Source organism: Ambystoma mexicanum, chromosome 11 (assembly GCF_040938575.1).
Source record: "Ambystoma mexicanum isolate Mex_15411 chromosome 11, UKY_AmexF1_1, whole genome shotgun sequence".
Classification (NCBI taxonomy): domain Eukaryota; kingdom Metazoa; phylum Chordata; class Amphibia; order Caudata; family Ambystomatidae; genus Ambystoma; species Ambystoma mexicanum.
The window spans coordinates 309,835,794-309,979,972 of NC_090934.1; the positions used below are offsets into that span (position 1 = coordinate 309,835,794).

At 46.7% G+C, this 144,179-nt stretch overlaps 1 protein-coding gene across 1 annotated transcript; it reads right to left on the reverse strand.

Moving 5' to 3' along the window:
- Nucleotides 1-33,293: 33,293 nt before the first annotated feature.
- FABP3 (fatty acid binding protein 3) lies at nt 33,294-116,699 on the reverse strand. Its single transcript, XM_069623043.1, has 4 exons — nt 116,511-116,699; nt 71,448-71,620; nt 41,321-41,422; nt 33,294-36,319 (listed from the first exon to the last, which is right to left on the reverse strand). The coding sequence occupies exons 1-4, from the start codon at nt 116,581-116,583 to the stop codon at nt 36,266-36,268; spliced, it is 402 nt and encodes a 133-aa protein (XP_069479144.1). The 5' UTR covers nt 116,584-116,699; the 3' UTR covers nt 33,294-36,265.
- Nucleotides 116,700-144,179: the final 27,480 nt, after the last annotated feature.

Here is a 144,179-nt window from a genome sequence, read left to right on the forward strand (position 1 = left end):
TTGGTGACAGTCGGTTTGGCTATCCTGTCAGCAAAAGCGTTTCCTCTCCCTGCATCATCTGTTACTTTCTGGTGTGCGGCGCACTTCATTATTGCTAGTTGAGTAGGAAGCGCAGGTGCTGAGAGTAGCCGAACTATTAAAGTGCCATGTTGAATCTTGGTTCCATGTGAGGTCAAGAAACCTTTTTCTGCCCATAATCTACCAAAGTTGTGAACCACCCCAAAGGCATACTGGCTGTCTGTAAATATATTCACACTAAGCCCTTTGGAAAGTTCACAAGCTCGAGTCAATGCGATAATCTCTGCGGCCTGCGTGTAGTTATGCGGAATTCTTTTGGTTTCCACAACAGTGCTTAATGTAGTGATGGCATAAGCAGCAGTAGATGTACCATCCGGAAGTTTGAAGCAGGAGCCATCGCAAAACAGCTCCCCTTGTGGATCTTTTAGCAGTGTATCATTTAAGTCAATTCTGCCTTTTGTCTCTTGCTCTGTGGTATAGAGGCAGTCATGTGACATCTTGTCACTGCAAGCAATTTCTTGCGGAAGAGGCAATAGTTTGGCCGTATTTAATGCGGAACATCTATTAATTTGGATAGGCGGTGCATCTTGTTAATCGTGCTGATGTGAGATGTTGCGTTTGCGTTCTGTTTAATAGAACGTCTATAGAGTGGGGTACCATCACGGTTATAGAGTGACCTAAAACCATACCCTCACTTTGTCTTACAGATGCAGCGGCAGCAGCAACAGCTCTCAAACATCTCGGCAAAGCGCATGCAACAGGGTCAAGCGTGGAGGAAAAATAACTGCACAGTCTATTCTTCCCTCCATGCTCCTGCGTCAACACAGCCAAAGCGCATCCATCACATTCATGCACATACAATACGAAGGCCTTTTCATAATTTGGTGTGCCCAAAACCGGTGCTGAACACAACGCAGCCTTGAGCAGATCAAAAGCTTTTTGTTATGCTCACCTTGTCTCTGTGGGGACGTCGGGCGCTGGTGCAAGGTGTGTCTGCTTCCCAGGTTTGAGGCGCTGCGTGTCCTTTGTTCCCTAGACTGGCCTTGGGTCAGCTCCTTGTGTATTTGGTTGGTGGGCTCTCCTTCCTGCTTAGTCTCAGCAGGGGCGCAATGTCCTGTAGGATCCAGTTACTTCACTGGCCCTTGATCGTGTTGCTTGTGTTGCTCTGCTTTTTATTGTCCATGTAATCCGTTGTATTGTATGTTGTCCATGTCCAGTTATCTGTGTTGTCCTTTTCTGCGTGCTGCAGTCCGTGCTCTTTTCACTGTTGTGGCTTGTGTCACTGTTGTGGCACTAAGCCCACCTTGGTGTGTGTTGGTTTGGTGCAACGCATGTGAGCGGCTGAGCCAGTGGCCCAGGGTGGCCTGCCTTGTGTCCAGGGGCCAGCGCAAGCTCAGGTACGTTTTGCGTTATCTAACCTGTTCTTTCTTTCTCTTTTCCAGGTACCTGTGAGCTGGCGTGGTGAATGAATCTGATCGATGGTGTCGGAAGAGGTGATTAATGCGCGGCGGTGACAGAGCGCGATGAAAGAGCTCAGCGATTCACCTTGTTTTCCTTCTCTTGCTTCTGCAGGTGCCGGCGACCGATGAAAGCTGGAGTCCTCATCGAACAACGGGAACATTGCTGGAGGCACAGGTAAGTCAGAGCAGGTGAGTATGCGAGGCCCAATGGTCTCCGGCTTTTCTTTGCAGGTTTGTGGAAGATTGTTGGCAGGAGTTCCTTGGAGAGCATTACACTGCTAACTGCAGAATAACGCGAAGCATGCCTTAGGGCTTGGGTGGGACTTATATAGCCAACCACACCCTGCCACTCCCAAGGTGTAATGAGTTACAGAAGTTCTCTGCCACGCCCATGATTGCATACTAATGCAAAAGCTAATGGCTCAGAGCCACGCCCTTAACTGCAATTAGCACAGAAGTCAATCATTCAGTGGCAGACCGACTACACCTGTGTTTTCCTTGGGGTTAGCTCGATAAGCCTGGTGCCAAAGGCGCCAGAACTGGGCCCAGGTAGCCCTCCTTTGAGGCTTGATCCAGTCAGGGCCCTTAATGTGCCCCAATGTTCCCACTGCTGTTGGGCCGGGGCGATCTGGTCTGCTCATCGGGACACTTTCTGCCAATCCAAGTTCCACGGTAAAGGCAAAGAAATGCACTTCTTTGTCAATCCCAACATTGGTTTTATTATTAATGAGAAATTAGGGATCCACTGTCTACAGTACAAAGCCATGCCTATCAAAGCTCTGACTTCCTTGTGTGTATTTGGGACAGACATGTTAGAGATGCTTTTTATCCATTCAGATGTCAGTCTTCTTCCCTCCTTCGACAGGAGGTAGCCTAAATATATGACCTCCTTTTGACAATATTGAAACTTTTTTAGTGAAGACTTATGCCCATGTTCTGCAAGATGAGTAAGCAACAACACAGTGCCGTCCTTGCAAGCAACTTCAGAATCAGCAGCTAAACGTAGATCGTCCACATACTGTAACAACGTGCCAAGTAGAAGGTAACTCAAGTGTATCAAGCTGTTCCTTCAATGCTCTACTATAGATGCTTGGACTCTCAGTGTACCCTTGAGGCACACAAGTAAATGTAAACGAGCGTCCACAAATGAACGCAAACAAATATCTACTGTCAACATGTACAGGAATACTAAAGAAAGCATTCTTTAAATCCACAACACTAAAATGAGTAGCCAAAGCTGGAATCATTGTCAATATTGTAGTTACATCAGGTACAATCGGAAACTGTGGGGCAACAACCTTGTTGATGGCACGCAAATCAATAATAAAAAGAAAAGGAATCACATTACCCCTTTTTTATACACAGGCAGAATCAGACTATTACACACACTCCCTGCAATTTCCTCAATCACACCAATGTGTACAAGATCAGAGACAATACTCTTCAAGGCCTGCTCACCTTCAACCAAAATCTTATATTGCGGAATACGTGCTAGTTTAACACCTGGTTTCAACACAATTTTAACTGGTTCAATTTGCAAAATGCCAACGTCATTGTCAATAACTGCCCATAAAGATGTCAGAACCTTTTCTAATTCAGATCGTAAAGGTCTAGACAAAAACTGTGAGACAGAAGTTTGTTGAGGCGAAATCGTTAAATGCACTCCATCCAGAGAACAGTAAATTTCGGCATTCAATTCTTTCAACAAATTCTAACCACAATCTGTCATCAAAAGAAATGGACACGAATCAGTAATGGCCCCAGTGCAATGGGTACCGGCTTGGAGACCGGACTAACCACTGGTGTACCAGAAAACCCTACAGAAATGTTGTTCTGCCCTGACAGAGGAATATCCGGAACCCATGAATGATCTAAGGAACACTTCTGTGCTCCACTATCTATCAAAAATAGATGCTTCCTATTCCCCACCTGCATCTCAACGTAGGGCCCTTTCTGATAGACGGGAATAGGTACTGGTTCCAGACTCTGCTTTGGCGCTGTCCTAACGGAACAGTATGTCATCAAATGCAAGCTCCTCAGAGAAATAAACAGTCGAAGGATTATCAAAAATGTTCCCACTATTGACACCATGTTGCTGAATATCCTGTGAAGATGACTGTTGGTTCTGAGTGAACTGACTTCTGTCAGGACCCCCAGCCCAGAACGGCCCCTGGATCATCTACCCATGGCACCATATGTGCTATTTGACCTCTGCTGAAGGATCGGACATTGTGCTTGCCAATGACCTTCCTGTCTACAATATGCACATTGGTTCATGTGTACAGGACCTAGTTGCGCATTACTCTGTGGTGTAAATTGACCTCTAAACTGTATTTCCACCTCTGGCTCCTCTAACAATCTGTTGCAGTAGTACTTTAGTTTTCAAGTCTCCCTTCTTCTTTTCTATCCTCTCTTTTTCATAATACTGAGCCATGTGCAATACTTCGGACTGCGATTTAGCTTGCCAGGTGCTTTCAGAAGTCATAATTTGTGAATGGATATCAGGCAACAATCCATGCACAAATTTGTCTACAAACAGCCTTTTTCCTGACTCAGTACTTAAGTCCTGACTGCTAAAATCTGAAAAAACTTGTTCAAATCGATTAAAAAATATGTCAGCACCCTCAGATTTCCCCTGGCTGCAAGCTGTAAGCTTGTCAGAAACTATTTTTTTCTCTGGAACCAAAGTTTTCAATTTAGTCACTATTCTGTCTGGCAGTGTCAATATCACCTGTGGTGGTTTTTCACCAGCCTTCCTTTCTCCTTCTATCCGTACCAAGTTAACCCATGTATCACTCATCCCTGCCTGATCATCTACAGTTCTAATCTGTTTCCATAAATCAGCAGGTAGGATCACAGGGAACATCACATCTATATCACCCAGCGTGAAAACTGATGAATGCAAGACAGATTCAATTTCTTTATAAAATCCTTTTGGATTCTTCCTAATATCTGGAATTGTTTGTCTAATGGCATTCACTTCCTGTCTTGAAAATGGTACATGCACAAACTGTGAGACATAGTGTGCTTCAATAGTAGTGACTGGTGTGCCTGCCATGGCACCAGCTGGAATTTCTACTTTGGGAACAAATGTCGGAGGAACCTCCCTCATTGGCAATTGTAAAGTAGGCAATTCTGAACGTTTATTAAGCAACAAAGCTAAACCTAGCGACAAAGTAGTCAAAGCAGTATCGGGTGAAAATGCTCTCTTATAAATGACCATCAAATCTGCGGGACAAAAAACCTTTATCTTCATAAACTCATCTTGTAGATACTCTACCATCACCTGTAACACTTTCCTTTGCATAGCCGAAGCATACTGACTAAATGTATCATGCACTTCAATGGGAGAAAATGAAACATCTGAAATCGATCTAAGAGCGTCTCTTGTGCAAATGCGCATTTCTTCACTCACTGGTTTCAATGAAGGAAGAAACTGCTTCTGCACATATGAGGCTTCCAATCTATTACTATCCAATTCATCTTTCTTTAATTGATCTAGCTCCTCTTTAAACTCAAATACCTTCTCAACATGCTCATGTACTTTCCCTGCAGTGTTTCATGAGTGGGCAAGGACATTCAAATCCCGCAACCCCTGTGGGACATTCATGTCCGTCAAATCACTCCAAATATCAGCTAAATGCATTCCCATCCCCTCTATCAAAATAGCCTGTTCGGGAATATTTTCTGAACAGAAGTCACAACTAAAACTGATTCTTCAGATTCTTCTATATATTTCTTAGCCCATGCATACAATTCTCTTTTTCTAGCTTTGGATACTGCGCTACGAGTCACTATTCTTGAATCAGCACCCGCTCCTTCAATCACTGCAAGTGGAGCAGAACCACTTGGAAAAGGAAATTCAGGCAAATCCTGTTTAATAGGTAGTGGAGACACTACCGCTGGCGGTGGAGATGGAATTAAGGGAACGGTAACTATCGGTAAGGGTGGAGATGCAGAACGGGGAACAACAACAGGAAGAGGAGCAACGACTGGAGGAGGAGCAACAACAGGAGGAACAGAAATAACAGGCATAACAACGGGAGGAGGTGCAACAGCGGGAAGAGTTAAAACAACAGGGAGAGTCACATAGGGAGGTGGTGCAGTAGCAACAGTCCTACACTCATTTAAAACCTTATTGATTAGTTCATCTGAGGCATGAAAGTCCTGAGACGGATGTATTTTCTGTACCCCAAGTTGGAAAGCCCTATCCATACTTCTAATAGATTCCAACGGTTTCTGTTGATCATACAATAATGCCTTTTCTGAGTAAGACATATGTCTACGTGCATGTTTCTCTTTACTCTTAAGTTGCTGCATAGCTTCCTTTCTCCAATTCCTAATTACATCAAATGCTGCAGGCCTAGTCTTTTTCTTTAATAATATGGACTCAAAATACTCTATACGGGCAATAGGGCAATCTCAAAACTACCATGACCTGGCCACTGAAATTCGGAAGCATGTCTAGTTGGTTTGTGCCAAATATCACTGAATACTATTCTACCAATGCCATACTTACAGTACATAGTACATGCTGGCGACCCCTCCGGTGGTGCCGGTCAGCCATATTCCAAAGATTGTCTGTCTCTGCGGAAGAAACCCCTGAAACAGGCAGACAATTTTCTCAGGCATATCAGATCACTGGTATTACCTGGTATCGTTTGAACCCGCGGGTGCAAATCTACAACCAAATATCAGGATACTTAGGAATCAGGGCACGACTCACCTGATTACAAAGGACAAAGGAGGTCCAATCGGATTACAAAGGATCGACGTGGCTGACGATTCTGGCAAAAATACCCACCTCCATATGGGGACCCTCGTCAAGATGTCCTCTCGAACCGTTTGCTCACCGTTTAGGGATCAGATCGTGCAGTACTGTTGAGGTGTCGCGTCTCGTCTCATACAAAGGGTCCCCTTTCTCCCTCTCCGATCCCGGTCTGGTTGCCGTGTGCTTGACTAGCGAGGTGACATCAATCTTGAGGGTCCCTATTCGGGGGACATCTGATAGATCAGCAAGGGATATCGAGGCTTAATACCACCAGAAATTGAATCTGCCAGTCACAAAGTCAAAGTTATGAATATAACTTTATTCTGTACAGATTCAAATATCAAAGCAGATAGCTATCTGTCTCCCAAGCACCTTGCAGTGTGTACCAGCAGACACTGTGAGGGGAGTGAGTGCTGGTCATCACAAAGCATAAAGTATTTATACACAGTCCTGGTCATAGCCCAGCCCTTCTCCAAACTAATAAGTTACAAATTTGGGTTTGTGCCCAGTTCACATAACAAATATAACAATATTAGTATACACTTTTGACATGTTGTTCTATCTTTGAAGATTCAATGGTGATGTTGGTTCTCCAGTTTAGGTTGATCCTAGTTTCAAGAAAGGAATTCAACAGTTTATTGCTAAGGCACATAGTTTTAGTTTGTCTACCATTCAGTTCTGATGTTTGTATATGGCTGATGCTATTGATGCAGACAACACTTTGATTTGAAGTTCATTGTGGCTCCAAGGTTCCTTAAACATACTGGCAAACTTTGTTGTATCCAGTTGTGTAGATCGTTCCTTGTTTCTTGAGCTTTAGGATAAGTCCTGTTCCAAGAAGTGCACAAAGAATTTCTTCCAAAACTCACAGCATTAGTTACTTTGCATTGTATGTCACAGTTTTAGGGAGGATGAGCTTGTAGACATAGATAACACTTTGAATGAGTGTTCATTCTGACTACAAGGTCTCTTTGCACAGAACAAATAGTCTGCACTTGGCAGCTCTAGTGTTGACATAGGCTCAAAGGTCAGTCCGCTCTGGCAACTGAAAACAAGGTTCATCATTTCTGAACAGAGAGCAAGAGTCAGAATCAAAATGGCAGATTTTTTCCAAAATGGCGGTGAAATCAATTCTGTCTAGGTCTAGTTAAGCATAGGTTTTTAATACAAATGCGAAATGGCTTAGGCCAATGCTTATAATCGGGCAGTATTTATGCAAATATGGTTTAACAACTGGACGATTATTATACACAGGACCAAACACAACAACAAGGAGAGGTATGAAATGCATAATGGCAGCCACACCAGCCCATGACACATGCACCACAGATGCAAGCACATATACTGCAGTATTTGCAGGCACCACAATGCCACAGGTGCAGGGTAAAACACAGCACGCATACACAGCACAGCAGATACTGAAGGTACAGAATGGGGCACAGCCAAATGACGGGACAGTGGCCTGCACAGACTCCATAGCAACAGCCCCCATTTGGAAGCTGGGGGGTCACCATGGTGGGGAACAACCCATTTCTGGGGAACGGGATGTCCTTATACCCCTAATAGGACGGCCCACAAACTGACTTTATGTTTTCCATCCTGTCGACTCCATCCAACCCTGCTGAGAAGTCATGCATAGGGGTGATGATGCACCTGTGGCATTTGGTGCCTCTCCTTGTTGTTGTGTTTGGTCCTGTGAATAATAATCGTCCTGTTCCCCTTGGTATGCTGGCTGGTATTGCATCCCCCCCCATTATGTGACATCCCTCTGCTTCTGCACACTATCAAAATGTACTCTATATGTTTGCATACCCATCATTGGGGTGGCTCCCTCCTCTGCCCTCGGAAACCCCAGAAAATATGCTGCCTGTATCCTCGTAACCGACTAGAAATCCCCCTTGGTTGTGAGGTATCTGTGGCCCGTCCCTCCGTCCTCTAGGTGTCCCCCCTCTTCCTCTTCCTCAAAACCCATGCTGCACATTCGCCCTCCCCGTGAATCCTCCCCCCGAGGGCGGCAGTGCGTACTGCTGCTGTAGTGTCCCATGTCCTCACGTGCTTGTCTGTACTGCCCCTTCCATGGCATATTTAGATAGCTTCCTCTGCACTAACTTCGCTTCCTCATCTCATGCTTTTTCCTTGCATTTTATTATAATAGCCTGCAATAATGTACCATTGTGAGCTGTATTTCTGACCAGGGCTTTGCTTCCATCCCCACTTGTTTCTTGAGTTACTTTTGCACCTGCTCTGGCAACTCTTGGCATAATATGTGATAGAATAATGCTACTTTTTGTCCCACGGTTCTCGAGATTCAAGGTGCCAAAGCTCTTGAATTGTCTGAATATAGTGTAAGGGCTCTTTGTCTTCCCCCATTTTACGTGCCATAATTGCACTAATGTCTAGTAGGGGCAACTGTGTGAACCCGATCTCCCTATTCGCTCCACGTGTCAGCCCGATCTGTTTGCCATGTCTGGTGGCATCTTTAATGTCAGAATATGCTTTTACTGGCTCCCCCTTCTGTCACCCTGGAAGATCCCTAAGGCTTTGTACATATGGAATCAGGTCATCTAGGTTGCATAAGGCATCCTTCAACTGCTATGCTCGATTGTCCGTGTCTCCCTTAGATCCCCCTGTGTCTTTTCCTATGTCCCAGGTCATGCTTCTGTCTGTGGTTTTCCCCATTGACTTATGCTTGGGTCGCCCGCTTCCCTCGTCCTCACTTCCCCTTGCGTCTTTGTCTGAGTCAGTGTCCATCTCACTGCAAAAAGTCTCTGCGAAGCTCAACCTCCTAGAGGCTGTGTCTGTACTGGGCTTCCCTGCAAAGTACATCAAGTCATTACTGTTCCTTTCTTTGAATGACCTCTTGTCTATTCTATCCGATAACAGGTTCCTAGTGATTGTTTCGAATGGCAACGTTTGGAAAAAAAATGCATCGAAAAAATGCATTTTTTAAAATATATTTTTTAATGGGCCCCCCCGACCACTGTTTTTTTTACCCCTTAAACCTCATTATAGTTTAAAAAAAAACTTTACCTACAAAAAAAGTTCATTTTTTCGATGCATTCTTTTTCAAAACTTTGTCATTCAAAGCAATGCCTGAATACCCGATAACGTAGCAGTCCCATCCTGTGTGACAGTGCTGTCTGGCTCTGTTTACCTGCTTCCTTCCAGTTTGTTATGCCCATGCCCAGGTCCCCACTTTGTCCTTATGTCTCTGATTGCGCGCTCCTCCTCCTCCTCCTTGCGTTTGCGCCATCTTGCAAGTCGCTCTATTGCCCACTTTCTCAACTCCCTCTTCACTAAAACTTGCTTTTCCTTCTCATCTTCTATTCTTTGTCTCTCAATCTCCACGAGCTCCCTCCTCCTCTTCTCCCACTGCTCAAGCTCTTATTCTTCTTCTCTTTGCTTGTCTCTATGCAACCTTTCATCTGCTTCCTTCTCCCTTCTATTCACTTCTTCCATTATCTCTGGCCATTCCTTGCTTTGCTGCTCCCCTTAAGGCCCTCCATCTCTTTGGTTGCTCCTGCTGCTTCTCCTGTTGTCTTCCCTTCCAATTTCAGGAGGATCTGTCTCCCTACCCACTCGTTTGAGGCTATACCCTCCTTAGTGTTTGCCTGTGCCTCGCAGTGCGCTCCCTTTCACCTGCCCATCTTTCCAACCCCTCTCTGCCCTTCCTCCTTGGTATATGGTGGGGGTTGCAATGCTAGGTTTGAGTAACCCTCTGCTTCCTTTAGCTCCCATAGTGGGTATAGCCCTTGCTCATTGTCTGCGCCCCCTTTTCGCTCGCAGGAGAAGGTGGGGGAAAGGAGGGCAGGGACTCTGGCCCTGGTGTCTCCTGTTGGCTCTGCATTTATTGACGCCTCGCTGCTTCCCCGTGCCCTCCTGGTACATCCTCCAGAGCTCAAATATCACCATATGATTGGCTAATTTCTGCCCCTTAAAAATGTCCTGTAAGTGTGTCAGTAGTTGTTGCTGCACATCTTGGGAGAAACTTCCGCATTGTGGCCATGGCTTAGTCAATTTACTCTCTGTGCTTTTGGTCCATTCCGTGCTACATTTACAAATCTTGTCCTTATAGGGCGGGAGGGTCTTCCATAAGTGCCGTAGGGGCATATCCCCCCCACTTCCCTTGATACATTGCGTTTATACTTACTTAACCTCAAGTCAAGGTTTTCGGCATTTTGCTTTTCATACAAACAAAATAAAAAAATGACAGTTCTTTCAAATTTTCTTGAGCCTCTCCTGCCCCGTAAACAGCCTGTCAGGCGTGCTCCGCGCACTGCCCTTCGGCAATTCTCCACCTACTCGGGCACACACACCAATCTTGCGCATGCACCTCCCACTCACCACCACTGGACAACCTCCTCTGTCAATCTAAAGTTTCTCCACACCGTTCCCACAACACCTTGTGCTTTCCAAGTCCTATGCACAGACCTGACGGGTGACGTCACCAACTTACTGAACAAGGTAGTGCTAAAGATCACTTACATTGTGCACAATGCTAAGGTCTCGCATACACAAACATGTATTTAAAAAAAAACACATGAATCCAAGTTACTCACCAGAAGCGTTTCCCTCAAGACCGAATGTGCCCTAACCACAGAAATGACATCTACCTCTGCTCCTTACCATACTAAGCTAGCTTGACAATAGTCAACACTACTAAACAGTACTCGACAATACTCCGATGGTACTCAACAATACACATTACTACCCTTGCACCCCCGTTACTATCCCGCTCCCCTTATTTATTTATTTTTTTTACTTTCTTTATTGAGCGATTCGCGTCTCATCAACATTAGCCAAACATGGTTACATTATCATATGTGAACTGTCCGATGTACCACAGTGTGCAGATAGGGGATGTGTATTCCTACGCTGCAATTTTTATAACCAATTGGTGCTAAAATCAGGATGTTGACAAAGACTTCCTTGGCAATGGTTGCTTGTAAATTATTTCACCACATGTAAAGAGTAGGGCGAGTTTCTCTTCTTCTATCTCTTGTTGATAGTCGGTGCCACAGTGCTTTCTAGGGCTAGTAGCACCACGAAGGGACAGAATAGATATCTTTTTCTAACTAAGGAGAGTGTAAGGACTGTGCATTGATTGCTTAGTAAGTAACTAGCTCGAGAGAAGCTGTTTTCCGATTTCTGTTTTGTGTGTTAAATACATTATCATACGACATTGAGTACCAGGCGATTGCATTTTAAAATGTTTACATTGTCAAGTAAAGCATACAGTTCAGCGATTGAACATTGTGGAGACATGTTTTGCTTCACAGGGAATCTTAGAGGCTCCAGGTGAACCCTTTACTCTCTGGACACCCCAATTCTCTCACATGGGAGATGCCATATGCTGATGCCCTCACACCTTCCACCCCAGCAAGGGGTCAATCCGGGGTGTCCTCCCGGGATAGTAAGTATGCAGTGAAGGGGTTCTAAATAATTTTGGGCCAATTCTGCAGCCCACAGAGATTTGCACATTCTTTGTCCGTGTCGCTTATCCAAGTCAGATCTTTCAGCCATATTTTCAACCCCGGGGGGGGGATGCACTCATCCATTTCATCAAGACACAATGCCTTGCACCTATCATACAGGTCGAGAGTAACCTTCGATACTGTTTTGGCAACCTGGGGAGCCACCCAAATATACAACACAGTAAGTCGCAAGGCATTGCCTGCCCCAACATCTCTCACATTGTTCCTGCCACCCGCTCCCAGAATGAGCGCAATTTAGCATAGGACCACAACATGTGTAATAGATCGGCCGAATCAGTGTTGCATCTCAGACAGTTAGCAGTTCTTGTATTGTCGTAATGGTGCATGCATGCCGGTGAGCTATACGCTCTGTGCAACGTCTTGAGCTGAATTAGTTGTAGCTGAGAGTTGAATGCACCCCTGTGTGTAGTGCTGCAAACCACCACCCACAGTTTGTCTTTGAGGGGTACCCCGGAGTTTTCTTCCCATTTACTCTTACATTTCAGGGTTTTCTGGGGTGAGTCAGTCTGAATTAGCTTATAGATCGCAGAGACCACCACTGTGCACCTGGGGAGCACCTAATGTATTGCAGCAGTGGGGTAGTGTGCAGGATTTCCGGGAACACTAGGGACGACTCTCTAAAAGCCACTTTCATTCTAAAATGCCTCAGCGTGCTCTGAAATCCACCCCCCATCTTTACAATACCCGAGTGACGAATGTCCCGTCTGGATACATATCCTCCATACGGGTAATGCCCGCTCCCCTACAATCCTGAATGATAGCTTCGACACAGATTGGTGCCAAAATCTTGATATTCCAGAGTGAGATGCCCGGATCAAATGGGCGGTCCACCCAGAGTCTTTTCGGGGCTCTCTTCCAGGCATGCAGTGTACATGCGACCGGGTGAAATCTGCATTTGTGTGGGACCTTGCCGGAGATCAGCACTCCCTGGAGAGGGGACGGATACACCGAGCGTCATTCGGGCTCCTGGCATACAGAACATTGCAAAGAATAGTTGTGCTGCCAAAAAGAACAGTTCACCGTCTGGTGCACCAACTCCCCCACCCTCCCAGGGCAGGGTTAGTGTTTCCCAACTAATGTGAGGGCTCTTTGTATGCCAAGCTAGCTTAATCAGCAGGGACTGCACCTTCCTAAAATAACCCACCCCCCCGGCCACATCGGAATATTCTGGGAAAAGTAAAGAAGCTTGGGGACCATAATCATTTTGGCGAACGCAATCCTACCCATGAGCGAGAGGGGAAGCCTGCACCACCTCTCCACACTGGCCTTCAGGGCTTTTAGATATTTAATATGGTTGTTATCTAACAGAGTTCGAGCATCTCTACGCACCCCCAGGTATGTAACCGCACATTGTTCCCAACCATGCCCTTCCATTTTTGGAGGCCGCACAGTATCCTCATTTAGGGGGAGGTTTTAGTCCTGTTGTTTCTGAGGCCAGAGGCCTCTCTGAACCTCACGACTATCTGCGTCAGCGGGGCTTAGTGCCTTGCGGGCTCCCTAATCCACGTACAGTGATTTTATTTTCAAATTTCTTTATTGGGATTTATGTATTAAAACAGTTAAATCATTGAGTCAAGCAATCACAACGGTAATAATCAGGAGTAATCAAAGTAGGCCACTTGTGCATTAATGATTAAACGGAAAAAACAAAACAATAACAACATTAACAAGTCTCCATATGGTCAATGATGTAAGCAACATGGGGGGGTCGAGCAGCAAGTGAGCACAGGTTAGGTGCTGTGCCAGTATTATTTACCAGATATCTTGTGTCAACAGGGGCTAGTTGCTCAAGGGGGTTTATCATCGTTAGAGGGGTTAAGTAAGGCCCAGGTAAGAGTTTTCCAGGCAGCAAGTCCCAAGCTCGTGTCTTCAGGGGATGTGGTGAGGCCGTTCTCCCAAGCTGAGGTTTCTGCCTCTATCCAGCGCTCCAGTTCGTTGTGCCATACCTGGTATTGTGGGCCTCCAGGTCGCTTCCAGGCCATGGCAATGGTCCTTTTGACCAGAATGCATACCAGGTCCATGAGCTTGACTGAGTGTTTGAACTTGGCCAGTCTGGGATACGTTCCAAGAAGGCACTCTTTCGGGGTCCATTCATATCTGGTCATGCCTGCCTCGCTACATAGGAGTTCCACTCCCGCCCAAAGTCGACGGACCCTGACACATCCCCAGAACATGTGTAAAAGATTTGCTCCGTCTCTGCCACACCATGGGCAGTTATGTTGGGGTAGATGGTATATTTTGGCTATTCTAAGCGGTGTCAAGTATGTTCTGTATAGCATGTTGAGTTGTATCAATTTGAATCTGGAATTTCTGGATACCGCATTAGGGAACGCTAGTGCTCTGCCCCATTCGGCTTCGGACAGTTCGTGACCCAGGTCTCTCTCCCATTTGGTTTTGAGATCTTGACTACGGGGGTTGGGCCTGTCGATTAGGTGACTATATATATGGGAGACAGGCCTCCATCCATCCCCCAGGCCATATAGGTGTGTTATGAAGGGGTCAGTTTCAGGCTCCTCAGGCCACGTGTCCCATTTAGTCTTAGCCAATTTACGTATCTTTATGTACCAGAGGAATTGACCAGCCGGGACGCCATCGTCAGATTGCAAGGAGGAGAAATCCCGGAAGGTGCCCTCATTGTATAGATCCCCCCAAGTGTATACTCCCATCCTTTCCCAGTGTCGAATGGAGGCAAGGTCCACCGAGTTCTGGCATAGGTCGGCTAAGAGCGGTATGTCCGGGTTATATCGGTGTTTCAAGTGAAGAAGACTTTTAACCCTTTGCCATACCTGACGGCCCAGGGTAGCTAAGAAAGGAATCCCATCTACAAGACGTTGAGGGGCCCAAATGAGTTCGTTTAATGGAAATGGAGCAATCGGGTGTTGTAAAAGCAGTGTTTCGGAGGTTACATCATCATCTAGCCATTTGGCCACGAAGCTTAGTTGGGCAGCCAGGTAATAACGTTCCAGATCAGGGAGCCGAATGCCTCCTTGCTCGTAAGGGAGGGTCAGCGTGGATAATGCAAATTTGTGCCTACTAGTGCCCCACAGGAAGTCTTTAAGTATCTTTCCTAAAAGACGGAAGAAGGGAGTTCTAATGTAGTAAAAAATATTTTGGAAACCGTAGAGGAATCTGGGGAGAACAATCATCTTAATGATGGCAGCCCTGCCCATCATGGATAGGGGGAGGCGAGCCCAGAACCCAATTGACTTGCGCAAGGGAGGCAGCGCCGCTACCGTGTTGTTAGCGTGCATGAGTTCAGGTGTGTGATAAATATTGATGCCCAGATAGCGGAAAGTGGTGGGACACCAACCTATACCCAGGGAGGGGAGTTCAGCAACATGTGTATTCCGGAGGGCGCCCAACGGAAACAGGCAAGACTTGTGTTTGCTGAAGTGTATTCCTGATACCTTGGCAAAGTTGCCGAGGACCTCCAACATGGTTGGGACATTCAGCTGCGGGTCCCTCACATAAAGGGGAACATCATCCGCATATAGGGAAATTATGTGGTCCACCCCGTCAATCCTTATACCAGCATCAAAGAATTGTTTCCTAAAGTAAATGGCAATGGGTTCAAGCCCGATTATGTATAGCATGGGGGAGAGCGGACAGCCCTGCCTTGTGCCCCTTTGTATATCCCATGCCGTGGAGATGAGCCGACCAGTTTTCACCCGTGCTCGCGGTTTGGTGTAGAGAACTGTGATCCATCGAATGAATCGCTCACCGAAACCAAACTCCCTAAGTACCGCAATCAGCCACTCCCAAAAAATTGAATCGAACGCTTTGATGGCGTCCAAAGAAAGCAAAGCGTGGGATTTCCCTGTGTGAGTGGGATGTGATAATACGTGTTGTAATCTGCGCAGATTGGCAGTGGTGTTTCGGCCCGGCACAAAGCCACTCTGGTCGGGGTGTACCACCTCTCCGATCACCCTGGACAGCCGCTTAGCCAGAATGGTTGTGAGGATTTTAACATCATAATTGAGCATGGCGAGAGGGCGATAGGAATCACAGTCATCTGCAGGCTTACCAGGCTTGAGGAGCGGAACCACCAAAGTCTTGCGCATGCTCCCAGGCAGGATGCCCGACTCATAAGCTTCTAAGAACACCTCGTGTAGCAGCGGGGACAGTTCTAGCTCGTAGGTTTTGTAGAATTCGGCGGGTAGCCCGTCACTAACCGGAGCTTTGCAGGTAGCCAGAGACTTGATGGCGTCTTTTATGTCATCTATGTTGATATCAGCATCCAGAGCCTCCTTATGTGGCAGCGGGAGTAGGGGCAGACCAATTTCATCCAGGGTGTTTGCGATTTCCTCGGGGGGCACCATATCAGTGTGGGAGTATAGTCGGGTGTAGAACTGGCCGAAGGTGTCGTTAATTCCCTGTTGGGAACGTTGTGGCTTGCCATCGGCATCTCTTAGGGCTGTGGTCGAGTACTTAGGGTGTTCTTTCTTACACAGCCAGGCGAGTAGCCTACCCGGCTTGTCGGCATGGGCATGCGCTTTGTTGGTTCTGGTGATGTAATCAAATTTGGCCAGCCTGTCCCAAGCTTCCTTACAGGCGGCCCTAGCACTGGCCAGCTTGTCCTCCTGTGGATGGGAGTCCAGGGTGTTGGATTCTAGCTGTTCAATTTCAGTTTCTAATAATTCAAGTTCGGTTCTGAGGTGTTTCCTCATGCCTCCAGCCTTTGCTATGATCTCTCCCCTTACAACCACTTTGAGGGCATCCCATACCGTGCTTAGGTGGTCAACACTGTCTTTATTCTCACTGATGTAGTTCTCTAGAGATTCTCTGAGGCTTTCCTTGAACTCCGGGTCTTTAAGTGCCTCGGTGGGCATCCTCCATGTAGGTATGGGAGATCTGGGTCCAGTGATATTCCATTCAATTACCAGGGGAGAGTGGTCGGAGATGGTGCGACCCAGGTAGTTAGAGGAGTCAATCTGGGGGAATCTCTCTCTGCCGGTGAAGAGATAGTCGATTCTGGTGTGAAGGTTATGTGGCGAGGAGTAGAAGGAATAGCCCCGATCCCCGGGGTGTTGTTCCCGCCAGATGTCAACCAGGTCTAGTTGGTGTAGCGTGGCGTTCATGGCGGTGGTAGCGGTTGAGGGGCCCGCCAAGGGGGGGGTCGACCTGTCAAGCACAGGGTCGCTGACGCAATTAAAGTCGCCTCCCCAGATAAGCAATGCATCTCTATAGGGCGCAATCTTTGTGCATAGCATAGTGAGGTGCGCGGGGATGTTGTTGTTGGGGAGGTATGAATTTACAATGCATATCTCTGTTTGTTCAATGTGGCCCAAGAGTATAACATACCTTCCATCAGGGTCCAGTTCGGCTTTGGTGAGCTGGAAGGGGATGTGGGGACTGATCCAGGTGAACACCCCTCTGGCGAATTTGGAGTATGTGGACCCGAACCCCTGTCCGCCCCAGTATGATTCAAGTGCCGCCATGGATTCCTTGGTTAAGTGGGTTTCTTGTAATAGGGCCACCTCTATCTTTTTTCTGTGTAGGTAGGATTTTATTCTGTTCCGGCGTAAGTAGGTACCCAAACCCCTCACATTCCAGGTGGCGATTTTAAGGTGTGTGGACATGATGGTGGCAAAGGGGCTGGGGCATTGAGCCCGTGGCGGTCTCAACCCTCCTCAAACCAGCTCCATGTGCTGTGCAGCTGCCCCCTGGGTCTGTGCTCTGCAATCTTCCTGCTGACCTTGATTGTTGCGTTGGTGTGCCAATCGGAGACTTATGAACAAATTTAACTCCCACTCGAACAGGTGGATTGAACAAGAAAGTTAACTGTGTGTTGCCCCCAGCAGCTGTTCTGGGAGGACAACGCTCGGGGGCTACCGCTACCCATCGGCCTGTCCAGGTCATGTGGTGCGTTTGTGGTGTAGGCCTTGGGCCAGCCATGCTTGGGGTGGGTTGTGGCGATGCCCGTGGGTTGGTCCGTAGAGCTCCCGTCCTTGAAGGAGCCAGTCATTTGTCGCTGTAAAAAGGACTGTTTGGAGTTAGCCGTTGGGTGTCGGGATGCAATCCTCTCCCTCTGCCAAATTGTTGTGCTCCATCCACATGGTGGCTGCGGCCGGGGTCTCCATGTAGACGGCTTTGCCTTTGTATAGTATCTTGAGGCGCGAGGGGTACAGGAGCATGTATTTGAGGCCGAGCTTCCGCAGTTGGGCTTTGACGGGAATGAATGAGTTCCTGGCTCGTTGCACTTGCGACGTATAGTCGGGATAGATTACGATCTTGGAGCCATCTCGTCTGATCACACCTCCTTCCCTCGAGAATTTGAGGATCGTTTCCCTGTCACGGAAGTTTAAGATCTTGGCGATCATTGGGCGAGGGTGCGATCCCGGAGGGGGTCGCTTTTGTAGGGCGCGGTGGGCTCCCTCGACAGAGAAGCCCTGTGTGAGCTTACCAGCCCCGACTTCCTGCATAAGTAAGGACTCGATAAATTCTGTGGGGTCTGTGCCTTCCATCCCCTCCGGAACGCCAAGGACTCTGATGTTATTTCGGCGTGCCCTTCCCTCTGCTTCCTCCGATCTCGCTTCAAGATGAGCCACTTGTCTCTCAAGTGTGACGACTTTTTGCTTTAAGTCCTTGGCAGTATCTGTGGTGTCCTGTAAGTTTATTTCCACCTTGCCCATTCTTTCCGCTAAGTTGCGGGCGTCTTGACGGATGAGCTGCATGTCCACCTTGAGTTCATCTATCCTGGTCTCCATGCACGTTTGGAGCGCTGCGATAGCCTGTAGCACCTGGGCGTTGCTGGGGTCGGCAGCGGTTGTCGGGGGTTCAGTCTGTGTGGGGATCTCGAATTGGCTGGGCAGTTTGGGTTTAGCCCCTGAGAACGAGTCCATGATTGTTGCACCCCTGTTCTTGCTGCGAGAAGTGGACATTTTTGACCCTCCTGGTGTTGTGGCGGCAGGAATGGGCCCCCAAACAGCACCCAGGCAGTGTAAGGCAAAGTGAGCCACACAGAACGGCGTGTTTCAGTGAAGTTCAGCGGTATTCTTTGGCGGCACAAGGGGTGTAGGTAATTGTGTGGCTCGGTTCAGAATATTCCCCCAGTAGTTAGGGTCCGCAGGCTTACCAGTGGATCCTTGTATGAGCTGTTCGCGCCTCGGCCGCCCGGTTAACTGTTCAGGGCGAGAGGAGGAGGGCCCGCGTAGTACGCCGTGGCGACAGGGGCCTGCCCGGGTCGCCGCCGCCTCGACCCACGCAGCACCCCGCGGCCAGCAGATCGCCGACGGGTATCCCTGGTGGTGGCAGCGGTCCGGCCGCACCTCGTGTCTCCTCCGCGACGGTCCCGGAGCCGCGGATATGGCTCCCTCCGCTCCCCTGGACAATGCAGAGGGTATCTCGTCTGTTCGGGGTCCCCGGCAGCGGGTCGTCTCCCGAGGAGTAGGGAGATGCAAGTGTGTCCGGTCTTACGGGCGGTGTCCTCACTGGGGACCTTCCGCTCAGTTCACAGGGACAGGCGCCCAATGGATTGTCTCCCTGATGCCTCGCTGCTTGCTCGATCCGTCCCTCCGTCAGGCCCTGCCGCCGTCCGCCATCTTGTTTCACCCGGGGGCACCGATACAAAAGCTGCGTTTTCGGGAACGCCGGTTCCGATTCTTCTCGATCCCGCGCCGGGTGGGGTCGGAATCACTTCCCCCTCCTGGGTGTGAGTTTGGCTCTTGATCGGGTCGAGAATATAGGTCGAATAAAGGATCTAGGCCAGGATCGAGACGGGAGCTCCACACAGTCACGTCTTTACGCCATCAGCGCTGGCCACGCCCCCCCCACGTACAGTGATATTAGTTCCCTAACCCCCACAATCGCCAGGCCCCTGTGACCATGAAATCTGCGTAGTCTGGCCACCAGCACCTCGATTGCCATGGCAAAGAGTAAGGGCGAGAGCGGGCAGCCTTGTCTGGTTCCCCGTCCCAGCTTGAAGATACAAGATTGCATGACGCCAATGCAAATCTGTGCACTTGAGCATGCATACAGCAGTTGCACAGCTGACAGAAAATATTTTGGGATCCATAACTGATACAGCACTTTGAATAATTAACTCCATTCCACTGAGTCAAATGCTTTTTCCATGTCCAGCAGTGCTGCCACTGCTTGTGTTTTAGGATCGATCTGAGCTAATATTGCGAACAATCGCCAGAGATTTAAGGAGGTCGACCTCCCTGGGATGAACCCAGATTGGTCCATATGGATTATATGTGAAACATGCAGGAGCAGTCAGTCCGCCAGCACCTTAGCGAATATCTTCGTATCAAGGTTCAACAAGGATATTGGGCGATACGAGGAGCATTCCAGGGGTCTTTTCCCGGCTTAAGGATCAATGTTAGCACCGCCTCGCGAATCGTAGGGGGAGGTGCCCCACCATCAACCATTCCTCCCACACTGCTAGCATATGCTGGGCTAACTCAGAACCCCACTCCTCGTAAAACTTGATGGTTATCCCATCTGTACCTGGTGCCTTAGAAGAGGGGAGGGCGTGCATCGCACTGAGATTCTCATCGACTGCGACTAGGGCCTCTATCGCCTCACTGCTAAGTTGCGGAAGGGCGGCCGCTCCAATATAGTCCTCGAGCTCTGCCTTCGGTGGCGTACCCCTTGAAGTGTACAGGGACTCATAGTAATGGCGAATTGCGTCCGCAATCATGCTCGTCTTCATCACCACCTCCCCTTCTGCCATTTTCACCACCGTTATTTCCCTGTGGCCTCTTTCGTGCCTCACCATTTTCACCAAGAACCTACCCAGTCTTCCCTCATCTCCATTTATACGGGCTATTGCCGGTCGGGCTAGATATTTGACCTCCCGCTCAGCTAGGGCGTTGAAACGGTCTAGTTCTTCCCTTAGTTTGGCCAGTGAGCCCGGCGTGTCTCCCCTGTCTACCTCCCCTTCCCACCTTTTGACTTTAAGATCAGTATCATTCAACTGCCTTCATTTCTGTTTTAACACTCCCAGTTCTAGGGACAGGCATCCTCCGCGAAGCACCACCTTGAATGCCTCCCAAATGGAGCCCATCCCGGATACCGTACCCAGGTTCTCACGGAAGTAGTTCTTGACCAAACTGTGGACTTCGCTCCTAAACACCACATCTGACATTGCTGCAGGTTTAAACCTCCAATAGGGGTGAGGTGTTGCCAGATCCAGTCGTAAGGACCACAGCACCGGGGAATGGTCAGACAGTGTCCTCGGAAGCAGCACACAATCGTCCGTCCTGTGTACAAGATAAGGGCAGGCAAGGATATAATCTAACCGGGGCGAGGTGTTGTGGGCGATCGAATGATGTGAGAATTCCTTCCCTTCTGGCCTTAACAGCCTCCAAGCATCCTCCAGCTCTAGTTCGCTCATGCTGCTCAGGACCGCTTCCGCTGCACTGGAGTCTCGTCTCTCCCCCCAGTTGTTTTATCTCTCCTTTGGTCTAATATAACGTTGAGGTACCCCACCCACACAATGTTAGTATGTAAGTATTTATGACATTGCCTCACCAGGGTGTTAAAAAACTCAGTGTCGTCCACATTTGGACCCTATATGTTGACAAATGTGAACATCGTGTTATCCCAGCATCCTGAGACAATGACATATCTTTCTTGTGGGTCGACTACTGTGTCGTTTGTGCGGAAACCCAGTGACTTATGCACCAGCATCATTACCCCGGCGAGTATGCTGAGTACGAGGTGTAGTATTTGCTGTCTCCCCAGCATCTGGCTACACCCTCATTTCCCTTCCCCACAAGGAGGGTTTCTTGTAGCAGAATTATTCTAGCCCCATGTCACTCACAGTACTGTACTACCTTACGGGCCTTGTGCGGATTAAGTCCCCGTACATTCCAGCTAATTACTTTATTTGCCATAGCTGGGGTGAGGGCTACAAGTAAAGGCAATTCCATCCTGCCCGCTCAACCAGCTGGAGAACGGACTTTTGACCAATTCCGTGAGACGCAAATCTTTTTGAAGTAACTCAAACCAACTGCCCCGTAACTACCCGTCCCCCCCCTCCATTTTCTGACACAGCAAATCCCATCCTGACCGCCCCCCACCCACACTGCCCACCCCCAACCTTCAGTGACTGGAGCCCCCACCTAGTAACCCTCAACAACCATGTTACCATGGGCCACAGCCTGGGGGCACTGGACACCGCCACCCAAGTGACCTCCACTACTTCAAGCCTCGAGGGGAGGACCTCAAAAACCTTTATTTCACATGCGGCTGTACTTATTCATTACATTTTCAGCAAACGATATACAAAAACCCATCAGGGATACCCTGCAGACAGCATCTATTTGAACAATAGCCATTCTGAACCTGGTTAGTTAGCCCTCGGGAGATGTGCTCCTTCAATGCCCTTTCCCAATTACATGCTTTGTAAGGCCCAGAAGTTCACTTCGGCAGGGATTCGAGGAAGTCATGTACTGCCGCGGGGTCTGTAAAGAAATGGGTTTGTCTGCTGTGCTGAACTCTTAATTTGGTAAGGTATTGCATGGAGTATTGTATCCACTGGTCTCAGAGCACTCTTTTCGCCGCCAGGAAGGACAGGCGGGCCTTCTGGACTGCCGGGGTAAAGTGTGGGTAAAAAGGCCCTCTAGCGTTGGTATCTCAATCCTGATAATTCAGGACTCGTGCGATTATCGGGCGGTGGTTCTTGCCCGGTCTTGGAGTGATCTGTGACACCCGGTGCTCCCTCTCCACCAGGAATTGGGAGGACAGTGGTGGCCCCTGTAGCACATCCTTAATAAAGTTCTCCAGAAATACCACCATGTTTTGTTGTGAAATTGACTCTGGGATCCCCACTACTCGGATGTTATTTCTTCTTGACCTTGCCTCCAAGTCTTCACCTCCCTACGCAGCTCCCGCATTGCCTGTGTCACTTCATTACTGGTATCCTCAAGTGCGCTGACCCAGAGCTCTACCTCAGAGGTTCTACTGCTTTCCTTGTCTTTGCATTCTTGCATTCTGCTGACTTTATACGCCATTCTATCCAGTTTTGTGTTGATGGAGGCAAAGCCCGATCGCATTTCCGCCAGTACTTGACCCAGCTCCGACATTGGGGTGCTATCGCTACGTCCGGCAGTCACCACTGCCTGGGGCTCTGTGGACGGTATAGCAGTGGCTTCCTGGGGCGTCATCATCTTGTTACTTTCTTTGCGTAGTCCTTCTTTTTGGGTAAATGGCAAGCAAGGTTGCCACTTGTTTCCCTTCGCCATATAGCTTTTGGTGGGGTTCGCTTCTATTGTCCCCCGGCACAGGTTCTATGCAGTGGGGGGATGCACCCTGGGCAGCTTCCAGCACTGGGTCAGGTCCCTGTCTGTAGCAACTGTATGTCTCCGGCCCTCTCTAGAATATATTCTGGACGACGCAAAGTGCTACACCCTTCCTCTTGCTTGGTTCTGGCGTTGTCACCGGTACGGTCTTCTCTCCCCGGTCGTGTTGCAGCACAGGGAGCTGTCGTGCCCCGGAGGGGGACAGCCTCCAATTGCTACCACCCCTTGTCTTAGGTTCCTCCCTTGCACGCTGGACTTTACTGCTTATATTTGCGTTTAGCTTGTGGTTTTATTCGGGTGATTCAGGCTGGTATCGGTCTGATCCTCTCTTGATTACCCCCGGCGTGTGCCCAGAACTGCAGCCCCCTCTACAGTGTCCCCACCGACTATCAGGGGTCTGTCCTCTTGTCCTGTGTTCTCAGTCCTGCCAACACCCCGCCAGTCCAGGTATGGGGTTATGTTTTTCGTGCAAGGGAGATTCTGGGCAGCAGCAGTATTACTGGGCTCCCACGCAGCTCGGTTCAGTGGCAGGGAGGTCTTGGGCACAGTACCTTATGCTATTTATTGAACTGGTCTCCATGCATCCAGTTTCACCTCGTGGGGCCTCCGGGTAAAACAATGGGCTCCAGCTAAATACAAGTAGTTTAGCCACTGTTGTAAAAGTGGAGACTGATTGTCATGGGGAGTGTCCCTCACCACACGGCGGGCGCAGGCGGTGCTACTATGGACAGGAGAGGGTCGGTGAAAGGGGACCGCCGGCCCATCACCGTTCTCCCATTCCTCCGGGACCGTCTGCGTTGTTACACATGGAGGAGATCCGTATGGGGGTAGACCGCAGGTCCCACGCATCGCTCCTATCCTTCCTGAGCTGGCAAATTACACCGAGGGTGAGACGGTCCCTCCTCCTCACCCCGGTCCCTCACCTCGGCCAGCAGAGCACCTGGTTCCCTCGTTGTGGTCTGTGACTTTAGACCAGTCTCACCTGTATCCTCCAAAGAGCCGCGAGCCCCAGCCGCCATCTCACTTTCCGCTGGCACGCGCCTCATCCGTTGGCTGGTCTCTCTTTCGGGCCGTCACATTACGCCGTGAGCAGCCTTGGAGTCACAAATTCGCTACAATGGAGGGGTGCTTCTCGACTGGGGATCGATCTCCCTCCCTTGGTTCCACATCAGGCAAATATTATTGTCAGACTCCGGCACAGCGCCTGGGCAGTGCACAGGCACTCATGTTCAGACCGCACTGAGCCGCACGCCCAGGACACCCACGCCTGTGGCGCCTTTGTTTCAAGTCAGCACTTCTGGAGCACCTCTGGTCACCAAACTCAGGCCGTCACCTGCCGGGCATATCTACAGGGTTTCACCAGCATTTGGGCTTGCACAATCCACGATGGGTCACGGATTCGCCTCCCCTCATACGAGGTCTGATAAGGAGTTCACAGAGCTGCATCCATCTTGGCTGCGGGGTCTCTAGCTCCCCCCATCCCCTTTGGTTGCCGTCTGGCTGAGTCAATACTTACACTCCATGATCTGCTGACGTTGTTTACCGGGTCTCCCAAAGCTGACACGCCTCCCTTCTGGTCTTCTGGACTCCTCACTGTTCACAGGCAGGATATTTCTAAACTGGCTCCTGACGGCCTTTGCATGGGGCGGGCTTTCCCCACCTTCTCGGGTACTTTGAAGTGTCCCGCAGCCCACCAGGTACTTGCAGTGCGAGAGGCGGCTTTGTGTGTGCCGAATGGGCATAGCCGAACCGTCCTCTGCTACCAACTTGTTGATGAGAGCACTGGCATGCCAGAGGTCTGGCGATTGCTACAAGCTAACCCGTCCTGCTCCCAGGGGCCCAACAACCCTTTCCCCAGAATGAATGGAGGACTCAGCCAAGGGAAAGTTAGAACTGTTGTTTATTGCCAAAACAGACGGGATTCATACAGGACAATCGCAATTCTCCAGACGCTCCACTTCCACAAGACGTGTTTCCCCATTCTGATACCAGATTGCGACATCACCTGGGCCCTCCCCCAAAAACCTATCACTTAATTCTATTGGGTGCTCGGAGTGGTAGTCCCTACAGAGGGTCAGTGTAGGTCTAATTCTGCTGGACCTTCCATGTCAGGTGGCTGAACTGCCTCGTCCCCAAATAATTATCTATTACATTGTTTCAGGGTCACAGACTTACCATTGGCCCTTGCCCTCTGCCATCCACCCCTGGATTTCTGTCCCCCAATAGGCTGGAACTGGTCTCCCCAGGCCTGGGAGCCACTTTGGTTCTCAGCCCTCTGTGCACCGCTTCAAGGTGATGTGAAATGACTGTGTCCCAAATGTATCTGGTAGTAACATCACCTTTGCCTATGAAAGTGCGCTCCACGTTGCAACATTTGTTTCACTTCTCATCTGGGTTGCTCTAAAGGGTTTGACTTCTCACCACGGGTGAACACCCTTTGTTTAGTTCGGCTGCATCATGGGGTTGTGGAGTTGTGGAACACAAAATCGAGCTCTTCAGATCTACATTTATGAGGATTTATTTGGTTTTTCAGCAGCTGGGCCCCTGTCGTTTGAAGCTTGGAATGCGCTTGTTCATCTCTGACCTTGGCTGTGAGCTCGGTCTTCCCGCTTCGTGCAGCCTGAGTTTGCTTCCCTTGTCTGGTGTCCTGCAGCTTAAGGCCTTCTGTGATTTTCATTAGACTTATAATATGGTAGCTACACACTTATATTGTGCTGTTTCCTATAGGTTAGTCGTACAAGGCTCTACCAGGCTCCTTATGTACTCCTGTAGTTCCATAGAGTTCATTGCCATAAGCATCTACAAGCTTGCCCTGGATCTCTTCATTGCCTTGCATTTAGCATTTTTGCTTTGGGCTAAAGAGGAAAATAATGAAAGCCTTAACAGTATGTATATGTATCTGTCCTCTATCTACAGAACTGTGTTAGCATTTTCTTCGTGTATACAAGTGTTTGTGTGTGTGTAAGCTGTGCATGGTTGCGAGTGTTATTCATGGCTAATGCAGCTATGTGGTGGTGTCACTAATGACGTCAGCACTGTGGCTTCTCTGCAATTTAGTCAATGCTGTCCATTATGGTGTTTGGATCCATGGTCAATGTTGAGTAACCTATATCCATAAAGGCATTCACTGGATAAGGTTGGAATGGCTGTCTGAGAGAATACCTCTCTGCATACGTGTCAGTCAGTGGTGCACTTGGGGTTGTCTGAATAATGAGTGACTTCGAGTGTTCTTGACTCTTCGGGCCGTCATGCTCATAGGGGTGAGGAGGGTAATTCCTGGGGCCCTCTCTTCACCCTTCTCTGCTATGGGGTCTGGCACAGTGGTAGAACCTGACCCAACCAAAGCTAACTGGATATGCTTCTTGGACTCTGGTGTGTATTTGTGGTGCCTCTTTTTAGCACTAGGACTTTGTAGCGTGGATTGAGGCCTGGTACTACGATTTAAGTCATGCCTCTTCTTGCCGTATACATCCAGGACGGAAATGGAGAATGAAAAAGCTCTGTCAAGCAGCATCTGAGGGCTTTTGTCATATGCCACAAACTCCATTACTGACACACTGTTCTTATGGAAAGAGCTGTACTCAACATCCTTAAGATGAATATGAGGTACTGCCCTTGCGTATATGGATATTTGTCAGGAGCATGATCACCCCAAGGCTGGCCAGGCTCACGAGCAGAGGATCTCGGGTCTTTAAATTCGTTTACAGTTACCCAATGACCTGGTCTGGGTGAAACAAGAATTCCTGCACCAACAGTCTGGTTGTAGTCATAGCAAGCACACTGGTAGCCTGGAGGATACCTGCGTGCAAAGATCCATAACCTACGTAGTCATAGCAAGCACACTGGTAGCCTGGAGGATACCTGCGTGCCAAGATCCATAACCTACGTAGTCATAGCAAGCACACTGGTAGCCTGGAGGATACCTGTGTGCAAGATCCATAACCTACGTAGTCATAGCAAGCACACTGGTAGCCTGGAGGATACCTGTGTGCCAAGATCCATAACCTACGTAGTCATAGCAAGCACACTGGTAGCCTGGAGGATACCTGCGTGCCAAGATCCATAACCTACGTAGTCATAGCAAGCACACTGGTAGCCTGGAGGATACCTGCGTGCCAAGATCCATAACCTACTGTCCCTGAATGGCCTGCCAAAAGCCACAGACTGGAGATGTGGATGTATACCCATTACTGATAGACTTCCCAGGCACCACACTGGGCCCATTCTGAAAATCACCTTACCTCTGTCTGCCAGTCACCTGTTGAGAACAAATTCCACAATTGACTCCAACACTGCTCACCTTCCTTTCGCCTGCATGTGCTGACCAAAGCTCCATGGGGCACTCAGAGTTTTCACTTGAACCGGAACGGCAGAGGCCGTTTTCCTGCTGGCTCTTATCCTTAGATCCACTGAATGTTTTCAGCAGTGGGCGCCCATTCCAAATGAACTATATACTGGGGGAACTCGAGTCTCCCTGGCAGGGACATTCTGTGAGCGTCCCGATATGAACATGACGCTTTCTGAATAGGAGAAATGAGATGAATTATCCATTATGTGATTGCCGTTGGGGTGGTAGAAAGAAGTACTTGTGCTCCATGCCCGATTTGGACTTAACAAGAATAATTGGTTCTAAATCAATTCAAGTTGAAATTCGATTGATTTCACATACAAGCAGAAGCCTGGATGTGATTCCAACTCTACTTCTGTTTATTGATTGCTAAACATTTGTTTGGGTTGTATGTGTCCTGAGAAAGACGAATATGAGCACCTTGATTGACCTAGATATATTTATTTGTCAAAACTACGTAAAACAGGATATTCTGGGACTTACCATTGATAAGTCTACCTAAGAACTCGTAGTCAGCACTTTGTGTTAGCATCTTTTGCACTATTTTTAAACTGTTTCAGCACTTTATGATACCTTGTATCTTGGCCATTAATATCTATCCTCTCGTGGCCATAGTGTCTCTATATTTAAAGGGATATAAAGCCATAGGCTTCATGAAATATAGATACAATATGGATAGTTGGCCAACTATGAAGAGGAATATCTAGTACCCATTTTTTAGGGTCATCTATTTACGACAACTCTCTTCCCATATTTGGTATAAATAGTTATTTCTGGCAGTATCAAAGTGGATTGCTTTTTATAACTTTTGGATGTTTGTATACATTTTATGCCTCATATTGTGTTTATTTTTATATACCTGTGTTTAACATACTAGTAAAATATGCCTATATATTGAAAACTACTGACTGAGCTCACCCTCCCTTCCACTGACCAGAGTCGATTGTATTTATGGTTAAATTGTCCATTGCTCTGTGTGACCACCTTACCTTGTTTTTCTGCACTCAGTGGGATTGCCACACAAAAGGCACAGCACTGTATCAGGTCTAGGATGCCTATACATGCGACAAAGGCTCTGTACAAGACAGCATCCGAGAAAGAGCGCTGCACCAGATAGGCGTCTTGACATCTATAAGGCCAACAACACTCCTGTACCCCATTCTGACATCCACTCTTCCTCTTTTTAATATGCCACTATTCAACTCTTTCCTCCAACTCCTCTTACTGTTCTCGCTCTCTAGCCACCCCCTGGTCCTCTCACCTTCTTCCCTGATCTGACCCTTCTACTTGAGTCACTTTCTACCAACACCCACATTGTCATTCTGGGGGACTTTAACCTTCCTAAGCCCTCTGGTGCGACCTGCCTTGAACTTAAATACTTCCTAACTGACCACTCCCTCTACGACCAGCCTATCGACTCTGGCAGGAGCTCCCTTGACCATGTCTTCCTTTCTGTAATTAACTCTTCTCTGTAGTCATCTCGTGAATGGTTAACAGGAAATGCAGGCAGAACTCTCTTGCTCCTTACCTCAATGATGTCAAGACCTCTCTCCTGTGTCTTTCCCCTATTCATGAATCTTGCATTCACTATGCACATTCACACCTTAGATCACCTCAGAAATTCAGACCTTAAAAGAAGCATGCGCCATAACCTACCATGCTGGCGCTAATTACATACACTTCCCTACTCCTAGCCGACAAAAATGACGTTGCAGCCCTAAGCTCTGCACTGGACTCTGCCAAATCCTCCAACTTCACAAACCTAATATCCTCCCTTTGCAATCACCCACACAAACCTTCATCAACCATCCAATTTTTGCTCACACCTCATAAGCCAATACCCATCACCTTCTCCCTTTCTGCTAATGACTTTTGCACACTACCTTTCCTCTAAACTCTCTAACATGCGTGTCACTCTCACGCCCCACTTCTCCCCCCACCCCTCCTTCTGTCTACCATGCCTCCCCCCTACCTCTTCTATTCTAGACTACTTCTCCCCTAGCTCTTATTGAATTTGCACCAATCCTTTGCAGTGCCAACCTGTCTTGTGCTCCTATGACCATTTTGCTCCCCAAATGCTCAAAGACTTAGTCTCAATCACTTGCCCTTATCTTTCTGAGCTTTTTTAATCTCTCCCTCTCTGCTGCACTCTTCCCTGCCTCCTTCAAATCTGCAACTGTCTTACCCATATTGAAGAACCCCTCTCCTGACCCATACATCCCAGCAATGAATCACCTAGTTTCTTTCCTTCCCCATTAAACAAATGTCCTTGAGTGGCTCATCTTCTACTGTATCTCGAAGTACCTTGAGGATAATTGGCTTGGAAAGTCACTACAATCTGACTTCTCTAGTAGGCACTCCACCAATACTGTACTTGTGCATGTCTCCAACTTTCTCTCTAATGCTCACCACTCCAAACTCTCTTCTATACTCATCCTTTTGGACCTTTCTGCCACTTCTGACCTTGTTGACCACTCCTCTCTCCTCACTCTCCATGACCTTGGGTTGCGCAAATCTGCTCTCACCTGGGTACCCTACGACCTGTAAGGGCGATCCCTTAAAATCTCTTGGAACTTGCAAACTGCTAAGCCCACCCCTCTCTCTGTCATTGCCCCCCCCCTCGGATCAGTCCTTGGCCTCTGCTCTTCACCCTCTATACCACTCCCCCTGGGAAGATTTATCGCAATCCTTTGAATTTCACCACCACCTTTTTCCTGATGACACTCAAATATGTTTCTCGTTTCCTTCCTTCACCCAGCCATCTTGGAGCAGATTATCAACTGTCTCACTGCAATTTGTCACTGGATCACTCTCTGCTGCCTCATGCTGAACTCTTCAAAAACAGAAGTCATCTTTCTCCCAACTTCCAGTGCCATCTCTACCCCCTCCTATCTTCTTCCTTCCTGACTTCTGTGCTCCCTCATACAAGACTCGCAATCGTGGGGGTCCTCTTTGATAGCGACCTACAATTGCACTAATTGAGCACTCCCACTGCTGCTCGTATTAACCTCCTCAACATTTGGAACATTCATCCTTTTCTTAGTAACCACTCTACAAAACCTTGAATCTCCACTCTTGTGCTCATCAAACTGGACTACTGCTGAAGCCTACTCTTTGCCCTTCCTCTCTATATCATTCCTCCCTCCAGATAAAGCTCTCAACTTTGCTACCCACAGTCTCTACCACCTACCCAGATCCTCTACCAACTGACAAAATGTTGGTTGGCTCTCCATGCACAACCGCTCTCTCAAGTTCCTTATCCTAGTCCATAAATCTATCAATGGGCTTGCTCCACAGTAAGTGTCTGATTGTATCTCAGTTTATGCAGCATCGCATTTTCTCTAATCCTACTCTGCACTCAACCTCACCATCCCATATTCTCCCTTTGCCTCCTCTCGCTATGGCTCTTTCTCCCTACTTGCTCTGTGCCACTAGAACACCCTGCCCATAATAATCATAGCCAGCCCAAATGTGGATCTCTTCAAAGCTCGTCTCAAACTTCACCTAGTTGCTAGAGGGGGTGCTCCACCTGCCCTCTCCCCCAACCTCAATACCTGGCCCCACCACAGCCTCCAGTGGCACTTAATATAATTGTGTATATTTATTTAGTAATTCTCTTTAGTTTGAAGCACTTGCCTTCGTAGAGTAATGCAACCTTTGTAAGTCACCTGTTTTCTTATATACATTTTGATTAATTTTTTTATTGTCCCCGATATATGTCAGAATTTTGTACACCCTCATTAACTGTCTCACGATTTGTTCTCATCTTTATGCTACTGTACAGGCACCCATCGTGGGAATGCTCCTGGCATCTGCAAATGCGTTATTCTAAGCCATTTTTGTTCGTAATTCACATCCCAGTTCTTCAAATAAATATAAAATACAAATGCAAGCTGTGTGTGACGCCTGGTGGTAAAGGCGTTGTTATAACAATGCTTTATAAAGGTTTTGGCATTTGAGTTGCTGGGGCAGGGTATATAGGGAAGCGTGGGTACTCGGGCACATAATAGAGGGTTCATGTAGCAGGGTTCTACATTATACATTATTTTACTGCTTCACGCAGCATCTTCGGAGCAGTTTTTCTTCCTGGCCTGTTGCAAGAGCAAGCCTCCCAACAATTTGGGGAAGAGAGTGAGCCGATGAACAAGAGTAGCGCGATTCACCCAGTTTATTGTAATGATAGTTCACTGGTGAGGGTATAGGAGTACAAAAGAAGTAATCAGTGGCTCCTGCCAAGCAAAGATGGCATTTGGCTCCTTTCCTACTGTGCTTAGTTGCTTCTAAGGACCCTGGGGGTGAGGAGTCCGATAGTGATGAGGCTGCCCCACCGTGCAGAGTCCAGAGAAAAGGAAGGTGGAATCTTTGGCTGGCCAGGGCCATATGCAGATTTACATTTGCATTTCACTGGGCACAAAAGTAAAGTTATTTTTTGCGCTTATTGGTAGAGTGCACGTTCGCCAACGATTTGGTCTCATGGAGCAGATTATTGGGGGATACCTTGGTCAGATCTAGTTAAGGCTAGCTAGCATTGCTCTAGATTGAGTAATGAGATCTTGTGAAATGGGAAGCAACATTCAGTGTCTCTGAGGTGTTGAGGCAGGGAGTTCCCTAGTGGGGGTTGGGGGGCATGGTGGATCAGGCTCTACCACCCATCCTGGAATGTCTCCATGTATGTGTAATTGCCAGTTTACTTGTGCTGGATCTAAGTAACCTGGGGATTAGGGGGTCGGCGTTCAAAATACAATTCTCTTCCTCTGTACTACAAAACATGGTTATAAAAAGCTCATTGAGGGATACAAACATGTTCGAGAAAATGTGTGTGTCCATGGTTAGCCAGACGGGAGATCTAGGGACAGTTGTAATATGGAGTCACCTTGGTGCCATTTTTTGTTTATTTATCACAAAGACCCTCCATGATATTGCGGCATGAAATATTTGCGGCATAAAAAAAATGCAGGTTTTGCAGCACAAAATTGCATTTATTGCAGCATTTTTGCGGGGCCTCTAAATTAGGTAAAAATGCCGCAACAAATGCAGTTGTGTGCTGCAAAACGTGGATTTTGTGGTGATTCCATATGAATTGCGTTAGCATATTTCATTTGGTGATTTGTGATAGACTGTATTGGCAGGAGGGCAGAAAAGCAATTAAAACCTGGACTTGATGAGAATTGTCCAGATAGGGATACCTATTAATTTGTTGTAGCGTGAATAATCCTGACTTTGCTATATGAGCAATGCTTTTTTTTTTTGGTACTCTTTTGTCTCCCCGTCTACTGCTGGGAGGAGGTTTTTCAAAGCATTCACTGCACCAAGAGGGCGAAAAGTCTATTTCGAGTTCCTCCCCTCCCCCAGTCACATTGTCATTGCTAGCTGTATGAGAAGTGCTATGATAAAAATGCTACCTTCTTGTACTCGGTTTTATTCTTCAGGAATAGGACTGCATTTTGATATTTTGATATCCCAACTCCCTATCACTCCTTCTGCACATCGTATACATTAGAAATGTAAGGTATTGAACCTCCCCTTCTCGCAGTTAAGGCCCAGTCTGAAGATTGCTATTCGGGCAAGTGTTTTTAGGTTGGGGGTGGGGGACAAGGATCATGGTTTCCCAGATCATGGCCGGGCTTCCAGGAAGCTTAGCATGGAGTTGCTGGAAGGAAAAGCCAGGCCAGGGACCTTTTTAGTCCTGTGCTTTGGTGGCAGGAAAGAAGAAGACCCACAGGAAAGATTGACGTAGGCAGCTTAATCCGGGATATCAACCATTCCTCCTGTAAATCAATAAGTGAAACCACTTTCAATGCTTAAAATTCTTAATTTACATACAGATTAATAAATACACAAGTGATTATGACCCCAATGAAAATAAATGCTTTGCCTGATGATAAATTGCCCAAAGGCGTGTTCACCGTGAGATAGAGATGCCACTGGTCCACATCATATATTGACATGTAGTTTGTTTACTTCATTTGGTTTTTAATATTTGGTTACACAGTACAGCATACTTCTACGCACTGAATCCAAACAAGGGTCCCTGTGTATCCAAAACAGCGTTAATGGGAGTTTCAACAAACGGAAGGGAGTAGGGGAATACAAATTGTTAACCTTTGGCACATGCCAAACTATCTCTCATGTCTGGCACCTCTGACCAGCCACCTCTTGGTCTGCCCTCTCTTTTCATTACTCCTACATTCGTGGTACTGCCAGACTTCCTCCAGGCCTACAGTGAACTTTCCAGGAAGCCATACTTCTTTAGCGTGTCAGGATCGGGTCAGGGTGCAACACATGTCCCACCTGCGAGTGGGAAATCCTTGGGGGTGATCTACAGGGTTTCTTCTAGAACGGCCCTCCACTGGCCAAACCCTGCAACACACTTCACAAACAAAACAAGCTCCTCGAATCATCATCATCATGAAAAGGCACTGGGAGGCATTCCACCATAGCGTTCATGCCCTTCTGACTGGCATGCACTCTTCTCTTCCCAATCTTTTGAGTCTCCAGATGGCATTTGAAAATATTAAACTGTAAAATGCAGAGGGTCCGCAAAGATGCTGTTCTGCGAAACGCAGGGGTGTGGCGAGGGAAGGGGTTTCCCAACCCAGTCAAATTATTCTAAATTCCTGGACCCCATTTCATGATCAGATCATAGAGTAAAGGGGCATCTTCTGGCCATGTTGATTCTTCCCTGGCTAAACATTTGGCATGGGACATCAGTAGGGGCTCAAATGGTCTGTCCGTGTGAGGCACTCACAGGGTCATTTGGCCAGGAGGATAGGTAAGGGGCAGCATGGGTTTAAATCGCAGTCCTGCACTTAGAGGCTAGACTCTGGCATGAAGCGTGATATAAAAGCCCTGCAACCTAAATTTCTCTTTGTTGTTAATACAGGGCATCTAGAAAGAAAAGATATGCGATATTATCGCCCTGAATTCAGAGTAAGGGTCACAGCACTAGATGACAAAGAAATCTCCAGGACAGAGGTCCCGTTTTTTCTTTAACATGCCACCATCTGAGATTCTATGTGTGCGTGGAGATCTGAGCCTTTATCTTCTCAAATAACTAGGGCATGGAAGGGTGGCAATGGAGCCACATACTCCTTTGAAGGCTTGTCTGTGGCGGGTGAGGGGCAGGGTTGAGTATTGCACTGAGTTTAAGGAACTCTACACAACCTTTGGCCCTAGCCATCTGCTCTGGTGCCGCTAGGTTGCAGGGGATACTCATAGACCTGGGTCTAGGCTTATCCTATGCAGCACATAAGAGCAATAGAGGGATCGGTGCATGAGCAGTCCATGTGCCACAGGGAACTGCCTCATATGTCACTCACATGCCAGATAAATCAGGTAGGAAACCAACTCCCGACTGCATACCTGGGTGAACAAAGGTCATGCTGATCATAGGGGAACAGTGGTGGCCTGGCCTCTACATAAATGGGCAGATTTCCCTGCTTCCAAATGAGTCAAATGCCAGGACAAATCAGTGGACGGGATGTGCACCTGACTTGCCCTCCCAGATGCACTATCTTGTTTGGAAACCTCTGTTTCCTCCGGTGCTAGATCAGCTCTTGTCAAGCATTAAGAGTGTCTTCCGGACAGCACACAATGAAAATGTATACGTTCATATTAGATACTCAGATAAAAGGTCAACAGGGCTAACATTACAAGACTCCATGGAAATGGTGGTCAGTGTTGCAGCAAATGGAGCTCTAAAGTGGTACGATTCTGTATTGTACTTACATCTGCGCTCCTTTCTTACTGTTTATAAATATAATAAACACAGTATGGTATTGTAAATGGCCTTCCAGAAGGTGACCCATCTCTCACAACATAGAACTCACTAATGGGGCAGAATTCCTTCAGAGTGGTGAAATCATATTTTCACTGTCCGGGAAGTGTAATTAGAGATTAGAAATCATCATAATCACACTATCAGATCTGTGTTATCAGAGCAGTGTCCCCTCAGTGTCTGAGCTACGATATCAGAGCAGTGAAAGCTTCGTCAGAGGTCTGATATAAAAGCAATGAAAATATCCTGTTAATTGCTGAATCTGTCTTATAACAGCAGGTAAGTGGCCTAGTGTCAAACGTTTCATATCAAGGCAGTGAAACCATGATCTCATTGTCAGAGCTTAGAAATCAGAGCTGCAAAGTCATCATCACAGCGTTAGGCTTTGATATCAGAGCAGTGACTCCATCACACTGTCAGGGCTTTGATATTAGAGCAGTGAAAACATCATCACATTGTCAGATTTTTGATTTCAGAGCAGCGGAACCACCCACAGCATCAGAGCTCGGATTTCAGATCAGTGAAACCATCATCACGGTGTCAGGGTTCTGATATCGGAGCAATGAAGCCATCATCTCAGTATCAGAGATCTCATATTAGGGCAGTGACACCTCCCACAGCATCAGAGCTCAGAGTTGAAATCAGTGAAACCATCTTCACAGTGTAGTGTAAAAGTATGGAATCCAACATTTTCAGGGTGAACCCTGGGGATAACATTTAAGTGACTACGTCCCTCTGGAATTTGAGCTACATGCCTAAATGTAATACTGAAAGTGGTTTGCACTGTTGTATTGCAACAAGGGAACTTCAGGAACCACAGCGAGGATTCCCTTTGAAGCCAAAACCCTGCTTAGTCCTCCATTCACAATCACTTGTGTATCTGTTCTGCACTTCCTCCTCGGGAGGCATGCAGCTGAAAACAGAAAACATGATGCCTTACAACGCCCAAAGTATTCAGAAGAAGTTTGGAACTGCAAGGAGTGGGACGTTGGAAGAGTTTACGAGCGATCGCTTCCTCAGGACTTGGCAATGGAGAAGGAGAAGGTTCAGTCTTCTGGGAGCAGACACGATAGAGACAAAGGTATTTGGGTACAAAAAATGTTTAGGGTGGAAAGAAAGGCAGGTGTGGGGGTGTACTTGCTGCTCCTTAGCAGGCCTTTTCATAGGTACGCGTGCTGACAACATCACCCATGCTGACCGTCTGAAAAACATAAAAAGATAAGGCAAATTCAGAATCCACAGGACTATGGCAGCTAGATAACACAATTTCATGACTTTTGTAAACGGTGGAAGGGTGCCAGTGATGGAGTCCCAGGTCCGCCACATGCTTCTGCATCTCAGGTTTAATGCAAATCAGAGTGCTCTTGGTAAATATTTCAGTCGTAAAGCATGGACGTGGTCAGTGGAAGCCCCAGCATAGCCTGAAATAGATTCTACTGAAGCGAAGAGCAACCCGAGCCATTCCAATTACACCCCAGATGCTTATAATCATGCTTAGAAAATTACTCGTACACAAAAAGACTCAATTCCAAACGGGCTCATTGCAGAGATCCCAAATTAAGTGTTTAAGAGATCATTGTAGTGCTTAAAAAGTACTCACGCCAAAAAGGTGCCAAAGGCGTTCTTTCATTGAAACTAGTTTTAATCACTAGAAGAAGCATTAAACTGCAGATGGCAATAATATTATTTAGGCTGCTACTAGTCATCATACAACTAGCTCTATTCATGTATCAGTATTGTAGATTTACATAGAGTGCGGCAAATGCCACGAGCCGTCTTTGGCACCTATGAACGGTGGCGGCTGCTCACGAGCAACTCTACCATGAGATAAGCGTGAGGGCCCTCAAACAAAAGACCCTTGTGCAGGCAGATGGCATCTTGTATAGTAAACTCATAGGAAATGTGGGATTGCAGCTGCAGACCACCCTGCAGGCCATTGAGCATCTCACCCCAGGTTCTGTGCAGGTTTACTTACATTGCTCCTAGCCTCGAAAAAGCATATAGACAGTTGTGCGACACATATGTTGGCAGGGCATATTCCTTACCATCCAACTGTTACCTATCATTAGATATACTGATTATAAACCGACTGTAAGCAGCACCACAATACATTTGTGAATGATCACAACTGCCTACAGGCTTGCTATTGGTGTACAACAAGCCTCTTCCCTGAGCGAGATTCTTCTGGTGAGGGTATTGTCATTGCCATGACGGTTGCAGAGCATTTTGGTGTGCAGCTCACTGCTGCAGGAACCCTTTATTTCTGCGCTGCAGGATTATTATTACAAGCAATGCAAGTACTACTACGAATCTTACTAGCACTTGCAGCAGCAATATTCTTACATAAAAGAATAGAAGTGACACGGCTGAAAAGTGTGCAGCTATTAATATTAATAACAACAAAAATAGTCAAAGGCGCCCCTCTGTGAGAACAGAAACGGCTAAATGACCTGTTCTTTGGGAAGGTACCAACTCGAGAGTCGGCAGCCACACTTTAGCTCACTGTACCTTTCACAGAAGGGAAATATCCATTTGCATATCAGTCTTTGTCCCGCCCACATGGGCAGTCCAGCACCGAAATGCTATGGCAATTCTCTTCTGAACAAGAGTACCAACAGCAACCCCAGATACATGTTTCAGTCTTGTGAGAGTATCAAAGAGGGTGGATTGATTGAACTGATTGAGTGATAGATTGTATTTATGAAATTAATAGTTTTAATTGTATTTGTATTCATGTATTAATTGTGATAGATGTTGATTGTGAAATGTTTGTATAAACTAAATCGCACATTTTGTATTAGATACCTTTAATATATAACCTTTACTTTAACATCAACAATGTACCTATGGTCTCAAATTCTGGCATGGCAAGTTAAACATTTGTCTGGTGGTGTTTTCTGGGGATTTTGGAATGCCAATATTGCAGTGCTAGACAGAATTACAGGAATGCGTATGTACCCATATATTTAAAAACCTTATTCCCCCCCCAATCAACATTTTCTATATCACAGTTCTCCCTAATCCCACAACCGCGAGGAGATCTTGTTTTTCATTGAGTCACATGGGAAAGAGACACAGGGCCTCATTACGAGTGTGGCAGTCTGGAAACAAGGGTGCCGGTAAGCTTGATTTCAGACCGCCAAACTGCAAGTCTGCCTGGCGGGGGCCCATCGCCTGGCAGGTCTGACCCTGCCGGGCGAAACGGCCCTGGTAACAGAGTTATGATGGAAGCACCAGCACCATTAGCAACGGTGCCGGTGCTTCCGAGTCCCCATTCCTATTGAGTCCTATGGGACTCCACAGGAATGGGGACTTACCGAATCAACCGCCTGACTTCCAGCTCTGCCGGGACGTGTAATGTCCCGGTGGCACCGGGAAGTCAGGTGGCGAATTTGGTGTTTCAAGGTCGGCGGCAACCCGCCGGTAGGTTACCACCGATCTCGTAATGAGGCTCGCAGACTTGTCTTAATACACTGGTGTACTATTTATTAGAAGGTAAGATATTTAACCACCGGACTTCCAGCTATAAGAGGCAGAACTTCCTATAATGCTGTGGCAGAGTAGGTTTGCACAGAGCATCCGCTATTGGATCCAGTTCCTGGTGCTGGACCAGTGAGGGAGGATTACCTGGATGGGGGTCCTCTGGGATTGGGACACCGATGGGTGAGACGCGGTATACCCTTCTTTCAACACCCTTTCCCCATCCTACCACATAGGACATTCAAAACCACTGCCCCTCGCACCTCCTTTTCCGACATGAACACTTTCGCACGACACATGAGACAACGGACTATCACTAGAGCCATTAACCTGACATGTCCCAATAAAAGGGTTAGGCCAAGTCAGGCAATTGATCAGAATCACACACACCTGACAGCCCTTGCCCTTCCCCACAGGGATAAAAGGTGGAGCAAGAGAGCACAGTATGAGCAAGGCAGACCGCATGACGAGACAGCTATCCAGACCCGGCAGTTCAAGAGGAGGAGAAAGGCAGCAAATATCGAGAGGCTGACAAGGAGAGACACAACTTTGCCCTTTTTGACGCAGACCCGCAAAACCTCATCGTAAAACCGAGGACAGTAGCCCAAGTGTGCTGCAACAGATGGTACATGGAGCGTTTCAACGCTGATAAGCGGGAGCGAGAGAAACTCCAGCTACCGTGGTACCATCCTTGACGCCAGTTACGAGGAAAGCCAAGCGGTTCATCACAGCCGGTGAGTCGAGGGGAGAGCCAATAAGAGCCGCGCTGTGGTGAATGAAAGTCGCAAGGTGGCAAGTTGAACCAAGATCAAAGAACTGTAAAAGTGTTAAAGGGAAGATCAGCTACAGAGGGAACCCACACCACGTGGGTGTTAACTCGAAAAAGTCTGGCCGATCCCCATCTGGGTGAAACTACAGATACCAGAAGGCCGTAGGAGAGTCACCAAGTTAGGTCAAAGTGGTCAAGCAAAATCCCCTTACAGTTGAAAGCCTTTGACCTACGAACTGTAGAGAAAGGAAGGGAAGTGAATCCTGCCTCGTGAGAAATGCCGCAAATCATTGAAAGCAAAGTATATTTGAAGTTGCCAAGAGTGAACCTGGAAGAGGGATGCTAACCAGGTAGGGCCAAAGTCTAAAGTCCCAAGAAACTGTGTGCTGACAAACGTGCACCCGGCTGAGGGATGCCCACTGGAACTGTTTAAAAAGACTAAGATTGGTGAATAAAGGACAAGCCATAGTGAACCCGGAGGAGGTAGGCTGAAAGTAAAGAGGGGTCAACGCCAGGAAGAGGGGGCCCAGGGGTGAAAAATCCTCAGCCGAATTAAAACAAGCAAACAAACTTGAATTTTGTTGAAGGAACCTGTGTTTAGGTATTGAATGCATCAGGCCCTCGAAGGCAAGACACTTTCAAGAGTAACAAGACTTGCTCCTGAGATGCTGAAAGGTAACTGTCATCTTGTGCTGGGAGAGCTCGAGAGTGTGCTGTGCTCCAAGATCCCACCTTACCCCATGCTCAAAACATGGGGAATTGATACCCAGGCTACCGCATCCTGACTTCTTTCTTTTCTTGAAACCATACCACACACTTTTTGTATTCTCACACACTTTGTATTAGCTGTAAGCTTTGGCAATAGGTTTCTTAGTATAGGCCCTTTTTATTTGACACAACGCCACTGGGACTGCCTTATTTTCATTTGATGGTCAACGCTTGCTCCCATCTTAGATTTAGGTCCAGATTAGGCGTTTTTCCAACCTGCAAACAGTTTAATAAACACCCTTGAACTGTGATCACTTGTGTCTGTCTTTACGGGTTGCCACCATGCGTTCCTTATAAATGTTATTTTACTTCCACAATGGGAACAGCCATCGGACTCCTTAACAAATTAAATGTGGGCAACGGAACATAGCATGCAAAATAATGTTTAACTCCAATCGGCACAAATAGAATACTTTCTTCACCCACCTAGGCGCCCTCCATCTCCCATAGCAAAAACATCAAAAATGTGATGGTGTTGAAGCACAAGGTCACTGTGCTATTCGTAATAGTGGTGTAGCATTGGTGAGTCGCTGCAAATATGCAAGATCATGCTATGTTGTGACTAGAAGATAAAATATATGCCGACTTTATGGAACTTTGCAATTGTACCAAAAGTATCCAAATGGTATTAATTGCCTTTAGTTGGTAGGTAAGTATTGCACACATTTGTTGTGAGAAAGCTGATACTTGTTTTGCAGGTGTGTACTTCTTCAGGACTTGCTACTAATTATGGCAAAAAGTCACATTTATTTTTTCTCACTGTCAGTTTGCTTGCATCTGAGGGGGTATCAATGCAAAGTACATATCTAGTTTAAATCACAGAAAAAGATGTTTCTCTTGTGGGTTGGCCAGTTTCATTGCATAGCGCCGGGCAGAGGGGACCCTAAGTCAGACAACATAACATAATCCTGCCACATATCTTTTCTCACAAATTCAATAGCCACAAAGAATTCGTACATTTTACAAAATCAGTATCCACAAAGAAATCGCACATTTGTATAACTATGTTAACTGGGGCGTAATTCTGTGATCTCAGAGCACAATGTGGTCCCTTTGCTAGCCCAATTTCTCCATCCATCCATGGCAACATATATTGCTATCACAAGAAAAACAGACTCCTGCAATTGGGGATGTGGTCAGTAAAAGGGATCGGGGTTGGGTAGGACGCTCTGCGTAGACTCTTACCAGGATCATTTTCCCGTCTTGTATTTCTCGGATCAGCGTGGTTTCTTTGTCATCCCATTTCTGAACGTGGTGCAGCTTGTCTCCGTCCAGGGTTATAATAGACTGCAAGAAAAAAGGCACAGAGGCCCATTTGCTTGTGAAAAAATGCATTATAAAATAGACAGGTTACTACTTAAAAACTACTGGCAATTCAATAAACAAATGTGATTACATTTGATTCTTGCAGTTTACATTTATTGGAAAGAATGCAGTAAATCGTTGCACTCTACTTAGCCAGTAATTCCAAATATGTCTGCACATTAGTGCTGGCAGACAAATAACATTAGTAGTGGACATAGTAGAAAGACTTCTCTTCACTGCAGTGTATGACGTCTTTTTACAATGTGTATTACTAAAGGTACATGGCAGCAAACACTATGTTTGGAAATAATAGGGTATGCACTGTGATTTTAAGGGTGAACTAGGGTGTCGGGGTAGATTTGAGCTAAGGTGGGTAGCAGCAGGCAGAAAGAAATGGATGAATGAGGATTTGGGGGGGTAGGAAGAGGTGAGCTAGGGTGGGTGGATATTTTGGGATGTGTGTCCGATGGCCAACTCTCACGAACGGGCCAGGATGTGCCAGTCGTCAAGGTATAGACATACGTGTACACCTCATGGATGCGGATGGGCCGCCACCGGTGCCAGACACTTTGTGAACACTCGGGGGGGGGGGGGGGGGGGGGGGGGGGCAGAACAACTTCTAGCCAAAAGGTAGGGCCTTGAACTGGTAGTGGTAGGCAAGGATGAGGGTGTGTGGGTAGAGGTGAGGTAGGGATGGTGTTTGTGGAATGGGGTCTGCAGTATGGGGTCGATTGAGGTGAGGGTAGAGAGGGTTATGGAACAGAAGGGTGGAGAAGGGTAGGTTAGGCAGTGAGGAGCAAGGAACTTTGTGTGGGTGGTTAGGGTAGTGGGTTGAGGAAGGATGCTTGGGGTTGAGGAAGGGCAGCTGCTTGATGAAGGGTGGGTAGCGGGTTGAGGAAGGGTGGGTGGGACAGAGTGGAGTGGGACAGAGTGGAGCGGGACCAGACATCAGAGGCGGTAGAATGGGGGAGGAGGGTAGATTGGAGGTAGAGCAAAAAGTGGGGTGGGGAAGGTGTGTATAGGGGCAGAGTTGGGAGTATAATAAGGGCATAGGGTTACAGAGGGGCTGTATCTAGGGTGGTTGTGGTGTGAGGGGGTGAGTGATGTAGGGGTGTCGAGTGGTGTGATGGTTTGGAATGGCAGTGAAGTGAGAGTGTGAAGTGGGTTTTGGTGGAGTGGTGGCGTGAGGTAGGTTGTGTAATGGTTGGGTGGTATTGTGTGAGACGGCGGGGGGTTTTGGGTGAAGTAAGTTAGCAGGCATGAGAATAAATGGAAAAAAGGAGTGAGGCCCATGGGCCTCTGCTGGCACCAGACTGTGCTGCAGCATGCCTAGAAGTAGGGGGGTAGGGATGAGGTGCTGTCAGGACTAAGCAATTTGCATAAAGGCAGAGCATTTTAAGAACATGATAATGACAACACAATTGTACATTGTCCGATTGTGATTCAAGCATGAAACTCGTCTAACCATGTAATGCTCAATGGGCTATCTGCTCATTAAATTTGTCACAAAACTCACCCCAACAGTAAAATGTCTGCCAACACATGTCATATATAATTATTTGAACAGAACTCCAAAATTGCATGTGAAGCTTGGTTGTTCTGCTTGAGTGGAAGACAATATGCCTATTTTCCCTAAATTCCTCACTGAATTGTAAATAAAATCACTCAGCCCTCATCCTTCTGGAGAAATCACATTGCTGTTGGAGGGGAGGGGATGGCTTCAGAGAGGCCGAGCTGCATCAGATTTAGCAGAGTCCATGCACAACCCAATGTAGGTGACTTGCTCTTCTTCACAGCTCACCATTGAAGAAGGGAGAGCTTTCTGTGGCAGCAACACAAGCTCCAGAAAAATAAAAAAATCAATGTGCAGCTCGTACTTAACCATTTCATGCCACAAGCGTTGCTATGCCATGTGTATATATGGGATGCATTACTCATGTAATCGTATTTCTGATGCTTGTATCTGCTTAGAGTCACATGCTGTGCATAGGCCAACATCTAGTGGAAGCTGTGGTGTATTACAGTTGTTGTTTTCAAAACTCGAAAAGGGACGTCGACAGGGCGTGCCAGTAATACTAACCCTCGTGTGATGTCGACTGTACCCATGATCCCTCATGCGTCGACGTCCCTCAGATTGTTGTTTTTCTGACATGAGGTAGCATGAGGTGCAGTGCGAGTACAGTTGTATCCAAGCAGATATGTACTAGAAAAGTTCATAAGCATCCATGCGGCTACTCTCCGAGGGGGTAGGGGGGTGGGCGCAGGTGAATCTAAGCAGATGCAAGCATCAGAAATACGATTACGGTGAGTAATGTATCCCTTTTGAGGCTTGTGGAATCTGCTTAGATCACATGCTGTGCATAGATTAGCGAGCAGTGTTAGCAGGAGGAGGGATGTGAGAATGTTCATGCACGAACAGATGTCTTAGAACCGCTTGTCCCACCTGTGTATCTGTCTTGGAATGAGTGTCAGTGCAGTAGTGCTGAGTGAAAGTATGTATTGAGCTCCATGTAGCTGCTTTGCAAATGCTGTCTAGAGGGACATTTGCGATGAAAGCCAGGGTGGCTCCTGTACCTCTTGTGGAATGAGCCCTGGGCATAAAAGGCAGTGTTGTATTTGATCCGGAATAGCAAAGTTGCATACATCTGTCTATCCACCTAGAGATGGCATTTTTTGAAATGTGGTCACCTTCATTGCCTGGTGCTACAGAGACGAACAGTTGATCTGTCTTTCTAAGCGGTCTGGTCTTGTCTACATAGTAGAGGACCACTCTTCTCAGATCTAGTGTGTGGAGTTTTACCTGAGCTGAGCTGGTGGGTCCCTGGAAGAAAGCCAGTAGCTCACTAGACGGGTTTACATGAAATTTGGAGATGAATTTAGGAGAGAACCTAGGGTGAGTACGTAAAACCAGCTTGTCCTTGTGTAGAACAAAGAACGGGTCCTGCATTGCCAATGCATGTATTTCACTAACTCTTCTTATGGAAGTGATAGCCACTAAGAAGGCGGTCTTGTAAGTCAGGTGTTTGAGACCAGACTTATGCATAGGCTCCAAAGGGGGTCCCATGAGCTTAGCGAGTACAACATTGAGATCTGATCCTGGCGGCGGGTTTGAAATTGGAGGGTGGAATCTCTTTACGCCCTCCATAAATGCCTTGATGACAGGTACCTTCCACCATGAGACTTTATTGTGACAAGTGGTATATGCTGCCAAAGCCGTCAGGTGGACCTTTTAAAGGAGTTGAATACTAACCCTGCGTCCAATAAGTGGAGCATATAAGTAAGAATGTGGGAAGGAGTACATTCTATAGGTTTAATCTGTTTTGTCTGGCACCAAACTACAAATCTCATCCACTTGTCAAAATAACGGTGCCAGGTGTAAGGCTTTCTTGATGATTATTTCAAGATATCCATACATCTCTGTGGCAGATTAAGATGCCCAAACTCTATGACTTCAGGAGCCATGCTGCCAAGTTCATCGATTGAGGTTGAGGGTGCACTGGTAGTCCCCCGTGCTGGGTGAGCAGATTGTACGGGCACAGGAGTTTGATAGGATCACACATCACCAGTCTGTGCAGATGTGGATACCAGGGTTGTCTTGCCTACATAGGAGCAACTAGGATGAGCATCATCTGTTCCTTGTGGATCTTGTTCACCACTTTCCTCATGAGAGGTGTTGGGGGGGGGGGGGGGGAAGCGTAAGCAAATTTCCCTAACCAGTTCATCCATAGGGAGTTCCCCTTGGAGCCTGGCTGGGGGAATCTGGACGCGAAGTCTGGGCATTGCTCGTTTTCACTTGTAGCAAACAAGTCTGTTGTGGGGAAACCCCATAGTGAGAAGGGGTGCTCTATGACCTCTGCGTGAAGTTGCCACTCGTGTTCTTCTGGTAGGGGATCTCTGCTCAATGAGTTGAGCTCCCCTGGAATGTGCTGTGACGATAGGAAGATCTTCCATCTGAGTGCCCATTTCCTTGCTGTGCAAGTCTGGACAGATTTGGAGAAGGTCTGCCCCCCTGTTTGTTTATGTAAAACATTGCTGTAATGCTGTCTGTCAGGACCTGCACAGATTGGTTCATTAAGTGGGATTTGAATGCCTGAATACTGCCATAAATTCTAGCAGATTGATGTGGTTCTGAGCTGCCGCGCGAGACCACAGACCCTGAGCTTTGTGGTGAAGGTAGCGGGCCTCCCCACCCATCAAGGAAGGCGTCCGTCGTTATAATTGTCTGTATCTTTGGATCGTAGAAGGGTTTCCCCTTCAGTAGATTCTCTCTCGTCCACCAGTGAAGATTTCGTACTAGTTTTGGTGAAACGACCACTAGATCCTCCCACTGACCTCTTGCCTGAGACCATTGTTTCACCAACCATTCCTGCATGGTTCGCAGGCACATGTGTGGAACCAGGTAAATGCAAGATGCCATCATGCCTACCAAGCGCATCGCTTTGCGCACCCTTATCTGGCAGCCGGCTTGATAATGTGGTATTTGCAACAACATGTTTTGGACTCTTTCCTCTGACAGAAAGACCAACCCCTCATGTGTTTAAGACAGCTCCTGGGAACTGTTTGGTTGTGCTTGGCACTAGGCTTGACTTTTTCTCGTTGATTTGCATGCAAATTGGGGGGGGCTCCCCTGTAATGAGCCAGTCGTCCAGGAAAGGGTACACTGGGATTGCCTCCCTACGCAGGTGTGCTGCCACCACCGCCAGTACCTTTGTGCATACCCTTGGAGCAGATGCTATCCTGAAGGGTAGCACTTTGAATTGGTAGTGCTAGTTCACTATCTTGAAACGCAAGAATCTTCTGTGCGCTGGGAACATTGAAATATGAAAATAGGCATATTTCATATCCAATTTTGCCATGTAATCCCCTTTTTTATTAGAAGGATTGCCTCTTGTAGCGAAGTCATGCAGAACGTTTGTGGCTTTACATATTTGTTTGCAGGGCGCAAATCTAATACTGGGCGCATGGTTAGATCTTTCTTTGGCACAAGGAAGTAGGTTGAATAAATACCTTTGTTTACCTGGTTGGCCTGGACGATTTCGATAGCGTCCTTTAGCAGAAGTGCAGTGACTTCCTCGAGGAGGATACGCTGGTGTTCCTTTAAATGTATCTTTTGCCATGGGGGGGTGGTTCTGGGGTAGTTAGAAGAGTTCTATACAGTATCCGCCTGCCACTGTGGACAGCACCCATCTGTCTGAGGTTATCCCCTCCCATGCGTGGGTGAAGCTGGAAATGCGCCCTCCTACTGGAGAGGCATGGGAGGGCACCTGAACCCGATAGTCATTGCTTTTGTATAGGGGTACCCCCTCGAGAGGAGTTGCCCCTGCCACAAGCTCAGGATCTATGCGGTCCTCTAGGTTTGTTTTGGGCGGACTGACCTTGATTATTTCCCCAGGGCACACCTTGGCTTTGATTGTAATAGGACCCCCGTTGTGAACTGTGGCAGCAAAAACGGCAAGAATGGCCATTACCCTACTGGCCGGGTGGCTTGTTGGTGAGTTGCCCCAAAGATTTAAGTGTGCCATACTCTTCTTTGGCTGTTTTAAGGGCATCCACGACGGAATTGCTGAATAGCACATTGGGTTTGATAGGCATATTAAACAGGGTGGCCTGCGTCTCTGGTTTAAAACCTGATTGTCTCAGACATGCGTGACGTTTAATAACAGTCACCTGAGAAATAAGCCTTCCTGCGTTGTCCGCAGCATCAAGATTGGTTTTAAGTAAGCAGCTTGACACTGCTATGCCGTCTGCAGCCACCAAAGCTAACTGGGACCTCAATGGTTCCTGGGCAGAGGACAGTAAGGCCGACACTTCCTCCCATTTGTGGCAGTTGTAACTGTCCAAGAGGGTTGCGTTGTTTGCAATTCTGGTTTGGTAAGCCACAGAGGAGGCGACCTTTCTGCCCATAGTATAAAGCCTCTTGCTTTCCTTGTCAGGTGGAGCCTCAGAGGAAGCAAGCGGGGGGGGGGTGCCCGCTCTCTTTCCTAGTTGTAGTTATGACTAGCAAATCGGGCTTTAGTTGACCTCTAATGTACAGAGGGTCCGGTCCGAAGTTGTGGGTTTAAACAGCTTTTCTATACAGGGTTTGCAGTACGTGTGAGGTTAGGGGTCTCTAGTGACGGCTGTATTGACTTGAGGAGAGAAATAAATTGTGCCAGTCTTCTTGTCCCCAAGGATTTGTTCTAGAAAATCCTTATCCTATTGTACCTCCTGGGTCTGTATTTGAAAGTCTCTGCCGCCTTGGCTAGCACCTCATTTAAAAAGGATTGGTTGTCAATTGGGCAATCATGTGGTCCTGATCAATAGGTGAGTCCATAGGATACATATTGGCATCTGGGTCAGCCTACTGGTCTTCATCGTCCCCATAATAAGGGTCTGCTGCATCCTCATCATACTGAGGGTCTGCTGCATCCTCATCGTACTGAGGGTCTGCTGCCTCTAAAATAGAGAGTTCTTTGTGTTTGGAGTCCGGGTCATAGACTTCTATGACTGCTACGCACTGGAATTTCAGAACAAGACCTTTTAGTAGGGGGTTGAGAAGGTTGAGCAGAGACTTGTGACCCAGAGGAAGCAGTAGTGGGGGGAGTAGAGTGGAAACTCGAAATAGGCAGGGTCCTTTTCGTAGAAAGCGGCCATAAAGGACATTCTCCTCATGACTCTGTCTATGTCTTGTGATGACCACTGTGCCAAACTTGGGATGACCAAGGATTGGGAAGGAAGTCCCAAATCTTCATTTGTGGGAGGAATTACCCCAGACTGTTTAGGCCTAGCCTCTAGAGGTTTATCCTTATGGGGGATGGGCCTAGATTTTTCAGTTTTTTCTTTATGAGGGGTTTTATCCCTATGAGGGCTCTTTGAGGACTTTTTCTTGTGCTCTTCCACCCCTGACCCCCCAGGCACCCGAGTCATGTTTATCCGACTGTTCGGGCCTGATACCTGATCTGACGCAGAGCATTGATTTTTGCTTGCAGGTAGGGACGAGGCCTCGTCTGCGGACGATCGGCCCTCGGTGGAAGTTTTACGTGCGACACCCGCACTGTCTTTCGACGGTAGGGTCCTGTTGTGCGGCGATCTCGAGCGAGAGTGCCCAGAGGACAGGGACTCAACTGACCTTTCCCTGGGAGTCGTGCGTTGTCAACCGCTCAACCCATATGTCAAGTCTCAACCTGGGGGTATGTGCTTAGTGGTGAATGGAATTGTAGCGCTTCCGCCGCCGGGTGTTGTTCCCACAAATGGGCCTCTGGGGTCAGGGGCCTGTGCTTGGGTAGCCAAAGCTACCCTGTTGCCCTTGCCGTCCTAAACGGCAGCGTTGCTGCCATCAGTGAAAGCACATTCTACCTGCCTGGTCTAGTGGGCCCAGCGTTTTGTCAATTGGTCCTTTAAAGTCTTGAGCTGGAAGAGCCTACACGCTCGACAAGAAGCCTTGACGTGGTCTCTTGGGAGACACAAGTTACAGACTAAATTCTTATCGACCCACGGAAATGTTCTATTGCACTTGTGGCAGAATTTAAAGAAGGTCTTGTCCATAACTACAAAATATGGCAGCTGGGCGAAAGTAGTGTAAGAAAAGGGGCATATACATCCTAGAATGACCTCCCCCCTCTCTCCCTACTGTATGGGCCGAGGCCCGGGGCGGCCTTCCAAGGCCGAACGGTCCGTCGCAGTAGTCTTTCGACGGGCAGTTTCTTTGTCTTCACTGATGCGATATTTCGATGGTCGGTGAAAAAAAGGCTCGAAAGAGTGAACTATCGGTAATTGAAGTAAGTCAATGGGTTTATGCAGAAAGAGGAACTCCGCTACACGTGTCCGTCTCGAATGGTGGAAAACAAATTTGAGGGACTTCGACACATGAGGGATCATGGGTACAGTGGACGTCACACTAGGGATAGTATTACTGGCACGATCTATCGACGTCCCTTTTCGAGTTTCGAAAACAACAACTGTAATACTCCGCAGCTTCCACTAGATATCGGCCTATGCACAGCATGTGATCTAAGCAGATTCCACAAGCCTCAGAAATATATATATATATGGAACCATGCTCTTTTGATCACAAAAGCATGTACAATGGATAAGAAATCAAATTTGACAGGAAGCAGTGAGCTTCTTACAATTGGGTGAGTTTGAGGGACATTCTGACCAGCTTGTGGAAGGGGGTAAATGGAACGGTGACAATACATACGTAGACATACATACATTAAGGACAACGAACACTGGAAATTAAGTGCAGGTAGGTGGCATGGCCAGCTGTGTTTGAGATGTAACCATGATGGGTGACGTGCTAGAGTGTAGGCAGAGGATGTGAGGGACAGAGGCAGGTTAGAGGCGAGGGAAAAATGTTTAGCTAGCAGGCAGATGAGAGGTAGGTTAAGAGGGTAACTTGGAGGCAAGAAGGTAGGCTTTTAGTTTGGTTTTGAACAAATCCATGTGACCTGTTTCTGAGATGTACGGGGGTAAGAGAATTCCATGCAAGTGGAGTTGGAAGAGACAAAGAGTGGAAGCGAGAGGAAGCACAGGGAGGGCGAGTAGCCACAAGGGTAGTCAAGGAGGCAGAGCGGACATTACGAGAAGGCTTGTGGAGTTGGATAGAGGAGGATAGCCACAGCAGTGCCTTACCATGGATAGATGTGTGAACCAGGAGAAGACTTTTAAATCTGGCCCTGATTTGCATCAGCAGCCATCAAGCATAGGTGACGGTACAAAGAAGTAGGTATGAAGTGAGTGAGTTCAAAGAGGGTCCTGGTAGCAAAGTTAATGATCTTGTCAAGAGTACATAAAGCATTGTTGGGGAGACCAAAGAGGATGCTGGCACAGTAGTCTAGTTTAGAGGAGTGGTTAAGAGATGCTTGGCAGTGTTGAAAGGAAGGAGGTGCCTGTTTTTCCAAATATTTAGGAGGTTGAGGCGAGCTGCTGTTCCAGTTGTGGAGATGAAAGTCAAGATGGATCATAAATGATGCTGAGGTTTCTAGGTGAAGAAGAGTAGAGGAGAGTGTGAGGCAGGAACTGGATAGGAAGGGGGAAAGATGAGGGAGTGTTTTTGGCAGGGAAGAGCACCTCTGTTTAGTTAGAGTTTAACATCAGAGAGTGCAAAGCCATCCAATATTTAATGGCAGAGAGACAGTTGGAAATGTTGATAGAGAGATCAGAGGAGGGTTCAGGAAAAGAGAAGATTTGAGTATCATCCGCGAAGAGTTAAACAAGAACCCAAACGAGGAGATTAGTGCCCGAAGACCAGAGGTGTAGACTGTAAAGAGGAGCTGACCCAAGACAGAGCTTTGTGTAACACCAACAGTTAGAGGAGCATGTTGAGAGATGTTGTTGCTCTAGGAGACAGAGAATTTGCAAGGTGCAAGTTAGGATTCAATCCAGGCACGAGCTTGAACGCGTATCCCAAGAAGAAAGAGAGCATTAAGAAGATCAGTGTGATCAATAGTGTCAATGGCAGAAGACAGGTCCAGGAGAATTAGGATAGAGGATAGGTTGGAGTGCTTAGCAGAGGCAATGAAGTCAGACACATTTATGAGAGCAGTTTCAATGGCATGACGGGAGCAGAAACCTGCTTATAGGGGGTCTCGAAGGTTGTGGATGTCTAAGAAATATGGAAGACGGTTGAACACAACCCTTTTGAGCATGTTACAGTAGTGCGGAAGGGGAGATATAGGGAGAAAGTTAGCCTGTAGGCTCTGGTCCGCCCCTTGCTTTTTAGGAGATGGATGGCAGTGGCTGTTTTGAAAACAGAGAGAAATCAAGCAGAGACGAAGGACAGGATAAATAGTTCAGCGAAGTGAGAGGCCACTATATGGGCAATAGGCTTGACTAGCTGAGGAGCAAGAGGGTCTGATGGGGCACAGGAGAGGTTAGCCTTCATCAGTAGAGATATCACTTTGTCAGTATCAGTGTGACTAAAGTGGGAGATAGAGGCAGAGGATGATGGTAGTGTAGGCAGAGTGTAAAATGTAGGAGGAGGGAGTGTGAGGAAGGTCAGGAGAAAGTCTATGATTTTGGAAATGTTTGCAGCAAATTATTCAGCTAGGTCATTAGCTGTGAGAGTGGAATTGATAGTCATATACTTAGGGGGAGTGTGTATAGGGTGCCGTGCAGCCGGCGAGGATGGTTGGAGTGAAAGTTAATGAGGGTTAGGTAGACTTTCCTTTTCACTCTATCAAGAGTCGACTTCAGAGAGTTTAGGGCAGAGAGGTAGAGTTGCAGGTCCGCATGCGAGGGGGTATGGCTCCATTTGCGCAGCAGCCGATATATGTCTGTGCAGGTAGAGCGTATGAATGGGGTGACCCATGAAGAATAAGTCATAGAGGAGAATGAGTCATATAGTAGGAATTGGAAGCTGGAGAAGGCAGTGTTGGTTGAAGTGGCATCGCGTGTGAAGGAGGAGAGTGAGAACTGTAGGTCAGAGATAAATTGAATTTCCTTTTATTAATAGGTGAAGGAAGTGGTGAGGAAAGGTCAGTGAGAGGAAAGGAGATGGTGGTGGAAACAATTGAGTGATCAGATATGGATGTTGTGACAGTAGTATTGGTGGCTTAGAGAGAGGTGCAGATGAATAAGAGATCCACGGAGTTACCACCTGTGTAGATAGGTAGGTTATGGATAGAGTGGTCACTTAGAAAATACTGAAGTTCAGATTTCTGAGAAGTGGCTACCATGCCAACCAGAGAGTCTCCTTCCTGAAACCCCCCTTTCTCTCCCTCTCCCTCTTTTACCTGTAGCAACGTTTTGGCCACCAAAAAGAGAAGCATCTCATGGCATCCAGGGAAAGCCATTTAGGGAATTTAACGACAATAGTGCTTTTCTATTTATCAAATGCCACCGAAATCCATGTAAAATATTAACATTTTATGTGTGCTAACATGTAATAATGCTCTAGAAAATAATAGATGCTCTGATGTATTAGATACGAGTCATGTCATATTATTTTATAGTGTGCTGTGCCAACTTATTCTGTAGCGCCTAAAATATCCATACATTATGCTACATGTTTCTTTTATTAAAACATGAAATGGGAAAACATCTAAAGATTTAATGCAGAGCAGGTGTGCGTGTGTGTCATCTTATTTGCATACACCCTTGACGTCAGTTTGAAATCCTTAAAACCTCTTACGCACATACACTTTCCCCTTGCAGCTGCCAAAGCTTTGAACAGGCATGCAACGCAGTAAGACCTGTGTAGATATGCCAACTACCAGTGAGGGTGAGAGAGACACACACGCACGCACGCACGCACGCACGCGCTGGGAGCGAAATATCAAGCTTTGTAACGGTGGTTACATCCCTCTGCTGACCCATTGCTAAACATAGCTGGTAAACATTCCAATGTAATGAGGCAATGTTAACCAAGGTGGCGGGCCAATCTTGCCAGTATAGGGCCCAGAGTCCAAGTTACGGGCCCAAGCAAGTGGACTTCCTATGTTCCCCTCTCTGTTGTACATGCACTCTGTTGCCTTCTAGCTAGGTGTGCGCCTACATATATGCAGTCTCTTCTTTCTGCCAACGTTTGCAACACTGCCTCTTTCTGTACATTCTGCCCCTACTGCCGTCTCCTTCCGTTCTTCTTCCCCTCATCATTCATTCTTAGCAGATGCGGATCGCTTCTTGTTGCTCTTAACTTTGTTACCATATATTTAAGGCAATTGTACAGCAAGTTGGTAAAAGCGCATTATAAACACAAATAACTGAAACCCAAGAAGGTAATGCAACCCGCTTCAGAAATATTGCCAGTAATGGGGTTTTATTAACTTACAGATATTGGAGAAAGAAACAACAGATTACATCAGAACACGGTATATGTTGCCGTTTGTATGCTTAACCCATAAAGGTGTTGGTGGCAGCTACATTCCCGGATGTGCCTGGAGTGCCCTCTTGACTGAAACGGCGCTTTTACTGCAGGCCGTCAAAGTTTAGCCTGAATTAAACACTCGTCGCTTCCATTGTGCGAGGCAGAGGGCACGTGAAGGGTGCGTAGTTAGTTTGGCTCATGAGTAAGCCTCCCTGGCTTTCGCCGACATGCTCCTGACCAGGCGTGCCAGGCTGTGTTAAATACTTTCCACCACGTGAGGCTGCCAGCTCAGATCATGTCATGGGATAATTCCGCGAGCGCTGGAGCGGTGCCAGTGGAGGCTACAGCAGTGGGAATACGAATTATGCGCGGGAAGCTGTGTTCTTTGAGGTTTCTGAAGGTGGACTCTTTAAAATGTGTGTACGTTGGGGAGAGAGGGCGTTTCGGTGGCATATTCGTAGGAACTTACCTGCATACTTCCCAAGTACTGAACATGCCCTAAAGGGTGAACCACACTACACACACACCACACGTCCACCACAACAAACAACAAACAATCAGAGACATGGGCCTTACCTCACCCGGACACAGCAAGCCAGTCAATGCACACAATGAAAGTACACTTAGAAGGCTGCCACAGCCGCTAGTTCCTCCTAGTTCTGCAAGTATCAACAGGACAGAACAACCTCCATCCTATCCGTCTTCCCTCACTAATCCACCCCGCCCTCTTTCCTACTGAGCCAGGTGAGCGCCTGGAGACCATGCAAACGGTAACGGTGCTCGGTATAAGTCAACATAACAAGACTGAGGGCTGTATCACCAAATTATGAGGGCAAGAAACTATTGGAATGCTGCATAAGTGGCAAATTATGTGGCTGTAGACATGTCACATCGTACTATGCAACTGTTCAAAATGTGTATTAACAGCGGTTTATTGGTTACACCTGGACCAAACAAGCTACCTTGAGCAGCCATTATGGACATTGCTGGGTTTATAATAAACATTCTTGTTCGGGAAGATTGTGTAAGGTTCTTCTACGCTGGCACTTTCCTCATGCTCCAAATGTGTACACAGAGGAGTCTACAACCTGGGTTTCCAGAGATATTTTGGACTACGACTCGCATGATGCCTCACAATTGATTATGTTGCCTAAGGTCCATGGGAGTTGTAGCCAAAACATCTGCAGAGCCAAACCTTACATACCTGCTGCCTTAGCTAAACGCATCCAAGTGACTTAATTCAGTTCAGTGTGTGCTATGCAAGAACATTCACCCACTCAAAAAGCAGCCGCAGAAGGTCTTTGTGTCGCAATATTTGTATGGCGTGTTTCTAATGGGGAGAATGGGCAATGGGGCATGTGCGCGGCTCTCTGGAATTGAGCAGTAGCCCAATAGAGAATGGGAAATGTCTGTTCTAGAGGGAGACAGTGCCATAGTTGGGGGTAGCAGGGATGCAGTGCCTTTGTCAGAAGCAAAAACCATTTGAACCAGCGATAATGTAAACATATTCCCTTCCTCAAAGAGGTGTTATTTGCATTAAAGATGGAGGTAGACACCAGCATATTTTTTCAAACTTTAGTCAGTCTGAAGATTATTTAAGTGATAACCCGAGGAAGAGCTCTTAACTACGTCTGGTGGAAACATGTCATATTGACAGAAGAATCAGATTTCAGAAGCAGTCATCATACAGATGGGATGTTGTTTCCACCCTTTCATATGTCACTTCTTGATGGAACATATGTTCTATGGTTGTGTCTAAGCTTCTCAAGGTATTTCAGCATGTTTGCTAAATTTGAGTGCATCACCTTTCCCCCAAAGTTTTGGTATTTTAAAGAGTATGCATGTCCTTGGATGGTTGACTCTCTAGGCAAGATACATGGCCATTTAACACCTTGATTCCCAGTAAAAAAATAAGTCTTCATATCGCTATCGGATAAGTGCTTGTGCACAGTATGTATCTCACCCAGCACGATTTTTTGAAAGATAGATTTAGGATTTAATGGTGTGGCCACAACTACAAGGAAACATAGCAAATATAGAAGGTTTAAATGACTGTCAGAGATGATGGCCAGTGTTATGTGCCTATGGAGCTACTAGTGGACCATGTTAGGGAGAATTCTCAGAAATGTTTTTTTTTATTGAAACTTCAGTTTGGCTGTCTCAACAAAACAGTTAATAAATCCCAACTTTTTTTACAAACAAATCATCAAACCTGGACATCATCAACGACTACGGTTCCCAATTTTCACATAAAAACAAAAATGTCGGCATTGCCCATGAAATAAAATAGATATAGATAGAAGAATTACAAAAGGAATGAAAGAAGACCACTAAACTAACTTACGCTCTGAATAGCTATTTTTGACCACTTTCATCAAAATCAAGTCCATATAGTTAACCACCGCACAGGTTAGTTTTATATCATGCCCTGCAATCACACGCCCCCACCAGTTTTCCATATCGTTGTCCTGGGGTGCGTACAACCCAAAATGACAGTCCAGGACAAACTGTGACAAGATGTTGTAATGACTCAGTGTCACTCGAATAATATCAACATATATTATCCGTTGCCACATCATTTCTTTAGTGTTCAGCACATTTAAATGAAATCTCAGAAATTGCTCACGATAATAGCACGAAGGACACTTTGTCAAATATCTGCATTGGTTATTCAGTTTATGGGGTCTAGTTTCAGCCTTCAGCGTCGAGTACATTTTGTCGCGTTGCTCTGAGTTGCTGATCCAGGACCAGGATTCAAGTTTATTTTTGACCCACTGGGGGAAATTAATCAAATCTTCATAGTTTATATCGGCCTTTTGTGATTTTTATGCTGAAGAGAGTGAGACCTTTTTCCCCACTCTCTCATGCATTTTTATTTGATTTGAACCCTGTGTTTCATTTGGTTTTGGAGTCTGACAAACTCCATAGGCATCATCTTTTTACTTGTGACACACAGCACCATCATTGCAGTATCACAGATAAGTCATTTGCATCTCTGCTGAGGCTTAAAGACCTTCTCTTGGATAACTACTGTTTCCAAGAGTAGTAAAGTGAAATTGACTTTACTTACAGGTTCCTCTTTATAGACCCAGCACACACTATTTTACGATAGGGTGCTGGAGGGATTACTTAGTATCCCCTTTGTCTAAACTTCTCGTGTAACATTTTTTATGTTACCCTTTCCACAATTAATGGCTGGTGGCAGTGGTTTACTTTTTCTTACCATTGTGTGCTTTTACCGCGGGCTGCGTCCATAGCTGCAGTATAGCATCATGGGTGCCCATTTTATCAAAACGGGCCCGGTCTTCTTTTTTCGCCATTTCTTGTTGGAAAGGTCCTTCTTTAGATTTATTCTTCGCGCCAAACCCGGTTTGGTCCCTTTGTTCATTTTGTCTTTGGGCGGGTGAAGCCTGCCTCTGGCCCCAGCATGTCTGGCAGGGCAGGAAGCATGGCAGGTCCCTGAATCTCCCTGTGATTGGTCTCCTTGGTTACAGGAATGCACCCAAAGGTGATTGGCTGTCCATGGCGGACACCCACCCGGTTGTGTGAGTGACAGCTAGGCTGCAAATTAATGGAAACGACTTGCATAAAACGCAAGGTCTTTTGCAAAGAAGGCCGAGTCAACCACAGGACGAAAGAACCGAAGAAAGAAACTGGAAAAGAAGCTTGCTGAAGCTCCTATTTTAACATTGACTAGAGAAGCCCGGAAAGGACGACTTCTACCCTTGGGTTGGTGGCACCAATTGACCCCAAGACGAGCTCGACTGAAACTCTGCTGGCTGTACTTCCGTTGCGGCTGCAGGAACTGAGTGCCAGGAGACAGGAACACCAGAATTGAGAGCATCGTTTTAAGCCAGACCGAGCTCCAGGAAGATCCTCCGGACTTCCTCGAAGCAGGGCTGACCAAGCCTGAGCCACCTCAACAGACTGCTGGACCCCAGAAGCAAGGAAAGTCCACAAGGTGTCCAAGAACTGCGGTGGTGCTATTCGCGAGAAGCTGAAACCGCAAAGTGCCGCTGATCTGAATTGCGCCCATTACTGTCGCCGACCTTCAAATTGTAGCGCGGGAGTCCCCAGACGTCCTCCCGCTTGTCTCCACAACTGAGGCCCAGCAACAACAGGATCTTCAGGAACTATAACAGGAACAGAAGCCAACAGGAACCATTTCTTCAGACCTAAGGTACTGTGAACTAAGGAGTACGTACCTCTTGTGTGTGTAGCTTGCTTGTTCTCACTGGAGACTTGCATTGGCTGCCCTTTGCAGAGTTGCCTGCAGCTTTGCCCTTCACAAGCCTCCAAGCTTGTGGCCCAACAGTGATTTATTGTTCAATAAAACTCTCTTTAACAATGTGCAAAACATGTACCTACCTTCAAGAAGTGCCTCAGCTCCCTTAGACTTTGCTCATGTGACATTGGCTGTCCAGGCTCGATGAAAGACTCTTCTTATCCTCTGACATTGTGTTTAACTGTCCCTCCAAAAAGTCATACATACCTTACTTGTATAGCTGGGAAAGGGTTCATCTACTTTGCATTGGGGGTTCAAAAGTGCTTACCTGTTTGAGAAATGTGTTAACCATTGTTTCTTTCCCTAGCCTTTTCCTTTTTGCCCACAACTTCAGTATTACCACCTAAGTGTGAAAAGTGATATATTAATGTCCACAGTGTCCTAGCAATTGAAGTCACCTCAGGGTGTAGGAATATATGTTTGTCATCCCAAAAGGGTATCTACTTACTTTATTGAACTGAAGGAGTGTATTTTTATTGTTGGCAATTGCTCCCTTCTAAAGAAGGCTTATTTTAAAACGGACTGTTAAATTAATAAATAATCATTTGATCAAGAAACCTTGAGTGTAAGTGTTATTTGAATACTTGTCACTGTGAAACTCTATGGTACAACCCAACAGCTCACATTGACCCCTCATGAGATAAGCTTGGCTGCTCAGTCACACTACCAACTTGTGTAGTACAGGCCTATGCCAAAGGTTGTGTTACCTATTGCCAAGAGAGCAAGGCTGGTGCAGTCTCCCACAGGGTTACTACATACAATCTTGCCTAACAGATCACAAGAGTCTGGCAGAGCCTACAATGACTTGTTATCGGAATTCAAGACAAACATACTCGCCCTTGGCATTTAAGAGTTTAATATGAACTCCTAAAACTGAATGTATTTGTATTTATTGTTTTATATAGCGCCTTAATCCAAGGCGCTTTACAGTTAACAACAAGAACGCATTAAACATGGAACAGTAGAAGCAATAACAGTAAACATTAGCCAAATCGCAAAATCGGCATTTAGTGCAATTTATATAAGAAAAGGGGAATGGGGAGGAAGGTGTTGGGGAAGGAGGGAAGAGGGAGAGAAAGTAGTGAATAACGTGAAGAGTAGGAGAATTTAAAAGTGAAGGGAAAAGATAAAGAGAACAAAAGGACGGGTACTAGAGGGAGGGAGAGAAGGGTGAGAGGAGGGAGGGAGAAAAGGGTGAGAGGAGGGAGGAAGTCAAGCAGGGAAATGAAGAAGGAGACATTTCAATGAGGAGCAGAAGGAGGAATAGGTAAGGGAGGAGCGGATAGAAAAAGGTAGGGAGTTCCAGTGTAAGGGGGCAAGGAGCTGAAAAGAGCGGAAACGAGAGGAGGCACAAGTTATGCAACTCTAGTTATGTATAAACATCAATGTCAATTGTTGCTGAAAATGCAGTACAAGCACTTGTGGGATAGTGATGCAGTCTGAGATGTAATGACGGATTTTTGGAGGGATAGCACTGCTGTCCAATTCCTATGCATATACAATATTTTCATCAGTGGTGGGGTCGCTCTACTTTGAATATCTGTATGGTTGGAGGGAATAACTGCATTTTCATTCCATTGCATTAATATCTGCAGGTCTAGGAAGATATCTCCTCTGATTAAACGTCTCTGTCTGCAATATGCTGTTGGCAGCAGAGATCGCTCTGCTGTGCAATTTCCTGGCCTGATACATCTGCCGAAAGAAGGGGCAGCTAAATTGAAAAGGTTATTTGCTTACGATGTCCTCATAGCCTGAGAACTAGCTGTGCTGTTTGTTTAACCTTTCTGTAATCAATGTCGTACCGACGGGGGTGGGGCACTTTGGCCAGCTTGTCCACTCACATCCTTAATGAAGGCAACCCAGACATATTGGCACAGTCTGAGACCAGGCTCGGACTGACCTATAGGGCAATAGGCCCAAGGCCGAGCCAAAAACACAAAATGCTGGTGTGGGCCAGTTTATTTGGTCAAAGTGGGCCACTTTTTTGGGCAATTTGGGCCAGTTTGAGTTGATTCACTCTGCGGCTAGTAACTTTAACAAGTGATGCTGAATAAATATTCTTTAAAATGCACAATTAGCATCACATTTTGTAAAAAGATTCCCCCATGGTTACTATTCAAACAGTGTCACGAAAGGAATGAATAGCCATTTGCAACTGTGGGCCACTTTTCCATTGTTTCCCCAAACAATTTTATGGCCCAGTCTGACCCTGCTTGAGACTCTTTGGCGCAGCTGCTACCTCTGCAAGAGCCACCAGGAATGCCCTGCAGGTGACAGAATGTGTACCCGCTCCAGTAAACCTGCTAGGCATCACCTCCTTTCCCCCACAATGCCTTTGTTTCTAGCAGCACCTCTATTGGGCAGCAGTTTTATAAATGGCTTCTGTAGACACGTGATCCAGTTTAGGGGTGTTCCCTTCCCGTTCCGTGACTGGTTGATGTGCGACTGATGGCAGTGGGTGGCCGTTTATGCTGGTCTTGTTGGATCTCTGCAGCTTTTCACACCCTGGACCATGGTGCCTCTCCTTACCTTGTTGGCAGCCGGTATGGCAATTGGGGGCTTGGTCTTGGATGGTTTTCATCATCCATTTTGGGCATGCTTGGTGCGTCATGTTGCGGCCTGCTCTTCTGCCTGGGGGTTGTGGAGTACCCCAAGGGCCCATCAAGGTAGCCATGCCATTTAATCTGTACATGGAGCTGCTGGGTATGGGGGAGGGTGGGTCCTGCTGGCGAGCTGCAGGGTCTCCCTCCATTCATCAGCACACTAAAAACACGCAATTCTAGGTTAGTGTGTAGTCGCATGCGGATCTCCACCGCTTGAAGAAATGTCTCCTATTCATCGAGGCCTGCCTCCAATTAAAGACGCCCAAGAGGGAGGTTTTGCTTATTTCAGCTGGCAGGACAGTTTTACCTACTACTGGCATCAGATCCGAGCTTTCTTTTTTAATAGTTATGGGATTAACCACCAAACCATTGATCCATGGGATTTCCCTTAAGAACGTATCTTTCTTTTGAGGCCCATGTTGCCAAAAAGACTCAGTTGACATGTGACATGTGAGGGTGTGCAGCCCTGAGCCTTTTTCATTTTTGCCATGCAAAAATGATGGTGGCGTTCTCTTTGAGTAAGTGAAATATGCTAAACAAGCCCTCTCTAAATGCTCCATGAGGAAAAGTCTACTGCACACATGCAATCTCTGTTGGACCCAGTCTACTGACGCGCCAGCAGCTGCAATGTGAATCAACATGGTGGCAACAGAGCAGCATGCGTCTTCCTAAAAAATCCTGTTGGCATCAAAATGTATTTCAACAGCGATGGGCTGCCTTTAAATGTACTAGCATCCATGACTCCAAATACCTCTAACTGCATCTCTTTGTATGGTAGCAGGTTTTTGGTTATATATGAATATTCTAGTTAGAGGTAGTGTCATATGAGGAAATACAATTAAAGTTGCCAAAACCCAATCTGATGTCATTTACATTTTCCACTTGGTTTCCACTGTGACCTAGAGATGCAGATCCACGGGGGTATTGCATCTGTCCTGGTGAGATTTCACACACAGCAGATGGTGGCTTGCCTAGTATGGCCTTGCCCACTGTTGGGCAGCTTTGACACCTTCCCATAAAAACAGGGCAAACTCTGCAACATAATAGGGAAGTCCCAACAGGAAGATAGTTAGTGGATTCCTTTTGATCTGAGGCAGACAGGGGATGAGGGAAGGCTGGGAGGGCACCTCGCCATCTTTGATTTGCCAGGCCCCCCCTAACTCCCTGCAGGCAAAGCACTGTGAGAGCCGACATCACAGGGAATAACCTGGTTACAGAAGGAAGGATTAGCCCATAACAAAAGGCTTTGAATGAAGCAATCCACTGTGGCAAAGTGACCTTTTATAAGGTGGGTGAGACCCCCCCCCCACATCCTTAATTAAATCATCTTTGAGATCCTTTTGGGGAAGCATCCTTAAGAGTCATCATAAGGAACTATCTTGGACAGGAGTTCCCCCAGAACTTCTTAGGGTAAAGGCTGTCAGGTTTCCCCATCCATTGGGGGAAGCCAAGGCCCCTTTTCCCAAACAGCTTCAGGGGAACATTTGAGGCAACCTGATGGAGGTAAAAGCCTGACTGCTGCTGGACTGTGGCAGCCCTGCTCGGGACCCCTGGTACCCTTCCTAGATGTTAAGGGCAGAAGACAAACTCATCTTTTCTCAAGGACCCAGTGAAGGGCCTCACAGCACCCTAGGGAACGAAAGAAGTGGACTTTGGCCTTCTCTACAACTTTGAGACAGTTTTTCTGCTCCAAACCCCTTCAAGCTGCTGGAAAGACCCAACAGTGCTGCCTTGGACACTCTCTCAACTTCAAGCTATGCGGGCCTTAACATCACTAACCTGTTGCAAGTTTCTTCGAGCCATTAATGCTCGTCAAACTGCACCACTTTGTTGGATTCAGTTGAGCCAGCTTGTCACTGAATCGCCGCTTTCCTTGCATCAATACCCTGTTGAGACTTTGAGCTACCCTGACTAGACATCACCTGCCTGCCCCAGGCTACTTCAAGCCATGAGTCATTGCCACTTTGTTGGATCCAGTGGAGCCAGCTGGCCGCTGAAGATTAATCCCCACTTTGCATACTTGAAGTCTTGATGTAAGGAGAGTCGATATTGCCTGCCTTTCCAAGCTTCACCAAGCCGTTGTAGCGCATCACTTTGCTAAATCCTGTCGAACCAGACTTGACACACTGAAATGTGCCCAGCATCCCTACTTGATACTGTTGAGATTCTGAAAGACGATATATTGATTATGTCCCCCTGACTTTGAGTCGGTTGTTAGTGGTTTTAATAGTTTGTCCTTTTAGTTTAATTAGAGTCTTGTCTTTATAGCACCTTGATTGGATAGTTTTTAATTTTGGTACCTACCATTCCATTGATGTTTGGGATGCTTCCAAGCTGTCTCCCACACCCCTGAAACATATAGCCTGGCCTCAGCACGCTACCTTTATCAGCTGATCCGTACTCTTTGTTCAGTTAACCTGAATTTGTTTCGATTCCAGCGTCCCACTGCATTTCTAAAAGCAACAGATTTTTTTCTGTCTATCGACACGGCTGTGGAATTCACTACCTTATGGTCTTTAGGAAAGCTCTAAAAGGCTGGTCAATATCGTTTAAATTGTGCGCCTATATGCGGTTTGGTCCATACAGTAGGCGATATTATTTTAGCAAATCAACCTTAAAGAGGTGGAGGAGGAGGTAAAGCATTCATGCTGTTAGTATGGGGCTCAGTAAGAGCTTAGAAGCCGCTGCTAATCACTGTACTTCTGCGCGGAAGTAGTCATTTCATCACATTTCTCATTATCAAATCTTTCCTCATTGCCAGATCAATGCTTTTTGACACGCTTGTGCACTGAGGAGGGTGATTCAGGCCCTAGTCACCTTGCACTTGGATGCAGGCAATGCCATTCTCATGGCATACCACAGTCTACACTGCACCTCTTGAAAGCTGTGTTTCTTCATGCAGCCCACCTACTTAGCAGCACTCAGAGGTCTGACCATATCTCGCCGTTATTATGCCTACTGTATTGCCTGCCACTGCAGGTGTGTATCTAGTTTAAGCCCCGCTGTCTTCTTTTCAAAGATGTTCGTCTCCAGCAAACACCGTATCTGGCTGACAAACTGTCTATTCTTGGCAGCATACAATCGACACAGAGTCTGAAGCAAAGACCTGGTTGGGCAGTGTTCTAGTTATAAGTGTCTGGACATCTAGCCAAGCATTTTTTGGGGCTGGACCCACCTTCTGAAATTTCACTCCAGTTCTCTGTGCCTCACACCTTCTCTGCAAGGAGCTGAAAAAAGTCTCTTTGTCAAATGTTGTATCTATCCCCGATCTATTGTAATCTTATTTTTACTGCTATTTTAGTTGATGTTATGTACCATACCTTCCAGCATATGGATTGGTTTTTATCTTTCTCTGTATCTGCTTGTTATGCTGTGCCGATTTATTGTAAAAGCTTTCTACGTTTGCCTGTTGGAAATTGGAAGGCTCTCCATTTGCCACTTGGGACCAGGTCTGGGCTATATTAATGAAAAGGTGACCAACCTAATGTACAAATTAAAAAACAAATGTACACATTTTCTGCATAACAAGATGCATGCCTTTGTCAAACAATGACTACAGTCAGGTTGGTTTATCACAAAGGCTCCCCTGGTTTGTGTCTAGGTTTTGACGTTAGTACGACCCATAGGAAAGTCTACCCAGTGTCAGGTGTGAAATAATCTACCATTCCTGGCTTTTATGCACATAACATATCACAATGGTACTTGCAGTCCAGCAATTATAATGTGTGCAGGTCTGTAAAATGGCATGCACTTAAAATGCTGGTCTTTACAGAAAGTCATTTTAGAGCGCTGTTTCCACATATAAGAAACAAAATTGTAAATGAAGGATGGCACAGGGGCAACGCGTGGTCTTGGAATCAAGACCACGCAGAGCAACAAAGGTTCGAATCCCGGATCCTCTCTTACAAACCGCGCGTTATAAAAATACAATAAAAGAAACTAACTGAGTGACTGAAATAGTGATGCTAGGTGAGAAAAGTGTACAGGTGTTTGACCACATTTCTAGCTTTGTTGGGTTTTGCATTGCACAGTTCCTTTGCATGTAGACAACCGTTGTGTGGCAGCAGAGACAACATTAACCGCTGCTAATTAAGTAGGTTCATCCCATGGGGCTAAGATACCCAGAGAGTTTTTGCAACCAGTATGTCTATGTAAGAATTTGCCTTTTCTCTCTTTCTGAGGGAAGGCAGCGATACTGAAGTACGGGAAGAAAAAGGCTGAGTGAGAGTGGTAGGGAGGGTGAGGGGCGAAGGACCTGGAGAAAGAGGGAGCGGGTGGAAAGGAAGTAGTGATGGCATATGAGTCCACCAGGACAAAGAGAATAAGAGGGTAGACGGTAGGAGAAGGTTGGAACCTGATCGGAAAGAAAGGTTCAGGAGCAGAGAAAGAGTTGGGGGGTGGGGAGTAGAAAGGAAAGGCCTGAGGAAACACAATACCCCAATATAGAGGAATAAATGAACAAGAGGGAAGGAGAGGAACATAGGAATTTGAGCAGCGAGAATAGAAAGGGGAGCAAAAAGAAAGGTTTGTGTGCCAGGACGGAGAGACATACAGGTAAATCTCATTAGAAGGGAGAAAGGAATGAGTGAAAGGAGGGAAAGCAATGGAAGGAGAAATGAGGAGCAGTCTGTTAGCAGAGGGGGGTGTCAGATGGGTAAAAGGTAGGGGTATAGAAGAATGAAAGAAGAAAGAGAATGAGAGAGCATTGCGGAACGACAAGTATGAGGAGATTGGTGTACAAAGAAAGAGTCGAAAAAAGAGAGGAGCAGAGGGGGACCTTGCCGGAAGGACTAGGAAGTACAGATGAGGAGGATTGAAAACAGAGGAGATGAGGAGGAGGAAAAGAAAGCAGACAAAGAGAAAGTTGGGAAAGAACTGAGAGAAGTGAAGAAAAGAAGGAGGTGTTCCATGTGTTAATATCCCCGCAAAAATATCCCCATATTTTTGCTGCAATATTAAGGCATGAAACCTGCGGGAGACACCCCCGGAAACCCTGCATTATTTTTAAAGGAGCGGTGGACACCCCCGCAATCGCTGCTCCCAAAAACGACCCCCCCCCCAAAAAATATCACCTATGGCCGTTCCAGGCGACCATTTATACAGTGATATTTTTGGTGGGGATAATATACAGTGATACCGAAGAAGGATCGGGAGACAGAAGTTGGAGAATGAGTGGAGTAAAAGTAAGACAACATAACAAAGGCGGCCCGAAAATAATAGAGGAGCATGTCACAAAGGGCGAAGGACAGCTAGAAAGGTGTGGGGGAGGGGGAGTGATGGAACCGAAGAGGCACAGACAAGAGGTGAAATGCATGCTAGAATAAAAAAAGGTGCATGGTCACTGAGAATAGGGGAAAGTAAAGCAAGGGCAGGAGAAAGATAGTAAGTGGGAAGAGAAGGAGACCTGGACGAGGAGTCGGTGGGAAATTAGGAAACCAACAGACCCTGTGGAGAAGCAGGACATGTGGAGTGGTTAAAACTCTGGAGCCGCTTGTGGCTTTGCGCCCAGGAAAGGACCGTCCGAAGGGAGGAAGAGAAAGAGGACTTGGACGATTAGCATAAATCACTTTCTGAATTTCCTGGGCCCTAAAGGATTGGTCAACCATGCTCAGCAGACAGGCTAGGGTGAACAGGATTGCTATTCTCAAGGATACAATGCCCAGTCCAGCAGTTACCACCAGGAATTCCCCGATGTGCTCTGCTAGTGCGCCGAGGAGGGAAAGCGCACTTGAGGCCAAACGGAAACCAACTATCTGAAGGATTGTGCGGGCAAGCCAAAGAAGGTGAGGTTATCTAATGACTATACTTCTCATGAATGCCCTCAAAAGAACACCATCATGCCCAGGAGGGCAAGAGAACTGTCCCACAAATGGTGGTAGGTAGGCAAGAAAACCTACAGAATATTCAGACTTTCTGGCTGTCTGTCAGGAGCAGAAATGAAAAGGAAGTACCCAGGAAGGTTGCCAATTTCAGGGAACCATAGCTGACGGCTTACACAATTTACCCTGATCCTTGAGGGATCATTTTCTGCACCAGAGACTTAAACAAAATAATACTGGCAGCATGGATAACCCAGACATTTGTTTTCATCCAGAAATCGGGCCCCGTTTGTTTAGAGACATTTTTCTTTATACTCCCTCCTGATGGGAGTGATCTAGGTTTTATTCCCACCCTAACCCGTAACAGAAAATATAAGCAAATGCACTAGCATTCTGTCGTCAGCTGTGACAGTGGACAAAGGTGCTCTAGCAGTTTTAAGGCCCTGAGAATTACATGAGACAGAAATGGCATATTTTGTTGAGTCTGATGTGACAAATCAATAGGAATGTGCTCCTTCTCCCCAAGGGGGAACTGCCCCCTTTGAGGCTAGGGCTGTGAGCCCGCTCAGCGATACATCGCTAGGTCTATGGGAAAGGGGATCTCACTGGGAGTGACTTCTGTTCCTATGAGAAACTCCCTAGATTGGCCAACATATCAGCGTATATGGGACTGCCTGCCGAGAAGAAGAATTGAGCATCTTTATGCAGAAAATGCTGAAGTGAATCTATCAGAAAGAGGAAAAGACAATGTCTCTTTAAAATGAGATATCTATATTTAACATAGAGTGGAGGAAGGGAGAGCGAATGGTATGCATGGGAATCCCCCTGCCGTGATTGCTCCTTGGAAGGGATGAGGTGGAATGCCACAGTGAGATGCTTGGAGATTGGGGAGAACGGCAATGGGGAAACCGCTGCCCGAGCAGAAAGCAGTATGGTGGTATGACTATGATCACCTCATGGTGGATGAGATGCCCGCTGAACGATGCTGAGACCATCAAAGCTGGTAGCATAAGAAGCTCCCTATCGCCTGTGTCCCTAGAAAGGCTGCAGGCTGAAGGGGAAGCCAAAAAAGGAACACTTGCGAAAAGCCAGAACAAGATAAGCGACAACGGAGACGAATACATGAGCGTGTGCTGAGCCCTGCAACGTTCCCCTATGCAGATGAAGTTACTGGGGGGAACGGGAAAAGCAGGAGGCCACCGGGGCAAGAGTATGTGAAGAGTGCAACTCATCCCAGTCATAAAGTCGAGTTACAAGAAATAAAGTTATCCGATTGCCAATATGAAAAGCTCATTAAGCAAGTAACAAATAATCCTGTGAGAAGAATAAAGAGGGATTTGAGACAATTATCCAAAAGGTTTTGTGAGCAAAGACAAAGACTGGTTAAAGCAAAGCCCGAGTACAGCTTCGAATGAATAGGAGACAAGACTATCAAGAGAACTAGAGGCTAGAAGAAAGAACCCAGGAGTTGGGAAATCTAAAAGGGGATCAAGTCCCATGCAAAGTAGCCAAGGATACAGTAAGAGACTGTGCATGTGTGTGCAAGACTATTTCAAAACAAGCTGTAAGAAACATAGGCTTAAAGAAAGCACCAAGCTCAGAAGTGTTTTACAAGAACTAATGGAGACGATATCCAGAGCTTACCAAAGAATATTGTAAAAAGAAACTCAAGTATAAGAGAGAGACATTTCCATCAGGAACTACGAGACGTCCAGCGGAAGAAAGGCCTTCCTTTGGCTGAGTCTAAGTTGGTCGGTTTTGATTGATTGATTGTTTATTTATATAGCGCCTATACACAATGTGTTTCAAAGCGCTTCAAGGCAGGGAGGAAACATGGGAAAATATACTGACATTCTTACAAGTCCTTCTTACATCAGAATGTGAAAAATAACTATCATAATCAGCCTGACGACATTTCAGATAGTGCAAATGCTATAGACAATGAAGTGTAAGGGAGGGGGGGGTGGGAGGGAGAAAGAGACAGATAAGCGGCTACATTACTATGCCTGACGACAATTGAGGTAGTGCCGGAATTTAACAAGAGGTGGGGGTGGGGTAGGGGGGAAATTGGAGTAAGGGAGAGAAGAACAAAACAAGCGACTAACATACTAGGCCTGATGACATTTCAGATAGTGCAGGAGCGGGCGAGGTAGGAGAAGAAAAAAAAAGGGGGGGAGGGAGACAACAGGTCAGGTGACGTATCTGAATAGCGTAAGTGCTAAAGGTACAATGAGAGGAGGGGGGAGAGGGTGGGACAGCAAGAAGAGGGAATGCGAGTCGGCATACATCTCAAGCCAATAAGGGACCAGAGGGGGGGCACACGGACATCACAGGGGACAAGAGGGGTGGGTGGAGAAACAAGAGGGGAGGGTGAATACAGTTTCAGGAGTCAGAAATAACACATAAGGTTAAAAGAGAACAATCAAATTGCAAACCAGGATTCAAGATGAGGAAGGTCACAGCATGATTAAGGGCCACCATGAGTACGAGATGATGTGGATGTCCAGCATGAAAGTTGAGAGGGTGAAGCACCTTGAGTCCAAAAAAGTCAGAAATCCCAGTATTGGCCACAAGATGGTGGCGTTGAAGAAAATGTATCGAGACAGCTCCTGCAGAAGGGGCCGGGCGCAGAGGAACAGCACAGGGGGTCCAGATGGGGAGGGGGCACTGAGTGATAACGGGGGACTAGAGGGGCGAGGGGGCCCAGAGAGACACAGCGGGGCACCAGAGGGGGTTGGTTGGCACAGAGAGACACAATGGGGGACCAGAGGGGAGTGGGGGGCACATAGAGACACAACAGGGGACCAGAGGGTGGTGTGGGGGCACAGAGAGACACAATGGGGGACCAGAGGGGGTGGGGTCCAGAGGGGCCGGGGGCACAGAGAGACATAACGGGGGACCAGCGGGGTTTGGGGGGGACACAGAGACACAATGGGGGACAAGAGGGGGTTGGGGGGCAGAGAGAGACACAACGGGGGACCAGAGGGGAGTGGGGGGCACAAATAGACATGATGAGGGACCAGATGGGGATGGGGGCACAGAGAGACATGACGGGGGACCAGAGGGGGTGGGGGGCACAGAGAGACACAACAGGGGACCAGAGGGTGGTGTGGGGCACAGAGAGACACAACGGGGAACCAGAGGGGTGGGGGGCACAGAGAGACACAACGGGGGACCACAGGTAGTGGGGGGGCACTGAGAGACACAACGGATGACAAGTCGGGGGGGGGCAGAGACACAACAGGGGACCAGAAGGGTGTGGGGGGGCACGGAGAGACACAACAGGGGTCCAAAGGGGGGTGGGGGACACAGAGAGACACAATGGGAGGTCAGATGGGGTTGGGAGCGTCCTGCAGCAGACAGGGTGCAGACAGGGGCCTTCGTCGAGGGCCTTGGTTGAAAGGCCCAGCTCCCGCCTCCCAGTTGCTGCAATTGGCTGATCAAGCCAGGTCCAATAATGGGAGGGGGAGCTGGACCAGGCACAATGGATGAGGCTGGCAAGGATGTTTCCAGTTTGAGTGCAAAGTCAAATTTACGTGCAGTAAAAGAAAATAAGCAGAACAGAGCAGATTTCGGGATCGGAGAACAGGCAGTTTTGAACAATGTTGTAGAGTCAGGTAAAGTTGAGTTCTTTTTGGACGAAGAATGTTTTTACTTTGGGACTTCCTGACAACAGACAAGCACCCTGAGTTTCTTTAGATAGGTAGGGTTATCCCTTTAGCAATAGGGATAGTTAGGGCTTTTCATATATTTTAATTAAACAGAGATTCATAATATCTTCAATGAGCCTGACTCCTTCTTCCGACCTGCCACACTGACCAGCCTCACCCAAAGCCAGCATAGGAGTAGATTCTTGAGACAGGTCTCATATTCTTGGGGCTCAAACAGCATGAACATGTGTTTTAGAGGGTCATGACTAGCATATATTGGTGAGTCTGGCCTCATGGTCTAAGACGCATGAAAGTGGGCAGCACTAGCCCATTAAATTGGGTTCAGTTTAGAAATAGCTCCACTCAAAACAGATCACCTCTAAATGATACATAACAAACAATGTGGGTCACTAACAGCTATAAAATAAACTGCAATGATTATTTCCACAGTGTAGAACCCTGTCATCCCTCTTGGTCATGATAGAACATTACACTGGGAGACACCAGTTACCCCCACTTTTCCCCCAATATTCACTCCCCTCATTGCCCATCCTCTCTGTGTCTGCCTTCAGAGAGAGCATGTGGGCACAGCTCAGGGACACAATGCAAGTGACAGCCCAGGGCCTGCCCCAGGACAGTGATTTGTTTGGGTCCCTTCTTTCCCATATCCTTCACATTTTGGTAAGAGCACTGCCGACCGAGAACTAAACTCTTTAGTTTAAGAAAGTCTGTGGGACAATCTGCTGTATATCTTTTGAGAGGGGCCACATACCGCGGTGTGCCATTATTAGAGATACTAGAAATTCAGGGGGGTGACATGGAGCATTGTGCCGATTTGAGGGTCGGTATTATGAATTATGCCAATATGAATGAGCAGTTTTTAGATGTTCGAATATAAGCTATTATGAAATAATATGGTGAGTTGTGAGGCCTCATGATCTGCGTTGGACACAAGCAGAAAGATAATTCAATTTAGCAACAATGCTGGCATATATTGTTTGGATAAGCCTCAACCTTTCTTTGGGGACATCGAACATGAAAGGGGAGCAATGCTGGCATACGTTGACATGCTACATGATCTGCTTTAAAGGATAACCAGCTTGAAAGCAGGGAAATTCTGGCATATATTATGGAGACAGCATTACAATGTGCTGCAACATTAGCCTGTGCTCTTTAGGGGATCCAGAGGCTATTGGAGCAGGTCAACTATTCCTGCAGAACCAGTTTTCAATTCTCTGGCTCTGTAACTAACCTTTCCGAAATGCGTGCTGCGAAATATACGATATTTAATAATGCTCACATGGCAAGGACATCCCCAAATGCTTCTCAGTTGGGCTCAGCAATTCCTAGAAAAAATGTTGCCCCTTCATTTTATAAGTGAACAAGCCACCATTGGCCTAGAATGTAGTGTCATTGTTTGAGAGGGGCATGGGAGCCCAAGAAGAAGGTTGGTTAGGACTCACTGCTTTCTTTGACCACACATAGTTAGAACCAGATGCTCGTCGCTGCCCCAAAAAAAACCTTTTGCCATACTTTGCTTCCCCCACTCTGCCCATGACGGAGACTCCCCTGTCTAACAGCTGCATGGTTGGAGGAGCAGGCCTGCTTTCTATGTCTTATGCCAAGAGCAGGTGCAGACCTGTAAAGGGATAGCTCTGCTTTCTAAACTCTCTTGCCCACAATACCCATGGCAGAAGGGTTGTCTCTAATGCCTAAACCCTTTCCCGTTACATCTGCATGTCTTGAGGGATAGTCCTGCTGTATAAACCTCATGTCTTCTCAATACCCAAAGATCAACATCAGACTTTCCAATTCGCCTCAGGCTGGTATCCGTTCCCAGCTGCCCAATTCCAGGTGCTCACCTTCACTTTCCGGTCATCCGCGGTGGTCTCATCAAACTCCTGCCCCAGCTGGAAGGTCATCTCTGTGCTCTTAAAGGTGCTCTGCGTCTTTATGATGATGTTGTCCCCTTCCACGCAGCAGATGGTGGTGGGCTTGGTCATGTTGGCCACCTGCCTCAAGGCAAAGCCGACACCTGTGTCAAAAAGCCAAGAGAAAAATAAATGTTTAGTTCTGATGAGTGCCCTCCTGAATACCCAGTTGTCTGGCACATGCATTTATCATACCAGTCAACCAAGTCATCTTTCAAGGAGGGTAAAGTCCAACGTTTAGGTGTGAATTATCAATGGAGGTGAACTGTTTTGGGGGATCCCTCTTTTGCAGTCCCCTACCCCAAAATCTCCCTGTCTTTCACGTTCTTAAATCCCCTCCTTTTCTGTACAGTGTTCTGTTGGTTGTTTGCTAGGTTTGTATTAAGTTCTCAAAGACAGGTTAGATCCATAAAACTTTATTCGTGTAGGTTAAAAGACCAGAGCAGCAACCCTGGCCACCTCAGCTTCCAGCTCATTCAGCTCCCCAACTTCTTGACTCCCACTCAAACCCCAAAATTCTCTCGTTCCATATTCTGCAATGCCATCAGTATTCCCATTCTGTACCGATGTCACCACCCACTATATCTCAACAATTTGAACAGTGGATATTCCAATGAACTATTTACAATCTATATATACACACAACACACCTCCTACCCTCACCACAATGCATTTCCCAGTCTCCTCTCTGAACTTTTGCCACTCTTCCTTTGTTCCACAATTCTCCATTCTTTACCCTCACCAAATTCCTGCGATGCTCGTCGGCCACCACTTGTCTAGAATATCTTGACAAAGCTTTTTTAACATTGCTACCCAACTTAATTTTGACCACTGCCCGTGACGGATCTATGTGATCACTGAGACCACACATAATTGCGACGGCTGAAAATGCAGACTTTTTATTTTTAACTAAACCCTCTTTGCACCACATAGACCCCCCCCCGCAACCCACTATATTACTATAATATCCCATACTCCCCCCACATACATATGTGGTGTAAGGGGTGTTTAAAAAAAAGTCGCCATTTTCGGCCGTCGCAACATCTCAGGTCATTTTTGTACAATTCCGTCCGTGACTTGTCCACAGCCTTCATGCAGTTCAACCTGTCGTACCTCATCTTGGAACGCAATCCTCTTATCCTCATTCTGCCCTCAGCTCACTCTCGTCTACCCTGTTCACACCCACTCTCTTCAATCACCTGGGACACAACCTCGTGTTGGGTTTCCGTCGCCTGAGATTCTCACATGGTGACACTCCTATGGTGTCATGTGGCACCATCCTATAGTGAAATACCCTCTCCGTCATTGCACAGGTCCAGTCTCCACCCATGGCTGTTGCCACCATCAAAAAATCCATTAGCATGCGATGTAAACCCTCCACCACTGCATTCCCCTAGGGATAATACAAGGCAGTTGTCGCATGTTGAATTCAATTTTCCTCCAGAAATTCTTCAAATTCTCGGGACACAAATTGTCTGAAATTACCTTCTGTGGAAATCCTCTCTCCAGAACACACATTCCAATAACTACACAATCTTCCTAGTACTGATGTCTCTCATCACACAAACCGGCCATTTTGATAATGCATCATCCAGCACAAATCTGAAACTCCTTTGCACACCTAACGCTAAGAGGTCCCACGTGGTATCTATATGGTTATATGTCCATTTGTCGACATGAGTTTTTTCAATGTAATTTTTACTGAAATAATTGCATCGAAAAATCTCATTTCATTTTTTAAAAATATTTGGGGGTTTTCAACCCCCCTTTGCTATATGTAGCTCTCCTCCACTGCCCCTCCCCACCCCTTTTATTTCCATTAGTTTTTTCAATATCATTTTTTCAGAAAAATTACATCGAACAATCTGGTGGGGATGAATAAACGCGATGCCATCCCCATCATCCCACCTTCGTCGCTAGTGTTAAGTTCTCATAGACAGGTTGCATTCATGTAAATGTATTCTTGTAGTTTAAACGATCACAGCAGCAACCCCAGCCACCTCGGCTCATTCAGCTCTTCTCCCATTCAAACCTCGACATTCTCTCGTACCGCATTCTGCACTGCCACCAGTATTCTCAGCGCTGGTGATTGCCGGATCAGAGATCCGGCACCAGAAGTGTAGCCGGATCTCGGGAGTCAGCACAGTGGGGGGAAAAAAGAAGAAAAAAAGAAAGCTCTGGCGAGCAAACTAACTTCCTCTGGTGACGCAGTGCAAAGGGTCACCAGAGGAAGTTAAGGTCCTCACCTACGACCCGGTCCTCAGCCACGACCCGGTTTAATTATTTATGCAATGTTTGTCGGGTACATGGACCCGGATTATTTATTTATGCAATGTTTGTGGGATACCTGCATCCGACAAACATTGCATGAATAAATAAAATACCCCTATTAACATTGGAACTATCCCACACGATGCAGCCACTCAACTGCTTTCAGAGGGGAGCTGCAGGACCTGTGCAGGGAGGATAGTTCAGGGGCAACGTGCTCGCCCTGGGAGCACCACAGGTTCGATCCTCAGGTCTGTGGTTAGAAGCCTTCCGGTATTAAGCGCATTATAAATAACCTATCATATGTTATCAGGGTGGGGTTCAAGTAAAAGAAAACGTTGCTTATGGCGAACAGAAATCACCCTGTTTGAAAAGTACCCAAGGGGGAGTTTTTTTAAATAAAATAAAATGAGTTGCAAATTGTGCATTAAAGAATATTTACTCAGCAACACTGGTCAAAACTATTATCCGCGTAGTGGAGTAAATCACCAGTGCCAAGGAAGTGGTTTAAAGTGGAATTGATATATAGTTTGGAAAAGAAGCAGCATGAAAGAAATAGCGCCGTTTTAAACTATTATTTACCTTTGATCGGAGGTCAACTGCCAACTCCGCCCCCTATACCCTGCACCCTCGGGCATACCCCCCCCCTACTCCACCTCTGCCTTTGTGGGATCCCCCACCAATTTGTTTCCATTTCCACCACTGAGTATTCCCACCCTGTTCTGAAGTCACCACCTATTACATTTCAACATTTTGAACAGTGGATAGTCCAATCAACTTATTTACAATCTGTATATACACAACAGTTTGCATAGATTCATCCCATACATTTCTCTAGCTATTGGCAAAATGCTTAACCCATATTGGAGCAAATTAATTTGAGCTTCAAGCCCATTTGGTCCACTTTGCTCATTTCCAGCAGAATGGAAATCCAGTACATAAATATGTTAAGCAGATGTTATCTGGGTTCACCCAGCTGCCACACACGTGAACAAAAGCAACACAGGGAGAAGGTTGGCATACATGCAGCGTATTCCCAGGGAGACCCAGCAACTCCCTGAGGCGCCCATTCTCCACATTGTCCCAGGAACCCCAAAGGTTTTCTAGCAAGTCCCAATGAGGACTAGTGACACGGCTTTATCATCTGCAGGGAGCCTGTGCACTGACGCCCACTCCAACATGGGCGTGTCTTCAGGGTCACGCAGGTATCCCACTATAGAACTGCCTCCGCCCCCACCCCACCGTGTATGTTGGCGCACTGCTGTTTACATGGTTGGTCTACACCTCATGTTTGCTCGTCACATTCTCAGTACTGTTAAGTGACCTTGCAGTGGCACTGCGTGATTTACAAGAAACAGCCGTATTATGATCCTATCTGTTTAAAGTCATGTAACTGTCATAACTCGCATTACAGGAACGCTGAGCTGTGGGGCGACTGCACTCCCAGACAAGAGTGCAGCACGGTGAAGTCAAAGCAATGACTGCAGTGTGCTGCACTGCTACTGCTCAATAACACGGGTGTCTTTACTACCGTGTGCATGTTCCCCTTCCGTCCAGGAAAGACTCAGAAATGGAGGAAAGAGCTCTGGGGCTGATGGAAGAGAGCCCTGCATCTGATGGTGGTTTGGGGGTGCTTTGGTTGAACAGTCGTGTCGCCCTGTCTATTGCTGCTCCATCTTTCGGCGCAGCGTCCCCCGATGCAAGCTCGCTTCTCATTCCAGAAATCGCAAATACACTGACATCACCAAACACACAGTGCTCCTGACACGGAACAATACTCGTCATTTCTTTCAACAGAATTATGCTCTTGCAATGTAATAAATAGACTAGCATGTAATATTCAAATTATGTCACAAAATACACATAGCTAAATAAATGCATATCGTTTTCTGTGGAAGGACGGGGGTGGCAGGGCCTTCACCATTAGTCTGAGGAATAGGGGTAGTGCTGTGATCTATGCCACCCCAGGCCATTTTGATTCCCTTCTTCTATGCAGAGCACACAGATGTGCTGTTGTAGGACCAACAAGGCGTCCCATCCTAGCAGCACTGTAAGCTGTCTACAATCACTTTGCTGTAGGACCACCGCTGCTGCAAAGGACGGTTACAGCCTCCAAATGTTATGGATTATATTATAAACGTACTGCCAAAGTTGAAGACATTCCCAAATAGGTTTGTAACATCTTGCACACACGATGAAATACAGCGATGTATTCAGGGTAAGTTTTAGGACAGGGCAAGACTGGGGGCTTCATAGTGCCATCTCCGGCTCCGTTTACTGATCGCCCCCTTGTCCGCCCAGAAGCAACATGGACACTCCCTTTCTTGACTAACCTTTCAATGTTGCATTCTCAATTTGATGGTAAAACAGCTCTAGGATAGGGGCATAGATACCAAGTTGCGCCATGACATTCGTGACTCCTCGAGCTAGTCCTGTTTTTCCCCCATTGCCTGACGGGACTTGCAGGCCCATACTTCACAGTGGGGAAAACGAATCTAAAAGTCCTACCATGCAATGGGAAAACCCAGGACTGGCTGGAGGTGTCTTGTATGGCAGAAGGCAACTTGGCAGCTGTGTGGGAGGCCGCACTTTTGCCCAGCATCCTCTGGCCGGCCTCTCTTGGCCCTCTTCCTGCTCCTACCTGCAAGGCAAAAAACCTCGGGGTCATCTTCAACTCCACACTCTCCTTCTCTCCTCACATATGCGACGTCTCTAAGAAATCACACTACCAGCTACACCTCCTCAGAGGTATCCTTCCTTTCCTCTCCTTCCCCCAGAATCTCACTGTCTCTAGAGCCCTGGTTCTCTCGAAGCTGGACTACTGTAACAGCCTCTATCTAAATCTGCCTGCCTCTCCTCTCCGCCCTTTGCAACTCATCCAGAACAGGACTGCGAGACTTGTCCTTGGCCTCAAGCCCAGGGACCGTATCTCTCCAGGACTGAAATCACTACACTGGCTCCTAGTGACTGCGAGGATCAAGTTCAAAACCCTCTGCATTGTCCACAAGGCCTTCTGGGGCCTTGGGTCAAAATACCTTCAACTCTCTCTTCCTAAATATCTTCCTTCGCGAGCTCTCTGCTCATCCGCCTCCAACCCCTGAGGGTCAGCCGCTTCTCCAAACAACGAGTTGGGGGCAGATCCCTCTCCGCTGCAGGGGCCTCCCTCTGGAACAGCCTTCCTACCTCCCTAAAACATGAGGAGAACCATCTCCGGTTCCGGAAGCACCTCAAAACCTTTCTCTTTGCCTCCACTTTCTCTCCCCCTCTCCCCTGCTAAAATTACTGAAACTGCACTGAATCTGCAACTGGGCCACTCACCGTTCTGGGTCCTTGGCCCAGCCACTCTCACCTGCACTGCCTCCCTCCCAACCCCTGAAAGGTGGGACTGTGTCTGTATCCCTACAGCCCCCCTTCCCAGCACTTGTCTGCACTTACCTTGCACTTGCCACCTACTGGCCCTTGTTATTTATCCTGTATGCTAATAACCCTGTACTGCACTTTCCCCTCTCCCTTTCCCCCTTGCACTTTTCCCTTTCCCTCTACCCTTGCACTTGCGCGATCTGAATGACACCTGGCCTAGTAGGATCGTTGTCTGTCTCCCCTTGTCTCCCCCCCCCCTAACACTGCCTCGTCGCGCCTTAAAACACTTGTTTATAGGCACGTTACAAATGCCACATCATATCAATGGTTTTCAGGGCCTTTAGGAGGCCTTTCCCGCAAGTCCCTGAGAGAAGGATTTGGGATTTGCCATTTATTTCTGTAGCAGCACGCTCATTGCCCTTGCGCTGTCCTCCGGCTGGGCTCGGTGGTGAAGCAAGTGCAGGCACCTGGCCAGAGTGCTGCGGACAGGCCGGAATCTGGCCCTGGCATCTGTTGAGGTACAAAGTGCTTTTCCAGAACGGGTTGCAGATTTCATCGCCAGCCTGGAGAACAGCCGCGTGCCAGCTCCCAGGACGCGAGAGAGGGCATTCTGTGGTAGCAATGGCGAGAGGAGAGCGCGTGTCACTAAGCCGCCACCAAGGGTGCCACCATCGATGGCGTGCTTCTGACCTTCGAAGTGAACACTGAAATCTGGTGACATGGTCAGAGCAGGGTGGCCCCTGTATTACCACTACGCCTGGGGAGGCACACGTCCCTGTTTAGGGGGTTTCCTTGCAGAGAGGTGGCAGAATGAGTTTTTATAGTAACTAAAATGCTTTTTAAATTTTTTTTTTTAAAAGAATCAAAATGTCCTTCTGTATTGCACCAGACTGCAAAGATGCCCCGAGAAATGTACTCCATTTTCAATACACAACAAAAGCAAGTCTGTGATAGGGTGCTAACTGGGGGTCATTGCAACACGAATCACGTGATCATTAGCATTTATTAGAGTCACATTTTCTACTCATTCTTGTGTCTTATCAGTAGGCCAAGGTCCACCTGAGTGCTAGCTGATTCTGGTGAAGTGTCTGCCATGGCAGGGGCGAGGCTGGTCACATATCGCCCATATGTTCAGTCTTTTTAAAGAAGAGTTCTTAAGCACACGTTTACTGCTTCTGTACCGCAACATGCAGATGGCTGGTTTGGGTAAAGCAAGATGGGGCGAGTTAGTGGGGAGGGGAGGTGCAGAGTTCTCCACCTGCATATTTTGTTGGGAAACGCATTACACAAATAAGCATTGTAAAAGATTGGTCGGTAAAAACACATGGAACCAAGGTGCCAAGTTCTTTTTCTAACAAAGTCACTACTGTCAGTAGGCTATTGTCAGTAGCACAAGCAGTCAACCTCACTGCATCGGAGTGAGCTTCAGTTGTTTCAAAACAATTTAGAAAATAAACACAAATACATATTTTTCATTTTATCGCCCGATAAAGAGAAACTAAAAAGACGGTTCTGGCAGAACTCGAAACATATAAACAGGCAGGTTGCATACACATCTCTGGAGAGCTACACATGTATGAACCCACCTGATTGGCAGAACACATTTTACTTATATCGCACAACAGTTATTTGCAAAATAAATGCTGAATATGAGAATTCAAAAACCTGCAAAAACTGTTGGTGTAGAAAAACCGTTGTCCACTTTTCTCACCTAACATCACAACTTCATGCACACTCGTGTTAAAAAAATATACTGAACCCGGGCTCTTAAATCATGTCCCATAAGTCCTGGCGTTAGGAGTGCACGACATTCTGCATTTTGGAACACATTGCAAATGTTGGACTTCATGTACCAGAATGCAATATGTTGTGAGCCCAAAGACAGGATTGATGTATTAGTTCATTCCTGACATAATGATAATGTTTATATTGCGCCTTTGCCCAATCGTTTAACGTAGAACATTTACATACAATTATCATTTAACCAAAGTTAGTACTCATTTATCGACCGCATCAGCAACTGCTTCCACCAATTACCTCCCCTCTCCTGCATCTAAAGGTGAAAGGTTGGCCTTGGATACAAAAGGATGGGCATTGTCCCTCAGCCCACAACCTTCCCACGCAACTGGAAGCAAAGGTTATGTCTCTTGGCGCTCCTGCAGCCATAGACAGGGCACTGATGGGAGAAACTCCGTCTGCAAGCCTGGTGTCTTATAGCAGCACTGACAATGTATTTCTGGAGGAGGCTGATACTCCTGGGGTTCAATAGCACTGACAGGGCAGTGCTGAAGGTAGCGTGCACTCCTATAATCCGTAACATTAACTGCGCTTGCAGGCGGAAGCTCACACTGCTGGATTTAAATCGCAACCAGAAGTGTGCTTTTGAAGAAAGCTCACACTGCTATGCTACTGTAGGCTTGGCCGAGCACTGCAGGAGGAACCTGACACTCCTGGAAACACTGATGTAGAACTGCTAGAGGAAGCTGTAACTGCTTGGCCCCAATATCACTGGCAGTGTATTGCCAGGATCGTCTAGCAAGCACAATGTTCTTCTAGAGGAAACCCACACAGCTTGCAAACTCTCCTGCAGAAAGACTCTCCAAGCAGTACTCAATCTGGCCGCTCCTTTGACCCATCTGCTTGTACCAGGCTCTTCGGCCCGTTCTGAATATTCATTGTGGCTTTGTGGTGCACATATTTTCCCGTCCCGGATGTTATCACTCCTCTCTTGAGGTCCCTCTCCGGACCTGGGTACAAATTCCTTCTTTGTTTCAGAGAAGCATCAGACCTGCAGATTTTTCCCATGTACCAGGGTTTGGTCTGGGATCACGTGCAGCTTCTCCCCTTCTGTGTGGGTTTGATCTGGGATCAGATCTGCGGCTTCTCCCCTTCTATCAGCGTTTGGTCTCGGATCAGACCTGCATATTCTCCCCTTCTATCAGCGTTTGGTCTCGGATCAGACCTGCATATTCTCCCCTTCTATCAGCGTTTGGTCTCGGATCAGACCTCCATATTCTCCCCTTCTATGAGGTTTTGGTCTGGGATCAGATCTGCATATTCTCCCCTTCTATCGGGGTTTGGTCTGGGATCAGACCTGCAGCTTCTGTCCTTCTATCAGGGTTTGGTCTGGGATCAAACCTGCAGCTTCTGTCCTTCTATCAGGGTTTGGTCTGGGATCAGACCTGCAGCTTCTTCCCATGTACCAGGGTTTGGTCTGGGATTAGACCTTGCGGCTTCTCCCCTCCTGTATTGGTTTGGTCTGGGATCACCTGCAGCTTCCACCCTTCTATCAGAGTGTTTTCTGAGATCAGACCTGCAGCTTCTCCCCTTCTATCGGGGATTTGTCTGGGATCAAACCTGCAACTTCTTTCTTTGTTCAATGGTTTGGTCTGGGATCAGACCTGCAGCTTCTCCCTGTCTATCATGGTTTGGTCTGGGATGAGACCCGCAGCTTCTCCCCTTCTATCAGGGTTTTTTCTGGGATCAAACCTGATGCTTCTTTCTATGTGTGATGGTTTGGTCTGTAATCATAAATGTAGTCTGTCTCCATGTTACCAGGGTTTGGTCTGGGATCAGACCTACAGCTTCTCCCCTAGTACCAGGGTCTGGTCTGGGTTCAGACCTGCAGCATCTCTATGTACAATGGTTTGGTTTGGGATCCGACCTGCGGTCTCTCTCCATGTATCAGGGTTTGGTCTGGAATCACACATGCTGCTTCTATCAGGGATTTGTCTGGGATCAAACCTGCAACGTCTTTCTTTGTACAATGGTTTGGTCTGGGATCAGACCTGCAGCTTCTCCCCTTCTATCGGGGTTTGGTCAGGGATCAGACCTGCATCTTCTGTCCTTCTATAAGGGTTTGGTCTGGGATCAGACCTGCAGCTTCTTCCCATGTACCAGGGTTTGGTCTGGGATTAGACCTTGTGGCTTCTCCCCTCCTGTCATGGTTTGGTCTGGGATCACCTGCAGCTTCCACCCTTCTATCAGAGTCTTTTCTGAGATCAGACCTGCAGCTTCTCCCCTTCTATCGGGGATTTGTCTGGGATCAAACCTGCAACTTCTTTCTTTGTACAATGGTTTGATCTGGGATCAGACCTGCAGCTTCTCCCAGTCTATCAGGGTTTTTTTCTGTGATCAAACCTGCTGCTTCTTTCTATGTGTGATGGTTTGGTCTGTAATTAGAAATGCAGTCTGTATCCATGTTACCAGGGTTTGGTCTGCGATCAGACCTACAGCTTCTCCCCTTGTACCAGGGTCTGGTCTGGGATCAGACCAACAGCTTCTCCCCTAGTACCAGGGTCTGTTCTGGGATCAGACCTACAGCTTCTCCCCTAGTACCAGGGTCTGGTCTGGCTTCAGACCTGCAGCATCTCTTTGTACAATGGTTTGGGATCCGACCTGCAGCCTCTCTCCATGTATCAGGGTTTGGTCTGGGATGAGGACTGCAGCTTCTTCCCTTCTATCAGGGTTTGTTCTGGGTTCAGACCCTCTTGCAGCCCTTTCACGGAGTCCTTGACTCTGAAATGCAATTCTTTTGATTCCATATCAGATCCCACCTGGATAGGTCGACCCTGACACCTGCAGATGGTGGTATTTGGCCCCCAACCCCACCTCCCCCCACCCCCATCTCAGGGTGCCTGCCAGACAAGCAATATTCTTTCTTTGGCCCTCCTGGCACCAGCCGAGGCAGATTTGCCAGTGGGGTATGGCAACCAACCCTCCAGTTCCCTCTAGGAGAGGTGTGGATCTGTTCCTATAGTTTCTTCCTACGCCCAGTCCTCTGAGCAAATAGGTTAATTCAGTGCAATGAATGGCAGCTCTCTCCAACCACCATCCTTTGTTCTGCGATATGTCTTCCCTGGGGGCCTCTAAGTCAAGGGATCTGGACACTCCATGTAGAACTCGTCTCAGGTATGGTTTTTGAGGGACTTACCTTGTGTCCAGGGCAGCTGTGGATCATCTCCCTCTACGTTCTCTCTCCCACTGGATTTCTCCCGCAATCTTTAGGTCTCAAGGAGAGACTCTGTCCCTCCCCTTTTTTTTACCATAATGTTCTTTCTTGGTTATGTGTATCCCTGGCCTGTGATTGGTGTGGGACTGTCAAGGTTCGTGTTCCACTGTCCCAGTGGAACTTCAAAGGTAGGCATCCCATCTTGGGTTGCATATCTAGGTAGAATGCAATCACCCTTGATTCTGCTTTCTTGGCAGAGATTTCTGGACTTCGAAAATTGGCCTCTGTGTGAGCACATTCCCTGTTCTTTACTCCTCGGTGGGTCATTTGCTGTGGCTGACGAGTGTCGCATTGACCGCAGGATGCTGTTCTCGAGCCACTAGCCTGTTTGCCTCTCCTTTGTGGTGTGTAAGGACCGTGACTTTGCAGTGCCTGTGAGAAGGATTCTATTGTGCCCTTGAGAGTTCAGGAAAGCAGTCGGCCATGGGAATCGCGTCCTGAGTCCGTACTTCAGGCCAGGATTGAGAAATGCAGACTCCTTTATGCTCCAATGCATTCTGGATGCCGTAGTTTATTTCAATTGGTGGATGTGCTATACCACGCCTTGGGAAAACAAGCGGGCCTGTGGCATCCCAGCTCTGCCATTCTCGTGAGAATATCATTCCGGCCCCCAGCAGTCTGCTACCATCCAACATGAAGATAGGAAGAGGTGAGATTTCAACAGAGCACCCCCAAACAAATGTTTCTTCTATTTCAGTGACCTGCAAGGAGAGAACCAAGGTTCACAACTGACTTTGTCAGGAGGGAGATTTTGCCTCGGGAGGATAGCACAGGGGCAACACGCTAGCAAGACGACGTGGAGCAATTAATACCTCTTGGTATTAAGCGCGTTATAAATAACCAATTACAATTAAAAAAAAGAGAATCTTCCCGTTAGATTCAGCATATGAATGCATTATATAAATATATATAGCCAATTTTATTATATATGCAGCAATTCTCTAGTACATTAAACCACAAGTGAGTCCATTCGTGTAATACACACCCACAATAATCACTTCTAGGTGATCCCATTGTTAACATCTAAGGAAAATGAGGCACATGGATATAAAGTCATTTACAGAGGATCACCGTTTGGTCAAGTGTGGAAGTAGCCATTTGATTCCAGGTTCAGCATTTTATAAATATAGAGAGTATATTACATCACCTTCCATTCCGTATTTAGTTTCACACCAAAGTACAGTATTAATGCCTAGATAAACTAGTATTATGCGTCAAAGCTGACGTGCAAAAGATCAAACCACATGGTAAACCAACCTGACTTTATATAAGAAATCTTTTTAGAAACAAGTTAAACACAATAGGTATGATTCACTCGAAAAAGGAACACGAGTAACACAGAATGCATTCTTGCAAAATGATTGCAAAATAAACCAGCAAATTAAGTGGACTAAAGCTGCATCTGTGTTGTTCTCCATGGTACACTGTCAAATACAAGAAAGGGAAACAAATCAGTTGAAGGTCTGCTGCACAGATGTGTGTGTAGGATAAGTCCTGCCACTTCTCTTATTTACCATGTGATCTTAGCTAGTCATCTGCACACCTTGTACTGCGCATTTTATCGGAGTGCGTTTTACCTCTAGGTGCAACCCAAAGACAAACCAGACGCAAAAAGTAACCACCACACGCTTTCAGTTAGACTCTTTTATATGTATATTCAGTTTTTATCAGAAAAAAACCTGTGCATTAATAATCATTACATTGAGCACATGTGAGAAAACAGGAAAACACACTCTTCATCAATATTCTTTACATTGAACCAGCACAGCACTTCCAACATAAAGATTTCCCTCTAATCTGAAACCTCAAGGCTGGCACTTTGGCTATGAAAGCAAATGTATTATAAATACAGCGTCATTCCTCATTTACTCCTCTACCCTTAGCTAATCTTGGGTTAGTAGCAAGATTATTAGTTTATGAGATTACAGGAGTATGAGATTGTGACCCCACCTGCGTGAATGAAAAAACCCCCAGCTAATATTTTGATAATCCTTTGGTAGCAGAAAGATTTAAAAGGTTCTGCCTTATGTGCCCAGTCGACACTTTGCCAATTACAATACCCTGCAGAAAGGGGTCCTAATTAATTGCGGACCTATTTCTGTACTCACACTAAGCCCTTTGCTTGACCGGCTCACCCTTGACTTGTCAGGCCCTTTTGCCACCAAGTACGCTCCGGCCCGCCTCTGCCAGGACACTGCCACTGATTTGAAATGTAGAACTCCCTTCTGCACCTAAACTGGTCTCCAGAGACAGCTATGCAGGATTGCCCCTCGTCTAAGCAAGCCAGAAGGAACCAGCAGAACCAGGGAAGACAACAGAAAGCTACAAATATCTACTAGGAAGAACTAGCAGAACCAACAGAAGACCCCTCCTTCGTCCTTTCTCCTTCTTCAGAACCTTTCCCAGAAAACCGCCTCTCAGTCTATGTTTTCATATGTTTTCTTTATAATTTTCCAGCCTCTTTCATGGCGTCATCTTTCATACCACAAGCCAAAACCTTCTAGCACCTATCCTGCCCCCTTCTCATTCCACACTTGTAGCTTTGCAGCACAGGATTAAATGACCTTTGGACAGTATTCGGCATACCATAATGTTGCTTATTCTTCCTTCCTCTATTCCTGCTCAGGACAATGAACGTTTATTTTCAAGGGCCATCACGTTGCACGCTGTGCCTTGCAAAGTACTGGTGTCTGCACTCAATGTTGCATTTTTTTTCTGCAAATTGTCCAGTGTCAGTCAGCGATGTTTGTGCATCTTCTGCACTACACAGTACTCTGCTGCCTGTGGCCTAACAAAACTGGCCCACTCAATTCACCCCTATACTATTTGTTAGTACCCACTGTCACCCATTTGTTGTACCCAGTACTAAATGTTAGTACCCTTACATAGGATATGTTACACAAATTCTTTAGTTCACAACCTCTCCTACATGTGTGATAGCTAGGTCATGTTTTTATTTCTTAGTAGGGCTGGCATGGTGGTTCATCCTATAAAGTCAAACATGATCAGCATTACGTTGACTAACAACAGTCCCCATTCATGAAATGCATAGACAATAAAGACGTGGGTCCTGTTTATAATGGAAGCACATTCTGGTTATATAAACCTGCTCTACTTTCCATAAACTGACATTGGGGGTCATTCCGAGGTTGGAGGTAAGGGAAAAATGATGCTGGTAAAGGATTACCGGCATTGCTTACCGCTCCGGTCTATTCCGACCTGCCAACCCGCTATTAGCGGCACCGTAAATAACTGTGTCTCATCGTGGCATGGCATGGGCACGCGTCCCATCAAACTGGCAATAGCGGCATGCTGCTAAAGGGAGTAAATCACAAGTCAGGCGGACAAGCAAATACCGGCATCAGGAAGGCACAAATAGTGGATACCGGCATGCCGTAAATACCGGCATTGCGGACCAACCGTAAAATGCTATTTGCAGTGTTCCCAACTGCCGCAGGTGCACACTATCAGCACTGGGGGAGGCAATGGAATCTGGGACAGTACAAAAGGAGCACACCCACACCCCTTTCCACACCATAGGTGCCCTTGACTGCACCCACGTGGAGTTGGTGGCCCCGCATGCTATGGAGGTGGTGTACCGCAACTGCAACCAATACCACTCCATCAATGTGCAGATGGTATGCGATGCCAGCAAGATCACACATTGTTGTGCCCGATATCCCGGATCAACCACAGGAATGCTGCATGTCACCATTGTAAAAATCAGCGCTGAATGCCTAACATTGCAGAGCCTACTGCCAACGCTCCCCATCAGAAAATCCTACAGAACACTACACATCACTAAATGGACACGGACACAGCTGTATGCGTACACATTGCATGAACAACAAGACGGTAGAGCACACCGTGTATCATCTTGAAGATGCAACCCACACCATTATCCCATGGCGCAGGACACATTGAGGGCCTAAAAATGGCGTGCATACAACCAGGGACATGTGCATGTGACCAACAATAATCTGCCGGCATGTGTGACTAATACAGCTGTCCATCATGAATCGATTGACATATACCTTTCTTTATGCCTCCCATGCATGTGACAGTGGCTATCCCTTGATGACGTGGCTCCTCACCCCTGCCCCATAACCCACAGAACAGGCACGAGGAGGACTACTATCGATCCCACACCCGTAACACTGTGGTCATTGAGCAGACCTTTGGCCTGTTGAGTGCATGGTTTCGCTGCCTTAGCCCGTCGGGTAGTGCACTCCTCTACAGGCATGAGAAGGTGGCCAAAATGATCATGGCATGTGTCATGCTGCACGACATGTGTATCCGACGCAATGTGCCCCTGCCCCCTGACATTGAACTGCAACCACCTGGTGATGATGAAGAAGAAGTGGCTGCACATCATTGCGGTGCCGATGCACAGTAGGGATGTGCTGTGGGTCAGTCAGTGATTGCGCAATATTACTGACACACATGGCTGCAGAGGGTGACATGATAGTTGGACAGAGGGCACTGGGTGTGGGGGTACATGCACACTATGCACTGTAAATGAATAAATGATACATGCGCAATGATGAATGTCCACTCAGGTTTTGCTTTTGACACAACGGGTGTACTGAAATTAACAATGAACACTAACCCTCCACCACCCTCACCTCCACCACACTCCCCCCACAACTCCCCCACACACTCTCACCCCTTGCCCCTCTCCCCACAACTCCCCCACACACCCTTACACATGTCTCAACAAGTGTATAATGCCTTCATCAGGCTGGCCAGTCTATTTTTTTGCACTCCCTGGACCTGGTGGCGGCATGTCTGGCCGGCGCAGGGTGCGTGACGACCTGCGGAGTGGGCTGGTCTGGGTTGAGCTTGACGACGATGGTGTGGCCGCCTGCTCAAACTGGGGTGCCTGACATTCTGACTCCATGGCATCGGCGATGCGGCTGAGTACCTGCCGCAGGGCGGATACCTCCTCACACAGCCGGCTAGTATTGTCTGCAAATATCTTGCCCATGGAGGCGGTGTTGTCAGTGATTGTCTTGCCTAGAGAGGCGATGTTTTCCCGCCACTCCTGCCTTGCCTGGGCATTATCATCCACGAACTGCCGCACAAGGGCAGTCAGCTCCTCATGGCGCTGCGGCCCTGCCGGTACACCAGTGGAGGTGGAGGGTGCTTGTGTGTCATGGTGGACCTGGATGGACGACACTATGGGGCTCATGGGCACTTGGGAAAACTACCCCCCAGACTGCTCCAGGGGTGGTTGCGTGGTCTGACTCCAGAGATGTGATCTGGGGGCAATGGTGCAGGGATGTTCCGAGGATTCGTCCTCCACAGTCACCCACAACTCTTCCTGTTCCTCCTCCTCAGCCAGGGGTGCTGTGGCTGCCACCTCCCCAACCGAACTGGACTCGTGTGGCAGTGCGACAGGTGTTGGCGCTTCACTCTCAACGGCCCTTGGCAGCACTGGTGCCCTGGCAACTTGAGGTAGTTTGATTGGTAGTGCACGGCGGCCCTTTGGTTGGCCCTTTGAGGTGGAAGGCCTGTTGGCCTCATCCCGGGCCCTCTTCCGGGGTGTGGTTGGCTGTGGGGGTGAGTCCTGCGCATCGCTGTCCTGGTCTGAGCCTGTGGGGTTCGAAGAGAGGGACGGCATGAGTGATGTTTTGATAGGCATCATGCATACATTTGTACAATTGATCATCTACACAATCGAGGGTAATAGGCATTTGAGTTTGGATGATCGCTACATGGGTGGGTGATGCAGGCATACGTCGGAGTCACTCATGTTGGGGCAGACGTATGGTATGTGACATGCATATTTGTTGGGGCCTGCATGCAGTGTGACTTATGCAATTTGCATCTTTGTGTGGTATGTGTCATGTATGGCATTGCCTTGCTGCAGGCAACTGCTTGTGTTTGTGCTGCGTCTGACAAATTTGCTGGGAATGTGTGTGTGTTGAGCCATGGCTTGCCTCTTTGGACAGACATATTGGTGGACTTTCATCAGACTCTGCATTACATTTTTTTCTTAGGACACTCACCTCCATCCGCCAATGTTGTGGCCCCATACTCCATGTCTCTGACACCTTCTATGCCCTCCATGCCAATCAGGCTAGCAGAGGTGTTCTCCCATCGGGACAGCTTTATGGGGGAGCTAGCTCCTCCACCTGTTGCCATTGCCTGGCTCCTGTTGGCAGAGAGTATGTTGCGTACAAGTCGTCCCACCGCTTCCTGCAGTCTTTTATGGTGTGTGGGGTGTTCCCGACTGCGCTTTCTTTCTGTGCCACAAGTGCCCAGATCTCTTTCTTGTGAATAATGGCCTCCATCTTCATGCTCTGGACGAACACGATGTCAGCATGTTCCTGCAGGGTCTCAGCTAGCATGGCCAGCTCATCTTCATTGAAGCGCTCTTTGCGCTGGCGGGAGGCACCCTTCTTAACTGCCTTAGGCACTGTGGTGTGTTAGATGAGAAGTTTACACGAACAGCAGTGTCCCACAGGTCCTGTGTGCTGAGGATGGCAATGGATTGTGTTTTTAAAGATGGCCGCCATGCTCCTTTCCGTTCCTATGGGATGACGCTACTTCCGGTTCCGCTTAATTACGGTGACCGTTATTAGCGGTCACTCCTAATAGCAGTGACAGCTATTAGCGGTGGCCCCTAATGCGGCATTGGTTCATGCCGGTAGTGCAATCAGCACTATACAAGATGCCGCTAAGGTCCTTTTTCGGCATGGCGGTAATGCCCTTACCGGCATGGCGCAAAGCTCGTGCCTCTGAAGTCGTAATAGCCCTCTATTAGCGGGCTCTTAACTACACGGACACGCTATTTGCGCCATGCCGGTAAGGACAGTTACTTACCTCCAACCTCGGAATGACCCCCATTGACTAGACCCAATTCTCAATGCTAATGGGAAAGCCAAGAGAGGCAGGTCCCTGGTGGACGGGGCGATAGTCCATTGCCATGGAGATATTTTAGCTGGGAACTTTGGTGGGTGCAATTATGAGATTGCACAACTAGAAAGATGGGGTACCAGTATCCCATGCATTGTTTAGCCACAAAATAGTCTGCATGCAAGCATGTGCGCTGTTAAATCAAATGGACAATTTGCTACACAGTCTTGTCATCTAACATGGCTCCTCCTTTTAAACTAATTCCCCCAAAACTATCCTGAACGTGGGGCTCCTGTGATGGCCCACGCCAGCTTTGACATATTGTGCCAGTCTGTTTTTTACTTACATGGTTTTGTTTACTTATACAATATTGACGTATAATGCTGTGGTTAGGCCGTTTAGTCCATAATCTGGTTTGTGGAATAGAAAAAGATGTATTCTGCAGAGTCTCCATTGGAGCAGAAACGGCAGCTACAACTGCAGTGGTCAAGCTCTTACACCATGCAGGACTGGTCACACTTATGTGGCGACAGGAAGGCAATCCACATTAGTATGGACTGGTCAGACTTATGTGGCGATAAGAAGGTAATCTGCATTAGTATGGACTGGTCAGACTTATGTGGCGATAAGAAGGTAATCCACATTAGTATGGACTGGTCAGATTTAGGTGGCGACAGGAAGGCAATCCACATTAGTATGGACGGGTCAGATTTAGGTGCCGACAGGAAGGTAACCCACATTAGTATGGACTGGTCAGATTTAGGTGGCGACAGGAAGGTAACCCACATTAGTATGGACTGGTCAGATTTAGGTGGCGACAGGAAGGTAACCCACATTAGTATGGACTGGTCAGATTTAGGTGGCGACAGGAAGGTAATCCACATTAGTATGGACTGGTCAGATTTAGGTTGCGACAGGAAGGCAATCCACATTAGTATGGACTGGTCAGATTTAGGTGGCGACAGGAAGGTAATCCACATTAGTATGGACGGGTCAGATTTAGGTGCCGACAGGAAGGTAACCCACATTAGTATGGACTGGTCAGATTTAGGTGGCGACAGGAAGGTAACCCACATTAGCATGGACTGGTCAGATTTAGGTGGCGACAGGAAGGTAACCCACATTAGCATGGACTGGTCAGATTTAGGTGGCGACAGGAAGGTAACCCACATTAGTATGGACTGGTCAGATTTAGGTGGCGACAGGAAGGTAACCCACATTAGCATGGACTGGTCAGACTTATGTGGCGGTAGGAAGGCAATCCACATTAGTATGGACTGGTCAGAGTTATGTGGCGATAGGAAGGCAATCCACATTAGTATGGACTGGTCAGACTTATGTGGCGATAAGAAGGTAATCCACATTAGTATGGACTGGTCAGATTTAGGTGGCGACAGGAAGGCAATCCACATTAGTATGGACTGGTCAGATTTAGGTGGCGACAGGAAGGTAACCCACATTAGTATGGACTGGTCAGATTTAGGTGGCGACAGGAAGGTAACCCACATTAGTATGGACTGGTCAGATTTAGGTGGCGATAAGAAGGTAATCCCCATCAGTATGGACTGGTCAGATGTAGGTGGCGACAGGAAGGTAACCCACATTAGTATGGACTGGTCAGATTTATATGGCGATATGAAGGTAATCCACATTAGTATGGACTGGTCAGATTTATGTGGCGGTAGGAAGGCAATCCACATTAGTATGGACTGGTCAGAGTTATGTGGCGATAGGAAGGCAATCCACATTAGTATGGACTGGTCAGAGTTAGGTGGCGACAGGAAGGCAATCCACATTAGTATGGACTGGTCAGATTTAGGTGGCGACAGGAAGGTAACCCACATTAGCATGGACTGGTCAGATTTAGGTGGCGACAGGAAGGTAACCCACATTAGCATGGACTGGTCAGATTTAGGTGGCGACAGGAAGGCAATCCACATTAGCATGGACTGGTCAGATTTAGGTGGCGACAGGAAGGTAACCCACATTAGTATGGACTGGTCAGATTTAGGTGGCGACAGGAAGGTAATCCACATTAGTATGGACTGGTCAGATTTAGGTGGCGACAGGAAGGCAATCCACATCAGTATGGACTGGTCAGAGAGATTGTTTTAAGAATCTTGAAATGTAATTAATCCTTGTGATTGATTTTTCTTTATTCCTTTTTCATTTTTAACAACAACCAATATTGATGTTTAATTTTGACATTTTAATTCAGGACTAGGAGCAGCAGCCAGCTCTGTGATGAGGGACCAGAAGCGAGGACTGGCCAGGCACCGTTTGACTGAATACTTTTAACCAAACGAACATGAGCTCTTTTCATGAGGAATTCCAACGTTTGAAACGCAAGAGTCACTGAATAAATCCTTGCCACTCGGGCCCATTTCTCATTCACTGATGCCTGTTGGGCAATCTTTTTGATTGGCGCAAAAGCATTACATTACAGCCCATACTGAACACAAAAGAATTGTTGAGGGCACAGGATGAAGCTTTGATGGAGGAACCAGAGACATGACTGCTCTGCACCCGACACCTTCAAACCTGGCCTCACCCTCTTCACCTGACACAAGGTGAACAGAGGTGGAGGAGGGGAAAGAAGGGGCACATTACTAGTGCAATGCTTAAAAAAATAAATAGACATCGTGTCAAAAAAAAGTGATTGCCGTTAGGTCTTGCTGCCAGATGTCTCAATACCGCAGCAGTGAAGCAAAAGAGGTTTCATGTGTTAAATTGCGACACAAATTGCTGTGGTTACAAAATATCGCGGCAAAAATGCAGTGTTTTTGCTGCTGCAATCCATGTAAAGGATGCAGGGGACACCCCCGCAACCCCTGCTCCCCTTAAATGGTATAACAGGGTTCACAGGGCTTTACGTGGGCCGGGGCCGGGCCCCGGCAGTCTACAAAATGTGGGACTGAGCCGGGGCCCTGCCAGGGCCCCCGTCCCACTGCATGCAACATTGGCGGGATGCATTATGTCAGGCGATCTGACAGAAGTGGCAGCCAACCACAGCGATGCTGTGCCTGGCTGCCACTTCTGTAAGTCATTGGGCCTCATTACGACCCTGGCGGTAAGGGGTTTACGCCAGCGTTAGCTGCGCCGACCCCTTACCGCCAATTACGAGGTCCCCTAGCGCCATGGTGCTTTTAAAACCTGCTTTTTAGAAATACATATTTCTATGTTTAGAAAAGATGGCTTGCAAAGTACACAAACCATAGTAAGGTACGCACACAGATATATAACATGCATATATATGTGTGTGTGCATACCTTACGATTTGCGTACGTTTTAGGCCACGACCCCCACAAGCCACGCCCCCAAATGAGGGCCCCCCCTCGATTTCTTACCCCACTTAAAGCCCTGAGGGTTCACCTTTACCAGTTCAAACCACAGCATTTTTGCATAGGCGACAATTTTATCACTGCATACCGCAAAAGATGGGGGTGTAAATGCCATCTGAAAAAATCTGAGAACGGGACACCCCCTACCCGAAAACACTCTGGTGGTTATGTCTATGGTTATTCCTGCACTGAGAGTGGTCTTTTTTGGGGGGAGAGTGGGAAGTTTACAAGACAAATGATGGAGCCAAGTTGTGGTAATGTTTGTGCGCTTGGAGCTGCCACACTAGGGCAGTATTTTATACATAAGGCCGTGTCTGTGGTTTTGTCAATCGCATTGACCTACTCAAGAATGGTTTATAATGTCTCATTGTATCACACATCTTAGACTAGTTTGACTGAAAGCCGCAGAACTGAAGCAGAGCTCCTCAGCAGGACCTGTGCTTTAATAGTTTCCACTATTTTCTTTATCTACAAAAAAGTCTGCATTCTCTGCCTTCATCCGCCAGGAACATTGATTGATACATCAGAGATATATTTGGGAAGCATGTGCCCTGGATCTACTGCAGAAAACTGTGTGCGCCACTGAAGTAAGTGTCCTCTGCAAGTACAGCGCCTCAGCAAATAACGGCCCAGCACACATCCTTAAGCAAGAAAAACAACCAATCGGATTCCTATCCGAGCGAATATAACTTCAGCATCATCATGCAAGAAATGTAAACTGTACAAGTCTAGTGCAGTGAACATTACTTCTTAATCCCTTTAAAAGTCAATGGCCGGTGCGACCAGTGGGTTGCCACCAACCCCGTAACACCAAGTCCCGGCGGCGCAAGAAGTCAGGCGCCGGATTTCGTTAAGTCCCCATTCCCATGGAGTCCATTAACTTTTCCCATCTGAATTCCTGGGGCAGGGAGAATCCCTTCAATCGGTGGATATCCCTTCAGAATTCCTCTGACCATTCCATCAGAGTTCCTTTGAGCTGGTGTATCCCTCAGGGTTTGTGCACCAGTGAAAGTCCCTTCAGAACTCGTAGTTATCCTTTTTCCCCCCACTAGAACTCGTGTAGCAGTGAGTATGCATTCAAGGTGTATGTGCCATTCACACCCAGGGAAAGGCCATTGGCAGGCCATTGGCCAATCACGTGGGTGGGATAATGGGCGAGAGTATACATTCTCCGTCCCGCTGTTCTGCCACCCGAGACCTTTCCCTGGGTGGCGCCATGGTTTTTTTTATGTGGGGTGTAACAGGGAGTGTCTCATTGTTGCCTCTCCTCTCCCCCAAACCCCTAAACCAAAGAAAACTTCGCCTCCACCCCTTCCCACCCGCCACACTTACCTGTAGCTTTAAGCTTTGGTCTGCCGCATCTCCTACTCTGGCCGCCATAGAAATGGAAAAGGGACTGCGTCCCTTTTCCCTATGGCGGCAGTCATCTTTTTTTCATCCTCCCGCCCCTAAGGGAGATTGGCTGACAAGCAGTACACATCTCTGGAGGGGGGAGTCTGGAGGGGGAAAGAAAGCCATTGGCACCCTGGCTGAATCCTGGGGTGCAAATGGCTTTCAGGCCCTGGCGGGGTGTCGGACATGGCCGGTAACAGCCCACAGCCCTCGCCTATCATGGCTTGGGCTGGCGGGCCATTACTGGTCATGTCTTCCCCCCTGCCGGAGTGTGAAAGCCATAATAGATATCCATGCAGAATTTCTATGACTATTGATCGACCTTTTCCATCAACATTCCGACGTCCGATAGCACAGCGAATAGAGCGCGCGCTCTGACAACTGTAAAGAGCCTGCTGATGCAGGTTCGAATCCCGGCAGGGCCAAACTCAGCCTTTCACCCTACCGAGGCCGATAAATGAGCACTACACACCATGGGCAATAATAAGCAGCGCTCAGATGCCTGAGGGTTCGTGGCGCTATATAAATGCTAAATTATTATTATTCCTCTGGTAATGTGCATCCCTTTAGGTTCCTTGCCAATGAATAGCCCTTTATGATCCCTAGGTCAGTAAGGATCACCCCAGAGTGTGTGTGGCTATGAAGATCGCCACAGAAGTCCTGCACTGGTGATTTGATCCCATCTTTTGTCCATGAAAGATGTTCTCACTGTATAGTCAGAGGCTTGTCCAACATTTAGTCAGGGAGTGGGTTGGACTTTTCATAAACTGATGGAGGAGTGGCAAGCTTTGGTGCTTTTTAAATCGTTCCCTTGCTACTTTTTGAGTGCCTTACCCGCAGAGCTCCTACACATGATGGTGCTTCTGGGACCAGACACCCCACATGTTTCTTCTTGCCCACATGGAGCAGGACATGTGGGTTGGCAAAGAATGGGAGCAGAGGTGGGCACAGTTTGCCTCTAAGGTTATGCTTTACTTTCAGTCACATTGAAAGATGCCATTTGTGCTACTCAGTAGTCAGATATGCAAGAGAGACACAGATGTTTGGCCCTAAAGTGAGCGCGGGTTGTGGCGAGTTGTCTGAACTCCCCATTGTTTCATGTGGAGGAAGAGAGCCACCAGTCACTGGCCTGGTCCGGCCGCTACCCGGTGCGCCTCCCAGAGAATGGGTGAGGAGGAATCCCACTAACTCACCTGAGACCCATCCCCCCAACCCCTCCAAGAAGCGCTGATGTCCCAGCACAGGAGTCTAATCTGCAGGACTACCATACCCATACCATCTTGCAAGAGGCATTAGTAGGGTTGGCATCAGAGTTACAGGTCAGTTATGGCGGAGGACGGGGAGTATGTGAACCCACTGTGTTCGTGAGTCACGTTGCAACCGAAGTCAAGTCTTATCATCAGGACAATGAGCACGCCTGTGCGTGCTTAGAACACCAGAAGGCTCAGAGCATTCCCATGCTGACAGACACGCGATCAGCACAGAGCTGCTTCCCTGTGGTTAGAGGTCCCAAGATGGTGCTGCAGACATCTTTAAAGCCTTACACACATTCATAATTGGCAAAATCACCCATGAAGTCATTAACCAATACTAAAACCTCCTTAGCACGAATCTATTCAGGGAGAGGTTAAGCAGTCCCCAGTGAATACACGCGCAGTGCTAAGAATCAAACTGAAATGTGGACTAACCTATTAGAAGTGAGATCAAAGGTCAAGCCCTCCCCAAGGAGCATAAAAGGGGCTGGACAAGTGCAGTGGGAGAGAATCCAGGAGGTAACGGCTGAGCACACTTACAAGAGGAGAAACCAGAAGGAAGGAAGAGAACTCTGTCGGAAAGCAGAGACAGTGCTTAGAAGACAGGGGAGACCAGACAGGAAGCAGGCAACACATGAAGACCATGGAAAGAGTAAATAACCACATGTAGAAACAGCCTCTGCCACACCTGGGGGGAACTGGAAGTCCAAGCCCAAGCCCAAAAGCCATCCGACATCCAAGGTCAAGAGTCAGGGATGTCATTTAGGGGTCGCCAGAGGTTGCAACTGCGACCTCTGAGGTCTCCCTTGCGACCTCTACAAAAAAAAAGTTTTTTGTTTTTGTTTTTTGTAATGCAAGCTCCTGGCCTGTGCCCAGCACCATGTGGCTCTTTACTTCTGGAGTGGCTGTCTTTCTTGTTCAGGTTCCTTAAAAAAAAAGAAGAAAAATAAGAACAGGAGTGCCATAAGTCTAACACTTTCAGCACTGACCCTAAATAGGACAGAAAATGAATACCAAATAATGTGTCTTTCAGGAATTCTATACAATAATTGCTAGAAGACTCATTAAAGGTTTATTTCAGGCACACTTCAGGGGGTGAGTCACTGATTTAGTGCCTGATCACGACTTTGGAGGTAACACCGGCGGTATTACCGCCGGCGTTATTAGCCCTACCGCCAAACTCCCCGGGGCTAATAGCGCCGGATCACGAGTTCGGCAGTAATGTAATTCCCCATGCCCCATTGAGGCCATTCGGGAATGCCCCATTCTCCATTGGGCTCAATGGGGAAAATTTGCGCTCTTACCGCCGGAAGATTTCCTGCCAGCGGTAATAGCTCACATTTTCAGCGGATTTCCCCCAGCTCAGAGCTGGGGCGAAATCCGCCGAAGTCCTGATTTGGCGGACCCTTAAATCTGGCGCTAATAGCGCTACCGCCGGATTTAAGGATTACTGCCAAAGTCGTGATGAGGCCCTTAGTCTGTTCTCAAACGCCTCAACTCAGCCTTTCATCCTTCTGAGGTCGATAAATGGGTACCAACACAGGTTGGGTGATATTGGGTGTATATTTTTTCTATATAAAACGCTTAAGCGAAGCGTAAGTGCTATATAATAACACCTCATTATCATTTGGTCATGGACGTCCGCTTGCATTCACGATACATATGGCGATCCATTCTTGTATGAAATGTTATATTGATATCGTAACCATATTTTTTGTAGTGTACAATGCTATGTGATGCCACTTCCTGTTTTGTCAACGGGTGAAAGGTCGTGTTCGATCGCTTCCCGCGATATCACTTTGGGGTGGGGTCAAATGGCATTACTTCCTGTGATGTCATCAGGAGGTCAAGGGTCGTGTGATGTCACTTCCGCTACCCCTGGCATTTTGGTGAAATGACGTCCCTGTCAAGATTTCCCATCCATTTGGATGGTAATCAGTTTAGCCTAACATTTTGCATCTAACCAGATAGAAATTAGACATAAAGTCCACGTAAAGTAACAAAAATGGGGCTAGGAGGTTTGATTTGCTGAATGTGTGGATTTCGGAGTAGAAACAATAAATATGGTGCCGCCAAGGCTACATTTAAAATGCCAGTTTCTTCTAGACACTTGTAGCATCTTTAAGATGTCACCGAGAGATTGTTGCCACCAAGATCCATTTACTGCTGCTTCAAAATACTGAAGTTTGAAATGCATAAAGTGGTAACTGCACCGAGTGAACCACTAAGTTTGCACTTACATGCACTTTGCCACATTTGCAGGACGTAGTGTAAAAGAAAAAAGTGTTAATACAGGCACCAGCGCTTTAAAACCTCTCTTCTGCAATTCGTTTTGCACAAAGTGTAAATGGGGTCTTTCATTTAAGAATGACATGTGGCATTGCAATGGATTCCTATGGAAGCCATCTGCTTTCAGCTGGTACAACAAACAGGTGCATGCCCCTAGCATGAACGTGTCAAGCTGGCGTAAAAACCAATGTTTTGCAGGTAGAGAAAACGTTCATATCCCACACTGTGACCCCACTCTGATTGCAAAACTAAGAAAATACTCTGGCCACAAAAGAATATCTTAAGACGAGCATAACACTTCTCGCCTGTCGTTAGCACTTTTTTTTTTACTCTCCGTGGTACTTGCAAAAGAGTCTCCTCTGCACCCTACATGCCCATCCCAGGATGCCAACTGTAGGTTCTCAGATCTGGCAGATTCTGCCAAGGATTTCCTCATTCTGATTGCACACCCCGCTTCTCCAGGGCAGTCCAGGAGCGTGAGCGTACTCTGCCTTATCAGTGTCTGGCACACGCACCACAAACCAAGGTCAGCAGCAAACAGAAGCAGCAGGTGCTGCTGGGCGATAAGAGCCCTGCTGGGAAGGAGCCCAGGGTCAGCGGTGATTGGCGCTGCCAGCTACCTGCTCGGGCACTGCGGGCACATGATGACTTTGGGACGGCCCACAGCTGCTGCTTGAATGCCTGCAGACGGCTGTCCTAACACTGAGGGCGCAGGGCTGGCGTAAGCCTATCCAGTGGCAAAAGCGAAACACTGCTCGCCCGCCAGACCCGGCTGAAGATCCCTGGGCGCCCTTTTAAAATTATGTTTGGGGGTCACCTTGCCTACTGCTGAAAGAAAATACCTCCATGTGCATTGATGTGGTGTAGATCACGGAGTTAAATGGCAGGGGAACATGTTAAGTACGTTTTTGGGGTACAGTACAAACAGTTTGAAATGGTGCCCTGTTGTGTCCACAAGGCTGATTACGTATATCATAAGGAATAGGAAGAATACATTTAGTGCCACATGGGAAATGGACTTCATCTTGGGGAGGCAGCTGTTAGAAATATATTGTAAGGGAGAATATGCTTCCTAATGCAAATTGTAATGGTTGCATTATAACTGCAAACCATCAGCATCAGTTTGTGTCTTGATTGTGTGGACAAATCCTTGCTAAAGCAGTGTAGGGAAACTGCAGATCATCAGGGGCAGGTGTATTGGCCTCTGCTAAGGAGAACAAAGAAAGACTAACACCTTTAAATACTACTGAAGCAAACTGATGACGCTTTCTTTGTCAGAGAAGTCCTCCCTCTAGGCGTGGGGGTCTCATTTCAGATAAAGATTTAAATGCCCCAATGCCAGCGCTCTGTCACTGCCCGCTCTGACTGCCTGCTGCAGCATTGCATGCGACTGCGCTGTCTGCCAACACAGGACTTTCGTCATCGCCTACATAAGACTACTGCAGCTAATTGAACCAGAATGTCCCATACTACACACAAAATTTACCTTCACTAGTTGGAACAGCCCATGTACACGGGCCAAAGTGCATGAAGAAAAGAAAGGTCAGAGTGGAGGCATGATATGCTGAAAGTAAGTGTATTTTACAGAAATCCCTCTGTATGGGGAAAAAGGAATTTATTTTGTTGGAGAAATAGTGCTCAATCAAATAAATTTCGGTTTATGTTTTTAATGTTTTTGTATATATTGTCTTAGTGTATGCAACTTGAAGTAGTTTGTTAAAGTTGTATCCCTGTCTTGGGCCTTTTCTGCAGCTAATTGCATGTCATCATTGTTCTAATACACATTTTGTTCACCTAGACGATGAGCGCGAAGTCTTTTTATTTTATGCGTAAGACAACATCTCCCTCTAGCGGTAATACCTGGCAAAGTGGGCCGTCTCTGCTGTGCAACTTGAAGTCTTATTATTGTATGAGTAAGGCAACATCTCCCTCAATCGGTGGAAACGGGCGAAGTGGGTGCAGGACGACTTCAGACAAACCTACATCTGGCCTTTTATTATATAGTATATGATGAATGTATGAGCACCACACCTCTGTGTCTACCTGCATAGCACTGTTGAGTGAAGCTTGTTTTTGTAACTGTGTGTACTTTGTGCTGGGATTCTTGGTGGATTATTTTGCACAGAAATTTTGGTAGCAGTACCAGGGAGTCAACCTTCTCTGATAACAGTTACCCTTTCACCGGAAGACAAATGAACACCTGGAGCTCGGTAAATGACTGTCAAGAAAGTATTTCTTGTAGCCTACCACTCGATCGCCACCAAATGTGCCTAAAGTAAAGGCGTTGTGACGTCTTCCAAAAGGTGATGAATACTAACACCGCCTTTGGGGAGGGTGGCTTTCCATCTGCAGGGAATGAGTTGCGGTGTCGGATACCCCAGGGAGATCCACAGCAGACAGACAATCTACACGTCGAACCCCTGATATAGCAGAGAGCTTTCACAGAGAGGACAGAAACAGGAGCCAACAAAGCCAATATGTCTGGCTCTCTCAAATACCAATTGAATACGTATGCTAATTTGCGGGCTCTTTTAATAGTGCACAACTGCTAACATGCACCATGTTATTCAGGTGATGCATGTCCAGATGTTTCACATTGAATTATGGTGCTTGTAGCACTGGAATTACAATGGGTAGAGCAAAAATACAGGTACCAGAATACAAAGAAAACACTACAAGATGGACTGGATGATCATCTCCAGAATTGCATATTGGCATGCATACAATTATTTCCATGGACTGGTTGCGCTGCCCTGCTTATATTGCTTAGTATGGTCTCATGCGCAGATAGTGCCTGTATATTTCAGGCTCAGCTATTTAAGCACATCTAGTGCCAGCATATGCCCAGGTCTAGACTCATATGGTCACTGCAACCACACGTACATAGCCATACATATGTATGCCCCTGCACAAACTCATATGTACAGGTTCATGTAACCAGGTGCAGCCATTAAATGTCAGAGTTAATCTTCCTATGCCAGATTATACTCACACTAGGTATAGCCCCACATGACCATGTACACCCTCCAATGCCAGGTTTTTCAATCATATTCCTATGTAATGCCACCACACGCCACCTATTGCCATTGCACAACCAATTATTCTCACACCTTGGTGTTGCCATTCTATGATCAGATACTCCCACAGATGCTGGCTATTGTTATTACATGCCCACGTGCCCCAATCATGGGCCAGGATTTGGCATCATATGCCTTGCCATTCTTTCATGTGGAAGGTAGTGCCATCTTATGCCAAGGTATTGTCCTCATATCACAAGTATTGACATCATAGGGCAGCGTACTATCACCACATGCCAGCCATTTAACTCTACTGGCCATATACTCTTATCACATGGCAGGTATTATATGCCCATCACATGGGGGTTCAGACTATTACTTAATGAAAGTGTACTCCTTTGTGCTCTACAGTGTGTGGACTTCAATAGTTAGGAGCAGTTCTATTAAGAATGCATATATTATTTTACTAGCTGAACTCAGCATATCCATCACTGATCCAGCACATGCACCCTCCCTCGGTCTCTCTTTCGGACGGTGGAAGTTGCGTTATAAGGTGTAGCTTTGCTAAAGCCACACCATCCTTTGAAGACAGCAGCATGAAGAGAAAAAAATACTTTTAATTTGAAGGGACGTGTTAAAATTTATAGTGAGAAGGAGAATGCGATTAGCAGTGAAAGACGAGCCCTTAACTTGGCTGGCGGGCTATTACCGACAGGGTCGACTCACTGCCTCGGGACATATCACCTCATTACAAGGCATAAAATAAGCAGTGTCGCTTAGCAATTTGCTATGCAATTCTGTAGGTTTGCTAATCAAATTGACACATGTGTAGCTAAGCTAGCTACTTATGTTACCCTGTTCAATAAAAGCACAGCACACCCTGCAATCCTATCTTGTCTACAGGGCTCTCTTCATCCCCTTTTCTCCGTTCACTCCAAGTTCAAAGCGGCTAGAGAGTGCAGCAGTAATCATCTCATCCACTCTTAAGTAACATAGGCCTAAGTGGGAGTGCTAGGCAAGAATGTCTTTTTCAAATAAATAATTGCAAACCAGAAGTAATTGGGATGATACTTTTATTAAACTAGCTATATCCTGTATATCCAGCATGTTTTATCTTCCATTCCTATAGATTTCAGTTGTTACATAATGCACAATTACACGGTTGATAGTGTAAAACACTGCATAATCTCCATGCTTTCAGTAATGTTTAGGTTGGTGTATCTAAATCCCATAGTCTCACACTATATTTCATTTTTTTAAGGGGAAGATAAATAATATTGATATGTGAATACTTTTAAAAATGTACATGATCACATGTGCTTTTGATACCAAACTTAGTTCTGTAACTTGCTGGTTGCATTCATCTGTGCAACTGGTGCTCAACCCATGAGCTGATCCCATACTCCTTGGCATTCAATCGTATTACCTTGTTGCTTTATACCAGCAACCCTAAAAGCGAGATGGCCACAATCTACAATATTCCCCTTAGTTTGCCCAGTTCTCTGCCTGCTACGCCACCTACTATGCTTAGTGTCTTACTTTCTTTCCTCTTACATAATGAATACACAAAGCTAACTAGATGTTTATGCAAAGTAGTGATCAATAGTTGCATCCAGTCTGTACATTGACAGATCTACTACACTACCATACACTTTAGTTAGCCTCCCGAGCTCGCTTTGCTCTATAATCATGATTACATCATATATTGGCACCTGCAGGAGAGATCTGGCCCAACTGTTTTCAGACCCTTTTTAGCATATCTATTTATTTGTGTCCATTCATACAGCTAACCTTTTACATTTTACAGACACTCATTCAGGGCTCTCAAAGTCTTTTTGACCACTTGAATAGTCGAGTAGATTTTATGATGGTTGAGTACCATTTGCAGGGGATGTTTGGAACTTTTATTTAACATTTACTTTGCAGTAAATGACAAATAAAAGATTTAATTGTGCATGGTTGGCCTCTGGGTGGAAGCAGTGTGCCAAACAAAGTGGGTTTTTGGTGACATGCACCATTTCACAGAAAGAGCATTTAAATGTGTTGTCATACGTTGCTATGGGCCTAGTGGATGTCTCTTAGGTCAAGTAGGTAAACTAAGTTACTTGACCTGCTGGTTTAGCGAATTTTCAAGAATTTGCAAAGCCTGACTCCTCTCACTAATGTCTAACTTCAGCGGTACACAAGACTGCTGTATTGTTGCCCATGTTATGTCTTGGGTACATACAACTTCTAGTGACACTAAAATATAATTACAACATTGCTAATCAAATGGGTTTGTTTGCTAATCAAGAACATTTTAATTAGCAAACTCTGCTAATCAATTTTTGAAAACTAATTCATGCCTTGCATTATAATATTGGAATGTTGGCAATTCCATTGTGCGTAACGGTGCCAGAGCGGGCCTTAAGTGATAATATAAAGCCCACTCCAACCCCTTCTTACACTCTATGGCGTCCCCGCAGTCCTTACCAGAGTGGCCTTGGTCCCGTCACGGCCTGCACCATCTTTCTCAACTCCTATATTCCTTTGTGGGGTTGGAACAGGAACAGGGAGGGGCCAGTCCTTCCCCACTCCCTGACTGTGGTGGCACACGCTGGCCCCTCCGTACTGCTAATTTCGGCTGCTTTCTCCTCTCCCTCTCACTTCAGCCTCTGGAACCGCAGTCCTTCTCGCTAAATCCTGCCACATCCCAGGTCACCTGGCACGTCACAATCCCTCTGTGCCGTGTAAGTATGAATCGTAGAGCCCATTTTTTGTTTTCATGCTCCTCTTGATGGTTTCTTTGCTGTATCACCAAAATTGTAATGACATTAGAGCCCGGCTTGGCTAGGTTAGAATCACTGTCCTTGGCCTTTTCCCTTTGTAAGTGCACCCAGCTACTCCTCCGGCTGTTAACTCTGGAGCAGGCCACTTCAGCCCGTTTCAGCCCCCCAATGAGGGCTGCAACATCTCAATGTTCCGGAAGTAGACTCTTTGGGCTCCCTGCCGTGAATGCTTTGGTATCTTGATGACCAACAGAGGAAACAAAAGATCAGACTCATTTCACCCAGTGCTTCAAATGTTTGAAACCTTTTATCCAAATTGCTCCTCCTGATCAACCCTGCAAGGAACAGGGCGGGCTCCGCCCAGCCAGAAAACTAAGCTCTTACCCCAAAGGGTCACCTGAACCTGACAGCGGGTACAATCTGGTTTTTAGAGGAAAGGTCATGTGTTTTGCCTTGTGCTGTTGCTTTACTGATATGGTCCATTTGAGGGCTGGATTGGATGAATGGCCAGCAATTAATTGCGGGATGATTTTTCCACGGCATCACTAAGCTGAGATGGCATGGCCTTTCTGTCCCAAGATGCAATATATATGAATACACTGGAAACAATGTTTTTTAGTATGACGCTAACGTTACTCCAAGTCTTCTATCTTTGCAAATGCGAACGTTAAGATTCACACAGTCAAAAGAAAAGACAATCATAAAAATGAACAAATTCCATTCAACTACATAACCTTCTAACTCACGCTTCAGCAACGCTCCCAAAAGCTCAGGTTAATTATTGAACTGGTGTAAGCTACTTACTATTTACTGAAGGTATTCAGAACTTGCATGCAAACACTATATTATGAATTTGAAGATTTTTGAAGAGAGAAGGGTACACCAACAAGGAGGGGTCTCTTGGCGCTAAGAAAAGATGGAGCAGGAACGCTTTAGTAATTACAGGGCCAGGAAGCAACGAATGCTGTTAGCTTGAGGGAGAGAGATCCAGAGGCAGGGAGGTAGGACAGCGAGGGCAGGTTCAGCGGTCCTCACCTTGGTGTGATGTGATTTTTAAGATGCAAACAGAGGGAAGAACGTAGGAGTGCAGGGTGTATACTTTTCAATGTTATGTTAAAGGATTTTTATACCGTGCAATACAACCACCTGTGTGGTCCCTTGGCGCTCTGGCGGATCTGTAAAGCAATAGTGTAAGGTGTGGGGGGGGGGATAGTTAGTAGGACTGAGTGGGAAAAAAGAGCAAGAGAGCCAAATGTGCTGTTGGCAGCTTAAGTTCGCTTTACACTGTTTGCTGAGCATAGGTGTGAATTTTAAGTCAGTAGCCGTCATGTGCTGTTGTGCGTGGCTATGTGTGGATTTGTTTGCTGTTGCGGTGTAGTGAAGTGCGTGTGGTTTGTTGTGCTGTAGAGGTATGGATGTGTTTAGTTTAGAGTTTGAGGGGTGTATGTAGAGGGATGAGCTTTTTAGTGGGATTGGTTAGTGGTAATACTTTATCGTACCCCCTCGGTTTTGGCCACATCTGGCACATATCACTGGCAATGTTTTACATTGTGATGTGCTACCATTCCCACTCCTATTTTCTGTGCGAAGGTGTGGGTCGTTAACATGGCTATTTAGTGGTGATACCGTTTCTACCCCAGAGTTCAGACAAATGGATGTCTACATCAGTTTACCTGCTGGCACATCCCGGTATGCAGCAGCCATCACCTCCATGGGCCCCTTGTGGAGGGGGCATCTCTTCCCTGTGCCCTTGAGCTCCCTGTGTCCTGCAGTTTGGTCGCCACTCTTCCCCTTTAATTCTAATGCCCTCTGTCTGTGATTCAATTAGGTCGGTCCCGACTGTCTCATTTGTTTTATGGTAGGTCCCTCTATGGGAACGGGTGCACCTGGGTCTCCCTTCCATTCGGAGGCCTCAATACTTCCCTGAACTTCACTGCGGTCTGGCCTAGTCCCCCGTCTTTCCATTCCTGTGTTCATTCCATGGGCGTGGGTGTTGCTCATTTGTTTTCGTCCCGTTCTGACTTGAAGAGCCAGGTTTTTAGAAGTTTTCTGAATTTTAGATGGTCCTTCATGGTTCATATTTCTCTGGGGAGAGAGTTGCAAAGTTTAACGGCTAGGCAAGAGAGGGCTGATTCACCACGTTTGTTCCTCGTGTATGGTTTAGGTGCGAGGCGGCTGTCGTTGCTGGATCTGAGTGTTTTAGTCGGCTGGTAGATGGTGATTTTCTTTTGTAGGAATTCTGCTCCCTGGCTGTGGATTTCTCAGTGTTATGCACATTGTTTTGAATGCAATTCATTTTTGACTGATTAAAAGGAGTCATGGTGAAAGAAAACCTGACAAACGATGGAGAGGGACTTGAATTATCTGAGCAACAAGTAGCCACTGTCCTTCCTCTACAGCTCTCTCTGTTGTTTCACAGCTCGGTGCCCCCCACGCCTTTAATCAAAACAAATATCTTTAGGAAAAGTCATTGGAGGGAGAAAAACGAGACTGAGCCATCTCACTGTTGCCCAGGCAGCGCCCACCGACAGTCTGCTCATCTGCAAGGAGTTGGGGGAGACCACATTCTCGCAAGAGAGAACCCACCTCCAGTCTCCTTCATACAACTTGTGTGACATGTCACCATACAAGCAGGCACCGGGTATCTCCACTGATTTAAAAAGAAGAAAAAAAACAAGTGGGGGGGCTGTCAATAAAGGGGACATTTCCGAAAAGCAATCTTAGCTGCCTGATTTCGTGCAATGGTACGCTCCAGTCTGGGGTGATGTGAGAGGCTGCTCAGTGGCTGGTGTTTCATTTACATCTTCCAATCCTTGCTTCATCATTGGTTCACACGTTTCGTTTCGCTTTACTCTGCATTATTGTTTTCCACTGCTTCGGTTGTCATCATTAAAGTTATTAGATGTTTTAAGAATACAATAAACGAGACAACTGCACATGAACAGTGAGGAAGTTGCCCTGTGTTGCCAACCTTTTCTAAATGCTTGGAGAGCTAATAAGAGCAGCTGCATTGACCACTGTAACTTCTTTGTGTATCGACTAATCCCACTCCCGGAGAATGCCAAAGTTACTACTGGTAACTTCTATACGTATCAACTAGTCTCACTCCAGGAGTAAGCCAGAGTTACTACTGGTAACTTCTATATGTATCTACTAGTCTGACTCCAGGAGTAAGCCAGAGTTACTACTGGTAACTTCTATGTGTATCGACTAGTCTCACTCCAGGAGTATGCCAGAGTTACTACTGGTAACTTCTATGTTTAACAACTAGTCTCACTCCATGAGTATGCCAGAGTTACTACTGGTAACTTCTATGTTTAACGACTAGTCTCACTCCATGAGTAAGCCAGAGTTACTACTGGTAACTTCTATGTTTAACGACTAGTCTCACTCCATGAGTAAGCCAGAGTTACTACTGGTAACTTATATGTTTATCGACTAGTCTCACTCTAGGAGAAAGCCATTTACTACTGGTAACTTCTTTGTAAATGGACCCCATAACAAGGGCTCAAAATTGGATTTGAAGGCCAAAGGAATTGTGCATTCTGCGTCCTACGAGTGGACTTGTGTAGCAAAACCCAGAGAATATCACGAGTATTATGTGTTCTCCTCTCAGTGCACCCAGGTTATGCAGAATGCTTACTGGCAGTGGTGCTGAGTCTTAGCAGGGACGTCATTTCACCAAAATACCAGAGGTAGTGGAAGTGACATCACACGATCCTTGACCTCTGATGACATCATGGCAAGTGATGTCATTTGATCCCACTCCGAAGTGATATCACGGGAAGCGATGGAACACACCCTTTCACCCCTTGACAAAACAGGAAGTGGCATCACATAGCATTGTTCCCAAGTACACTACGAAAAATATGGTTACAATATCACTATAATGTGATATACATTTCATACAAGAATGGATCGTCATTTATATCATTAAGATCAGTGTGCATAGGCCCATTTACCAAATTACTATGAATGCAAGCAGACGTGCATGGCCAAATGATAATGATGTGTTATTACATAGCACTTACGCTTACGTGCTTTATATAGAGCTAATGTACATACAATATCACCTCACCCGTTTTGGTACCCATTTATCGACCTCAGAAGGATGGAAGGCTGAATGTAGGTGTTTAAAAACAGATTAAATCAGTGACTCGCCCCCTGAAGTGTGCTTGAAAAAAACCTTTAACGTGTCTAGCAATTATTATATAGAATTCCAGAAAAACAAATTATTTGGTATGCCCATTTTTTCTTATTTAGGGCCACTGCTGAAAGTGTTAGACTTGTGGAACCCCTATTCTTTGTAAATGTGATATTTGAGGGCTGAACAAGAAACCCAGCCACTCCAAAGAAGCAAAGGGCCACATGGTGCTGGCCACAGCCCCCTGCATTAAAAGAAGAAGAAAAAAACGTTTTTATATTAGGGGTAGCAAGGGAGACCTCAGGGGTCGCAATTGCGACCCTTGCCGACCCCTAAATGACATCCCTGAGTCTTAGTATTGCACAACATTTGGATATTGAGATAAAAGACTGTTGCCAAGCAGTACATGCCTACATATACAGGGTCCCATAATGCGTTTGTCTATCCTATTTCGCAGTGGTACTGTCTGTATTTTTTGACTCTGCCGTAAACATTGTTAGGGGTTATAGTGTTCTATTGGACATGGTTTATGTCCCTGCGTAATTGGGACTTTGAAAGTGTTTTGATATTAATGATGATGCAATGCTCGGAGGTACAGAGATTTAAATGCGTTTATGGGGTTCCTTAGCAGTCTTCATAAACTCAGCTGCAACGTACAGTTTATCGGGCAACAGAGGCTAACACCTCACCTAATTGTGGCATGATGACCAGCCCTTCCGCAGCATGTTTTTTTCAAGTGGGCCCATTTTTTTTGGGGTAAACAGATTCTTACATATATATGTAAAATACAATGAACGGCAAAAGCCAAAAGTATAGGTTTTGCCAGTGCTTGATTTGTTTTTTTTATAGAACACTTACTTTTATAATGGTCAGTATTGTATTCTTGTCCGCTTTTGCCTAGTAAGCGGAGCAAGGCTCTGAAAGGTAATAGAATTCGCCAAAAAAATCAGTTTTTAAGGCAGAAGCAGAAATTATAACCCAGGTTTCCAGATTGCAAATTCTACCACCACCGTCAACAATATTTGGGGTAGAAAAGATTTAACAGTACTGTTTTTGTTTAACCTTGAGACAGGATGCACATTGTTTCAGCCGCTTTCTTGTCCATGGGAGACATAAGCCTCAGATTGCTTGATTTTTCTGGAGACACAAGCTTGGAGACACAAAAACCCTAGCCATAGACACAAGAACAGTCGTGTAACACAAAATGAAGTGGGCCCCTACAGAATATGGTGAGCATGACCCCCTTTTTTCCCACCACTCAGAGGCATAGACAGGTCCCCGCCAGATGAAAGTGTGAAGGCTCTGAATAGTGTATTCGCACCTGGGGAAGACAGTTTATACAATGAGAATCTGTCTTTTCTGGGTGCAACTAAATAATTATCACCTGGTCCTGCTGCAAAACATTCCAAGCTCCTCCCCACCCCCTCAAAACAATCCTTACCCCTTCCCCACTCCCTCCCGGTTCCCCACTAACCTGCTGGACTGGAGCTTTGTGCTCCAGTCCTGGAGCTCCTCCCATCTCTATTATAGAAAAGGAAAAGGGACTTAGTCCCTTTCCCTATGACGGCAGCCATCTTGTTTTCTTTTTGTGCCTCCCTCGGAGATTGGTGTGCAAGCGACACCAATCTCGCAGGGAAAAAACATTTGCACCACGGATAAATCCCAGAGTGCAGGCCGGTAATGGCCCACAGCCCGCTCGCTTCATTATGGCCTATCTAGGCTCAGGCTGGTGGGCCGTTACCGGCCATGTGCGGCTGGCTCCCCACAGCGTCAGTGAAAGCCATAGTCCCCACTTCACCACATCTTGGATTTGAAATAGGTTGCAAAAGACTTCATAGTCAAAAATGATAGAGATATGAATTGAGCTCATTTGTTTGCACTCCCAGCCAACAGCAGTCGGCCCAGGGGAAGCGCAGGGCCCTCCCAACCAGCAGCAGTCACCTCGGGGGTTGCTTAGGGCACCCCCAGTCTACATCAATCACCTGGGGTGGAGGGAGTGGGCACTGTATATAAATAAACTATTATCATATCACTGCCAACCAGCAGTAGACTCCTCGGGGGAAATGCGGGGATCTCCCAGCCAACAGTAGGGATGTCTTGAGGAAATACGGGGCACTCTCAGCCAACAGCAGGTGCCTCTGGAGGAAACACAAAGCCTTCTCAGCCAAGGGCAGGCGACTTGGGGAGAGCAGGGTGGTAGTTTGTCCACAGGGTCATGCCCATCACCAGACGGCATTGTTATAAATTGTTGCTATGAGAGAGACGGATTGGGCAGCATGTGCGAGCTTTACTGAATAGTATATTTGATTGACACAGAGTAATGACGTCACTACAGCCATGCATCTTGGGGATGGGTCAGAACGCCCAGTCCCATCACTCCTCAGCACCCCCCTCCACTGCTTAATGTTCCGTGGCAATATATATACCTTAACTTACAGGGATGTCATTTCACCAAAATGCCCGGGGTAGCGGAAGTGACATCACACGACCCTTGACCCCCGATGACATCAAAGGAAGTGATGGCATTTGACCCCACCTCAAAGTGATATCGCGGGAAGCGATGGAACACGACCTTTCACCCGTTGGCAAAACAGGAAGTGGCATCACATAGCATTGTACACTACGAAAAATATGGTTACGATATTACTATAATGTGATGTACATTTCATACCTGAATAGATCGCCATATGTATCGTTAAGATCAGTGTGTATAGGCCCATATTACCAAATTACTGTGTTTGCAAGCAGACGTCCATTCCCTAATGATGTGTTATTATATAGCACTTACGCTTAAGCGCTTTACATAGAAGAAATATACACCCAACCTGTGTTGGTACTCATTTATCGACCTCAGAAGGATGAAAGGTTGAGTTGAGGTATTTGATTTATCGACCTCAGAAGGGTGAAAGGCTGAGTAGAGGGGTTTGAGAACAGACTAAAGCAGTGACTCAACCCCTGAAGTGTGCCCGAAATAAACCTTTAATGAGTCTAGCAATTATTGTATAGAATTCCAGAAAGACACATTTTTGGCATTCCTATTCTTTCTTATTTAGGTTCAGTGCTGAAAGCGTTAGACTTGTGGTCCTTATCTACTTATTTTTCTTCTTTTTTTAAGGGGCCTGAACAAGAAAGCCAGCCACTCCAGAAGTAAAGAGCCACATGGTGCTGGCCACAGCCCGGGAGCTTGCACTGCAAAATTTTTTTTTTTTTTTTTAAGAGGTCGCAAGGGGGACTTCAGAGGTCACACTTGCGACCTCTGGCGACCCCCAAATGACGTCCCTGTTAACCTAGGAAGCAAACAGTGAAAGTAATGATGCAAGCGCATGAAAGAAGCTTTATCCAGTACAATGGTTAGGAGTCATAACTTATCAACCCTCACCAGCATCTCCCTGCAGGTCCTCAGCCACCCCACGGCTAGGTGTGGGTACCTACACTCAGTGAGATCTGAAATCAAGTGGGGCATGGGGCGCACTGGAAAAGGGGCATGGCAAATGTGTGCTGGCCGTGGCCCAAAGGATGGGCCGGTGACTTAGGCAAGGCCACCTGCCTCAAACAATGAGACCCTGCCAGGGGTGTCTTGTTCATAATGGGCGACGGGGCTCATTTGCCATTCATCACCCAGATGTCACACATTTTGGATGAGCAGCCAAGCCAGCCCCATGAAAACACTAAACACACCCTCAGCTGCAGCAAGCGGCTGGGGGAGCACTCCTGGACTGGCTTGAACTGTCAAAGGGAAATCTGGTTTACCTTTGACAGTTCCTGTAGCCCAGCATGCATGTAAGACCTGGGGTGTTTTGCTTCCTCTGCCTTGCATGGACCATTCGAGATGCAGGCTGTGGTACTGCAGCTCTGAATGTGTGTAGGGGGTACTCCTAGTGTCCATGCACATTCAGAGCACCTGGGGCGTTGAGTAGGGTGCTCTCCGGCTCCTCCGTGCATGTGCAGGGACCGGGAAGTTCTCCCTGCTTCCTGTTCATGTTTCGTGGAAGCCTGTCCTGGTGGCTGTGGAGCAGATTCTGGACGGTGGCTGCAGGCAAGGATGGCTGTGTGTGAAGGAATCAGTGCTTGTTTGGGTGTGCACGTGAATGAAAGACCATGGGCCTCATTATAAGGCTGTCGCTCCCGGAATGAAAGGGGCCGGTACAGCACCAGCCCCCTTCATTCCGGGAGCACTGATTTCAGGCTTCCCATCGCGGGACCCGCATTGCACACCTGGTAAAACCAGGTGTGCTTTCCGGGTCCTGCGAGTGGAAGAGGGAGGCAATAACGTGCAAGTTGTACTCTGCCCGTCATTACCTCCCTCCCCATTCCCATTGAGCCCTATGGGGGCTCAAATGGGGATGGGTTCCTGCATGGAGGACTTACCGGGTCCTTCTATCTCGGAGTAACCCGGTAAATCCCCATTGCAGGAACCCAGTAATGGAGCCCGGAACGGAGGCAGCCATGGAGCTATTAGCTACCTCCATTCTTGTAATTAGGACCCATGTGTTATTTGTGTATATTTGTGAATGAAAGAGTGTATGTTATAGGTGCCCAGGTGAAAATTAGGAATGCTGTTTATGAGAATGGGTGTGTGACTGAATGTGTATGAATGTGTGTGGTTGGTTGCAGGTGCACTGGGTGTATGCCTCTGATTTTGGGGAGGGGGTAACTGAGCATCAACATTAAAGTAAGCATGATAAGTGTTGTTACGTAGCTAGACTGGATTGCATTGCATTGAAGCAGTCAGTCTGGATACGTTTTCTGACTCTGGCATGACACTTTATACTGGAAATCAAGGTTAAAGCAAACATAAGTGGGGTTACATGGCTAGACTGGCCTGCATTGTTGAAGCCAGTCTGGTTATGTTTTTTTTGTCGTTGGCATGGCTTTTTTACTGGTCATAAAGGGTAAACTAAACAAGATGAGTGTTATTACGTAGCTGCTAAAGAAGTGACATTGGCTACATTTGCCTACATTGGTGGAGCTAGTCTGGGCATATTTTCTAACTGTGGCCTGGCATTTTTTACTGGCAAAGCCAACAGGAGTATGTTCATATATGGTAATAGTAGCATGTATTTGGTGCAGCCTGAGTAAACACAGCCATCATCATGAAAATGTTTTTATACTGGCATTCATTGTGGGCAAAGTCATCAAGAAAATTAGTCGGAAAATGCTTGTGTGCACTGTTGGTGACTTGCACCTATTCAATTTTTTCATGGGTTACCCTACAAAACCGTGGCTTTTGACCACATTTTTCACAAAAAACATGCTGTAAAATGCACCATTTAAACTTTTGTATCCATTCTTTTTTACACCCCCCTCCCTACTCGATCCTCCTTGGCTACTTCCGGCTCCCTCGCTGCGCTAGATCACCCTGCATCTGCACGAAACATTTAGAGCCCTCCGATTAAAAAAAATCACCAGACACCACTTTTGGGTCACTCAGCAACGTCACGAGTGGTCTTTTCTGCAAACTGTAAATACAACTCCGTCTGGTTCAGTTGCTAAATGCTGTCCACGAATAAATCCCTTTCTCCCCAAATCACTCCATGCACCATAGCTAACTATATAGAGCGGGCAGAGCGAGTGGTGTAATAAGCAAATAGGAACTCAGCCACACCCCGACCACAGCTACACGAGGCGACACGAGGCGACATAGAATCCTGGCCACTGAGCCATCCAGCGCATTTGGTTCCATGGTGGAGGGGGGGGGGTGGCTGGTTAGTGCCCCCAAAGGGCTACATGGGTGCCCGTCGTACGTCGCGTCTCAGTTGTGGCAGGACTAGGAGCAGGGAAGAGACAATGTTCCTTGTCCTGAAATCTCCAGATGTCCCTTCGTTTGCCTGCCTAAGTAATTAAGCCGCCTGTTGGCCGGCTATCGCCTCTCTGTGATTTATGGCTACCCACAGAGACGCTCGCAGACGGAAATGCACTGAGAGGCCTGCTCGGATCATGTCTTACGCAGCAGATTGCTGGCCTGGCCCACATCCCCCCACCACTCCCCGCCTGACTGTGCAGAATCAGGAGCGCAGCACTCGGTATAGGGAGGGGGGAGGGGAAACTGAAATCAATTCTGGGCAGATGGCAGAAAATGCCTCCCGGAGGGACACCGCGCCTGGATCCGCACAGCATGCTGCAGCCGAGCCAGGCCCGAAGCTGAAATCCATGTGACCCCATTTTTTAAAAAATCAATCGAATTCCGTTTCATCGAAGTAGTGGGCTGTTAATTTTAAATCTACCTTCCTCCTACCACAGCCAACGGAGAACAGGCTTAACTGGAAGGAGGTGGCGCTCCTCTGGTCTATAGGCAACGATATGGATGGGCTAGTATCACCGGTACTATAAATACCCCCTGTGGTATGTATCACCAATTTCACTATTTTACCACCAGCGCCATTTCCTCCAGAATGAGGTGTTCACTGTTCAGGAAGAAATAAATGATGTGCACCTTTTATTCTCGACACAACAGCTCAGCAATTTGTAAAGGCATACACTGTGGGGTGGTCATTTTATTAATTGTATGTTTTCCCCCCTTGAGCTATAATATTGTGTTGAGCACCAGCAGGTGCACACTTTCTAATGTAGCTCCCCGGCCGACATTTTGTGCCGCGCGCTTTGGAGCCCTATACTGTCAGGCGTTTATAGGGCCTAATTTACAAAGCGTTCATCCTGTTCATTGAGTTATTTCACCATCCTCCGCGCTGTGAAGCATTCTAGGGGCCGATTCTGAGGAGCATGTAAACGTAGGAAAGTGTTCTTCCATGAAGGAGGAACACTTTCCTTACAAACACCATATTCTGATAAAGAAAGAATATGGTGCAGTGACATGAACGCCTCAGCTTTTGCATTTGCCTGATTTATGGCTTGACAACAGACCTAGCATCCATCAAGAATGCAGGGAAGCCACATGGAGGGGATTCTCCTCCCAGCAGCACTGGTTTAGCACGTCAAAAAAGGAGTTAAAATAAACTCTACGGCACACGTTTCCCCCTTTATAAATATATCATTTCCTAGACTGCAGCACCACTTTTCTAGTTTAGGAAAACTTTTTGAAATCAGAAAAGTGGCCGTCTTTTAAGAAATCCTCGCAATGCCACTCCCCCCCAATGAGAGATTTCAGCAGCTTTAGCTAGAGCTATTCTGAGCTCATAATAAAATTGTGGAAATATGACTTTCTTTACATTCAGTTTCCAGCACCACCATTCTGAAGTTGGTGGGTGTATTGGGAGGGGGTGCGGGTGCTTACCAGCAGCAAACGCTGCTAAAATCGCTTCTTCTGAGGGAAACACGTCTTCCATTGGCATTGCGAGTATTTCTTAAAAGACTGCCACTTTTCTAGTTTAAGAACGTTTTCTTAAACTTTCATGAAACTACAAAAGTGGTGCTGCAGTCTAAGAAATGCTGCATTTATATAGGGGAAAACGTGTCAGTAGAGTATATTTTTCATCTTTTTTGTTGTTGCAAACCAGTGATGCTCGGAGGAGAATCTCCCTCCTGGTGGCTGCTAGGGCTATTGTCAAGCCATACATCAGGCCCATGCAAAAACAGAGGCCTGCACCTGGGACCACATTCTTTCTATGTCAGGTTATGGTGTTTGTGAGGAAAGTGTCCATCCTTCATGGAAGAACACTTTCCGACGTTTGCACGCACCTCAGACCACATAGTTGCATTAACCTTCTGTATTGGCAGTCAAAATATGCAGTTCCCATTCCTCAAAACGTGGAGCCATTCACGGATCCTGGCTGTTAAGTCCCCTGGGTCACCGCGTAGCGGGACGGAGGGCGGAACATAACACTGGCACTGCACCAACAAATGGGGCGGGGCGCCTAACTGCCACACACGCTTTTCACGAATTACTCCGCTTGCAGTTGTGCTGTGTTTGCCCGCTCTGTTATCCGTCTATGATTGCTGTACATCTAGACTGCCACAACGCGGAGCAACTCCCTTGGGAGAGATACCGTACGTCGCTCCAGGGGCGTTGCTAGGGGGGGGGCTATAGCCCCTGATCTTTTGGTTGTAGCCCCGGATAGAATCTCAGGAGCTACAGCCAAAAGACTAGCTAGCCCCCAGTCCCAACAGTTCCGACATCAGCTTAGCCCCGGGTCATTTCCAGACCTAGCAACTCCCCTGCGTCGCTCACTTGTTCTTGTAACTAATGAAGCAAAACGGATGTAGCGGGTAATACGGTACCGCGCCTGGCGCTTCTGCGTGTGAAGGGGCGCGGCAAAGGGTGGGTGCATGCTTACACCGCGGCAATGGATCGCGCCGGTTTCCAATATCGAATCTCCTCCTGCTCAGGGTGAAAAAGGAAGTGCCCCTCTACCCCTCCCACCTCTCCTCCCCCGCCATGCACCGAGGATGCTTCACTCATAACGCCCGCCTTCGATAGTAGCATAAAGGCTCTTTATTCCACTCACGTCCTTCGGCGAGCCTGGCTCCGGCCCCGGCCCCATGCCTGCATAATAGTCCTCCAAGATTGCTTGCTCTTGAAAGCCACCCAGAGCGGACCAATCCAGGCAGAGCGTTTTTTTGCTCGCATCCACTTGTTTCCATTGATAATCTGATTTTTAAGAATCCGTTTTTCACTCTCACAGTCAGAGGACCTTTGCGGTATGCCTGCCACGGCTCCGAAAGCATGCCACACTCCGCAAAATGTGCCCCACTCCGTCACTGTTGAAAAGTGCAGCCACCCATCCACAATTGCACAATATACAAGGGGCTTGCATTTTGGGACCTTCGACCTCCAGTAGAAAACCGCTTGCACTTACTCAAGCGCACAGTACCTAGCACGCTCTGCAAGCGCACACTTTATCCACCATACTACACACGTATCCCCGCTAGGCAACCTCACCTGACACAAAACACCCACGCGACACGAGGCAGCCTGCCCATAGCACCCCACCAGGCAACCCGTCTGGGAATCTAACCCCTCACCTAGACATCCCTACAAAGACACCGCACAGGACCCGCATAACACCACGGGCAGTGCCTGCTGTTCGGGGCGGGGGAGTCCATGACACCACATATGCCCCAAGCCCGTAGTCCAGCCACCGATCCCTCAGACAACCCCAACGAATAGTGTGCAAAGATAGCTCCTCGCGTATCTCGCACAAGCTACAGCGCCTAGATCACACGACGATGGCAGAAAATACGGTGGCCACATTATGCATATTTATATGACATCTTATCTGCTGCACCTGTATGCATTATATATATATCCATGCGCCGCGGATCGGGGCATCTCTCGACAGCCCTGCACAGTTGCCAAGGAGCTGCTACGAACCGGAATTAAAATAGCACTTTACCGATGGCTTTCATGTACTCATCGAAATTCTTGCTGTCCGTCAGCTTCCAGGTTCCTACAAAGGCCTCGACCATGGTGACAGACTGGGCGGCGTGCGTGCGAGGAGAGGACGGGAGCCGTGTATCTGCTCAGCCTGCGGGCTGCCGTCCTTTAAATAGCCTGCTGCGGGCCACGTGGTGGGATTTAAAGAGAGACTGCTGCAGTCTACGGCACAGGGCGGGGCACAGCTCCAGCCAGGGGGCTGTGGCATCGCTAGGAATTGCATCAGGGAGGCCACAGGCACACGGGGGGGGGGAGGTGGGCGGGGGGGGGTGTGGCACCTAGCATTTCTATGGTAAAGTCCCATGAAACGCACACCTCTGCGTTCGTCTGTGCGTTATGTGCATGCCAGAACATGTATGGATTGGTAACGTCGCGTTTTTAATTCCCAGCACCCAGCGTTATCATGTCGCTGTCAATCCATTCCCATCTCAGTCCTTTCAGCATCAGACATGCCACTATAAGCATGTATTTTGTGCATGTCTCAAGGAACAGAGACATGCTTGGATATGAATATTATAAGGGTAGGTAGAAGTGTTTGGGCACTAGGGGTTTGATTCCACTTGCGCTACACGAGGGTACTTCCTAATGTAGTTATTTGAAACTATTAAATCTAGATTTATGTTGCAAAGTCATGGGTAGTGGAGGTGTTGCCCACACCTCTGTGTAGAATTGGACTTTCCAGATATCTCGCACAAACAAAATGTATTCTTAAAGACATTTTTCTTTGTGTTCTGATTTTTCAAAAAAAGGGATTTTTTTTCTTGATGCAAGTGGTCAGCCTACACGTGTTTCGACCCAAGGGGTCTTTATCAAGGCTGGTGCCTTATTGTTCATTGACCGTTTGGTAGGTTGGCTCATGGTGGCGCGTTGGAGAACGATGCCAGGGATGTCTTTCGCAGCAGTAACAGACTGACAAGCCAGGATTCTACACGACTCCAGACTCATGCCAAGCAGGTCACCTTTCTTCGCAGCCTATTCAAGGAGTTAATCCAACCTACCCCAACACACCACCAAGAGCCAACCTACCAAACTGTCAATGAACAATAATGCACCAGTCTTGATAAAGACCCCTTGGGTCAAAACAAGTGTCAACTGACAATTTGGGATTATCACATCAAGAATAGCATTCCCCGTATTCTGAAAAATCAGAATACAAAGAAAAAGGTCTTTAAGCATAGATATTGTTTGCGCGAGATATCTGGGAACACAACTAAGTCGATTATTATAAGGGCATGGGTGAAGTTGATTAGGAGTCACAGCAGCCAAACGTTAGGAACGCTAATTTAAGAGTAGGACCTTATTCTGAGTTTATCCTTGGAATAAGTAAATATAACATTTAGGCATTTCACCTTAAATGTGCATTCAGGTTTTTGGTAATACTTTGACTCTGAGGGTAACCTTTTTTATTACTATAACACCTATAATTACAGTGCCTGGAAGCAGGGGGGGGGATATGTCATGGCACACTTTATTATAAACATGCTAATATTAATGTATTAAACCTCTTTCAAGAATTCCCTAGATCAAGGGTGCTCTCAACTGAAGACATTCTGGTAGCTGAATGTCCAAGTCGTGACCTGTTAAGAACAAAGTCCATGTAAGATCTTTGCTGGCGGACAGGATGCTATTGGCTGAACCCAATACCCTTTTTGATGGTGGGCTATGATGTATACCTGCCATCCTACAATATGATAAGGAATGTGATTTCGGAATATTAGCTTGGGGAAAATATAATGAAACTAGATTCCAAAATGTGTGTTAGTGCACAGGCTAATACATTGCTTAAGATAAGCTATAGTACAAATAAGCAGGTGAGCGTTGCGTACAGCACTAGCAGGTGCCCCATGGAAGAACTTTAAAGAGGCTTAGTTTTGGCTGCCGCCCCTCCTCCAGCCCAGTTAGCTCAGCCGGCCCTAAAACGAGCCTTCATTCTTACAGTTGCTCTCATCTTGTGGACCAGCAGAGGATGGGCCAGTTTCCTCTCTGAAGAGATTGGGCTGGACCTCATAGCATTGCACCATGTATCTTGAAGCTCGGACTGGTCCATAGGGCAATGCCCAAACCAAAAACACAAAATGCTAGTGTGGCCCAATTTTTTAGCCGAAGTGGGCCACTTTTTACATCACCATGTGGCTAGTACTTTGGATGAGTGTTACTGAATAAATATTCTTTAAAATTTACACTTTGCATCACATTTTATCAAAAAACTCCTCCTGGGTACTACTCAAATGGTCTGTCACAAAAGGAATGAATTTCCATTTTTAACTGTGGCCCACTTTTTCATTGGTGCCCCAGACAATTTCATGCCCTAGTCCGACCCTGTGTATCTTTACTTGAAGGAGTGTGGCTGACAGCTCCACCATAACAAGATGGCTGCATGTCCTTTTTATCACTCGCTAAGGGGGACCATCAATGGTGGCTGAAGAGTGGTCTGCTGGATATGTCCATTCATCACTAGACAAAAGTTAGAGGTTTTATGAATGTGCAGGAGGCCGTTTTGGTGGGGTATCTGTGATGGGAGTAGGGTTCAGGTACTGCTTTTGAATATATTTACAATCTGCCATATTGAAAAGAGACTGTATAGATATTGGATGCCATTGCAAGTTACTTAGAATTCTGGGGTGTAATATAGCCCCTAAATGCCAGAAATAAAGAGGCCAGAGTGGTTTGTAGATGCCCATTGAAGTATAAGGCTAGCACAGAAAGGGTGATGTCGGATATGAGGCCTATTGAACCAAAAACAGGCCTAAAATCCCAAAGGAAAGAAAGTGGCCTTGAATTTCAAAAGTGCGAAGATATGCGCAATGCATTCAGCAAGGAAAAGAAAGACATGTGGCTGACATAGATTGTGCTTCAGTCATCTAAAGTGAAACCAAGCTTCTTGCATTCACAGAAATAAAATAATTTCCTTTTTGTTTTTCCTCATCCATTAATAGTATGCAGAGAGAATTGCTCACTAGACATTCAGAGTTTGAACATGGTTTTCTCATATAACTGGCCTAGACATATGGACAATCCAGAAGTGATACTCATGTATTTTGAAACTGTGAAATTAAAGAAGTACATTGCCGTATAAAATGTCATGTAATATGCATTGTGTGTGAGTCGTCCAGCAATTGCGTGCAAGAATACATGAGCCGGCCATTTCTATAAAGATAAAACTTAACCTCCAAGACCTTTCCTCTGCTGTCCTGGAGAGAGAGGTCTGGTTGTCAACCATCAATCAGGGCCATTACTTAAAAATATAGAAGAAATACACTGCTTAGATTTAAACCACGGTGGGGACTGATAATGCCATGCCTGTACTTTCAGCAGAAGTGACCTTAAAGTCACAATTCCCATAAAATGTCCATTAGAGTTGCTATCCATCCCAGCGCAGGCCTTGAAGGGGGAGGCAACCATAAACATGAGCCAGGCTGTGGCTGGTCACATCCTTAAGGGTAAATACCACTTAAGAGAACAAAGGGAAAATACTGTAGTTAAATTAATAGAAAAATATATATTATTGCATAAAAAGGGCAGTGTAGATGCCACAACGGTCATTTCAGACTTTTATTCAAGGTGCCAGTAACCCCATTTGAACCACGCTAAAACTATTATTGTGTGATAAACATAACTAAAGTTATTAATGAAAATTTGATTTAGGCCTTTCCTTGATTCCGAGAGATTTTAAAGTTGGTGTGAGGGTGAAGGAAATAATTAACATGGGAACTATAAAGTGGCATATTTTTTACTGATATGGTTCCTGGGTAAATGAAGAAAAAACATATCTGTGCATAGGAAGGGCGTGCCGACTTCTGATTAGCATCATCTGATTTGCCTTACAATGTAGTCATACATGTAAAGATTTGAAAAATTAGGATACTTACCATGGTGATAGATTTTAGAGTTTTAAACATGCCGAGCCAACTGTCAATTTGGTATGACAAAGCTTTCTCCTCCCAGAGCTGTCCTAACTCACCCCCCATTTCCTTGTCCTATTAGCACACAGGTGGGAGGTGGGTAGAGAAAACCAACCAATCCCTTTTGTGGAAATCATGACACATTGTGATGTCATTTGCCCTATAAGTAAACTAGTTTGCATTAGAACTGGGCTTTTCCACTTATTCTGGGAGGCAATCTTCTGCTGAACTCTTGCGAGAAACATCCAAGCAGAGAGCCCCAAATCTTGCATTGGAGACAGGAACCAGGGGACATAGAAGCTGACTGTGACCCCTTGGAATTCAGAGGAGACTATCCTTGACTGACACACTTGCTGTTCTAGCCGGGCCCTGCTGTTTCCGTGATGCCCATTTCAAGGCCTCTCCTGTAAGTAAAACTATCCCCAAAGCCATAGAATGTGTAGGCCCTGCATGTCTCCTCACCAACAACACCAAGGACTCCACACAACTTCTACTCTCAGGGGACTTCAACTTGGGTTTTAATGACCCCGATGACAAACATGCCCAGTCAGTTGAAGCCATCCTGACAGAACATGGCCTCACTGTGATGCTGGAAATGCATCGGAGGGACAGGGCCTCCATATCCTTGTCCTTTACTGCTTTTTATCGTGTGTTCTGTTGTGTTTTTCGCGTAGGAGTTCATGTAGGACTCCTGGCAGTGCAGCTCTCTCCTTTGGTTTTGTTGAACGGACCCATGGGATACCCTTATAGCACCCATGGGTGGGGGTACATCCCTGTGCCCCTAGTGTATGTTTCTGGGCACCTGTGTGTGGCCCACAGAGCAGGGTACAGGCTGGTGGCAGTTCCGTGCTGAATTGACTAGTGCCCTGAGCATCCTCCATTTTGGGATGCCCAGGCCCTGTCATTGGAATCGGTAGATTCCTGATGGAGACAAGATGGCCCCCATGGCCTCTTGCCTTCCATCGGCTGTTACCTTGACCTTCCTGAAGTCCCGGGAAGCCCTGACTCTGTCCCTTCCCCCTGACTGGCTGTTGGGTGGAAGTTCCATATATGTTAGTGTGGGGAAGTGTCGACCAGACTGGCTGGAGCCTTCCCAATGACCGTATGTTGTGAGTACACCTGTGGGTGGGACCTGGGTGAATGGTGTGTGTGACAAATATGCACTTCTTGTGGATGTCTAGTTTCTGGTGTTTGATGCAATGACTGAGAAAGCCCTGCCCAAAACTGGTGTGAATGCAGTGTGGAGTGTTGAATGGCTGGGTACTTGTCCCAATACACATAACCTGTTGTGAGTGTTGGGAGAGAAGTGAATGGCCTGAATGCCTATGCATCTGATTGGCTGCCTGCCTGCATGAATGCCATTCTGACCGATTGGTTGCATGAGTGTGACCCAGCAGAATGAATGGGAGATCAACTAGTATATATGGGGGCCTCTTACTGCTAGAATTTGTGTTCAGAAGCTGAAGTCCACTACAACGAGTAACTGGGGTAAACCTGAAGCTTAACCTTGAAGCCCTGCTGGAAGAGAAGAATTGCTGTTGCCCTTCTTCATCAATCTGAAAGCTGCTGTGTCCCAAGGACTGACCCAGAGAGGACCTGGTAAGGTGCCCTCTTCCCGAGCTACGAGGGACCATTGTGCACCAGCTGATCTTTGCCAAATCTCCCTGGTAGACAGACCTACGACAGGCTGCTGACCGGAGACGGGGACTGCCGCGGAATCCCAAAGAGAAGCACCCGGACTGTTGTCCACCACTTTCGACGGGTGCCGTCGCCGATCGTAGCCACCGTGCTCCTGTTGCCTAAGAACTTTTGATTCACTGATGCGCTCATCCGCACCGCCGCCCACCTTATCCCGTGGAGAAGGCCAGACTGTTGACGTGCCAAGGAGCATCCGCCGGTGGGTTTCCTGCCACCCAAAGACCACAGAGACGCCGACGACTCAACGCCGTTGCTGGGCCACAGTTCTTCGAACTCTTTGTGGTCCTGAACTATCAACACCGAGGTGCCCCGCACGCCTCTTCCTTGCAGGACATTTATGCTTCCCCGTCGACGAGCACCACTAGGAAACAAGCTGTCACTTCACCGCTGTAGTTCACCCTGTTCTCCGTCTGACGTTCGATGACCCGTGACTCCTGCCTTAAAGGGAGGGCACTCAAGAAGGGCTGTCGATTCCCCGACGAGGAACACTACAACGCCAGGTACTTTGGGGGTTGCTGACCTATTGGAAAGACTCTTGTGAACAATATATGGACTGGGCTTGTGATATATCTTTATTCTACAAGTTGGCCAGGATCTCCACACCGAAAGGTGTCTAGGTATCGGGGGCCAGTATTCTGCCAATTGTTCTAACCAACTGCTTTCCTCTTATATCTATTGTTGGTTTCCTTTACAAACTGATTTGTGTGCCATTTAACCGTACAGTTGATGCACTTTAAAGAGATCTAATAGTAATTGTGGTACCACGTAGAACTGTCTATTATAGATAACCGAGTACAAAGTGAGTTATCGTGATATTGTACATAACCTTGAATATTAATTATATAAAGACTTTGTTTTAACCAATACAGTGTGCGGACATTCTTTTGTGGGTGCTTGGGGACTACAGTGTACTTAAGAACCAGCCCGCATCACCTCCTGAGAAGCTAGGCCTTGATTGCTCGACCACTCACCAATATTAGAGAATCTTGGCTGGGGTCCTCTGTGCCTCTCCTCTGCCATATAGATAGCAGAAGTACAGACCCCCCCTACAGTCTTTACACTCACCAAAAAAGTACTTGCTCCCACATACATCAAAGGGAGAGCACTTGACTGGGTTGCCAACTTAAACTGCACCATCACCATTACTGATAAAAAACCACAACCTTGGACCGACCACTACCTCATCAACTTCTCCTCCATAATCGAGCCTCAAAAGCGTTCCAACAAAGCGATGGCACCTCCCCTCCCCACCAGAAGTAAAAAAGATATTACAGCAGAAAAATACTTCCTCACCTCCTCCCTACTCTCTCCTCCCTTAATGATAACTCGGACCCTGACATTCTAGTTGAGACCTTCAACAACACCATGACCTCGGCCCTTGACATTATTACACCTATCAAACGGCGAAAAAGCAAGCAAAAGGCCCACCTTAATACCTGGTTTACCCCCCAGCTTAAAGAATTACGACTTCGGGGGGGCGTGGCTTGAAGCTGCCGAGATCGGCATGACTTCGTAAAAGCTCCTGGCTGGCCCGAGTCGCGGAATGTAAAATCGCTGTCCCTGGCCCCCGTTTTTCACCGAAAATTGGCTCATAGTGTGGGGGAAACTCTGCAGCAGCGACAGGACTAGTGGCATCCGGAGCCGTAACAAGCTCTTCGTGATCATAGACCCTGCAGCCCGGGAGATCCCTAGGCGGCAAGATGGCGGCCGCTACACTGGGCCATAAGAAGCGGCAGAATGGGGGAGGGGCTGGCGTATGAACACAACGCGGGCCGCCGGAGGAACTGATCGATCCAAGCGGACCCGCGCCACCCGTATGGAGGAAGCCGAGCACTTGCAGCGCATCAATTGATCCTGGGAATCTGGAGGTGTGACCCACTCCACACAGTGAAGCCCCCTGGAGAGTGGGCAGCGGCTAAGCAGAGAGAAGCCCTGCGTACTGGAGGTGAACACAGTCCTCGTTGATGGATCTCGCCTTCCTGAGGTGACCGCCTTGGCCCCTATCCGAGTCCTGAGTTTGTATCGCCTCCGATGATGCGCCTCACACAGTGACATGAGGAGAACCTCGCCTACGCAGCACCCACTCGCCGCGAGAGCATAAGGTATAAGGTAACCCGATATCCCCGAGGCAGACGGGCTCCCTGCGAGATTGCTACGTTGTGTTTTGGGCGCATGACGAACTGCTCGCGCCGTTGCCGGCTTCGCCCTGGAGGCGGGAGGTGGACCCAGCCTGGAATCAAGCACAGCAGGAGCATTAATAGAAGGCAAGGGACGCGCCCCGACCACTGCATAGCCCACACACATAACAACACTGGAAAGATGAAGAGGAGGGCTGTGGAGGGGGTAACGTTCGCCCCGCACATCGTTCAGAGCAGCCGCTCAAATAACCTTTGCCACAACTCTACGCCCGGCATATCTCCCCGCAGGCTCTGCACGAGGGGACGCCATCCCTTCTTTTCCACCTCCTACAACTTTGATCATCCCTTCCACCCTCCAACAGGGTAATCAAGCGGACATAACATCAGGGGCTGTAGGGAATTAAGATGTCCAGAAGCGGGAAAGTGTCCAAGCAAATGGATATTGTGACACTAATGGCCGGCGCCTCAACCGACTGTCCGAAGAAGGGGGAGGCACCAGAGACTCTACCCGGTGAAGTGGGACAATCCAATGTAGCATTGGCGAACAACACAGCACAAATGGTGACCAAGAATGACCTACAGGATTTGCTCACGGCACTGACAAAGGAAATTCACAAAAGCACAAAAGAAGTAACCAAAAAAATTAACCTTCTGGACAAAAAGGTGATTGAGGTGGAGAGGAGGACGGCAGAGCTTGAGGCAGAAGTCTGTGACCAGCGATTCGAAGTCGAAGGTGACAGAGACAAAATCAGGGCTCTGGAAGAAAGATGTGAACTCTTAGAAACCAAACAAGAAGATGCGGAAAATCGGTCGCAGAGAAACAACATCCGCATTCGGGGAATACCAGCAACTATCCCAGACGCAGAACTAAGAAGTTATGTATCTCAGCTGCTTAGGTTCATCATAACCCTGCCGGATGAAGCAAATCTAGAGCTGGACCGGGTACACAGGGTGGTCCCGAGATCGACATCTAATTTCCCCCCAGATGTCCTAGTAAGGGTTAATTTCTACCAACTCAAGGATGAAATCATTACCGAAGCACGACAAATGGGTCAAATAACATTTCAAGGATCTAAGATATCACTGTTTCAGGACTTAGCAAACTGTACACTCCAGAAGCAGCGAGCCATGAGACCACTCACGGAAAGGCTGAGGGGAAAAGAATTCCCTATCATTGGGGGTTTCCAACTTCAGTTAGGTTTAACTGGGAGGGGACTCAAAGACAAATACGCTCGTTGAAAGAGGCCAATAAACTCATGGGCATCAGAGAAACAGGAGGCGGGTCGGACCCCGAGGAAACATCTCAATCCCAGCACAATAAACCCTCCGATGGTGAATGGTCGAAACCCACCTGACGACGCAGACCCCGTGGGCCCCCCGGGAACTCCTCCACCCCTGGATGATCCAGATATGTATATCCACCTAAGTAGGTGGAGCGGGTCACCTTTACAGTGGAACAAGCCATTCAAAGCTAAACAAGATGGAAGGATCTACGGGTCCAACAGAAGAAGGGGGGATCATGTTGAAGCGTATGCATACCCTGGGACAGAAATCGACACATCATCAAATGTGATGCACGGCATTCTCTCTAGTTTATCGGTTCATTCGGTGGCCTAGTTGGCCAAGATGCGCGCATCGATGCCACCAGTTCCCCAGTGGCAGTAGGACGTTGTTTTTCCTACATGTTTGTTCAAAGGAGGACGGGAGAGAGAGGAGGAACTCCTGAAAAGTATACAAATACTCTGGGTCCGGATGCCCTTATGGCTCGGCCCAGAACTCTAAATCACATCACAACAGATCAACGAAAACAGCAACAAAGCACCACAGAGGTATCGAACCAACCTCAGAAATGGAACACCACTATCAGCTAGCGGATATGAACTCACGTTCGAATAAGAAAGGAACAGTAATACATGGCTGATACAAGCTCAATAACACTTTTATCATGGAATGTGAATAACTAAATCTTCTATATGAATATTTATTGCTGAACGTTGAGATTGATGATCACAATGCTGTTGTTGATCTATGATTAATCTGTACAACTTAATAAAATGTTGTTATGAAAAAAAAAAAGAATTACGACTTCAGAAAAGAAAACTTCAAGCAGTAGGGCAACACTCCCCTACAGCCGAAAACAAAGTCAGTCTAACCAATTTTGCAAACAAGTATAAAAAACGAAATACTCCTCACCAAAAGGAACACTTTCAATGACAGAATGTCCAAGGCTAACTCTAACACCAAGGAGTTCTTCACCATCCTCTGCGAAATGGAAACCCCTATTCCGCCCACAGACAAGGTCCCTAAAGATAAGCAATGGTGCACCAGCATCCAAAATGCTTTAGCTAACAAAATAGCCACGCTACAGACCAAAATAGACAACAAACAAAAGCCTCCATAATCTCCACTGAAATAAAATCTACCTTACCTACGGCATTACCTAGCGCCCAAATACCCTTTCAGATTTACTAATATCTCTGTACCAGAAATGAAAAAAGTAATACTGTCTCTCAAGCCATCTAATTGTGAGGATGATAGCTGCTCAGCCCAAATCATTAAGGACGCAGCTAGAGATTTATCTCCATTTATCCTGAAATTAATTAATGTCTCCTTCAAGGCTAGCACTGTCCTTAACAACCATAAAAAATCCTGGGTTCTACCTCTACTAAAGAAACAGACATTAGACCCCTCTATCCCAACGAACCATAGACCGATCACTACAGTCCCCTTCCTCCTCAAAATAATTGATAGAGTAGCCTACCTCCAAATCCAGATTAATCTCGAAACCAACCATCTATTAGGCTCCGTCCAATCCGGATTCAGACCACAGCATTTATTGATCTAAAGATGCACATTGATGAGTTGAAGGATGAAGGTAAAACAGCTATGCTACTCCTTCTCGACCTATCAGCGGCTTTTGACTTGGTGGATCATGCAGTGTTATGCAAACATCTGGCGTCAGCCGCCCACTTCTCGGGTGATGCCATAGCCTGGGTACAATCCTTCCTAGCCAACCGTACAATGAGAGTCTTCACCCCCTCAGCATCCACAGACCCAATACAAATCACCTGTGGTGTTCCACTGGGATCATGTGTATCACCGACTATGTATAACATCTTTACCAAGCCTCTCTTCGACATATTGGACAGACTGGGTGTCACCTATACTAACTATGCAGATGACACCCAGATCCTGATACCCCTTGCAGGCAATTTTGACGTGGACACAGCCTTGGTAAGCAAGATATACCACCTCACTCAGGCATGGATGGCCTAACATGGCCTATGTCTGAATGACAACAAAACGAAGATCCTGATTCTGGGCTTGGACACAAGTTAAAAAAATCTCAGTACTAGCTTTGCCTCATTCAATATTGATGGCAACATAATCAAAGCAGTAACCGAAGTAAAAACACTAGGATTTTACCTTGATTCAACCCTATTACTAAAAAACCAAGTTAGTGCCATGGCATCTTCAACTGCCTACACATGCAAACTTATTAGGGCCTGCAGATCCTTCCTCGCCATAGCCAGCTGCATCACACTTGCCAATGCACTAATAATTTCCAAACTGGACTATTGCAACACGCTATATGTAGGAGCCAATAAATACATCTTAGACAAAATGCAAACACTACAAAATAATGCCCTCAGGGCAGCTTTGAACACTCCTAGCAGAGAGCACATTTCTAAAATTAGAAGAAATCATCATTGGGTAAAAATCAGTGACAGTATCCATCTTAAAACCACCTCCCTCACCTTTAAGTGCCTGAACAATGCAGCACCCCCTATCCATCAAACAGAATGACCAGAAGAGTGTCTGCCCACCCCACCAGATCATCCAACTCTCACTGTCTAGGAGTCTCTAGATTTAGACTAGCCAAATCCGGCGGAGCCAGTTTTCCAGTCAGAGCGGCTTTAGCCTGGAACACACTCCCCTTAGCCTTCAGAATGGAACAGCCTTACTTAAGATTCAGAGGTAATATGTTAAACTGGCTTCGCACGAACGACAATTAATATTTGACTGTTTTTGAAGTACCCACATGAGCATGTGATTTCCGAACCACCCTATTTTCTCCTCAGTTAGCTATGACAACAGCTATCTGTACCGACACCACTTGTATGTTACATCGTTCCCTTGGCAATTCTATATGTCATTTCTGTACCTTTACCTTTGTTGTAACTAAGCCTGATGTATACTTGCAAACTGCTGCGCCCAGCTACCTAAGGGTTTGGTGCGCATTACCAAATAAATAAACAAACAAAACAAGCAAACATTGTTCTAGTTATTTCCCCATAATGAAATATCCTGTTTGTCTGTGTAGATCCTTAGCATATTTAATTAAAGTAAATCAATGTATTCCCCTATAGAAATCATGGAATGTGTTTTGTTGGCATTCAAAACCACCAAGCCCTTCCCAGTGCATTTTGAGATGGTATAGACATAAAGTTCTGCCAATAGAATGAATCCCAAAACCCGGTTTCCACGTGAGTGTGCAGGGTGCAAAACAAAATTCCCCATTGATCCCTTCATTTTAAATTAGAAGTTTGAAGCCTGGTGTTTCTTTACATGTGCAGGTTGCAAAACAAAATTGCCCCCTTGTTCCCATTGTGCTCTGACCAAAACCACAAAGCCCGGTGTGGCAAACAAAACGAAATTCCCATTGTTTTTCTTTCCCTCATCCTGCACCTAGGGTAAGAAGTAAAAGAAAAACGATTTTGCCCTTTGAATCCCTTTTTCTAAAGAGTGCATTTTATCAGAATCCCACAAAGATTTTCCCATTGTGTTCCCACTCTCTGCCACTGGCCCTCAATTCAGAGGGGCCAAGTCTAATTGATGTTTGGAGGGTGGGGTTGCTGGGAGAAAAGTATTATAACCAAATCAGCAGTCACTGTGAATTGGATATTCCCAGCCCCGTTGATGAGCAGCAATTACCTTTGAGATGGATGGGGATGCAGATCTTACTCATACACCAAATAATAGAGCTGACTCAGGAAGTTGACAAACGTAAGACTGCTTTAATGTCAAGTATCTAAAACAGGGAGCATAACGAACATCAATGCAAAATCTCGATCTTCAAACTCAAAGCATTTAAGAAAAAAAATGATTTTTATAAGCAAAATGTGAACACTGACATTTGACCTGCGTTGCTACCAACGTCATCCTACATGGCAACCTACACAAACTTAATAGAGGGTGTGATTGGTTCTAAGTGAATATCTAAGTATATGATCAATACTAGTCTAAAAAAGTATAAATATGTGATTGGTTACTTAACATCAGGTGGACAATTAAGCCATCCTCTACAAATGACCACTCTGAACACCACTAAATACACAAAGTCCGATTGGCTTTCACACTTGGTTGGCACTCTGTCCATCTTCAGTATTTTTCCACCTACGTTAGCAGCCTGCAGGCTCGCCGTCCAGATGCTGGTGAGGTTGCCGTCACTTTAGCTTCCCACCAATTAGCATATCAATCCATCATCACCTCAGTGGTCTACTGTCAATTAGGCCTTTGAACTTCGTCCTTGAGAGTGTTCTTAGCTCTGAGAAATTTAGGGAGTGAGCAACACAGTCTGCCTCCATGCATAGGTGCAACCATCTTGTTCATCCACTTTAATGCTTCCATGTGACTAGAGACCATAAAATTAAGCTTTTCCGTGTATTTAATATTTTTTTCCAATAGTCCTCTGGCGTCTTCCTTGTTATCTTCACTCCTTCTGGACAGGCGGTTTGTTATTTCACACGATTTGTATCCAAAGTCAGTTTACTCCAGTTTGATGAGACCTTGGCTTCTTGGGGCTCACCCAACCTCGCCTTTCTGAGGTCTGCTTATGTAATTCAATGTCTGATTTTTTAACTGCGACACACTGAACTGAGGCCTTTTTGCTAATGTCCAACCTGCTTTAATAGTTTAATGGAAACATCCATAATTCTCTCATTCCTATGTATGTATACGTTGGCGCTTGCTGCAATCTACTTTACTATAGGCTTAGAGCTAGTTTCACAATTACTTTTCTGTTTGCGTTTCTTCTGCATCTGTACACATGTAAAATGATTTAATATCTTCATCCGTTTCTGTGGCATAAGTTGCTACACCTTGAGCTCAAGATGTCACTTATCCTTATTACTTTCTTGATGCCTTATAGAATATCCGCATCCTCTGATCAATGCATCTTGTTATTTCATCTTCTGCTCCATATACCATATATTTTGGCAGAGGCTAGTAATACTACCATTCATCCTTGCCGTTTATTGGTTCTGCCTCTTCAGGGATATTGTTCAGATGGCCATCATATTTCTTTGTGTATAGATATGGTTTTCTCAATGGGTACCTTGGCTCCCAGATTCTCTTAGGTACTGGTTGTTTCACTGGGACTGGACTGAGTCCATATTCTGCTCTTTGTCGATTCAATTGTTCAGTATACATCTCATACTCTGGTTTCCAGCATACAGGTAAAAGGGGTGGGTTGATTGAGGTGGGGGTACTTGGCTCCTTCTCTACACTCCCCCCTCTCTGCGATTCATCATCCACTCCCACATCATCCTTCACATCCAGGCATCTTGGCCCGAAGAACAACTTCTTCGGGACCCATATCTTTATGACTCCCTTCATGCATCCTGCTGTTTTCACATGTTTATCTTTATTCCATGTCATAAACTGACACTGTCCACTTGGCCTGCAGTAGATCCATCTTCCTACATATTTCTTAGGATTCTTCAGATACAGGAATGTTGTCCCCTCAGGTGCATGGATACTAGCCTTCACAAGGGCTCTGATCTCGTCATCTGTCAGGTCTTTGGGCTTCCATCTTGATTCAACAACGACCATGATTTTTATCCCTATGGCTTTCTTTGCTGTCTTCTTGCACTGTGAGATTATTATCTTGATTACACAAAATCCAAGCAATATCATCACCATCAGGGCTCCAAGGAACTTGAAAATGTCTGCCATCAATTGTGGGACCCAAGAGAAGAGTGATCCAAACCAACTGTCATCAGCAATGTCTTCTACTTCCTCTATCATCTGGCCATGGGGTTTTGTCAGCATGTCTATGGCCTCTGTCAATGTTCCATTCTCATCATCATGAGAAGGTATACATGTGCAACATGATTCTCAAATTTATGCACAAACACCTCAATCCATTGCTGTGATCATGTCCAGGACATATCTGTTCTGAAGAGTCATCAATGTTATGGCTCTCATCTCTTCTCTGATTGCATTGAATCCTTTTATTGTAGTGTTAACTGCAGCAATTCCCACCTGATGATCTGCAACCACTTGGTGTTTGCTCCAACCTGAACAGCCAGCATGAGGATCAACGAGAACACAGATGAGGTCTGGCTAAACAGTCTGTGCTCATACGGTATGGCATCAAAGGCTTCTTTTGACTTAGCTGAGAAGTAGTTCTCTCTCTTCATCCTCTTGATTAGCTCCACAGACCCCTTCTTCCTCAGGTGAGCATCAGCTTTTGGGAAACACAATGTGTAAATCACCTTTTGGAATCACCAAAGCTGGAACATGGACATTCACCAATGTGCATATTTCTCCCCAGTCTGCAGGCAATTTGATATAGGCTCTGGCTGCACAAGCCCAATAATGATCCAATCCATGATTACTGCTGTACCGTATACCATTCATGGAACTTCAAAGCTTCAATCACAGTTCTTATTTTCTCCAAATTTTCTTGTGCCATTATTTCTGAAGCACAGATTTGAACTTCTCAGGGGTACAATCTTTAGAGGTCCTCCTCTGTCTTCAACCCAAGTCCATAATTTAGCAAGCCTTGGCCATAATGGCTTACAGCCATTCTGCACAATGTCAATGACTGGTTTATAGCATCCAATGATCACCCAAGGCTCTGCAGATGACCACTCCTTCTTCCCATCCATCGGGTGATAACACAGATCCCCAGATCTTCATTTTACCTCTATTTTTCCATCTTGGAGCATCTTCTGCAGATTTTCCTGCAACCTTCAATTTCTTATTCACTTCCCATCTGATTCAAGCTCCTTTTACTTCAAGCTTCTCGCATCTGATCACATGATTCTTGGTATGGGCTCTGTTTCTTGTTTTAGTATCTTGCACAAAGTCATCTTCATCTGGATCTGTCCATTCAGTTTGTATTTGTATTTGTATTTATTGATTTATAAAGCGCTTTACACCAAAGCGCTGTACAAGTGAACAACTTAATACATAAAACATGAACGTAAACAATATAACAGTAGAAGCGAAGTTACAATATTAATCAGTCAATAAAACAGCAAGAAGAGCAATTAACTGAAGGGAGATAGGGAGAATAGTGGAGTAGGACTAGGTGGGGTGGGGACAGGTGAGGGGTAGGAGGAGGGAAGGGGAAGGGGGAGAGTGGGGAGGTGGGGGAGGGGAGGGAAATGGTAAAGGGGAAAGAGAGGGAGGGAGGGGAGGCAGGAAGGGGAAGGAATTTCAAGGAGGGGAGTGGAGAAGGAGAGATTTAAGGGAGGTGCGGAATGAGGAGAAGGTGGGGGAAGAGCGGATTGCAAGAGGTAGGGAGTTCCAGTGCAGGGGGGCTAGGAGTTGGAAGGGGCAGAAACGGGAGGGGGCACAAGGGGGCGGAGGTACAGTGAGAAGGAAATGGTCAGCAGACCGAAGGGAACGGGAGGGGGAGTAGAGAGAGATGAGGGAGTAGAGGTAAGGGGGAGCAAGACCATGGAGTGATTTGAAGACAAGGCAAAGGGAGTGAAATTTGAGTTGAGAGTAGTGATGGAGTCTTGAGTGGTAAGGAGACAGAGAGTACGAACAGCAGAGTGGTAGATGGATTTGAGGGGGGCGAGATGAGAAGTAGGTAGTCCGAAGAATAAGGAAGAGCAGTAGAAGAGGTGGTAGAAGATAAGGGAGGAGGTTAAAAGTTTGGTAGCATGGAAGGTGAGAGAGGGACGGACTTTGCGAATGTTGAATAGGTGGTAGCGACAGGTGCGAGAAGTGAGCGAGATATGGTGGGAGAAAGAGAGAGATGAGTCAAAGTGAATGCCTAAGTTACAAGCATGGAGAGAGATAGGGAGATTGGAGGGAGGAAAGTGAATGAAAGGCAGAGGAGAGGGAGAGGGTAGAGAGTTTGAGGGAAAGAATACGACTTCAGTCTTATCAGTGTTAATGGAGAGAAAGCGGGAAGACATCCAGTTCTTTATGGCAGTAAGGCAGGAAGAAAGTTTTAGGTGGAGGTCAGTTGAGAAAGAGGAGAAAGAGAGGAAAAGTTGAGTGTCGTCAGCATAGAAGTGGTGGGAAATGCCAAATGAGGAGATAACAGGGACTAGGAGGGAGGTGTAAAGGGAAAAGAGGAAAGGTCCAAGCACCGAACCTTGAGGTACGCCATATTCAAGAGGTTGGGATGGGGAGGATCGGCCACCCCAAGAAACAGTAAAAGAGCGGGAAGAGAGGTAAGAAGATAGCCAGTTGAGAACAGAGCTTTTGAACCTAAAGGAGGAAAGAGTGTGGAATGCAGCGGAGAGGTCGAGGGGAATAAGAATAGAGGATTGCTTAGAGTGCCTAGCAGAGAGGAGGGAGTTAAGGATAAAGGTGAGATAAGTTTCAGGAGAGTGTTTAGGGCGGAATCCAGATTGGGACGGGGGTAGGAGAGAGAGATTGGTGACAAAGGATGAGAGCTGGGAGTAGGCGAGGCGCTCAAGAAGCTTGGAGAGGAATGGGAGAAGAGAGATAGGTCGGTAGTTAGAGGTGAGGAGGGGATCGGCAGATGGTTTTTTCAGAATAGGGATGATCGTGGCATGTTTGAAAGCAGAGGGAAAGGTAGCTGAGGAAAGACAGATGTTGAAGAAGGAAGTAAGGTAGGGGATAAGAAGAGGGTAGATTTTAGGGATGAGAAGGGATGGGAGAAGGTCAGTTGGGGCGGACGTGGTGTGGGCTTTGGAGAGGAGGGTGGAGACTTCAGAAGGGGAGATAGGTGAGAAGCAGGACATGCAGGATGAGGGGGGCTCAGAGGGAGGAGAAGAGGGGAAGTCCGAGGAGCAGTTGATTTATTGCCGAAGGGCAAGAATCTTGGAGGAAAAGAAGTTAGCAAAGTCAGAGGGAGAAAGTGTGGAAGAGGAGGAGGATCAGGATTTGCCCATTTGAGATTATAAACTGGCCTCTGGTTTTGCAAAGTGCTATGTGCGAAAGACAATGTGCTGCCTGCACATCTATTTTGATAGCTATGAAGAATTTGGACTTTCCATACTGTATGGCATGAGTGCACATACAAAGCACTCCTCATTTGAGGTTCTTCTTCCAATTTACTTAATGTGCTGGTACCAAATGTTATTTCCCAAGTGTGCTGCACTGTCCAGGTAATCAATTAGCTCAAAATCATCTTTGTGAGTGTTTCTTTTAGTTCTCATTCTCCTCATGTGACATTCCAGAATCATGTCATGAAGTGTGTCAGCATAGCTCCTTCTTTCTGGATAAAATATCCGCACATCTATCAGTGGACAAGGTATGCCTATTAATGTTCTTCTGGTAGGAGAAAGTTCAGAGAGTTTCCTTTGCTCAGCTGCCCATTTAGGCCTGAAAAAGTCATGCAATAAACTCCATATATGTCTGTCTTCTAGGAGTTATCTTTGGGTTCTTCACCACAGGATCAGGTGTATTTGCATTTATTTCTTGTATAGGCACTTTGTCGGACAACCTCTCATCTTGCCCATTTTGCCAGATCTGTTTCTTATGTCCAAACAGAATTTCTACAACCTTTCTTGCATGTGAATGATTGCTAATGGTGCTTATTTCAACCTCAGGAAATTGGTAATCTTTCTTTGAAACAGGAAAAACTACATAGGGCCTTGGGTGTTTTGTATTTGCCACAATTGCTACTTCCTTTTGCTCAGGAAGATTCACTGGAGTCTTAGCCCCATGTATATCAAGGTAGTAGGATGTGAGGACTATGAAGGAAAGTAGTATGATAATAAACAGAAAACATCCATAAATAAGGCAAAGTTACATCGATGTACTACACCATATCTGTGGACAACGTGAATGTCTTTCTGCATCCGGGATCATGAAGTTACTACGGGTACTACCCATTTTAAAAAGTAATTCTTAAATACATTAGCATTACACACTCCTTCTGGAAGTTGCTGCCCTTGTTAGGCCCAAGGGCTAAACTCAGAAGTGGTGACTTGACACGTCGTGAAGCAATTGAGTCTTTCTGACAATAAACCCCTCAAGAGTACAAAAGGACAGATTGAGTTGAGTATTGCCCAAAAATATTTGGTACACCCTGGTACCCACACAGCTGGCTGCAAAAGAAAAAAACAAGGATTAATGCAAAGTTCAAGGCAGTGGAGGAACTAGGCGAGAATAATAGCCGTTAGTCACAAGTGAAGAATGAGAGATATGACTAAGGTTTTCCAAGCTAGGATGATGAGTACCCTGGGAAAAACAGAGGTAGCAATTACTGGGGGCAAACAAGATCGGGAAGAGCAAAAGACTCAAACAGTATTTAGCTCACCGATAGAAGGCTGTTAGGTGCCTTGGAGTGTTTCTGAAGAGAGGATTGCAGCAATGTAGGTGTAATCCCGGGAGCACAAAAGTCTTGTTGACTATTCCCGCTGGCACGAGGACGCCTAAACACAGTATTTTGATCCTTGCACCGTTGCGCTGATGACCCCTGAGTTCTTTAAAGTCTTCAGACAGGAGAAGAAGCGAAGATGTTAAGAACCATTGAAAAGTTCCAGATTAGTGATGATCCAGTAAAAGTATGCAGTCCAGTAAGCATTCCGAGTTGGCAGCAGGTAGGCGAGTTGTAGAGGGCTTTAAGCTTGTGCAGTCCAGTAAATGTTCCGAGTTGGCAACAGGCAGGATAAGCGTGTAGCGGGCTTAAGCGGGTGTAGTTCTGTAAGCGTTCTGAGTCGGCAACAGGTAGGCTAAGTGTGGCGGGCTTAAGCGGGTGCAGTCCGGTAAGCGTTCCGAGGTGGCAACAGGCAAACAAGTCAAAGCAAAATCAGGAGACGAAGCAAGGAAGTCGAAATACGGACCAGAGGATCGAAAAGCAGGAAAACAAGGTAACAGCAAGACGTAGAGCTTTCAGAACAAATTCAGAAGCAGCACCGTGCAGAGTGGGTGCGGTTTATATAACGAACAGCTGACTGCACGCATACGCGCCGCCGTAATCTTGAAGGCATACGCATATACAATGGAAGCCAACGTTTCCATGGCAGCCCATAGCATTCTCTGAAGGAACGCGTGCTTCTGGATCAACAAGTTTTCTGAGGGCTTAGTTTGAGTCCCAAATTCTTAGGAATGCAGGCAGATTTGCTGGAGGCCGCAGAGTGTTTCTTCGTGTGTGTACCTGGTGCAAGACATGATGAGGAAGAACTGAACGGAACCCTGCCAGCCCTGCCTTGGCACCTTTGTTCTTGATCCACTGGTCTGCTTGCTGAATGATAAAATGAACTCTCGATCTTTGTTTTCCTGGAACCATCTCCCAACCATGCAAAATAGAAATGTCTTCTAGCAAGAAGAACGCTGCTCTCAATATGTCTAGATCAGTTCCACAATGTATATCAGCTCCCAGTCCACTCCTCAAATCTGCTTTAAGCCAGAAGATATGATGAACTTCCTTCAGCATGAAACAAAATGTCTGTCTTTGCAGCAACCTTCTCGATCTCACCCTCGAAGGAAATTTTCACACCACTGTCCTGTGGGTTCTCTCAGAATACAGGCTCACTTGGATAATTATTTCCTCCAGGATCACAGTCAAAGTTGCAGTATTTCTGGGGTCCCCTAGGAACGTGAGTACATCTGTGTCTCTGCCAACAAGATGTGGATATTCTTCAATCAGACGAAAAAATACCACATTGACAAGTCTGTGTGCAGACTCAGGTGACAGGGGCATTTGTGCCATTCCCACTATACTCCAGTAACTGAAACACCTGCTCGATAATTGCTGCAAGTAGTCTCCTTACAATTGGACCTTTTTTGGAATCTTGCAAAAATGTATATATATTAGAAGTTCTCCCCACGATCGCTGGATATGAGCGCAGCACATAGAGAAAAACTTTGAATATGATCCTTGAAACGTTGTCATTGGATAATACCATGGGCAAATCCGAACAGGAACTCAGTATGGAATGAATCAGGATACTTGACTCTGTTCCAGTTATGAAAGCCATGATCAGAGTCTGGCATCTCTCTTCTTAAACATGCCTCAGTCCAAAGTCAGTAAGCTCCTCTGTGGCTCAAAACAAATACTTTTCTTTCACTTTGATAGTATCAGCACAAAGTGTTTGCATAAGCTTCCTTGGACCCTTTCAAAGATGGCATGAAAGAGTGTCTGAACCAAGCCACAGTCCAACAAAGTCTTTGCTTCTGCGTCTGTCTTCCTCATTAAAGATCTCGTCTGCACGTGCTGTGGTTCTTCCCCGATGCTTGTACTTCTCAGTGGGGTGCAGAGGGCAGAGAGGTTTTTCTAGCAAAAATCTTGACGTCACCAATAAAAATCCAAGCACGCCTGCCCTGCACTTTGACAGCAGACGGTGTGACGTCTTCTACTATAAATGGGCTGTTGAAACGAGGTTCGTCCCACCTTTTTCTTGTGTGGTTCCGAATTAGGACCTCATCTCTGGCAAATAATTGTGGAAGACAGAGTTCTTTAAATTGAGTTGTTGAAGCATCTCATTCTGTGTTCTGTACCGCTCTGCACCCTTGTCGCTGCGGCTGTCCTGAAATGACAGAAATACTGGAAGTCATACAGTTCAAATAATCATGCAATTCTTTTCCAAACACATCTGCAGTGAGCATCACTTCTAACTCGGGATGGAGGCAGTAGGGGTGTTCTCATCCGCCTTCCAGTCACAATTTCGTAAGGCATGAGATGGTGGTCATAACCTGGTTGGTTCCTCTAAGCATATAATGCCAGTGTTAGGCAATGCAACTACCCTTTCTTCAGAGTAAGTTTCAACCTGGCTATCCTTTCCTTAAGCAAGCCATTGAGCCTCTAGCAAATCCCATTTCCTTGCACAGGAAAACGTGTGCTTTATACCAAGCAACAAGCTAATTTGTTCAAATATCTGGTTCACAAAATGTGGACCATTGTCAGACCTTATTACCTCAAATACTCCCCATCTAGGAAACATTTCCTGCACCAAAAATTTAGCTGCACAGGTGGAGTCTGGATGCGTACAGGGACCTGACTCAATCCACTTTGAGAAGGTACATACCACAACAATCATGTATCTGTACCCATTACATACTTGAATCATATCGACGTAGTTGATATGCAAATGCTGAAAGGGACCAATGGGTCTCGGAATAACCCCCCTAACTGTGCGCAATGTTAGTCCAGCCGTGACCTTTTGACAAATTATACAGTTTGTCATAAAAAAGGCAACGTGCTCTAGCAGATTTGGTACACACCAATCTTCAGCAATCGTTTCAGCAAGGTTCTCCCTAGTTGTGTGTGCGCGGTAGTGTAGCTGTTCCAGTGCCATCCTCAATAAGGCTACAGGCATCACCAGTTTACCAGTGCTGTCCTCTTTCCACAATGCTTCATAGGGGTTTAAAGAACATCCTCTTTGTGTCCACAAATCTTTCTCATCTTGAGGTGCTTCCCACTGAACCTCCATAAGCTGTGCCTTTGATAAATCACAATATTTTCCAACTACATTCATCAACACAACCATTTTTTCTTTCAAATCAGGTGCTTCAAAGGTCCTTATATTCTCTGAACATGCAGCAATTTTCGCTTCATCATCTGCTGCCTGGTTTCCGAGGGAAATAAAGTCTGTCTTTTAAGTATGAGTTGCGCATTTAATGACTGCGATGGACACTGGGAGTTTAGTGCCTTGATAAGATGGTCCAATAAGGCTGCGTGATGCACTGGCATGGCATCCGCTCTGAGGTAGCCCCACCTTTTCCAACGTGCTAACCCTGTGTGCACTGTTGAATTCACCTAGGCGGAGTCGCTGTACACTCTTACTTCCTGGTCTGCATGATTCTCGAGCGTGACAATCAGCGCCACTAACTCTGCAGCTGGTGCTGAATAATGGGGCGGCAGCCGTGCACTTACCAATGTCTGAAACTCCCCATTGGCTGTGTATTTTACCACAACGGCACCTGTATATCTCTGTCCATCATTTTGATCGATTCTCGAAGAATCGTCAATAAAAATAATTTCTCCACCTTGCAAGGCATTTTCTTTTACTCTTGGAATTTTATCATAGAACTCTTCATAGTTGGAAAAGTCATGCGCATGCTCATCCTCTGCTAGTGGTTCGGCTACAAACATGGCAGGATTCACTACTCTGCATCGAACTATTTTGACCGCTGGATTTGATGTAACTACCTCATAAGCGGAAGCCCTTTGAGAAGTCAATGGCCCTCATTACAAGTCAGGCGGTGGACCATGGTGCTATTAGCACCATGGTCCATGCCCGATTCCGCCATGGTGGATGGCGGAATTACCGCCCCATTCCAAGGTGAGTGGGGCGGTAATTCCCCATTCACCATTTGCCCTTCCCCATTCCCATTTTTGCCCCATAGGGCATAATGGGGATGGGGAAGGCACTAATTACGGCACCGTAAATTACGGTGCCGTAATTAGCACCAAGGTTGCTTAGCGCCTTGGACTTTAATGCCTGCAAAAAGCAGGCGTTACAGTGTGAATCAGGCGTTAAGGGTTAACGGCGCCGACGGCGCTGTTAAACCCTTAATGCCGGACTTGAAATGAGGGCCAATGTGCCATTAGGTTTCGCTTGGATAGCAAATAGTGCATGCTCTGTAAATAGTGTAATCGAACATCCCATCACTATGCTCGCAGCTTTCTCTGCGGCGAACGTGGCGGGAGACAAAGACTGTTCGCACGGGAAGTGACCTCTCATTATAGGGTCTAGAATCCCACTGTAATATCCAAGGGGCTTGTACCACAACATGGTTCTCTGTGTGAAGACTGCCGTCATAACAGTGGCATCTGTGTGTGAGAATAGAAAAAATTCCTCAGCATAATTGGGAATCCCTAAAACTGGAGCTGTACAAATTGCTTTTTTCAGCTCTTCAAGTGCTTTATCCATTTTCCGGGCCACGCTTTTTTTTCCTGTGCTGCCTGTGCTTTCTTTAAAGCCTGCAGTAAGGGCCTCATATATGAACTATAATCAAAGACCCATGCTCTGACATAATTACATAATCCCAAAAACATCTGCATGTGTTTTATCGTGTGTGGTTTGGCAGTTTTCAAAAGAGCCTCAGCCCTATTTGGGGTAACTTTCTTTCCCCCATGTGAAATCAATTGGGCAATATACAACACTTCTTGTTGACAATACTGTAACTTTTCTTTGTCAACTTTATATCCTTTATCAGCAAGTGTTATCACCAGCTGTACAGAATCGCATCTGCACTCTTCCTCTGCAGTACTGCAAACTAATATGTCATCTATGTATTGCAGAACAACACTTTCCAAATCAATATTGTTCAAGTCCATCTGCAGGACTCTATTGAAAATTGATGAAGACTCTCAGTACCCCTGAGACAGCCGAGTGCTTTTCAATCTCCTTTGTCTGAACGTAAACAAAGTTAGATCCTGTGAGTCTTTGTGCAATGGGATTGAGAAAAACACATTTTTCAAATCAATCACAATGAAATATTGTGGTCCAACAGGTACAGTACATAGAATTGTAGACGGGTTCGGGGCTAGAGGGAACTCGGCCTCTAAAATTTGGTTTATTGGCCTCATATCTTGTATTAGTCTCCAAGACCCCCTCTTCCCCTTTTTCACTGGGTAAATTGCAGTATTACACAGTGACTCTGACGTCACTAAGATGCTCTGCTCCATCATGGTGGAAATTGTTTTGAAAATATCTTCATCTGCCTCTCGAGACATGAGATACTGTCATGCTCGAGGTAAAATTGCTCCTGGTTTTAATTTAATCTTTTACTTCTCCAGCCCCTTTCAGTAGGCCTACGTCATAGGGGCCTGTGGCCCATAATGAAGCTTGCACAGTTGCCATATCTTCCTCAAAATATTCGGGATGTTGCTGTGTCAACATAATTTTCGGAGGCACCTCTCATTTGATTGCTCTCACCCAATAAGTAATACTCATCTCAAATACTACTTTGTCATTAGATAGGTGATCGCCATATATGTCCTCAACCATGATGTCAGTTAATCTGTAACCTTCTCCGATGGCAATCACTGTACACTATTTTCTGCCTTTGTCATCGTTCCCATCAAGCAAAGCCATTTCATCTTGCACTAGGCTGCTTGTAATTCCAAGGGAAATACTTGCCCTTCTTCTTCGTGCATAGGTATCTTTGGTCTAAACAGATATTCATCAGGTATTCTCATTGCCATGCGACCTAGGCCTGGCAGATATGCCAATAGAACACACACTCCATAATGAAAAACATCCTGTTCCAATGGTATTGCTCTCATGGCTACCTGTCATGCAAATACCCTAATAATCTCACACACGTTTAAACAATGCATCCCTGGAGTTGAACACACTATGCCTTCATCGGTAAACGAGATTGTCATCTTGAGCTTTGTCATCAAATCTCGACCCAATATATTGACAGGTGTCTGCATAGAATATAGCAGAGGCACATTCATATCGCATACTCCTGTAGAGACTGGTAACTCTTCAGTGAAAGGAACTCGACTTGCAGCTCCTGAAAAGCCCTGAGTATTCATGGCGGTGCCAGATATTAAACACGTTTCCTCACGTATACACAAGCGTGTTGCACCCGTGTCTACTAGAAATTAATTTTTTTTGCCCCCTTTAGTGGCGTCAACCCTTGGTTCCTCGTGAGGATTCGGCATCACGGATAGAACTGAACACATCAAGGATCCCAGTGAGCTGTCCAATTGCGGGTACAGACTCATTCCGTTACCTGAAAATGGATTTCATCCACTAACTGTGACACTCCCTATCCTAGGTGTCGTTAGCTGCCCTGTGCTTGTGTTCTGTTGAATCTGCAAGGGCGCATGCTGCGACTGCCCTTGTGGTGGAGACACTGCTACTTGTCGTTTCTGCAAGCCTTGCTGCACACTTGGAGCTTGCTGCTGTTGCATCATTTGATTCTGAGCAATCCCATCATTATACTGCTGCGAATATGCAGGTGGGTTTGACACCCCCCCTCTTAAAAATTGGTAGTTTTGCACAAACCCTTGACTTCTACACATGCAAGCAAAATGCCCTGTCATTCCGCATGTCCAACATAGGGGTGGCCTCCTAACCTGCCCATCCTGTATATTCTGACCGTCATTCTGCATGTATTGAACCCCACCTTGATTGTTCTGAAAGCCTACCTGATTATTCTGCCAATTTCTTTGATTATTCTGAAAACCTCTTCCTCGATATCCACCCATTCCCTGGGGTGTAAACCCATTATTACTTTGATCGAAATGCCTCTGGTTATTCGCCTGTGGCATATTAGCATTCTGTGGTGGATTCGGACCATCTACACTCGTCAACATCGCCCCTTCAATGGCATATTTAGACAGCTTTTTCTGCACTAATTTTGCCTCCTTGCCTCTCCGGGCATCATCTTTTTTGCAATTCCTCTCCTGCAAGAGCTTACAATAGTGCGCAATGGTCAGCTGAATCTCGGACCATGGTTTGGCTTTAAAACTAACTAATATCTTGAGCTGCCTCTGTACAGGTTCTGGTAACCCTTGGCATAATATTTGATAAAATACTGGTATAGATTTTGCCCAAGGTTCATGCATTTCCAAAGCCCAAGATTCCTGAAAATTCTGAATGTAAAGCAACGGATCATCTCTGTTCTTCATCTTTTTCGTCATTATAGCTCCAATATCAGACGTGTCCGGATATAGTACTCGTAGCGCTTTCCAAACTGCCACCCTACAGTTATTGAATAGTGCTCCATCATGAGCGGTGTTAACTATAGTCACACCAGTGTACCCTGCCCTCGTCCATAGGTCATCAGCCCTCTCACCAAGTATGGCGATGAGGAGACCTTTAATGTTCCCTATGGCTAACGTGTTTCCTCCCGTCATAACATCCCAGTGGCCAAAGTTAACACGGGGAGTTTACATCTTAAATTATCTTTGTCCATCTGGGGCCACGATATATATTGTGGTCAGGCCCCTACTTTTTCCAATAAGGGAAACTTTGATGCCCCAAACTCATTCTCATCTCTCATCATTTGTCTGTCCAATGCAGGAACGATATTACCATACCACATCACCTTCTACCAGGTAGCGATCTTAATCTGTTCACATAAGGCGGTGATTCTCCCTTTTCACTGTGGAATTGCCCCTTGGGTCCATCTGACTGTGTCAGTGGCTCTGGCACAGGTGCGTTTAAATCTGACCATCTGACTTCTTTCTCCATTGAAAAACATCCTTCAGGGCCAGATACGTCCCTTCTTCTTTCCCCCCTGGGAGATGTCTCTGTCTTCGTCTGACATTTCCTGTGCCCAACTTGTGTGACTTCTCTCATCGTCATCTCTGCTCAGAGTCAGTCTGTCTAGAGACAGCTCCTTTGGCCTCGCACTACGTGAGGCTCCTTCTGTATCATACAACTGAGTGCTCTTGAGTCGATCGTTTTTTCCCTTCCCCATCAACTCTTTTTGGGCTTTCATTTCAATATATACTTATCGATCGCTTCTCCAATGCTCCTTGAGTCAAACTCGTCTTCTAGACTGGCCTGGTAATGACTCATACTCTAGAAAAAATTCCTCTATATCGTCCAATGCTACTTCTGGCTTAGGATCTCTTATCTCCTTCTCTAGGCAATCGAGATTAAGTGCTTTCTGCTTCTTTTTCATTCCAAATCATCATCAAATTCTCTTAGTTTCCTTGCTTCCTCTCTTATTCTATCTTCCTCTTTTTTTTATATCCCTTGTCTCATATGCCTTGCGTATCTCCTCATTTTTTCGCCTTTGTATTCTTTTAACCCTTAT

What these genes read in the sequence shown, in the direction of transcription:
- FABP3 (XM_069623043.1), bottom strand. Translation starts at nt 116,583, where the DNA reads ATGGTCGAGGCCTTTGTAGGAACCTGGAAGCTGACGGACAGCAAGAAT. An exon ending in TGAGTACATGAAAGCCATCG is followed by an intron (nt 71,621 to 116,510) that starts GTAAAGTGCTAT and finishes TTTTTGACACAG; the next exon opens with GTGTCGGCTTTGCCTTGAGG. An exon ending in CGGATGACCGGAAAGTGAAG is followed by an intron (nt 41,423 to 71,447) that starts GTGAGCACCTGG and finishes TTTTTCTTGCAG; the next exon opens with TCTATTATAACCCTGGACGG.